The sequence below is a fragment of the Idiotropiscis lumnitzeri genome, unplaced genomic scaffold (genome assembly GCF_059441095.1).
Source record: "Idiotropiscis lumnitzeri isolate Australia: NSW breed Sydney's pygmy pipehorse unplaced genomic scaffold, RoL_Ilum_1.0 HiC_scaffold_39, whole genome shotgun sequence".
In the NCBI taxonomy this organism is placed as follows: Eukaryota; Metazoa; Chordata; class Actinopteri; order Syngnathiformes; family Syngnathidae; genus Idiotropiscis; species Idiotropiscis lumnitzeri.
In genome coordinates, this window is record NW_028283577.1 from 890,753 (window position 1) to 1,034,931 (window position 144,179).

Consider the following 144,179-nt stretch of genomic DNA (forward strand, 5'->3'; position numbering starts at 1 on the left):
ACACTCAACCAGGGCTGCTTTTTTGAACATTTCTCGAGGGCCATGGTGAGCCATTTCAAAAAAGCTGCACAACTAACGTATAAAATATTGATAAATTTGCTCGGCCTGATGTGTGTGTAAAGTTTCACGAGTTGTTGTTCATATTTAGAACCTCATAATCAGCGTTGTTTTATTGCCGAACAGTGCAATGCCACTCCCACAACTTTTCATGAAAAAGGACAAATTTCGTATTATGACGTCCTCATGGCCCGAAACAGTCATCCGAGCATATATGAGGGCGACCTTGTTGAGTTGCACGGAGAAAAACATCCAAGAAAATAACTTGTATTAGCTATTAGCAGTTGGTGGCGCTACTACTACGATGAAAAATAAGTTGGTAGATGTCTTCAGGGCTTAAGTATCCTCAAATGTGTGCAACTTCGAGAAGATAGGATCATCTGACTCATGTTGCTGGAGCTTTTGTTGCCACAGAGTACAATCGGACTTTTCAGCACCGTAATAGCCACGCCTTTTGCCAAAACGTCACAAAATTCGGCAGAGAGTAAGATCATTGTCTAGAGTCTTTTCTGACTAATTTTCAGTCGGATTCGTCAAAAGGGCACCGTGCAGTGCGTGAAAATTAAAATAAAAAAAATTTTTTGATTCCACTTGGCGGCACTGTGTGTATAACAAAATAATAACATTAAGATGTCTTCAGGTCGGGACGTTTTATTTACAGGTGAAGGTTTGGATTTTTAGGAGCATGTGCAGGGGAGTTATTAAGCATTCATTTATTTGTATTAGGTTCATTTTGTCTTCTTATTATTGATATTTGACTGATTCATTAAAAGCAGACAATTATGTTTTAGGATAATTTTTTACCTGACATGTTTCGGCGAGTCTTTCGCCTTCTTCAGAGTGTCGCATGATGGTGTCTTGAGCTGATGTTCCATGAGGGTGTGGCTTACCTGTCAAAAAAATGAAAAAAATCAGAGCAGTAAAAGAACAAGCACAACATGAACATTACAAATCAGCAATCACTGACCACTGCAAAAGGGAAAACCACATCATGGACCGGGAGAAGGGCAGGGTCATCCGCACAGAAGAGAACAAACAACAGCGCTGGACCAGAGAGGCCATTGAGATCTGCAAGCGAGGCATAAAAACCATGAACAGAGACAAGGGAGCCTTCATCCTCTCTACCACCTGGACCAGCATCTTGGCGGAGTGAACGGACAGCGGGGGGCGTGACTTGCCTTCATTCTTGTGACAGGTAAGTCACGCCCTCATGGAACATCAGCTGATAAAGACGGGTCACAAGACACCATCATGTGACACTCTGAAGAAGGCGAAAGACTTTTGTATTGTGACATGCTCAAGGCCTAAACACTCATCCGAGCAAATATAAGGTAGATTTTGTTAACCTGCCCGGAGAAAAACATCAACGAAAATAATTTGTATTTGTTTTAACCAGTTGGTGGCGCTACCACTGCGATCAAAAATAAGTTGGCAGCCGTCTTCAGGGCCTGAATATCCTCAAATGTGAAAAATTTCGAGAAGATGGATCATCTGAATCATTTTGCAGGAACTTTTGTTGCCACGGAGAATAATCAGACTCTGCGGCACCATAATAGCCACGCCCTTCGAAGGAAAGTCACAAAAATAGGGATAGAGTAAGATCAATGTCTTGAGTCTTTTCTAGACAATTTTCAATCAGATTCGTTAAAAGGGCACCGTGCAGTACGTCAAAATGTAAAAAATGATATTGATTGGCGCAAGGTGTATAACTGAATATAAACATATAGATGTCTTCAGGTACAGACTCTTTATGTACATGTGAAGTTTTGGATTTTTAGCAGCATGTGCAGGAGAGTTATTAAGCATTTTGTCCATTGCGGCGAAGGAAATCTTAAGTGAAAACTTTGAAGCCCCGCCCCTGTCATATAGTATTTCGGAAACAAAAAATTTTAGCCCCAGTGTTTGTCCCAGGTCTTCAGATGCTACAGACAGAATTTTAAGGCAATCAGATGAAGCCTTTAGGATCAGGGTGCAAAAGAATGACCCCTGTAAACATGCAAAAAAGGGCAAAAGTCGGACTTTCAAAAATTCATAACTCACTTCCTGTTCATATTAGACGTTAAAATATCAAATTTTTCGCCATGCCCGATGAGACTGCCAAGTTTGGTGAGTTTTTGTGCATGTTTCGGGGGTCAAAAATGCGATCGAACAATCGGAAAAATAATAATAATAATAATTTCTACAAAAACAATAGGGACTTCGCAGCGGTCGCTGCTCAGGCCCTAATAATAATAATAATAATATTATTAATAATAAAAGTAATAATATTTTCTACAAAAACAATAGGGACCTCGCAGCCGTCGCAGCTCGGGCCCTAATAACAATTTCTAGAAAAACAATAGGGACCTCGCAGCGGTCACTGCTCGGGCCCTAATAATAATAATAAAAATAATAATAATTTCCACAAAAACAATGGGGACCTCGTAGCGGTCGCTGCTCGGGCCCTAATAATAATTTCTTCAAAAACAATAGGGACCTCGCCGCCGTCGCTGCTCGGGCCCCAATAATAATTTCTACACAAAGTCCATTGTGGTGACCCGCCCCCTTTTAAGTAAATTAAAAATGGCCGACTTCCTGTAAAACCTAGCTCATTGCTCCAAGAGACTTTTTTGTAGGTCTTGGTCTTATACATACAGTGAACCCTCGCTACTTCGCGGTTCACCTTTCGCGGGTTCAGTGCTTCGCGGGTCTAAAAAATATTCGGGGGCATTGTAGTTTCGCCGAGCGGCACGACGGGACGCTGGAGCAGTTAGACGGCCGGCGTGCGCCGAAGAAGAGCGTGGGCGAAGAGGAGAGTGGACGAAGAAGAGCACGTTCCCCCGGACACGATCGGTGGCGACGTTTCGCGCGGTTTGAACCGTACCAGAGCTCCGGCCGGCGTGCGTGGCAGTTAAGCCGTAGAGGAACACCTTCCCCGGGCACGGGCGGTGCCAAGCGGCCCCTAAGTTTAACCGAATGGAAGCTCCGGAGGAGGAGGGCATGCTCGCGTCACAGTAAGCCGAAGAGGAGCACCTTCCACGGGCACGGGCGGTTCCAAGCGGCCCCTAAGTTTAACCGAATGGAAGCTCCGGAGGAGGAGGGGATGCTCGCGTCACAGTAAGCCGAAGAGGAGCACCTTCCCCGGGCACGGGCGGTTTCAAGCGGCCCCTAAGTTTAACCGAATGGAAGCTCCGGAGGAGGAGGGCATGCTCGCGTCACAGTAAGCCGAAGAGGAGCACCTTCCCCGGGCATGGGCGGTGCCAAGCGGCCCCTAAGTTTAACCGAATGGAAGTTCCGGGGGAGGAGGGCGGGCGTGTGTCACAGTTAAGCCGAATTGGAGCACCTCTTCCGCCCGGGCACGAGCGGAGCGCGAGGCTGTCAGTTATGAATGAATAAATGAATAAATAAATAAAGAATGCCACCTTTCATTTCACAGGGCACACCGGACGGCGTACCATTAGGTAAAAGTCGGAGTAATTAAATAAATACAAAAAGAATGGCTGGGGAATTAAAAAATAATATGTTTTAATAATAATTTGTTTTTTTTTGTTGTAACATGAATTTCACTCTCTCTCTCCCCGTATATATATATATATATATATATATATATATATATATATATATATATATATATATATATATATTTATAAATTTGCTCGGCCTGATGTGTGTGTAAAGTTTCACGAGTTGTCGTTCATATTTACAACCTCATAATCAGCGTTGTTTTATTGCCGAACAGTGCAATGCCACTCCCACAACCTTTCACGAAAAAGGACGAATTTCGTATTGTGACATCCTCATGGCCGAAACAGTAATCCGAGCATATATGAGGGCGACCTTGTTGAGTTGCACGGAGAAAAACATCCAAGAAAATAACTTGTATTAGCTTTTACCAGTTGGTGGCGCTACTACTACGATGAAAAATAAGTTGGTAGAAGTCTTCAGGGCTGAAGTATCCTCAAATGTGTACAACTTCGAGAAGATAGGATCATCTGAGTCATGTTGCCGGAGCTTTTGTTGTCACAAAGTACAATCGGACTTTTCAGCACCGTAATAGCCACGCCTTTTGCCAAAACGTCACAAAATTCGGCAGAGAGTAAGATCATTGTCTTGAGTCTTTTCTGACTAATTTTCAGTCGGATTCGTCAGAAGGGCACCGTGCAGTACGTGAAAATTAAAATAAAAACAAATTTTTGATTCCACTTGGCGGCGCTGTGTGTAAAACAAAATAATAACATTAAGATGTCTTCAGGTCGGGACGTTTTATTTACAGGTGAAGGTTTGGATTTTTAGGAGCATGTGCAGGGGAGTTATTAAGCATTCATTTATTTGTATTAGGTTCATTTTGTCTTCTTATTATTGATATTTGACTGATTCATTAAAAGCAGACATTTATGTTTTAGGTTAATTTTTTACCTGACATGTTTCGGCGAGTCTTTCGCCTTCTTCAGAGTGTCGCATGATGGTGTCTTGAGACCAGTCTTTATCAGCTGATGTTCCATGAGGGTGTGACTTACCTGTCAAAAAAATTAAAAAATCAGAGCAGTAAAAGAACAAGCACAACATGAACATTACAAATCAGCAATCACTGACCACTGCAAAAGGGAAAACCACATCATGGACCGGGAGAAGGGCAGGGTCATCCGCACAGAAGAGAACAAACTACAGCGCTGGATCAGAGAGGCCATTGAGATCTGCAAGCGAGGCATAAAAACCATGAACAGAGACAAGGGAGCCTTCATCCTCTCTACCACCTGGAGCAGCGTCTTGGCGGAGTGAATGGACAGCGGGGGGCGTGACTTGCCTTCATTCTTGTGACAGGTAAGGCACGCCTTCATGGAACATCAGCTGATAAAGACAGGTCACAAGACACCATCACAGGGTTCGAAGTTAACTTTAAAAACTGCTTGCCCATAGGGCAAGTGCCACTAAAATTTGCCTTGCCCGAGTGGCCAAATTACTTGCCCAACTTGGGCAAGTGACAATTTTTTTTCTCTTGCCCTGAGTGACTTTTTGTATGACAAAGTGTCTAATTACAAATTGCATGAATTTTTTGTTCGGACAGTTCCCGCCTAGAAAGAATTAAAAATACGTTACAATCATAAGAGTTGCTTATAGAAAAATGTATCATGTATTAACACATTAATTAGGTGTCTGCTGACCCAGGATTATGTTATTGTTATGTTATGTTATATATGAAAGAGAATGTGGAATGACACTGAACGATGGAAGGTGGAAGGATGTGGAAAGATTGTGAATGACATTGAATGATTTGGAATGACACTGAAAGATTTTGAATAATACTGAATGACACTGAATGAAGTAAAACTTTCTGGGAACGGGCCAATTCAAGATAGCTGCCGCACTGTGGGGGAGGCTTTGGTACCAAATTTGGAAAGAGACCCAAACGGTTGGGTCCATTTTATATCAGTGTGGGGGTGAAACGTTGGTCTCGGCGGAGCTGTCTGAATATTGGAGAAGTTAGAAGACAAAGTAAAACAGAACAATTAAAATCACTCTTCAAATACATATTGTTTGGTGGGCAGAGCATGATTTACAGCTCACCATTTTATTGCATGCACCAAGCATGTTATACATTTTTCTGTCCATGGGATGGCGTAGTCAAGAAAAATGAAGCATCTCGAAGCCCATTCGTGTGTGAAGTATTTCCCTGCAGGGCTTGGCTGCTTTATGGGGCTTCATTTTGCCATCACTAGTTTTAGATAGTTTTAATTTTTGAAAGAGCATTTTTGTTTTAGTATTAAGGTAGGCCAGAAATGGAATGAAATGCAGAGATAGAAATGACACAGGAAAAATTTGGCTAGAAGGGCTATAATTTTCATTAAAGCAGAGAAGAAAATAGAAACTACAAAAAACATTGATGTGTACTTGTCCACTTTAAGGTAGAACTGGTTGAAGTGAAATGAGTCACAAGATTGGAAAAATAGGAAATAAAATAGAATTAACATGTTCATTTTTGTGATAAGAAATTTGTGATTAGGTGAAAAGGGGAAAAAAAAGAGAATTACAGGCTTTTCAAATAAAACAACCTAATTTAAATTGGCCAACTTGTAAAATGGAAAAGAAAATTCTAAATTATGCACAGAAAGCATGAACGTGTTGGGCAGAAGGAAGGAAAAAGAAAAGAAAGAAAGGAGGAAGCAGTAAGTCTTGTTACAAAACATTAACTTTTCAGGACGAGTTGTGGTAGCAATGGAGGATCACGTGACGTAAAAAGTCAAACATAAAAGTGTGTGTAGAAGGAGTTCTACATCAACATGCGTTTTACTCATTAGGCCGTGATACACTGACAAAATTGGACTTCAATAGAATTAATAAGCACGGGCGAATTCAAACAAACGTCAAAACTTTAAAGGGGCGCATTGTCAGTGATAAGAAAGAGAAAAGATATTGCCAGACCACTTTTCTGTAAAAACTTTCCTTGGGACGCCTCGGTGACCCCCATTAAATCCCTGACCCTTCATAGATAAAGTTGAGGCCCAGTGCCTCTCAGGGCTGTAATTTATGTGGCAGAGAAAGGTCCAACAAGCCTTGGTAATCTTTAAAACAGTATCGTCATGGCCATGGAATGGGTTGTGTATGTTGGAACTTGTGAAGATACACTACAAGATTGTATCGACAAAGCATCTTAACGCACTACCAAATTATTATAAGCCATTTGAGCAAAACAGTGACTGCAAAAAATGACTTCATTAGCCTGGGTTACTGCAGGAACCAGGGCAAAATGAATTCATTTGCATATTTAGTCACAACAATTTGGATTTCGTGGCAGAGAACCACTTAGAGTGTGATTAAGAGCTTTCACTGCTGCTTTAAGGAATCAAAAAATTACATTCTTTTCCCACCACATTCACATTGCACGCCGGCCTAATTGTCACAGGGACACATTATACTGATAAGTTGCGGTGCATTTCAGCCCAGCGTCATTTTTTCCCCGCATCATCTAGGAGGCGCCACACGACTGTGGAGCCGTCCAAATTATCACCAAACCGCGACTTGACCTTCCTCCCGACTGGAGGAACTCAGACTTGTAACACAGACCAGGTGCGCATTCCAGACTGATAAGAAGTAAAAGTGTTTGAGAACCAAGGTCGCAGCCTGAAATCAAACTGACTTTTATGCGATGGGAGTACTAACATTGTGATACCAACGGATAAGAGATTGTTAGGATAAGCAGGAAGAGCGTAGGCGGGTGTGAGCTAATTAAAATTTGGGGTTTCCCATCTTGTATGAGTTGTATGGTTACAATGTGGACTGACAGTCAAGATAAATGTTCATGCGTTCTGTCGACATTGGGCTTTAAAAACCACAACAGGAAAAGAAAAGTTGTGCATAAAGCACGTCTAAAATAGTTATTTGTGAACGCAAAATTCACTTAACAGAAAATGACACAATTACAATTGGAAACTGCCTCGCCTTTATATCGACACAGCGCAGCTAAAAGGGAAAATGAACACACCCCCACACGCACACACACGCAGAAAATCAACTTGACAATTTGATCCCACGCCAGGGAAAAAGGTACCAGTAATTGAACGCACAAATTGGGAGAACAAAGGTGCAAACATTGCTGAGGACAGGATCAGCAAATTGGCAGATGGCAAATCCTGGCTGCCTAATTCATTGATTGGAAAAGTAATAAGAGTGACACACGAGCATAACCATGAGTCAAGAGAGGGGTAGTATGATATGAAATTGTTCCCACATACAGACTTTTCAACAAAAAACTTTTTTTTAGACAGTGTTATTTGTTTGAGATGCAATATTGTTTGGTTGTAATTCATATGTTTTCAAAATGGATTAAGTTGTTTCCGACAACATATGTTGATGCTAAAACAGTTGGAAAAAGTGTTGTGTAATCAAATTGTCAGGTTCAATCACCTAAGCATTCACTGAACATAGGCTAAATGAATGGAAGGAAGACAAGAGTTGATCTTTTACTCGCGAGGAGAACGAACAGAGGTGTGCTCAGTTACATCTCCAAATTCGTTCTGGAGCACACTCCGCCGAGCCCTCTATTTTATTAGGGAAGTCCCTAACAATACAATGTATTTGCACTAAGAGATGAAGGGGGGAGCACCAGCAGGAACATGTAAACATCTCAGACACAAGAGGAAAGACAGACATCAATGGCAGTCATCCACTGATTGAAAAGGCAGATATGCCCTTTTAGTGCTCTGGTACTAAAGTCTCAGTCCTTTTGTTTCAGAGGTGTGTCTCAGCACACCTCCTTTGATGTTGCAGACGTTGATCCAGTCTTCAGGCATCCGCTTCTCTGTGAAGTCTTCTCATCCATATGGTCAAACATGGGTCACGCTGTGGAACAATTCTTTTGCAATACTAATAGAGTAAAATATGGGATAAAATACATCTTCAACCTAACACAAATTATCCTGACATTTGGAATTTCAAGAAGTGATTTGAAGTGAAAATTATGCATTTTGTGAATGATGTTGTAACAAGTGGGACAGTTGTTGCAAAATTGACTCAAAGCGTCATTGTGCATACAGTCTGCAGGACTTGTGGAACGCACTAATGGGACTGTTAAGGGCAGACTTATCAAGAATATGAGGGAAAAAAAGGAGACAATGACCAGACTGTGTTTCAATCACAGCAATGAGGATAGTGCCAGCCGAAGTTAGGACACTATCCCCTATCGACTCTCAGGTTCATCAGAACCACCAGCGACTGGCACATCAGTCCCAGTCCACATGGGAAACATGTTTTGCCCAAAAAAAAAAAAAAAAAAAAAAAAAAGACGCAATTACTGGCCAGTGTGTTCTGATCCACAGAGAAATCACGTCCGTGTGGGAGACCAACTCTTCTTCAAGGTGCTGAAACGACTTCGTTGGGACAAGTGAATGCTGAGATGGCCCTCGCCAGATGATTGCAGTGACCCCGACGGCAGCAAAGGTCGCGGGGCGTGGCAGCTGGATCCACCAGTTGCAGTACAAGCTTCTCCGGTTTCCAGCTAAAGGCCGAGCAACGCGAATCCCTCGAACAGGAGCCCACCTGAGTCACAATATCGGACCACACGCACATCGGAACCGCACAACCAGCCACAGATACGAATGTTGAAGCCACAGAACAAAAAGATTAGATATTGTTTGGAAATTAATGACGTACATAAAGAATTTTAGCCTTGATTGGAGAACATTACTGCATTTACATTTTTAATAAAATGAAACAATTATTGATGTTATGACCACTACGAAGAATTTGAAAGACAATATATCGGGATAATTATGGTTTTCATTTTTGTTATGTGTAGTCTGTTCATGTTGCATTATTCTTATGACAAAGATGATTATTAACTGCATGTTTGTTGCCCAAATGTACCATTACAACCTGATTGATGTTGAGAATGACGAATTCGAACTGGACAATGACAAACTCGAACTGGACACTGAAACCTAAATAACACATGGACCCTTTTGCCCCTGCCCCCACACATGCACACACATACACCACACACGAAGATCCGGGAGGTAAAGACGGCTGTCCCCTCCTACAACGAGGCAAGGGCCTCCATCAAGTCGCCGCAGAGACAAGCTCTGCGTGGAGACAAGCTCTGCGTGGAGACAGTATTGTTATTTTTCACTAGGTATATTGAAGTTTTTTTATGTTTTATTCCCAAGTGACCAACATACCATGAGAATCTCGTTCCACGCCGGAAGGGAGGAGGGGAATTTTGTCCCTACTGAGGGTTTTCGCCCCTCCACGGATGACCACACTGTTGTATGATTTCATTATGATGATCTGTCTTAAAGCCGTAAGGACATGATTTAAACCCACAAACGGGGGAATGTGAGATGGGATGAGGATATGTAAATAGTTTGTGTATTTCTAATCATGTTTTTATACACTATTTGTATCAGTTATAATTGCGCACACACACACAGACACTCACATTATTGCTTTAGCACACACGCGCACAACTGGAACACACGCACACACTTTAGTTTCGAATTCCTGACTGACTACTGTGGTTGATTGCTTCCTGCCTGCCTGCTAGAATTTCAGACAGACCTCCATTGTCTGCTTAGGTTGCTGATAAAAGACCGAACGGGTGGTAGAGAGTGAGAGAGAGTGCGCGAGATTGAACTGGCAAGACGCCTGCTTCACCTCCTGACTTCCTCTCCCATTCGCGAATGGTCAAAAACAAAACTCTAACTGGTTTGGTCTGGATTTATGCCACCTTCAGTCTAAAAATGGCGTCAGGACGTTTTAAACCTGACAGTTGCCTTGAGATCTCCGAGCTCGAACTGCCCTATTCCCACCTTGATCACAAGCTCCCATGAACCACTTGGACAGGGTTGCCTGTGTCCTTCTCGTTGATGTCCTTTGTGGCTCCATTCCTTTTCAGTGCTCCTAAAACAAAAAAGACAAGAAGCCAACTTAGTAAAGCTATTTAATGATTGTGAAACCTTATGGGACATGCTGAAATGTCTTCACACCACAATCCCTTAAAAAAAAAAAAAAAAAAAAAATATATTACCGTATAGAACATCCGAAAAAGGCAGGTCTCGGCGCTTGTTCTTGCTACGATGTCCAAAGAGATTGTACTTCAGAGACAGAGGATTTGTCATGATGAACGCCATCATTGTTCTGACACTATCGTCCAATCCACCAATACCTGCAACCATTATAACATGGGTGTCACTCGATCCAGATAATCATCACACACTTAAAAATATTTTGGCAGTTAAACTGGGTATGATAAACGTCACAGGAAAGGAATTGTCGATTAAGTGAACAGCTTCGGTAACGCCATATACACTCAAAGGGCAAGAGCCCAACATTCTACCAAAATGATTATGATTAGGGAGGTAACGATTCACTCAAGCCCCGATTCGATTTTTGATTTTCAGTTCTCGATTTCGATTCGATATTTTAATTGTTTTAAGTTGCTGCCACGTTTGTCTCTGTGCACTCGTGTGATGCTGCAGCGATCCACAAACAAAATATGTCTATACGTCTTGTGCATTTTGAATGGAACCAAAAAACAATACACGATGCCAAATTGTACTATTATTATGAAACTGCCTATGAGTAGTAAAAGAAATACTTGTAAAAATATTTCACATTTTTAGAGCCCCAATACATTCTTTTAAATATAGAAGGGACTGAAATCATGTGAAAATTGAGTCTTTTTCTCAGTTTCCGACTTGGGGTGAACACATTCGGCTTATCATAGTTGCAGTTGACCATCTTGAACTCTGAAGTCTTTCAACTCGGCCTTCCGAATCAGGGTTTTAGAGGTGGGGCTATTTAGTGATACAGTAGGATGGTTTGATCTCTGTAGCTCCAGAATCAGGAATGTACTGGGACTGGGGTTCCTACTTGGGTTTAGGGTACCTAATTTTATATTTCAAGAAATTAAATAATTATTTATAATTTTGAAGATAATACATTAAAATTTCATCATTTTCATACCTGCATTAGATCCTGCAGTAGACTCACAGACTCAACACGTTGGACGTACTCAAGGACCTTCTGCAGCGCCTCTCTTGGTTAGGAAGCTTTTTCTCTGTGACAATCCATGGGGAGGTGTAGATGGTACTTCGTCATCACAGGCTTCAGACTCGTCACTTGAGAAAACATCCCTGCAATGGATGCATAGACACTTGGGCATGAATGTCATTTAACAACAAAAGCTAGAACAAAAAGCTTTGCATTTAAAAGAATACATCTGTGATGGGGAAGCCAGGTTAAAGTGTTAATTTTATAATTATGTAATTAGCTGCAGGTTAGTCTAGTGAAGGTGTAATCACTTCTATTTTGGAGCATAGCTTTTGCTCTGTCCAATCATTGCCTCACCTGCTGAAACCCACATTCGGGTATTTTACAAACCAAAAACTTAAATACCTGTACAGCTCTCATTTTAAACTTATTTTCTCTAACCTTTACCCACAAAATTTGAATATTCAAAATAAAAGTACACAAAGAAGTCACAATTTTTCCACATTAGTTACTTACGTAGTTCCTCTCAAATGCAGCTCAACACTGCATTGAATTAGAGCTTGATAAGCCTACACACAAAACATACAAAACACATTGTGGCATGATTCTGAATGAGCCAATCTAGCATTTCAACATCTGTTCAACTGTTGGAATTTTAACTATTATCTGACTCTATTAACCAACATTCATCCAACAATTATGCGCGCTCGTTTTGGACACTGCATTGAATTAGAGCTTGATAAACCCACACACAAAACATACAAAGCACATTGTGGCATGATTCTGAATGAGCCAATCTAGCATTTCAATATCTGTTCAACTTTCATCTTGAATTTCTATTATTTAAATAACAGGCAACATTCAACAGTTAATATGTTTTGCTTTACTTACCCAAATCAAACACATCACAAAAAAGCCTTAAATGAGCTAGTGGAGTAGATTGTATTAATTTGAGTGAAAGCTTAAGTCTTTTGGAGAATTTTGGAGAGAGATCGAGGGACACTGTGTTTAGCGTCGTAGGCCCAATGCTAACAATATGTAGCTCGTTGTAAAGGTCCTCATAAAAATAAATAAAACACACAACGCTTATCAGTATTATTAAAAGGGTGATTATAATGTACTTAAGTTTTCCCCAAAATAATTCGAGTACGTACGTTGTTGATATACCCTCTGTGTTCTCGTCACTTATCATTTTAGCATACTGTGTTTTAGCTAACGCACCAAGCAGTTTTCCAACTCAGGCAACCTTGAAAAATTACAAAACACATTGTAAAGTAAGTCTAAAAAATGAGAGCCAGACATTTACCCAAGATTAATTAATTAATTCAATTATCGTTCGGGACTCACCGTGCTTTCAGCTCTTCTGCCGCACCTCAAAGACCGCGTAGCTTGCATTCGCTCCTTTTCTCACAGTTTGAATATGCTGCCTTCAAAAGAATCTGTAATTTTGACAACTCCAACTTGAATCTACAAAAATCAAGCAATAAGGTAGAAATAACTTCAAATATACTTTGAATAAAGATCTTTCACAGCATACAGAATTAATAAAATAACATTAATTAATAATGTTGATTTTGTTTATTAAAAAAAAAGTAACTGTGTTGACTGTTGGATGTGGCTGACGATGCTGGACCTGCCTTGTCAAATAGTTCATAGATGACAATCTTAGCTGTCTGGAATATTATAAAATGTTATCTTGTCCCTTAAGGGTTATTAAGTCACAGTTGGGGGTACATGTAAATTCACAAAATATAACGTCCAGCCTTGTTAAATTTAGCATAGATAAATACATGAATTTAATTTTAATTTTAATAAATCAATCAATCCTCTGTACTGCTTCTTGTCCTCACAAGGGTCCCCGGGAGTGCTGGAGCCTATCCCAGCTGTCTTCGGGCAGTCGACAGGGTACACCCTGAACTGGTTGCCAGTCAATCGCAGGGCACACAGAGACAAGCAACCATCCGCTCTCACACTCAGACCTTGGACCAGTGACCAATCAACCTATCATGAATGTTTTTGGAAAGTGGGAGGAAACCGGCGAAAACCCTAGCAGGCACAGGGAGAACCTTGCACTTCTGTACTGTGATGCGGACTTGCTAACCAGTCCGCCACCGTGCCGCTTGTTCTAAAGAGTCCCAGAAAATAAAAACACCCGTCCCTTAGTCAAAAGCGGAAAAAGTCCAACAACAACCCGACCATAATTTGCATTGTTCCATAAGTTAAATCAATGTCAAACCTAATAAAAGCTGACTTCTGGTCCTCAAAAATCCTACACTTATTTTAGTCCTTTCACAATCTCGCAGCATAGGCTCCATGGCCATGTCTCTATCGTTTTGGCATCCATTGAATAGTTCTACTGAGAATAGTCTTCGGGTGGTTACTATTAGCATAGCATGCATTAAATATCAAAAAGGCTCCAGAACAAATTTTCAAACCCATGCCCGCTTAGCTCATCCATAACCCATACAGGACCCAGACATGGTTGACCAGCTCTAACCTATGCCCACTTATCCCACACATAACCCAAACAGGACCGATAAATGGTGACCACTTCTAACCCATGCCCACTTAGCCCACACATAACCCAAATAGGACCCAGACATGGTTGACCAGCTCTAACCCATGCCCACTTGGCCCATATACAGCCCATATGAGACCCTCACATGGTTGACCAGTTCTAACCCATGCCCACTTAGCCCACACATAACCCAAATAGGACCTATAAATGGTTTCAGTAGTAGATTCAGTAGTTTTTATCATTACAGCATTTTCCCCTCTGTATAATGGACAGACATTAGGAGTGTTTCCTTACACTTAGATACGTTTATACTGTGTATATTTGCATGCTTTTTATGAATGTCTGCTGCTAATGTTATACATTAACGGCTACATTACGCCGCCGACTCTGTGTGAGCTATATCTTTGCTGCTGTAACACCTCAAATTTCCCCATTGTGGGACTAATAAAGGACATCTTTATCTTTATCTTTACCAGTTCTAACCCATGCCCACTTAGCCCATACACAACCCGTATTGCACCCACAACATTTGCCCAGTTTAAGCCCATGCCCACCAATCCCAGATGGCGCCCACATGGAACCCTGTACCATTGCCCACTTCTAGCCCATTCCCACTTGGTACCCAGGAATCCCGCATTTACCCCATTTGGGGCCCAGTTGGACATGTTGGCTGGGTACAGTACTTTTATTCTTGCAGTATTTTTATCATTGCAGTATTTTCAATCATTCAGTATTTTTTTTTATCATTGCAGCGTTTTTATTTATTTCCCCTCTGAACCATAGACAGGCATTAGGAGTGTTTCCTTACACTTGTATATGTTGTGGGCTGTAAGTGTGTATATACATGGGGATCTGTGTATATACGTATATACTGTGTATATTTGCATGCTTTTTATGAATGCCTGCTGCCAATGTTATACATTAACGGCTACATTACGTCGGTGCCACTGTGTGATGTATATCTTTGCTGCTGTAACACTGCAAATGTCCCCGTTATGGGACAATTAAAAGACATCTTTATCTTTAGAAATTGAAGATTCACTTGCGAGGCCATTTTCAACACGGACCTTTCAAGAGAAGCTATATCGTCCAACACTCGGTCAGTGCTGTCTAAGTGCTTTTCTGTATATTGTTTGTCCACCCGTGGTGTCATAAATTATGGTATAATGAGGGGGATTTATTCAAGTAGGACGAAGTAGGACTTCATTGAAGGCCCAGGTGTGAAATGCATGGCCCTCCACTGGTTCAAATAATGTCTAAAACTAAATTACCAGTTACATGTGCAATTTCAATATTCAACAATTATCTCAACAAAAAAGGACAATCTGAATTTTTTTTAAATGCACAATAAAACAGAAAAGCCATTTCCGGGTATTTTACAATTCAGTCTTCATTGGGGAAAAAACATTCAACAATTTGCTTTTCTTATTTAATACATAGTTCAGCACAGCAGGTGGCGGACAAGCACCTTAAAATGTCATTCGCCTACACAAGGAAGAAGAACATGCCCGAGGCGCTCCCGTGTCCTCGTCTTTCGGTCAACCTGAGAATAATGTTCTTGAGGATTAAAGTTTATAAATGTAAGTATGATGTGATTTTTTATTTTATTTTATGTTGTTGAACAGTGTTTTTGTTTATTTTATAATTTCGTCATTAAAAGGCTGTGGCGGTTGGAGAGTCAGCTTCGTGTTCGGGCGTGTTAAAGATCCCGATACCCACACTACACCCTCATTGAAGTATATACGAGTAAAATTATTCGAGCGCGCAGCCAAAGTATATTGTCCACAATTATTTGCGGACTTAACCAAAATCCCATTGAACTGGCGATGTTCGGTGGAATTCTTGTGCCCATGCTGAAAAAAATTCTCTTCAAATGTACATATCGAATTATGACATTATGATAAACAGTTGCATGTGTGCAATTTCGGTCACTCTTTTAAAGTCACCTACGTGTTTTGTCCGAGTGCAGCTAGCGTACTTAGCGACCTTGTGTGCATGCGCCGCAGATTGTGAGAGCGCCTCAAATAGTACAAATGAAGCTATAGCTTGTTCCGGTGGGTCCCAAGCCAGGGTTTTTTCCTAACTACCACATTACTTAAGTTTTAATATCACTCTCAACGTCAAAATTGTTACAAATAAATACATAATATAACGTGCCGCCAAGCTCGATGACATAGGAGGCGGAAGTTGGTGTCGTCACACGCATTGTCCCAATTTTGCAATATCGGTACGCTTGGAACCTGTGCTCTGCAACACCCCATGTACACGTCAACGAGGAACGTATGGTGTAGAGTGTTTATTGCGATTGGGCCATTCTTTGTCACGGTCTTCTCTCTGACAAATTGGCATATTTAGCAGCCAAAATATAATGAGCCGTTGCTGTGATAGTAGTTGCAGCCCAAGGTTATTTTAGTAAACGAAAATGAACTCAAAACTTGAATAGAAAAAAATAAAATTCGATAATGAAAAAAATACAGTGAACCCTCGGTTATCGCGGTTAATGGGGACCGAGACCACCCGCGAAAACTGAAAATCCGCGAAGTAGCGGCGCACCTTCAAAAATGCTTAAAAAAAAAGTGCGAAGTAGTGGTGCACCTTCAAAAATGTTTTAAAAAAAAAAATTAATAAATATATATATATATATATATATATATATATATATATATATATACACACGGGTAGAGAGAGAGAGAGTGAAATTCATGCTATAACAAAAAAAAAAAAATTATTATTAAAACTTATTATTTTTTTATTCCCCAGCCATTATTTTTGTATTTATTCAATTACTTCTTTTTGTATTTTTTTAATTGCTTCGACCTTTACCTGCTGGTACGCCGTCCGGTGTGCCCTGTGAAATGAAAGGTGGCATTCTTCATTTATTTTTTTTATTCATTTATTCATTCATAACTGACAGCCTCGCGCTCCGCTCGTGCTCGGGCGGAAGAGGTGCTCCTCTTCGGCTTAATTGTCATGCACGCCGGACCTGCTCCCCCGAAGCGTGTCTCCGTTCGATTGAACTCGGTTTCATTTCGCCCCGCCCGTGCCCGGGGAAGGTGCTCCTATTCGGCTTAACTGTGACACACGCCCGCCCTCCTCCCCCGGAGCTTCCATTCGGTTAAACTTAAGGGCCGTTTGGCACCGCCCGTGCCCGGGGAAGGTGCTTCTCTTCGGCTTAACTGTGACGCGAGCATGCCCTCCTCCTCCGGAGCTTCCATTCGGTTAAACTTAGGGGCCGCTTGACACCGCCCGTGCCCGGGGAAGGTGCTCCTCTTCGGCTTAACTGCCACGCACGCCGGCCGGCCTCCTCCGGAGCTCTCGTACGCTCCCGAACAGAGCGAAATGTCGCCCCGCTAGTGCCCGGGCGGAAGTTGTTCCTCTTCGGCTTAACTGCCACGCACGCTGGCCGGAGCTCTGGTACGGTCCGAACCGCGCGAAACGTCGCCCCAAATCGTGCCCGGGGGAACGTGCTCTTCTTCGTCCACTCTCCTCTTCGCCCACGCTCTTCTTCGGCGCATGCCGGCCGTCTAACAGCTCCAGCGCCCCGTCGTGCCGCTCGGCGAAACTACAATGTCCCCGAATATTTTTTAGACCCGCGAAGCACTGAACCCGCGAAAGGTGAACCGCGAAGTAGCGAGGGTTCACTGTAAAATGAAAATGCTCTTTCAAAAATTAAAACTATCTAAAACTAGTGATGGCAAAATGAAGCCCCATAAAGCAGCCAAGCCCTGCAGGGAAATACTTCACACACGAATGGGCTTCGAGATGCTTCATTTTTCTTGACTACGCCATCCCGTGGACAGAAAAATGTATAACATGCTTGGTGCATGCAATAAAATGGTGAGCTGTAAATCATGCTCTGCTTACCAAACAATATGTATTTGAAGAGTGATTTTAATTGTTCTGTTTTACTTTGTCTTCTCACTTCTCCAATATTCAGACAGCTCCGCCAAGACCAACGTTTCACCCCCACACTGATATAAAATGGACCCAACCGTTTGGGTCTCTTTCCAAATTTGGTACCAAAGCCTCCCCCACAGTGCGGCAGCTATCTTGAATTGGCCCGTTCCCAGAGAGTTTTACTTCATTCAGTGTCATTCAGTATTATTCAAAATCTTTCAGTGTCATTCCAAATCATTCAATGTCATTCACGATCTTTCCACATCCTTCCACCTTCCATCGTTCAGTGTCATTCCACATTCTCTTTGATATATAACATAACATAACAATAACATAATCCTGGGTCAGCAGACACCTAATTAATGTGTTAATACATGATACATTTTTATATAAGCAACACTTATGATTGTAACGTATTTTTAATTCTTTCTAGGCGGGAACTGTCCGAACAAAAAATTCATGCAATTTGTAATTAGACACTTTGTCATACAAAAAGTCACTCAGGGCAAGAGAAAAAAAATTGTCACTTGCCCTAGTTGGGCAAGTAATTTGGCCACTCGGGCAAGGCAAATTTTAGTGGCACTTGCCCTATGGGGAAGCAGTTTTTAAAGTTAACTTCGAACCCTGTGATGGTGTCTTGTGACCAGTCTTTATCAGCTGATGTTCCATGAAGGCGTGCCTTACCTGTCACAAGAATGAAGGCAAGTCACACCCCCCGCTGTCCATTCACTCCGCCAAGATGCTGCTCTAGGTGGTAGAGAGGATGAAGGCTCCCTTGTCTCTGTTCATGGTTTTTATGCCTCGCTTGCAGATCTCAATGGCCTCTCTGATCCAGCGCTGTTGTTTGTTCTCTTCGGTGCGGATGACCCTGCCCTTCTCCCAGTCCATGATGTGGTTTTCCCTTTTGCAGTGGTCAGTGATTGCTGATTTGTAATGTTCATGTTGTGCTTGTTCTTTTACTGCTCTGATTTTTCATTTTTTTGACAGGTAAGTCACACCCTCATGGAACATCAGCTGATAAAGACGGGTCTCAAGACACCATCATGCGACACTCTGAAGAAGGCGAAAGACTCGCCGAAACATGTCAGGTAAAAAATTAACCTAAAACATAATTGTCTGCTTTTAATGAATCAGTCAAATGTCAATAATAAGAAGACAAAATGAACCTAATACAAATAAATGAATGCTTAATAACTCCCCTGGACATGCTCCTAAAAATCCAAACCTTCACCTGTAAATAAAACGTCCCGACCTGAAGACATCTTAATGTTATTATTTTGTTATACACACAGCGCCGCCAAGTGGAATCAAAAATTTGTTTTTATTTTAATTTTCACGTACTGCACGGTGCCCTTTTGACGAATCCGACTGAAAATTAGTCAGAAAAGACTCACTTACTCTCTGCCGAATTTTGTGACGTTTTGGCAAAAGGCGTGGCTATTACGGTGCTGAAAAGTCAGATTGTACTCTGTGGCAACAAAAGCTCCGGCAACATGACTCAGATGATCCTATCTTCTCGAAGTTGTACACATTTGAGGATACTTCAGCCCTGAAGACATCTACCAACTTATTTTTCATCGTAGTAGTAGCGCCACCAACTGGTAAAAGCTAATACAAGTTATTTTCTTGGATGTTTTTCTCCGTGCAACTCAACAAGGTCGCCCTCATATATGCTCGGATGACTGTTTCGGCCATGAAGATGTCACAATACGAAATTCGTCCTTTTTCGTGTAAAGTTGTGGGAGTGGCATTGCACTGTTCGGCAATAAAACAACGCTGATTATGAGGTTCTAAATATGAACGACAACTCGTGAAACTTTACACACACATCAGGCCGAGCAAATTTATCAATATTTTATACGTTAGTTGTGCAGCTTTTTTGAAATGGCTCGCCATGGCCCTCGAGAAATGTTAAAAAAAGCAGCCCTGGTTGAGTGTTTCACCTCGCTTTTTGTAAATTTTATGGAGTACAGTGAACCCTCGGTAATCGCGGTTAATGGGGACAGAGACCACCCGCGAAAACTGAAAATCCGCGAAGTAGCGGCGCACCTTCAAAAATGCTTAAAAAAATATACAATATATATAATAAATATATAAATATATATATATATATATATATATATATATATATATATATATATATATATATATATATATATACGGGGAGAGAGAGAGTGAAATTCATGTTATAACAAAAAAACCAAATTATTATTAAAACGTATTATTTTTTTATTCCCCAGCCATTCTTTTTGTATTTATTTAATTACTCCGACTTTTATCTGCTGGTACGCCGTCCGGTGTGCCCTGTGAAATGAAAGGTGGCATTCTTTATTCATTTATTTATTTATTCTTTTATACATTCATAACTGACAGCTTCGCGCTCCGCTCGTGCCCGGGCGGAAGAGGTGCTCCAATTCGGCTTAACTGTGACACACACCCGCCCTCCTCCCCCGGAGCTTCCATTCGGTTAAACTTAGGGGCCGCTTGGAATCGCCCGTGCCCGGGGAAGGTGCTCCTCTTCGGCTTACTGTGACGCGAGCATGCCCTCCTCCTCCGGAGCTTCCATTCGGTTAAACTTAGGGGCCGCTTGGCACCGCCCGTGCCCGGGGAAGGTTCTCCTCTACGGCTTAACTGCCACGCACGCCGGCCGGAGCTCTGGTACTGTCCGAACCGCGCGAAACGTCGCCACCGATCGTGTCCGGGGGAACGTGCTCTTCTTCGTCCACTCTCCTCTTCGCCCACGCTCTTCTTCGGCGCACACCGGCCGTCTAACCGCTCCAGCGCCCCGTCGTGCCGCTCGACGAAACTACAATGCCCCCGAATATTTTTTAGACCCGCGAAGCACTGAACCCGCGAAAGGTGAACCGCCAAGTAGCGAGGGTTCACTGTATGTATAAGACCAAGACCTACAAAAAAGTCTCTTGGAGCAATGAGCTAGGTTTTACAGGAAGTCGGCCATTTTGAATTTACTTAAAAGGGGGCGGGTCACCACCATGGACTTTGTGTAGAAATTATAATTGGGGCCCGAGCAGCGACCGCGGCGAGGTCCCTATTGTTTTTGTAGAAAATATTATTACTTTTATTATTATTATTATTATTATTATTAGGGCCTGAGCAGCGACCGCTGCGAAGTCCCTGTTGTTTTTGTAGAAATTATTATTATTATTATTTTTCCGATTGTTCGATTGCATTTTTGACCCCCGAAACATGCACAAAAACTCACCAAACTTGGCAGTCTCATCGGGCATGGCGAGAAATTTGATATTTTAAACGTCTAATATGAACAGGAAGTGAGTTATGAATTTTTGAAAGTCCGACTTTTGCCCTTTTTTGCATGTTTACAGGGGTCATTCTTTTGCACCCTGATCCTAAAGGCTTCATCTGATTGCCTTAAAATTCTGTCTGTAGCATCTTAAGACCTGGGACAAACACTGGGGCTAAAACTTTTTGTTTCCGAAATACAATATGACGGGGGCGGGGCTTCGAAGTTTTCACTTAAGATTTCCTTCGCCGCAATGGACAAAATGCTTAATAACTCTCTTGCACATGCTGCTAAAAATCCAAAACTTCACATGTACATAAAGAGTCGGTACCTGAAGACATCTATATGTTTATATTCAGTTATACACCTTGCGCCAATAAATATCATTTTTTACATTTTGACGTACTGCACGGTGCCCTTTTAACGAATCCGATTGAAAATTGGCTAGAAAAGACTCAAGACATTGATCTTACTCTATCCCTATTTTTGTGACTTTCCTTCGAAGGGCGTGGCTATTACGGTGCCGCAGAGTCTGATTATTCTCCGTGGCAACAAAAGTTCCTGCAAAATGATTCAGATGATCCATCTTCTCGAAATTTTTCACATTTGAGGATATTCAGGCCCTGAAGACGGCTGCCAACTTATTTTTGATCGCAGTGGTAGCGCCACCAACTGGTTAAAACAAATACAAATTATTTTCGTTGATGTTTTTCTCCGGGCAGGTTAACAAAATCTACCTTATATTTGCTCGGATGAGTGTTTAGGCCTTGAGGATGTCACAATACGAAAGTCTTTCGCCTTCTTCAGAGTGTCACATGATGGTGTCTTGTGGCCCGTCTTTATCAGCTGATGTTCCATGAGGGCGTGACTTACCTGTCACAAGAATGAAGGCAAGTCACGCCCCCCGCTGTCCGTTAACTCCGCCAAGATGCTGGTCCAGGTGGTAGAGAGGATGAAGGCTCCCTTGTCTCTGTTCATGGTTTTTATGCCTTGCTTGCAGATCTCAATGGCCTCTCTGATCCAGCGCTGTTGTTTGTTCTCTTCTGTGCGGATGACCCTGCCCTTCTCCCGGTCCATGATGTGGTTTTCCCTTTTGCAGTGGTCAGTGATTGCTGATTTGTAATGTTCATGTTGTGCTTGTTCTTTTACTGCTCTGATTTTTCATTTTTTTGACAGGTAAGTCACACCCTCATGGAACATCAGCTGATAAAGACGGGTCTCAAGACACCATCATGCGACACTCTGAAGAAGGCGAAAGACTCGCCGAAACATGTCAGGTAAAAAATTTACCGAAAACATAATTGTCTGCTTTTAATGAATCTGTCAAATATCAATAATAAGAAGACAAAATGAACCTAATACAAATAAATGAATGCTTAATAACTCCCCTGCACATGCTCCTAAAAATCCAAACCTTCACCTGTAAATAAAATGTCCCGACCTGAAGACATCTTAATGTTATTATTTTGTTATACACACAGCGCCGCCAAGTGGAATCAAAAATTTGTTTTTATTTTAATTTTCACGTACTGCACCGTGCCCTTTTGACGAATCCGACTGAAAATTAGTCAGAAAAGACTCAAGACAATGATCTTACTCTCTGCCGAGTTTTGTGACGTTTTGGCAAAAGGCGTGGCTATTACGGTGCTGAAAAGTCCGATTGTACTTTGTGGCAACAAAAGCTCCGGCAACATGACTCAGATGATCCTATCTTCTCGAAGTTGTACACATTTGAGGATACTTCAGCCCTGAAGACATCTACCAACTTATTTTTCATCGTAGTAGTAGCGCCACCAACTGGTAAAAGCTAATAAAAGTTATTTTCTTGGATGTTTTTCTCCGTGCAACTCAACAAGGTCGCCCTCATATATGCTCGGAGGACTGTTTCGGCCATGAGGATGTCACAATACGAAATTCATCCTTTTTCGTGAAAAGTTGTGGGAGTGGCATTGCACTGTTTGGCAATAAAACAACGCTGATTATGAGGTTCTAAATATGAACGACAACTCGTGAAACTTGACACACACATCAGGCAGAGCAAATTTATCAATATTTTATACGTTAGTTGTGCAGCTTTTTTGAAATGGCTCGCCATGGCCCTCGAGAAATGTTCAAAAAAGCAGCCCTGGTTGAGTGTTTCACCTCGCTTTTTGTAAATTTTATGGAGTACAGTGAACCCTCGGTTATCGCGGTTAATGGGGACCGAGACCACCCGCGGAAACTGAAAATCCGCGAAGTAGCGGCGCACCTTCAAAAATGCTTAAAAGAAAATACAATATATATAATAAATATATATATATATATATATATATATATATATATATATATATATATATATATATATATATACGGGGAGAGAGAGAGAGAGAGAGTGAAATTCATGTTATAACAAAAAAACCAAATTATTATTAAAACGTATTATTTTTTTATTCCCCAGCCATTCTTTTTGTATTTATTTAATTACTCCGACATTTACCTGCTGGTACGCCGTCCGGTGTTCCCTGTGAAATGAAAGGTGGCATTCTTTAATTATTTATTTATTTATTCATTTATTCATTCATAACTGACAGCTTCGCGCTCCGTTCGTGTCCGGGCGGAAGAGGTGTTCCAATTCGGCTTAACTGTGACACACGCCCGCCCTCCTCCCCCGGAGCTTCCATTCGGTTAAACTTAGGGGCCGCTTGGCACCGCCCGTGCCCGGGGAAGGTGCTCCTCTTCGGCTTACTGTGACGCGAGCATGCCCGCCTCCTCCGGAGCTTCCATTCGGTTAAACTTAGGGGCCGCTTGGAACCGCCCGTGCCCGGCAAAGGTGCTCCTCTTCGGCTTACTGTGACGCGAGCATGCCCTCCTCCTCCGGAGCTTCCATTTGGTTAAACTTAGGGGCCGCTTGGAACCGCCCGTGCCTGGGGAAGGTGCTCCTCTTCGGCTTACTGTGACGCGAGCATGCCCTCCTCCTCCGGAGCTTCCATTCGGTTAAACTTAGGGGCCGCTTGGCACCGCTCGTGCCCGGGGACGGTGCTCCTCTACGGCTTAACTGCCACGCACGCCGGCCGGAGCCCTGGTACGGTCCGAACCGCGCGAAACGTCGCCACCGATCGTGTCCGGGGGAACGTGCTCTTCTTCGTCCACTCTCCTCTTCGCCCACGCTCTTCTTCGGCGCACGCCGGCCGTCTAACCGCTCCAGCGCCCGTCGTGCCGCTCGGCGAAACTACAATGCCCCCGAATATTTTTTATACCCGCGAAGCACTGAACCCGCGAAAGGTGAACCGCGAAGTAGCGAGGGTTCACTGTATGTATAAGACCAAGACCTACAAAAAAGTCTCTTGGAGCAATGAGCTAGGTTTTACAGGAAGTCGGCCATTTTGAATTTACTTAAAAGGGGCGGGTCACCACAATGGACTTTGTGTAGAAATTATTATTGGGGCCCGAGCAGCGACCGTGGCGAGGTCCCTATTGTTTATGTAGAAATTATTATTAGGGCCCGAGCAGCGACCGCTACGAGGTCCCCATTGTTTTTGTGGAAATTATTATTATTATTATTATTAGGGCCCGAGCAGTGACCGCTGCGAGGTCCCTATTGTTTTTCTAGAAATTGTTATTAGGGCCCGAGCTGCGACGGCTGCGAGGTCCCTATTGTTTTTGTAGAAAATATTATTACTTTTATTATTATTATTATTATTATTATTAGGGCCTGAGCAGCGACCGCTGCGAAGTCCCTGTTGTTTTTGTAGAAATTATTATTATTATTATTTTTCCGATTGTACGATCGCATTTTTGACCCCGAAACATGCACAAAAACTCACCAAACTTGGCAGTCTCATCGGGCATGGCGAGAAATTTGATATTTTAACGTCTAATATGAACAGGAAGTGAGTTATGAATTTTTGAAAGTCCGACTTTTGCCCTTTTTTGCATGTTTACAGGGGTCATTCTTTTGCACCCTGATCCTAAAGGCTTCATCTGATTGCCTTAAAATTCTGTCTGTAGCATCTTAAGACCTGGGACAAACACTGGGGCTAAAATCTTTTGTTTCCGAAATACTATATGACGGGGGCGGGGCTTCAAAGTTTTCACTTAAGATTTCCTTCGCCGCAATGGACAAAATGCTTAATAACTCTCCTGCACATGCTGCTAAAAATCCAAAACTTCACATGTACATAAAGAGTCGGTACCTGAAGACATCTATATGTTTATATTCTGTTATACACCTTGCGCCAATCAATAACATTTTTTACATTTTGACGTACTGCACGGTGCCCTTTTAACGAATCCGATTGAAAATTGGCTAGAAAAGACTCAAGACATTGATCTTACTCTATCCCTATTTTTGTGACTTTCCTTCGAAGGGCGTGGCTATTACGGTGCCGCAGAGTCTGATTATTCTCCGTGGCAACAAAAGTTCCTGCAAAATGATTCAGATGATCCATCTTCTCGAAATTTTTCACATTTGAGGATATTCAGGCCCTGAAGACGGCTGCCAACTTATTTTTGATCGCAGTGGTAGCGCCACCAACTGGTTAAAACAAATACAAATTATTTTCGTTGATGTTTTTCTCCGGGCAGGTTCACAAAATCTACCTTATATTTGCTCGGATGAGTGTTTAGGCCTTGAGGATGTCACAATACGAAAGTCTTTCGCCTTCTTCAGAGTGTCACATGATGGTGTCTTGTGACCCGTCTTTATCAGCTGATGTTCCATGAGGGCGTGACTTACCTGTCACAAGAATGAAGGCAAGTCACGCCCCCCGCTGTCCGTTCACTCCGCCAAGATGCTGCTCCAGGTGGTAGAGAGGATGAAGGCTCCCTTGTCTCTGTTCATGGTTTTTATGCCTCGCTTGCAGATCTCAATGGCCTCTCTGATCCAGCGCTGTTGTTTGTTCTCTTCGTTGCGGATGACCCTGCCCTTCTCCCGGTCCATGATGTGGTTTTCCCTTTTGCAGTGGTCAGTGATTGCTGATTTGTAATATTCATGTTGTGCTTGTTCTTTTACTGCTCTGATTTTTCATTTTTTTGACAGGTAAGTCACACCCTCATGGAACATCAGCTGATAAAGACGGGTCTCAAGACACCATCATGCGACACTCTGAAGAAGGCGAAAGACATGTCAGGTAAAAAATTAACCTAAAACATAATTGTCTGCTTTTAATGAATCTGTCAAATATCAATAATAAGAAGACAAAATGAACCTAATACAAATAAATGAATGCTTAATAACTCCCCTGCACATGCTCCTAAAAATCCAAACCTTCACCTGTAAATAAAACGTCCCGACCTGAAGACATCTTAATGTTATTATTTTGTTATACACACAGCGCCGCCAAGTGGAATCAAAAATGTGTTTTTATTTTAATTTTCACGTACTGCACGGTGCCCTTTTGACGAATCCGACTGAAAATTTGTCAGAAAAGACTCAAGACAATGATCTTACTCTCTGCCGAATTTTGTGACGTTTTGGCAAAAGGCGTGGCTATTACGGTGCTGAAAAGTCCGATTGTACTTTGTGGCAACAAAAGCTCCGGCAACATGACTCAGATGATCCTATCTTCTCGAAGTTGTACACATTTGAGGATACTTCAGCCCTGAAGACATCTACCAACTTATTTTTCATCGTAGTAGTAGCGCCACCAACTGGTAAAAGCTAATACAAATTATTTTCTTGGATGTTTTTCTCCGTGCAACTCAACAAGGTCGCCCTCATATATGCTCGGATGACTGTTTCGGCCATGAGGATGTCACAATACGAAATTCATCCTTTTTCGTGAAAAGTTGTGGGAGTGGCATTGCACTGTTCGGCAATAAAACAACGCTGATTATGAGGTTCTAAATATGAACGACAACTCGTGAAACTTTACACACACATCAGGCAGAGCAAATTTATCAATATTTTATACGTTAGTTGTGCAGCTTTTTTGAAATGGCTCGCCATGGCCCTCGAGAAATGTTCAAAAAAGCAGCCCTGGTTGAGTGTTTCACCTCGCTTTTTGTAAATTTTATGGAGTACAGTGAACCCTCGGTTATCGCGGTTAATGTTAAAATGGTCGAATGGTCAATGACAAGAATTGCAGTGCAAGCACGTATTATCGGCGCGGGTTCGATCCCCACCTGATGTGCCTCGCATGATTTCTTTGGCTGCCAGGATGGCCGAGTGGTCTAAGGCGCCGCGTTCAGGACCCAGTCTCCCCACGAGGCCTGGGTTCGAATCTCAAATTTCCCCATTGTGGGACTAATAAAGGGAATATTATATTATTATTATTATATTATAATGGGGACCGAGACCACCCGCAAAAACTGAAAATCCGCGAAGTAGCGGCGCACCTTCAAAAATGCTTAAAAAAAAATACAATATATATAATAAATATATATATATATATATATTTATATATATATATATATATATATATACGAGGAGAGAGAGAGAGAGTGAAATTCATGTTATAACAAAAAAACCAAATTATTATTAAAACGTATTATTTTTTTATTCCCCAGCCATTCTTTTTGTATTTATTTAATTACTCCGACTTTTACCTGCTGGTACGCCGTCCGGTGTGCCCTGTGAAATGAAAGGTGGCATTCTTTATTTATTTATTTATTTATTCATTTATTCATTCATAACTGACAGCTTCGCGCTCCGTTCGTGCCCGGGCGGAAGAGGTGTTCCAATTCGGCTTAACTGTGACACACGCCCGCCCTCCTCCCCCGGAGCTTCCATTCGGTTAAACTTAGGGGCCGCTTGGCACCGCCCGTGCCCGGGGAAGGTGCTCCTCTTCGGCTTACTGTGTCGCGAGCATGCCCTCCTCCTCCGGAGCTTCCATTCGGTTAAACTTAGGGGCCGCTTGGAACCGCCCGTGCCCGGCGAAGGTGCTCCTCTTCGGCTTACTGTGACGCGAGCATGCCCTCCTCCTCCGGAGCTTCCATTCGGTTAAACTTAGGGGCCGCTTGGAACCGCCCGTGCCCGGGGAAGGTGCTCCTCTTCGGCTTACTGTGACGCGAGCATGCCCTCCTCCTCCGGAGCTTCCATTCGGTTAAACTTAGGGGCCGCTTGGCACCGCCCGTGCCCGGGGAAGGTGCTCCTCTACGGCTTAACTGCCACGCACGCCGGCCGGAGCTCTGGTACGGTCCGAACCGCGCGAAACGTCGCCACCGATCGTGTCCGGGGGAACGTGCTCTTCTTCGTCCAATCTCCTCTTCGCCCACGCTCTTCTTCGGCGCACGCCGGCCGTTTAACCGCTCCAGCGCCCGTCGTGCCGCTCGGCGAATCTACAATGCCCCCGAATATTTTTTATACCCGCGAAGCACTGAACCCGCGAAAGGTGAACCGCGAAGTAGCGAGGGTTCACTGTATGTATAAGGCCAAGACCTACAAAAAAGTCTCTTGGAGCAATGAGCTAGGTTTTACAGGAAGTCGGCCATTTTGAATTTACTTAAAAGGGGGCGGGTCACCACAATGGACTTTGTGTAGAAATTATTATTGGGGCCCGAGCAGCGACCGCGGCGAGGTCCCTATTGTTTATGTAGAAATTATTATTAGGGCCCGAGCAGCGACCGCTACGAGGTCCCCATTGTTTTTGTGGAAATTATTATTATTATTATTATTAGGGCCCGAGCAGTGACTGCTGCGAGGTCCCTATTGTTTTTCTAGAAATTGTTATTAGGGCCCGAGCTGCGACGGCTGCGAGGTCCCTATTGTTTTTCTAGAAAATATTTTTACTTTTTTTATTATTATTATTATTATTATTATTAGGGCCTGAGCAGCGACCGCTGCGAAGTCCCTGTTGTTTTTGTAGAAATTATTATTATTATTATTTTTCCGATTGTTCGATCGCATTTTTGACCCCCGAAACATGCACAAAAACTCACCAAACTTGGCAGTCTCATCGGGCATGGCGAGAAATTTGATATTTTAACGTCTAATATGAACAGGAAGTGAGTTTTGAATTTTTGAGAGTCCGACTTTTGCCCTTTTTTGCATGTTTACTGGGGTCATTCTTTTGCACCCTGATCCTAAAGGCTTCATCTGATTGCCTTAAAATTTTGTCTGTAGCATCTTAAGACCTGGGACAAACACTGGGGCTAAAATCTTTTGTTTCCGAAATACTATATGACGGGGGCGGGGCTTCAAAGTTTTCACTTAAGATTTCCTTCGCCGCAATGGACAAAATGCTTAATAACTCTCCTGCACATGCTGCTAAAAATCCAAAACTTCACATGTACATAAAGAGTCGGTACCTGAAGACATCTATATGTTTATATTCTGTTATACACCTTGCGCCAATCAATATCATTTTTTACGTTTTGACATACTGCACGGTGCCCTTTTAACGAATCCGATTGAAAATTGGCGAGAAAAGACTCAAGACATTGATCTTACTCTATCCCTATTTTTGTGACTTTCCTTCGAAGGGCGTGGCTATTGCGGTGCCGCAGAGTCTGATTATTCTCCGTGGCAACAAAAGTTCCTGCAAAATGATTCAGATGATCCATCTTCTCGAAATTTTTCACATTTGAGGATATTCAGGCCCTGAAGACGGCTGCCAACTTATTTTTGATCGCAGTGGTAGCGCCACCAACTGGTAAAACAAATACAAATTATTTTCGTTGATGTTTTTCTCCGGGCAGGTTCACAAAATCTACCTTATATTTGCTCGGATTAGTGTTTAGGCCTTGAGGATGTCACAATACGAAAGTCTTTCGCCTTCTTCAGAGTGTCACATGATGGTGTCTTGTGACCCGTCTTTATCAGCTGATGTTCCATGAGGGCGTGACTTACCTGTCACAAGAATGAAGGCAAGTCACACCCCCCGCTGTCCGTTCACTCCGCCAAGATGCTGCTCCAGGTGGTAGAGAGGATGAAGGCTCCCTTGTCTCTGTTCATGGTTTTTATGCCTCGCTTGCAGATCTCAATGGCCTCTCTGATCCAGCGCTGTTGTTTGTTCTCTTCGGTGCGGATGACCCTGCCCTTCGCCCGGTCCATGATATGGTTTTCCCTTCTGCAGTGGTCAGTGATTGCTGATTTGTAATATTCATGTTGTGCTTGTTCTTTTACTGCTATGATTTTTCATTTTTTTGACAGGTAATTCACACCCTCATGGAACATAAGCTGATAAAGACGGGTCTCAAGACACCATCATGCGACACTCTGAAGAAGGCGAAAGACTCGCCGAAACATGTCAGGTAAAACATTTACCTAAAACATAATTGTCTGCTTTTAATGAATCTGTCAAATATCAATAATAAGAAGACAAAATGAACCTCATACAAATAAATGAATGCTTAATAACTCCCCTGCACATGCTCCTAATAATCCAAACCTTCACCTGTCAATAAAATGTCCCGACCTGAAGACATCTTAATGTTATTATTTTGTTATACACACAGCGCCGCCAAGTGGAATCAAAAATTTGTTTTTATTTTAATTTCCACGTACTGCACGGTGCCCTTTTGACGAATCCGACTGAAAATTAGTCAGAAAAGACTCAAGACAATGATCTTACTCTCTGCCGAATTTTGTGACGTTTTGGCAAAAGGCGTGGCTATTACGGTGCTGAAAAGTCCGATTGTACTCTGTGGCAACAAAAGCTCCGGCAACATGACTCAGATGATCCTATCTTCTCGAAGTTGTACACATTTGAGGATACTTCAGCCCTGAAGACATCTACCAACTTATTTTTCATCGTAGTAGTAGCGCCACCAACTGGTAAAAGCTAATACAAGTTATTTTCTTGGATGTTTTTCTCCGTGCAACTCAACAAGGTCGCCCTCATATATGCTCCGAGGACTGTTTCGGCCATGAGGATGTCACAATACGAAATTCATCCTTTTTCGTGAAAAGTTGTGGGAGTGGCATTGCACTGTTTGGCAATAAAACAACGCTGATTATGAGGTTCTAAATATGAACGACAACTCGTGAAACTTGACACACACATCAGGCAGAGCAAATTTATCAATATTTTATACGTTAGTTGTGCAGCTTTTTTGAAATGGCTCGCCATGGCCCTCGAGAAATGTTCAAAAAAGCAGCCCTGGTTGAGTGTTTCACCTCGCTTTTTGTAAATTTTATGGAGTACAGTGAACCCTCGGTTATCGCGGTTAATGGGGACCGAGACCACCCGCGGAAACTGAAAATCCGCGAAGTAGCGGCGCACCTTCAAAAATGCTTAAAAGAAAATACAATATATATAATAAATATATATATATATATATATATATATATATATATATATATATATATATATATATATATATATATATATATATATATACGGGGAGAGAGAGAGAGAGTGAAATTCATGTTATAACAAAAAAACCAAATTATTATTAAAACGTATTATTTTTTTATTCCCCAGCCATTCTTTTTGTATTTATTTAATTACTCCGACTTTTACCAGCTGGTACGCCGTCCGGTGTTCCCTGTGAAATGAAAGGTGGCATTCTTTAATTATTTATTTATTTATTCATTTATTCATTCATAACTGACAGCTTCGCGCTCCGTTCGTGTCCGGGCGGAAGAGGTGTTCCAATTCGGCTTAACTGTGACACACGCCCGCCCTCCTCCCCCGGAGCTTCCATTCGGTTAAACTTAGGGGCCGCTTGGCACCGCCCGTGCCCGGGGAAGGTGCTCCTCTTCGGCTTACTGTGACGCGAGCATGCCCGCCTCCTCCGGAGCTTCCATTCGGTTAAACTTAGGGGCCGCTTGGAACCGCCCGTGCCCGGCAAAGGTGCTCCTCTTCGGCTTACTGTGACGCGAGCATGCCCTCCTCCTCCGGAGCTTCCATTTGGTTAAACTTAGGGGCCGCTTGGAACCGCCCGTGCCTGGGGAAGGTGCTCCTCTTCGGCTTACTGTGACGCGAGCATGCCCTCCTCCTCCGGAGCTTCCATTCGGTTAAACTTAGGGGCCGCTTGGCACCGCCCGTGCCCGGGGACGGTGCTCCTCTACGGCTTAACTGCCACGCACGCCGGCCGGAGCCTTGGTACGGTCCGAACCGCGCGAAACGTCGCCACCGATCGTGTCCGGGGGAACGTGCTCTTCTTCGTCCACTCTCCTCTTCGCCCACGCTCTTCTCCGGCGCACGCCGGCCGTCTAACCGCTCCAGCGCCCGTCGTGCCGCTCGGCGAAACTACAATGCCCCCGAATATTTTTTATACCCGCGAAGCACTGAACCCGCGAAAGGTGAACCGCGAAGTAGCGAGGGTTCACTGTATGTATAAGACCAAGACCTACAAAAAAGTCTCTTGAAGCAATGAGCTAGGTTTTACAGGAAGTCGGCCATTTTGAATTTACTTAAAAGGGGCGGGTCACCACAATGGACTTTGTGTAGAAATTATTATTGGGGCCCGAGCAGCGACCGCGGCGAGGTCCCTATTGTTTATGTAGAAATTATTATTAGGGCCCGAGCAGCGACCGCTACGAGGTCCCCATTGTTTTTGTGGAAATTATTATTATTATTATTATTAGGGCCCGAGCAGTGACCGCTGCGAGGTCCCTATTGTTTTTCTAGAAATTGTTATTAGGGCCCGAGCTGCGACGGCTGCGAGGTCCCTATTGTTTTTGTAGAAAATATCATTACTTTTATTATTATTATTATTATTATTATTAGGGCCTGAGCAGCGACCGCTGCGAAGTCCCTGTTGTTTTTGTAGAAATTATTATTATTATTATTTTTCCGATTGTACGATCGCATTTTTGACCCCGAAACATGCACAAAAACTCACCAAACTTGGCAGTCTCATCGGGCATGGCGAGAAATTTGATATTTTAACGTCTAATATGAACAGGAAGTGAGTTATGAATTTTTGAAAGTCCGACTTTTGCCCTTTTTTGCATGTTTACAGGGGTCATTCTTTTGCACCCTGATCCTAAAGGCTTCATCTGATTGCCTTAAAATTCTGTCTGTAGCATCTTAAGACCTGGGACAAACACTGGGGCTAAAATCTTTTGTTTCCGAAATACTATATGACGGGGGCGGGGCTTCAAAGTTTTCACTTAAGATTTCCTTCGCCGCAATGGACAAAATGCTTAATAACTCTCCTGCACATGCTGCTAAAAATCCAAAACTTCACATGTACATAAAGAGTCGGTACCTGAAGACATCTATATGTTTATATTCTGTTATACACCTTGCGCCAATCAATAACATTTTTTACATTTTGACGTACTGCACGGTGCCCTTTTAACGAATCCGATTGAAAATTGGCTAGAAAAGACTCAAGACATTGATCTTACTCTATCCCTATTTTTGTGACTTTCCTTCGAAGGGCGTGGCTATTGCGGTGCCGCAGAGTCTGATTATTCTCCGTGGCAACAAAAGTTCCTGCAAAATGATTCAGATGATCCATCTTCTCGAAATTTTTCACATTTGAGGATATTCAGGCCCTGAAGACGGCTGCCAACTTATTTTTGATCGCAGTGGTAGCGCCACCAACTGGTTAAAACAAATACAAATTATTTTCGTTGATGTTTTTCTCCGGGCAGGTTCACAAAATCTACCTTATATTTGCTCGGATGAGTGTTTAGGCCTTGAGGATGTCACAATACGAAAGTCTTTCGCCTTCTTCAGAGTGTCACATGATGGTGTCTTGTGACCCGTCTTTATCAGCTGATGTTCCATGAGGGCGTGACTTACCTGTCACAAGAATGAAGGCAAGTCACACCCCCCGCTGTCCGTTCACTCCGCCAAGATGCTGCTCTAGGTGGTAGAGAGGATGAAGGCTCCCTTGTCTCTGTTCATGGTTTTTATGCCTCGCTTGCAGATCTCAATGGCCTCTCTGATCCAGCGCTGTTGTTTGTTCTCTTCGGTGCGGATGACCCTGCCCTTCTCCCGGTCCATGATGTGGTTTTCCCTTTTGCAGTGGTCAGTGATTGCTGATTTGTAATGTTCATGTTGTGCTTGTTCTTTTACTGCTCTGATTTTTCATTTTTTTGACAGGTAAGTCACACCCTCATGGAACATCAGCTGATAAAGACGGGTCTCAAGACACCATCATGCGACACTCTGAAGAAGGCGAAAGACTCGCCGAAACATGTCAGGTAAAAAATTAACCTAAAACATAATTGTCTGCTTTTAATGAATCAGTCAAATATCAATAATAAGAAGACAAAATGAACCTAATACAAATAAATGAATGCTTAATAACTCCCCTGCACATGCTCCTGAAAATCCAAACCTTCACCTGTAAATAAAACGTCCCGACCTGAAGACATCTTAATGTTATTATTTTGTTCTACACACAGCGCCGCCAAGTGGAATCAAAAATGTGTTTTTATTTTAATTTTCACATCCTGCACGGTGCCCTTTTGACAAATCCGACTGAAAATTAGTCAGAAAAGACTCAAGACAATGATCTTTCTCTCTGCCGAATTTTGTGACGTTTTGGCAAAAGGCGTGGCTATTACGGTGCTGAAAAGTCAGATTGTACTCTGTGGCAACAAAAGCTCCGGCAACATGACTCAGATGATCCTATCTTCTCGAAGTTGTACACATTTGAGGATACTTCAGCCCTGAAGACATCGACCAACTTATTTTTCATCGTAGTAGTAGCGTCACCAACTGGTAAAAGCTAATACAAGTTATTTTCTTGGATGTTTTTCTCCGTGCAACTCAACAAGGTCGCCCTCATATATGCTCGGATGACTGTTTCGGCCATGAGGATGTCACAATACGAAATTCGTCCTTTTTCGTGTACAGTTGTGGGAGTGGCATTGCACTGTTCGGCAATAAAACAACGCTGATTATGAGGTTCTAAATATGAACGACAACTCGTGAAACTTTACACACACATCAGGCCGAGCAAATTTATCAATATTTTATACGTTAGTTGTGCAGCTTTTTTGAAATGGCTCGCCATGGCCCTCGAGAAATGTTAAAAAAAGCAGCCCTGGTTGAGTGTTTCACCTCGCTTTTTGTAAATTTTATGGAGTACAGTGAACCCTCGGTAATCGCGGTTAATGGGGACAGAGACCACCCGCGAAAACTGAAAATCCGCGAAGTAGCGGCGCACCTTCAAAAATGCTTAAAAAAATATACAATATATATAATAAATATATAAATATATATATATATATATATATATATATATATATATATATATATATATACGGGGAGAGAGAGAGTGAAATTCATGTTATAACAAAAAAACCAAATTATTATTAAAACGTATTATTTTTTTATTCCCCAGCCATTCTTTTTGTATTTATTTAATTACTCCGACTTTTATCTGCTGGTACGCCGTCCGGTGTGCCCTGTGAAATGAAAGGTGGCATTCTTTATTCATTTATTTATTTATTCTTTTATACATTCATAACTGACAGCTTCGCGCTCCGCTCGTGCCCGGGCGGAAGAGGTGCTCCAATTCGGCTTAACTGTGACACACACCCGCCCTCCTCCCCCGGAGCTTCCATTCGGTTAAACTTAGGGGCCGCTTGGAACCGCCCGTGCCCGGCGAAGGTGCTCCTCTTCGGCTTACTGTGACGCGAGCATGCCCTCCTCCTCCGGAGCTTCCATTCGGTTAAACTTAGGGGCCGCTTGGAACCGCCCGTGCCCGGGGAAGGTGCTCCTCTTCGGCTTACTGTGACGCGAGCATGCCCTCCTCCTCCGGAGCTTCCATTCGGTTAAACTTAGGGGCCGCTTGGCACCGCCCGTGCCCGGGGAAGGTGCTCCTCTACGGCTTAACTGCCACGCACGCCGGCCGGAGCTCTGGTACGGTCCGAACCGCGCGAAACGTCGCCACCGATCGTGTCCGGGGGAACGTGCTCTTCTTCGTCCAATCTCCTCTTCGCCCACGCTCTTCTTCGGCGCACGCCGGCCGTTTAACCGCTCCAGCGCCCGTCGTGCCGCTCGGCGAATCTACAATGCCCCCGAATATTTTTTATACCCGCGAAGCACTGAACCCGCGAAAGGTGAACCGCGAAGTAGCGAGGGTTCACTGTATGTATAAGGCCAAGACCTACAAAAAAGTCTCTTGGAGCAATGAGCTAGGTTTTACAGGAAGTCGGCCATTTTGAATTTACTTAAAAGGGGGCGGGTCACCACAATGGACTTTGTGTAGAAATTATTATTGGGGCCCGAGCAGCGACCGCGGCGAGGTCCCTATTGTTTATGTAGAAATTATTATTAGGGCCCGAGCAGCGACCGCTACGAGGTCCCCATTGTTTTTGTGGAAATTATTATTATTATTATTATTAGGGCCCGAGCAGTGACCGCTGCGAGGTCCCTATTGTTTTTCTAGAAATTGTTATTAGGGCCCGAGCTGCGACGGCTGCGAGGTCCCTATTGTTTTTCTAGAAAATATTTTTACTTTTTTTATTATTATTATTATTATTATTATTAGGGCCTGAGCAGCGACCGCTGCGAAGTCCCTGTTGTTTTTGTAGAAATTATTATTATTATTATTTTTCCGATTGTTCGATCGCATTTTTGACCCCCGAAACATGCACAAAAACTCACCAAACTTGGCAGTCTCATCGGGCATGGCGAGAAATTTGATATTTTAACGTCTAATATGAACAGGAAGTGAGTTTTGAATTTTTGAGAGTCCGACTTTTGCCCTTTTTTGCATGTTTACTGGGGTCATTCTTTTGCACCCTGATCCTAAAGGCTTCATCTGATTGCCTTAAAATTTTGTCTGTAGCATCTTAAGACCTGGGACAAACACTGGGGCTAAAATCTTTTGTTTCCGAAATACTATATGACGGGGGCGGGGCTTCAAAGTTTTCACTTAAGATTTCCTTCGCCGCAATGGACAAAATGCTTAATAACTCTCCTGCACATGCTGCTAAAAATCCAAAACTTCACATGTACATAAAGAGTCGGTACCTGAAGACATCTATATGTTTATATTCTGTTATACACCTTGCGCCAATCAATATCATTTTTTACGTTTTGACATACTGCACGGTGCCCTTTTAACGAATCCGATTGAAAATTGGCGAGAAAAGACTCAAGACATTGATCTTACTCTATCCCTATTTTTGTGACTTTCCTTCGAAGGGCGTGGCTATTGCGGTGCCGCAGAGTCTGATTATTCTCCGTGGCAACAAAAGTTCCTGCAAAATGATTCAGATGATCCATCTTCTCGAAATTTTTCACATTTGAGGATATTCAGGCCCTGAAGACGGCTGCCAACTTATTTTTGATCGCAGTGGTAGCGCCACCAACTGGTAAAACAAATACAAATTATTTTCGTTGATGTTTTTCTCCGGGCAGGTTCACAAAATCTACCTTATATTTGCTCGGATTAGTGTTTAGGCCTTGAGGATGTCACAATACGAAAGTCTTTCGCCTTCTTCAGAGTGTCACATGATGGTGTCTTGTGACCCGTCTTTATCAGCTGATGTTCCATGAGGGCGTGACTTACCTGTCACAAGAATGAAGGCAAGTCACACCCCCCGCTGTCCGTTCACTCCGCCAAGATGCTGCTCCAGGTGGTAGAGAGGATGAAGGCTCCCTTGTCTCTGTTCATGGTTTTTATGCCTCGCTTGCAGATCTCAATGGCCTCTCTGATCCAGCGCTGTTGTTTGTTCTCTTCGGTGCGGATGACCCTGCCCTTCGCCCGGTCCATGATATGGTTTTCCCTTCTGCAGTGGTCAGTGATTGCTGATTTGTAATATTCATGTTGTGCTTGTTCTTTTACTGCTATGATTTTTCATTTTTTTGACAGGTAATTCACACCCTCATGGAACATAAGCTGATAAAGACGGGTCTCAAGACACCATCATGCGACACTCTGAAGAAGGCGAAAGACTCGCCGAAACATGTCAGGTAAAACATTTACCTAAAACATAATTGTCTGCTTTTAATGAATCTGTCAAATATCAATAATAAGAAGACAAAATGAACCTCATACAAATAAATGAATGCTTAATAACTCCCCTGCACATGCTCCTAATAATCCAAACCTTCACCTGTCAATAAAATGTCCCGACCTGAAGACATCTTAATGTTATTATTTTGTTATACACACAGCGCCGCCAAGTGGAATCAAAAATTTGTTTTTATTTTAATTTCCACGTACTGCACGGTGCCCTTTTGACGAATCCGACTGAAAATTAGTCAGAAAAGACTCAAGACAATGATCTTACTCTCTGCCGAATTTTGTGACGTTTTGGCAAAAGGCGTGGCTATTACGGTGCTGAAAAGTCCGATTGTACTCTGTGGCAACAAAAGCTCCGGCAACATGACTCAGATGATCCTATCTTCTCGAAGTTGTACACATTTGAGGATACTTCAGCCCTGAAGACATCTACCAACTTATTTTTCATCGTAGTAGTAGCGCCACCAACTGGTAAAAGCTAATACAAGTTATTTTCTTGGATGTTTTTCTCCGTGCAACTCAACAAGGTCGCCCTCATATATGCTCCGAGGACTGTTTCGGCCATGAGGATGTCACAATACGAAATTCATCCTTTTTCGTGAAAAGTTGTGGGAGTGGCATTGCACTGTTTGGCAATAAAACAACGCTGATTATGAGGTTCTAAATATGAACGACAACTCGTGAAACTTGACACACACATCAGGCAGAGCAAATTTATCAATATTTTATACGTTAGTTGTGCAGCTTTTTTGAAATGGCTCGCCATGGCCCTCGAGAAATGTTCAAAAAAGCAGCCCTGGTTGAGTGTTTCACCTCGCTTTTTGTAAATTTTATGGAGTACAGTGAACCCTCGGTTATCGCGGTTAATGGGGACCGAGACCACCCGCGGAAACTGAAAATCCGCGAAGTAGCGGCGCACCTTCAAAAATGCTTAAAAGAAAATACAATATATATAATAATATATATATATATATATATATATATATATATATATATATATATATATATATATATATACGGGGAGAGAGAGAGAGAGAGAGAGAGTGAAATTCATGTTATAACAAAAAAACCAAATTATTATTAAAACGTATTATTTTTTTATTCCCCAGCCATTCTTTTTGTATTTATTTAATTACTCCGACTTTTACCAGCTGGTACGCCGTCCGGTGTTCCCTGTGAAATGAAAGGTGGCATTCTTTAATTATTTATTTATTTATTCATTTATTCATTCATAACTGACAGCTTCGCGCTCCGTTCGTGTCCGGGCGGAAGAGGTGTTCCAATTCGGCTTAACTGTGACACACGCCCGGCCATTCCATTCGGTTAAACTTAGGGGCCGCTTGGCACCGCCCGTGCCCGGGGAAGGTGCTCCTCTTCGGCTTACTGTGACGCGAGCATGCCCGCCTCCTCCGGAGCTTCCATTCGGTTAAACTTAGGGGCCGCTTGGAACCGCCCGTGCCCGGCAAAGGTGCTCCTCTTCGGCTTACTGTGACGCGAGCATGCCCTCCTCCTCCGGAGCTTCCATTTGGTTAAACTTAGGGGCCGCTTGGAACCGCCCGTGCCTGGGGAAGGTGCTCCTCTTCGGCTTACTGTGACGCGAGCATGCCCTCCTCCTCCGGAGCTTCCATTCGGTTAAACTTAGGGGCCGCTTGGCACCGCCCGTGCCCGGGGACGGTGCTCCTCTACGGCTTAACTGCCACGCACGCCGGCCGGAGCCTTGGTACGGTCCGAACCGCGCGAAACGTCGCCACCGATCGTGTCCGGGGGAACGTGCTCTTCTTCGTCCACTCTCCTCTTCGCCCACGCTCTTCTCCGGCGCACGCCGGCCGTCTAACCGCTCCAGCGCCCGTCGTGCCGCTCGGCGAAACTACAATGCCCCCGAATATTTTTTATACCCGCGAAGCACTGAACCCGCGAAAGGTGAACCGCGAAGTAGCGAGGGTTCACTGTATGTATAAGACCAAGACCTACAAAAAAGTCTCTTGAAGCAATAAGCTAGGTTTTACAGGAAGTCGGCCATTTTGAATTTACTTAAAAGGGGCGGGTCACCACAATGGACTTTGTGTAGAAATTATTATGGGGCCCGAGCAGCGACCGCGGCGAGGTCCCTATTGTTTATGTAGAAATTATTATTAGGGCCCGAGCAGCGACCGCTACGAGGTCCCCATTGTTTTTGTGGAAATTATTATTATTATTATTATTAGGGCCCGAGCAGTGACCGCTGCGAGGTCCCTATTGTTTTTCTAGAAATTGTTATTAGGGCCCGAGCTGCGACGGCTGCGAGGTCCCTATTGTTTTTGTAGAAAATATCATTACTTTTATTATTATTATTATTATTATTATTAGGGCCTGAGCAGCGACCGCTGCGAAGTCCCTGTTGTTTTTGTAGAAATTATTATTATTATTATTTTTCCGATTGTACGATCGCATTTTTGACCCGAAACATGCACAAAAACTCACCAAACTTGGCAGTCTCATCGGGCATGGCGAGAAATTTGATATTTTAACGTCTAATATGAACAGGAAGTGAGTTATGAATTTTTGAAAGTCCGACTTTTGCCCTTTTTTGCATGTTTACAGGGGTCATTCTTTTGCACCCTGATCCTAAAGGCTTCATCTGATTGCCTTAAAATTCTGTCTGTAGCATCTTAAGACCTGGGACAAACACTGGGGCTAAAATCTTTTGTTTCCGAAATACTATATGACGGGGGCGGGGCTTCAAAGTTTTCACTTAAGATTTCCTTCGCCGCAATGGACAAAATGCTTAATAACTCTCCTGCACATGCTGCTAAAAATCCAAAACTTCACATGTACATAAAGAGTCGGTACCTAAAGACATCTATATGTTTATATTCTGTTATACACCTTGCGCCAATCAATAACATTTTTTACATTTTGACGTACTGCACGGTGCCCTTTTAACGAATCCGATTGAAAATTGGCTAGAAAAGACTCAAGACATTGATCTTACTCTATCCCTATTTTTGTGACTTTCCTTCGAAGGGCGTGGCTATTGCGGTGCCGCAGAGTCTGATTATTCTCCGTGGCAACAAAAGTTCCTGCAAAATGATTCAGATGATCCATCTTCTCGAAATTTTTCACATTTGAGGATATTCAGGCCCTGAAGACGGCTGCCAACTTATTTTTGATCGCAGTGGTAGCGCCACCAACTGGTTAAAACAAATACAAATTATTTTCGTTGATGTTTTTCTCCGGGCAGGTTCACAAAATCTACCTTATATTTGCTCGGATGAGTGTTTAGGCCTTGAGGATGTCACAATACGAAAGTCTTTCGCCTTCTTCAGAGTGTCACATGATGGTGTCTTGTGACCCGTCTTTATCAGCTGATGTTCCATGAGGGCGTGACTTACCTGTCACAAGAATGAAGGCAAGTCACACCCCCCGCTGTCCGTTCACTCCGCCAAGATGCTGCTCTAGGTGGTAGAGAGGATGAAGGCTCCCTTGTCTCTGTTCATGGTTTTTATGCCTCGCTTGCAGATCTCAATGGCCTCTCTGATCCAGCGCTGTTGTTTGTTCTCTTCGGTGCGGATGACCCTGCCCTTCTCCCGGTCCATGATGTGGTTTTCCCTTTTGCAGTGGTCAGTGATTGCTGATTTGTAATGTTCATGTTGTGCTTGTTCTTTTACTGCTCTGATTTTTCATTTTTTTGACAGGTAAGTCACACCCTCATGGAACATCAGCTGATAAAGACGGGTCTCAAGACACCATCATGCGACACTCTGAAGAAGGCGAAAGACTCGCCGAAACATGTCAGGTAAAAAATTAACCTAAAACATAATTGTCTGCTTTTAATGAATCAGTCAAATATCAATAATAAGAAGACAAAATGAACCTAATACAAATAAATGAATGCTTAATAACTCCCCTGCACATGCTCCTGAAAATCCAAACCTTCACCTGTAAATAAAACGTCCCGACCTGAAGACATCTTAATGTTATTATTTTGTTCTACACACAGCGCCGCCAAGTGGAATCAAAAATGTGTTTTTATTTTAATTTTCACATCCTGCACGGTGCCCTTTTGACAAATCCGACTGAAAATTAGTCAGAAAAGACTCAAGACAATGATCTTTCTCTCTGCCGAATTTTGTGACGTTTTGGCAAAAGGCGTGGCTATTACGGTGCTGAAAAGTCAGATTGTACTCTGTGGCAACAAAAGCTCCGGCAACATGACTCAGATGATCCTATCTTCTCGAAGTTGTACACATTTGAGGATACTTCAGCCCTGAAGACATCGACCAACTTATTTTTCATCGTAGTAGTAGCGCCACCAACTGGTAAAAGCTAATACAAGTTATTTTCTTGGATGTTTTTCTCCGTGCAACTCAACAAGGTCGCCCTCATATATGCTCGGATGACTGTTTCGGCCATGAGGATGTCACAATACGAAATTCGTCCTTTTTCGTGTACAGTTGTGGGAGTGGCATTGCACTGTTCGGCAATAAAACAACGCTGATTATGAGGTTCTAAATATGAACGACAACTCGTGAAACTTTACACACACATCAGGCCGAGCAAATTTATCAATATTTTATACGTTAGTTGTGCAGCTTTTTTGAAATGGCTCGCCATGGCCCTCGAGAAATGTTAAAAAAAGCAGCCCTGGTTGAGTGTTTCACCTCGCTTTTTGTAAATTTTATGGAGTACAGTGAACCCTCGGTAATCGCGGTTAATGGGGACAGAGACCACCCGCGAAAACTGAAAATCCGCGAAGTAGCGGCGCACCTTCAAAAATGCTTAAAAAAATATACAATATATATAATAAATATATAAATATATATATATATATATATATATATATATATATATATATATATATACGGGGAGAGAGAGAGTGAAATTCATGTTATAACAAAAAAACCAAATTATTATTAAAACGTATTATTTTTTTATTCCCCAGCCATTCTTTTTGTATTTATTTAATTACTCCGACTTTTATCTGCTGGTACGCCGTCCGGTGTGCCCTGTGAAATGAAAGGTGGCATTCTTTATTCATTTATTTATTTATTCTTTTATACATTCATAACTGACAGCTTCGCGCTCCGCTCGTGCCCGGGCGGAAGAGGTGCTCCAATTCGGCTTAACTGTGACACACACCCGCCCTCCTCCCCCGGAGCTTCCATTCGGTTAAACTTAGGGGCCGCTTGGCACCGCCCGTGCCCGGGGAAGGTGCTCCTCTTCGGCTTACTGTGACGCGAGCATGCCCTCCTCCTCCGGAGCTTCCATTCGGTTAAACTTAGGGGCCGCTTGGAATCGCCCGTGCCCGGGGAAGGTGCTCCTCTTCGGCTTACTGTGACGCGAGCATGCCCTCCTCCTCCGGAGCTTCCATTCGGTTAAACTTAGGGGCCGCTTGGCACCGCCCGTGCCCGGGGAAGGTTCTCCTCTACGGCTTAACTGCCACGCACGCCGGCCGGAGCTCTGGTACTGTCCGAACCGCGCGAAACGTCGCCACCGATCGTGTCCGGGGGAACGTGCTCTTCTTCGTCCACTCTCCTCTTCGCCCACGCTCTTCTTCGGCGCACACCGGCCGTCTAACCGCTCCAGCGCCCCGTCGTGCCGCTCGGCGAAACTACAATGCCCCCGAATATTTTTTAGACCCGCGAAGCACTGAACCCGCGAAAGGTGAACCGCCAAGTAGCGAGGGTTCACTGTATGTATAAGACCAAGACCTACAAAAAAGTCTCTTGGAGCAATGAGCTAGGTTTTACAGGAAGTCGGCCATTTTGAATTTACTTAAAAGGGGGCGGGTCACCACAATGGACTTTGTGTAGAAATTATAATTGGGGCCCGAGCAGCGACCGCGGCGAGGTCCCTATTGTTTTTGTAGAAATTATTATTAGGGCCCGAGCAGCGACCGCTACGAGGTCCCCATTGTTTTTGTGGAAATTATTATTATTATTATTATTAGGGCCCGAGCAGTGACCGCTGCGAGGTCCCTATTGTTTTTCTAGAAATTGTTATTAGGGCCCAAGCTGCGACGGCTGCGAGGTCCCTATTGTTTTTGTAGAAAATATTATTACTTTTATTATTATTATTATTATTATTATTATTAGGGCCTGAGCAGCGACCGCTGCGAAGTCCCTATTGTTTTTGTAGAAATTATTATTATTATTATTTTTCCGATTGTTCGATTGCATTTTTGACCCCCGAAACATGCACAAAAACTCACCAAACTTGGCAGTCTCATCGGGCATGGCGAAAAATTTGATATTTTAACGTCTAATATGAACAGGAAGTGAGTTATGAATTTTTGAAAGTCCGACTTTTGCCCTTTTTTGCATGTTTACAGGGGTCATTCTTTTGCACCCTGATCCTAAAGGCTTCATCTGATTGCCTTAAAATTCTGTCTGTAGCATCTTAAGACCTGGGACAAACACTGGGGCTAAAATCTTTTGTTTCCGAAATACTATATGACGGGGGCGGGGCTTCAAAGTTTTCACTTAAGATTTCCTTCGCCGCAATGGACAAAATGCTTAATAACTCTCATGCACATGCTGCTAAAAATCCAAAACTTCACATGTACATAAAGAGTCGGTACCTGAAGACATCTATATGTTTATATTCTGTTATACACCTTGCGCCAATCAATATCATTTTTTACATTTTGACGTACTGCACGGTGCCCTTTTAACGAATCCGATTGAAAATTGGCTAGAAAAGACTCAAGACATTGATCTTACGCTATCCCTATTTTTGTGACTTTCCTTCGAAGGGCGTGGCTATTGCGGTGCCGCAGAGTCTGATTATTCTCCGTGGCAACAAAAGTTCCTGCAAAATGATTCAGATGATCCATCTTCTCGAAATTTTTCACATTTGAGGATATTCAGGCCCTGAAGACGGCTGCCAACTTATTTTTGATCGCAGTGGTAGCGCCACCAACTGGTTAAAACAAATACAAATTATTTTCGTTGATGTTTTTCTCCGGGCAGGTTCACAAAATCTACCTTATATTTGCTCGGATGAGTGTTTAGGCCTTGAGGATGTCACAATACGAAAGTCTTTCGCCTTCTTCAGAGTGTCACATGATGGTGTCTTGTGGCCCGTCTTTATCAGCTGATGTTCCATGAGGGCGTGACTTACCTGTCACAAGAATGAAGGCAAGTCACGCCCCCCGCTGTCCGTTAACTCCGCCAAGATGCTGGTCCAGGTGGTAGAGAGGATGAAGGCAACCTTGTCTCTGTTCATGGTTTTTATGCCTCGCTTGCAGATCTCAATGGCCTCTCTGATCCAGCGCTGTTGTTTGTTCTCTTCTGTGCGGATGACCCTGCCCTTCTCCCGGTCCATGATGTGGTTTTCCCTTTTGCAGTGGTCAGTGATTGCTGATTTGTAATGTTCATGTTGTGCTTGTTCTTTTACTGCTCTGATTTTTCATTTTTTTGACAGGTAAGTCACACCCTCATGGAACATCAGCTGATAAAGACGGGTCTCAAGACACCATCATGCGACACTCTGAAGAAGGCGAAAGACTCGCCGAAACATGTCAGGTAAAAAATTTACCGAAAACATAATTGTCTGCTTTTAATGAATCTGTCAAATATCAATAATAAGAAGACAAAATGAACCTAATACAAATAAATGAATGCTTAATAACTCCCCTGCACATGCTCCTAAAAATCCAAACCTTCACCTGTAAATAAAATGTCCCGACCTGAAGACATCTTAATGTTATTATTTTGTTATACACACAGCGCCGCCAAGTGGAATCAAAAATTTGTTTTTATTTTAATTTTCACGTACTGCAACGTGCCCTTTTGACGAATCCGACTGAAAATTAGTCAGAAAAGACTCAAGACAATGATCTTACTCTCTGCCGAGTTTTGTGACGTTTTGGCAAAAGGCGTGGCTATTACGGTGCTGAAAAGTCCGATTGTACTTTGTGGCAACAAAAGCTCCGGCAACATGACTCAGATGATCCTATCTTCTCGAAGTTGTACACATTTGAGGATACTTCAGCCCTAAAGACATCTACCAACTTATTTTTCATCGTAGTAGTAGCGCCACCAACTGGTAAAAGCTAATACAAGTTATTTTCTTGGATGTTTTTCTCCGTGCAACTCAACAAGGTCGCCCTCATATATGCTCGGAGGACTGTTTCGGCCATGAGGATGTCACAATACGAAATTCATCCTTTTTCGTGAAAAGTTGTGGGAGTGGCATTGCACTGTTTGGCAATAAAACAACGCTGATTATGAGGTTCTAAATATGAACGACAACTCGTGAAACTTGACACACACATCAGGCAGAGCAAATTTATAAATATTTTATACGTTAGTTGTGCAGCTTTTTTGAAATGGCTCGCCATGGCCCTCGAGAAATGTTCAAAAAAGCAGCCCTGGTTGAGTGTTTCACCTCGCTTTTTGTAAATTTTATGGAGTACAGTGAACCCTCGGTTATCGCGGTTAATGGGGACCGAGACCACCCGCGGAAACTGAAAATCCGCGGAGTAGCGGCGCACCTTCAAAAATGCTTAAAAGAAAATACAATATATAGAATAAATATATATATATATATATATATATATATATATATATATATATATATATATATATATATATATATATATATATATATACGGGGGAGAGAGAGAGAGAGAGAGAGAGAGAGAGAGTGAAATTCATGTTATAACAAAAAAAACAAATTATTATTAAAACGTATTATTTTTTTATTCCCCAGCCATTCTTTTTGTATTTATTTAATTACTCCGACTTTTACCTGCTGGTACGCCGTCCGGTGTGCCCTGTGAAATGAAAGGTGGCATTCTTTATTTATTTATTTATTTATTCTTCTATACATTCATAACTGACAGCTTCGCGCTCCGCTCGTGCCCGGGCGGAAGAGGTGCTCCAATTCGGCTTAACTGTGACACACACCCGCCCTCCTCCCCCGGAGCTTCCATTCGGTTAAACTTAGGGGCCGCTTGGCACCGCCCGTGCCCGGGGAAGGTGCTCCTCTTCGGCTTACTGTGACGCGAGCATGCCCTCCTCCTCCGGAGCTTCCATTCGGTTAAACTTAGGGGCCGCTTGGAACCGCCCGTGCCCGGGGAAGGTGCTCCTCTTCGGCTTACTGTGACGCGAGCATGCCCTCCTCCTCCGGAGCTTCCATTCGGTTAAACTTAGGGGCCGCTTGGCACCGCCCGTGCCCTGGGAAGGTTCTCCTCTACGGCTTAACTGCCACGCACGCCGGCCGGAGCTCTGGTACTGTCCGAACCGCGCGAAACGTCGCCACCGATCGTGTCCGGGGGAACGTGCTCTTCTTCGTCCACTCTCCTCTTCGCCCACGCTCTTCTTCGGCGCACACCGGCCGTCTAACCGCTCCAGCGCCCCGTCGTGCCGCTCGGCGAAACTATAATGCCCCCGAATATTTTTTAGACCCGCGAAGCACTGAACCCACGAAAGGTGAACCGCCAAGTAGCGAGGGTTCACTGTATGTATAAGACCAAGACCTACAAAAAAGTCTCTTGGAGCAATGAGCTAGGTTTTACAGGAAGTCGGCCATTTTGAATTTACTTAAAAAGGGGCGGGTCACCACAATGGACTTTGTGTAGAAATTATTATTGGGGCCCGAGCAGCGACCGCGGCGATGTCCCTATTGTTTTTGTAGAAATTATTATTCGGGCCCGAGCAGCGACCGCTACGAGGTCCCCATTGTTTTTGTGGAAATTATTATTATTATTATTATTAGGGCCCGAGCAGTGACCGCTGCGAGGTCCCTATTGTTTTTCTAGAAATTGTTATTAGGGCCCGAGCTGCGACGGCTGCGAGGTCCCTATTGTTTTTGTAGAAAATATTATTACTTTTATTCTTATTATTATTATTATTATTAGGGCCTGAGCAGCGACCACTGCGAAGTCCCTGTTGTTTTTGTAGAAATTATTATTATTATTATTTTTCCGATTGTTCGATTGCATTTTTGACCCCCGAAACATGCACAAAAACTCACCAAACTTGGCAGTCTCATCGGGCATGGCGAGAAATTTGATATTTTAAACGTCTAATATGAACAGGAAGTGAGTTATGAATTTTTGAAAGTCCGACTTTTGCCCTTTTTTGCATGTTTACAGGGGTCATTCTTTTGCACCCTGATCCTAAAGGCTTCATCTGATTGCCTTAAAATTCTGTCTGTAGCATCTTAAGACCTGGGACAAACACTGGGGCTAAAATTTTTTGTTTCCAAAATACTATATGACGGGGGCGGGGCTTCGAAGTTTTCACTTAAGATTTCCTTCGCCGCAATGGACAAAATGCTTAATAACTCTCTTGCACATGCTGCTAAAAATCCAAAACTTCACATGTACATAAAGAGTCGGTACCTGAAGACATCTATATGTTTATATTCTGTTATACACCTTGCGCCAATCAATATCATTTTTTACATTTTGACGTCCTGCACGGTGCCCTTTTAACGAATCCGATTGAAAATTGGCTAGAAAAGACTCAAGACATTGATCTTACTCTATCCCTATTTTTGTGACTTTCCTTCGAAGGGCGTGGCTATTACGGTGCCGCAGAGTCTGATTATTCTCCGTGGCAACAAAAGTTCCTGCAAAATGATTCAGATGATCCATCTTCTCGAAATTTTTCACATTTGAGGATATTCAGGCCCTGAAGACGGCTGCCAACTTATTTTTGATCGGATGAGTGTTTAGGCCTTGAGGATGTCACAATACGAAAGTCTTTCGCCTTCTTCAGAGTGTCACATGATGGTGTCTTGTGGCCCGTCTTTATCAGCTGATGTTCCATGAGGGCGTGACTTACCTGTCACAAGAATGAAGGCAAGTCACGCCCCCGCTGTCCGTTCACTCCGCCAAGATGCTGCTCCAGGTGGTAGAGAGGATGAAGGCTCCCTTGTCTCTGTTCATGGTTTTTATGCCTCGCTTGCAGATCTCAATGGCCTCTCTGATCCAGCGCTGTTGTTTGTTCTCTTCGGTGCGGATGACCCTGCCCTTCTCCCGGTCCATGATGTGGTTTTCCCTTTTGCAGTGGTCAGTGATTGCTGATTTGTAATGTTCATGTTGTGCTTGTTCTTTTACTGCTCTGATTTTTCATTTTTTTGACAGGTAAGTCACACCCTCATGGAACATCAGCTGATAAAGACGGGTCTCAAGACACCATCATGCGACACTCTGAAGAAGGCGAAAGACTCGCCGAAACATGTCAGGTAAAAAATTAACCTAAAACATAATTGTCTGCTTTTAATGAATCAGTCAAATATCAATAATAAGAAGACAAAATGAACCTAATACAAATAAATGAATGCTTAATAACGCCCCTGCACATGCTCCTAAAAATCCAAACCTTCACCTGTAAATAAAAGGTCCCGACCTGAAGACATCTTAATGTTATTATTTTGTTATACACACAGCGCCGCCAAGTGGAATCAAAAATTTGTTTTTATTTTAATTTTCACGTACTGCACGGTGCCCTTTTGACGAATCCGACTGAAAATTAGTCAGAAAAGACTCAAGACAATGATCTTACTCTCTGCCGAATTTTGTGACGTTTTGGCAAAAGGCGTGGCTATTACGGTGCTGAAAAATCCGATTGTACTTTGTGGCAACAAAAGCTCCGGCAACATGACTCAGATGATCCTATCTTCTCGAAGTTGTACACATTTGAGGATACTTCAGCCCTGAAGACATCTACCAACTTATTTTTCATCGTAGTAGTAGCGCCACCAACTGGTAAAAGCTAATACAAGTTATTTTCTTGGATGTTTTTCTCCGTGCAACTCAACAAGGTCGCCCTCATATATGCTCGGATGACTGTTTCGGCCATGAGGATGTCACAATACGAAATTCATCCTTTTTCGTGAAAAGTTGTGGGAGTGGCATTGCACTGTTCGGCAATAAAACAACGCTGATTATGAGGTTCTAAATATGAACGACAACTCGTGAAACTTTACACACACATCAGGCAGAGCAAATTTATCAATATTTTATACGTTAGTTGTGCAGCTTTTTTTAAATGGCTCGCCATGGCCCTCGAGAAAAGTTAAAAAAAGAATAGAATAGAAATAGAAATCCCTTTATTGTCATTGTACTCAAGTGTGCAACGAGATTAGAGGGCTCCCCTCTCCAGTGCAATACAACAATAATACAGACAATATATAAATTAGATAAATAAATAAGACAGTGCAATGGAATTCAGTACTAAATAGGGCATATAGAAACACATCACAATGCTGTTTTGCAAGGTTAGGGTGGTCTCGTGTGTGTGTGAGAGTTCAGTATGTAGATGGCTCTCGGAAAGAAACTGTTTCTCAGTCTATTGGTCCTTGATTTGATGCATCTGTAGCGCCTGCCAGAGGGCAACAGGTCGAACAGGTGTGAGTTTGGGTGGGTATTGTCTTTGACGATGTTGAGAGCCCTTCTGAGGCACCGGGCGGTGTAGATGTCCGACAGCGAGGGGAGAGGGCAGCCAATAATCCTTTGCGCTGTTTTGACTGTCCTCTGGAGCCTCACTCTGTCCGCCTCAGTGCAGCCGCTGTACCAGGTGGAGACACAGTACGTCAGCTGGCTCTCGATGGACGAGTGGTAGAAGGCCAGCAGCAGCTTCCTGTCCAGGTTGAATTTCCTGAGGACTCTCAGGAAGTGCAGACGTTGGCGGACCTTCTTTACCACTGCTGTGGTGTTGTGACTCCAAGAAAGGTCATCGGAGATCTGTACTCCCAGGAACTTGAACGTGTGGACCCTCTCCACACACACGCCTTCGATGCAGAGGGGGGGCGGCAGCGTCTTGTTCCTCCTGAAGTCGACGACAATCTCCTTTGTTTTAGCAGAGTTAAGGTGCAGTCTGTTCTCCTTGCACCAAGTTGTCAGTCTCCCTACCTCCTCTCTGTAGGCTGTCTCGTCACCTTCCGAGATCAGACCGACCACTGTCGTGTCGTCAGCAAACTTGACGATGGTGTTGTTGCCGTGGGCCGGGCTGCAGTCGTAGGTGTAGAGGGCGTACAGGAGAGGGCTCAGCACGCATCCTTGGGGGGAACCGGTGCTCAGCATGAGGGTGGAGGACGTGTAGGGGCCGAGCAACACAGTCTGGGGTCTGTTGGTCAGAAAGTCCTTAATCCAGATGCGTGTGAGGGCAGGGAGGCCGAGAGTGTCCAGTTTGGCGACGAGGATGTCTGGGATGATCGTGTTGAATGCCGAGCTGTAGTCCACAAAGAGCATCCTTGCATAGCTCCGCTGTTGTTCCAGGTGGCCCAGCACAACATGCAGAGCAGCCCTGGTTGAGTGTTTCACCTCGCTTTTTGTAAATTTTATGGAGTACAGTGAACCCTCGGTTATCGCGGTTAATGGGGACCGAGACCACCCGCGAAAACTGAAAATCCGCGAAGTAGCGGCGCACCTTCAAAAATGCTTAAAAAAAAAATACAATATATATATATATATATATATATATATATATATATATATATATATATATATATATATATATATATATATATATATATATATATATATATATATATATATATATATATATATATATATATATATATATATATATATATATATATATATATATATATATATATATATACGGGGAGAGAGAGAGTGAAATTCATGTTATAACAAAAAAAACAAATTATTATTAAAACGTATTATTTTTTTATTCCCCAGCCATTCTTTTTGTATTTATTTAATTACTCAGACTTTTACCTGCTGGTACGCCGTCTGGTGTGCCCTGTGAAATGAAAGGTGCCATTCTTTATTTATTTATTTATTTATTCATTTATTCATTCATAACTGACAGCTTCGCGCTCCGCTCGTGCCCGGGCGGAAGAGGTGCTCCAATTCGGCTTAACTGTGACACACGCCCACCCTCCTCCCCCGGAGCTTCCATTCGGTTAAACTTAGGGGCCGCTTGGCACCGCCCGTGCCCGGGGAAGGTGCTCCTCTTCGGCTTACTGTGTCGCGAGCATGCCCTCCTCCTCCGGAGCTTCCATTCGGTTAAACTTAGGGGCCGCTTGGAACCGCCCGTGCCCGGGGAAGGTGCTCCTCTTCGGCTTACTGTGACGCGTGCATGCCCTCCTCCTCCGGAGCTTCCATTCGGTTAAACTTAGGGGCCGCTTGGCACCGCCCGTGCCCGGGGAAGGTGCTCCTCTACGGCTTAACTGCCACGCACGCCGGCCGGAGCTCTGGTACGGTCCGAACCGCGCGAAACGTCGCCACCGATCGTGTCCGGGGGAACGTGCTCTTCTTCGTCCACTCTCCTCTTCGCCCACGCTCTTCTTCGGCGCACGCCGGCCGTCTAACCGCTCCAGCGCCCCGTCGTGCCGCTCGGCGAAACTACAATGCCCCCGAATATTTTTTATACCCGCGAAGCACTGAACCCGCGAAAGGTGAACCGCGAAGTAGCGAGGGTTCACTGTATGTATAAGACCAAGACCTACAAAAAAGTCTCTTGGAGCAATGAGCTAGGTTTTACAGGAAGTCGGCCATTTTGAATTTATTAAAAGGGGGCGGGTCACCACAATGGACTTTGTGTAGAAATTATTATTGGGGCCCGAGCAGCGACCGCGGCGAGGTCCCTATTGTTTATGTAGAAATTATTATTAGGGCCCGAGCAGCGACCGCTACGAGGTCCCCATTGTTTTTGTGGAAATTATTATTATTATTATTATTAGGGCCCGAGCAGTGACCGCTGCGAGGTCCCTATTGTTTTTCTAGAAATTGTTATTAGGGCCCGAGCTGCGACGGCTGCGAGGTCCCTATTGTTTTTGTAGAAAATATTATTACTTTCAAATTTCCCCATTGTGGGACTAATAAAGGACATCTTATCTTATCTTCTCTTATTATTATTATTATTATTAGGGCCTGAGCAGCGACCGCTGCGAAGTCCCTATTGTTTTTGTAGAAATTATTATTATTATTATTTTTCCGATTGTTCGATTGCATTTTTGACCCCCGAAACATGCACAAAAATTCACCAAACTTGGCAGTCTCATCGGGCATGGCGAAAAATTTGATATTTTAATGTCTAATATGAATAGGAAGTGAGTTATGAATTTTTGAAAGTCCGACTTTTGCCCTTTTTTGCATGTTTACAGGGGTCATTCTTTTGCACCCTGATCCTAAAGGCTTCATCTGATTGCCTTAAAATTCTGTCTGTAGCATCTTAAGACCTGGGACAAACACTGGGGCTAAAATTTTTTGTTTCCGAAATACTATATGACGGGGGCGGGGCTTCGAAGTTTTCACTTAAGATTTCCTTCGCCGCAATGGACAAAATGCTTAATAACTCTCTTGCACATGCTGCTAAAAATCCAAAACTTCACATGTACATAAAGAGTCGGTACCTGAAAACATCTATATGTTTATATTCAGTTATACACCTTGCGCCAATCAATATCATTTTTTACATTTTGACAAACTGCACGGTGCCCTTTTAACGAATCCGATTGAAAATTGGCTAGAAAAGACTCAAGACATTGATCTTACTCTATCCCTATTTTTGTGACTTTCCTTCGAAGGGCGTGGCTATTACGGTGCCGCAGAGTCTGATTATTCTCCGTGGCAACAAAAGTTCCTGCAAAATGATTCAGATGATCCATCTTCTTGAAATTTTTCACATTTGAGGATATTCAGGCCCTGAAGACGGCTGCCAACTTATTTTTGATCGCAGTGGTAGCGCCACCAACTGGTTAAAACAAATACAAATTATTTTCGTTGATGTTTTTCTCCGGGCAGGTTAACAAAATCTACCTTATATTTGCTCGGATGAGTGTTTAAGCCTTGAGGATGTCACAATACGAAAGTCTTTCGCCTTCTTCAGAGTGTCACATGATGGTGTCTTGTGGCCCGTCTTTATCAGCTGATGTTCCATGAGGGCGTGACTTACCATTCACAAGAATGAAGGCAAGTCACGCCCCCCGCTGTCCGTTCACTCCGCCAAGATGCTGCTCCAGGTGGTAGAGAGGATGAAGGGTCCCTTGTCTCTGTTCATGGTTTTTATGCCTCGCTTGCAGATCTCAATGGCCTCTCTGATCCAGCGCTGTTGTTTGTTCTCTTCGGTGCGGATGACCCTGCCCTTCTCCCGGTCCATGATGTGGTTTTCCCTTTTGCAGTGGTCAGTGATTGCTGATTTGTAATGTTCATGTTGTGCTTGTTCTTTTACTGCTCTGATTTTTAATTTTTTTGACAGGTAAGTCACACCCTCATGGAACATCAGCTGATAAAGACGGGTCTCAAGACACCATCATGCGACACTCTGAAGAAGGCGAAAGACTCGCCGAAACATGTCAGGTAAAAAATTAACCTAAAACATAATTGTCTGCTTTTAATGAATCAGTCAAATATCAATAATAAGAAGACAAAATGAACCTAATACAAATAAACGAATGCTTAATAACTCCCCTGCACATGCTCCTAAAAATCCAAACCTTCACCTGTAAATAAAACGTCCCGACCTGAAGACATCTTAATGTTATTATTTTGTTATACACACAGCGCCGCCAAGTGGAATCAAAAATTTGTTTTTATTTAAATTTTCACATTATGCACGGTGCCCTTTTGACGAATCCGACTGAAAATTAGTCAGAAAAGACTCAAGACAATGATCTTACTCTCTGCCGAATTTTGTGACGTTTTGGCAAAAGGCGTGGCTATTACGGTGCTGAAAAGTCAGATTGTACTCTGTGGCAATAAAAGCTCCGGCAACATGACTCAGATGATCCTATCTTCTCGAAGTTGTACACATTTGAGGATACTTCAGCCCTGAAGACATCTACCAACTTATTTTTCATCGTAGTAGTAGCGCCACCAACTGGTAAAAGCTAATACAAGTTATTTTCTTGGATGTTTTTCTCCGTGCAACTCAACAAGGTCGCCCTCATATATGCTCGGATGACTGTTTCGGCCATGAGGATGTCACAATACGAAATTCGTCCTTTTTCTTGTAAAGTTGTGGGAGTGGCATTGCACTGTTCGGCAATAAAACAACGCTGATTATGAGGTTCTAAATATGAACGACAACTCGTGAAACTTTACACACACATCAGGCCGAGCAAATTTATCAATATTTTATACGTTAGTTGTGCAGCTTTTTTGAAATGGCTCGCCATGGCCCTCGAGAAATGTTAAAAAAAGCAGCCCTGGTTGAGTGTTTCACCTCGCTTTTTGTAAATTTTATGGAGTACAGTGAATCCTCGGTTATCGCGGTTAATGGGGACAGAGACCACCCGCGAAAACTGAAAATCCGCGAAGTAGCGGCGCACCTTCAAAAATGCTTAAAAAAATATACAATATATATAATAAATATATATATATATATATATATATATATACGGGGAGAGAGAGAGTGAAATTCATGTTATAACAAAAAAAACAAATTATTATTAAAACGTATTATTTTTTTATTCCCCAGCCATTCTTTTTGTATTTATTTAATTACTCCGACTTTTACCTGCTGGTACGCCGTCCGGTGTGCCCTGTGAAATGAAAGGTGGCATTCTTTATTTATTTATTTATTTATTCTTTTATACATTCATAACTGACAGCTTCGCGCTCCGCTCGTGCCCGGGCGGAAGAGGTGCTCCAATTCGGCTTAACTGTGACACACACCCGCCCTCCTCCCCCGGAGCTTCCATTCGGTTAAACTTAGGGGCCGCTTGGCACCGCCCGTGCCCGGGGAAGGTGCTCCTCTTCGGCTTACTGTGACGCGAGCATGCCCTCCTCCTCCGGAGCTTCCATTCGGTTAAACTTAGGGGCCGCTTGGAACCGCCCGTGCCCGGGGAAGGTGCTCCTCTTCGGCTTACTGTGACGCGAGCATGCCCTCCTCCTCCGGAGCTTCCATTCGGTTAAACTTAGGGGCCGCTTGGAACCGCCCGTGCCCGGGGAAGGTGCTCCTCTTCGGCTTACTGTGACGCGAGCATGCCCTCCCTTTCCGGAGCTTCCATTCGGTTAAACTTAGGGGCCGCTTGGCACCGCCCGTGCCCGGGGAAGGTGCTCCTCTACGGCTTAACTGCCACGCACGCCGGCCGGAGCTCTGGTACTGTCCGAACCGCGCGAAACGTCGCCACCCATCGTGTCCGGGGGAACGTGCTCTTCTTCGTCCACTCTCCTCTTCGCCCACGCTCTTCTTCGGCGCACGCCGGCCGTCTAACCGCTCCAGCACCCCGTCGTGCCGCTCGGCGAAACTACAATGCCCCCGAATATTTTTTAGACCCGCGAAACACTGAACCCGCGAAAGGTGAACCGCCAAGTAGCGAGGGTTCACTGTATGTATAAGACCAAGACCTACAAAAAAGTCTCTTGGAGCAATGAGCTAGGTTTTACAGGAAGTCGGCCATTTTGAATTTACTTAAAAGGGGGCGGGTCACCACAATGGACTTTGTGTAGAAATTATTATTGGGGCCCGAGTAGCGACCGCGGAGAGGTCCCTATTGTTTTTGTAGAAATTATTATTAGGGCCCGAGCAGCGACCGCTACGAGGTCCCCATTGTTTTTGTGGAAATTATTATTATTATTATTATTAGGGCCCGAGCAGTGACCGCTGCGAGGTCCCTATTGTTTTTCTAGAAATTGTTATTAGGGCCCGAGCTGCGACGGCTGCGAGGTCCCTATTGTTTTTGTAGAAAATATTATTACTTTTATTATTATTATTATTATTAGGGCCTGAGCAGCGACCGCTGCGAAGTCCCTATTGTTTTTGTAGAAATTATTATTATTATTATTTTTCCGATTGTTCGATCGCATTTTTGACCCCCGAAACATGCACAAAAATTCACCAAACTTGGCAGTCTCATCGGGCATGGCGAAAAATTTTATATTTTAACGTCTAATATGAACAGGAAGTGAGTTATGAATTTTTGAAAGTCCGACTTTTGCCCTTTTTTGCATGTTTACAGGGGTCATTCTTTTGCACCCTGATCCTAAAGGCTTCATCTGATTGCCTTAAAATTCTGTCTGTAGCATCTTAAGACCTGGGACAAACACTGGGGCTAAAATTTTTTGTTTCCGAAATACTATATGAACGGGGGCGGGGCTTCGAAGTTTTCACTTAAGATTTCCTTCGCCGCAATGGACAAAATGCTTAATAACTCTCCTGCACATGCAGCTAAAAATCCAAAACTTCACATGTACATAAAGAGTCGGTACCTGAAGACATCTATATGTTTATATTCAGTTATACACCTTGCGCCAATCAATATCATTTTTTACATTTTGACGTACTGCACGGTGCCCTTTTAACGAATCCGATTGAAAATTGGCTAGAAAAGACTCAAGACATTGATCTTACTCTATCCCTATTTTTGTGACTTTCCTTCGAAGGGCGTGGCTATTACGGTGCCGCAGAGTCTGATTAATCTCCGTGGCAACAAAAGTTCCTGCAAAATGATTCAGATGATCCATCTTCTCGAAATTTTTCACATTTGAGGATATTCAGGCCCTGAAGACGGCTGCCAACTTATTTTTGATCGCAGTGGTAGCGCCACCAACTGGTTAAAACAAATACAAATTATTTTCGTTTATGTTTTTCTCCGGGCAGGTTAACAAAATCTACCTTATATTTGTTCGGATGAGTGTTTAGGCCTTGAGGATGTCACAATACGAAAGTCTTTCGCCTTCTTCAGAGTGTCACATGATGGTGTCTTGTGACCCGTCTTTATCAGCTGATGTTCCATGAGGGCGTGACTTACCTGTCACAAGAATGAAGGCAAGTCACGCCCCCCGCTGTCCGTTCACTCTGCCAAGATGCTGCTCCAGGTGGTAGAGAGGATGAAGGCTCCCTTGTCTCTGTTCATGGTTTTTATGCCTCGCTTGCAGATCTCAATGGCCTCTCTGATCCAGCGCTGTTGTTTGTTCTCTTCGGTGCGGATGACCCTGCCCTTCTCCCGGTCCATGATGTGGTTTTCCCTTTTGCAGTGGTCAGTGATTGCTGATTTGTAATGTTCATGTTGTGCTTGTTCTTTTACTGCTCTGATTTTTAATTTTTTTGACAGGTAAGTCACACCCTCATGGAACATCAGCTGATGAAGACGGGTCTCAAGACACCATCATGCGACACTCTGAAGAAGGCGAAAGACTCGCCGAAACATGTCAGGTAAAAAATTAACCTAAAACATAATTGTCTGCTTTTAATGAATCAGTCAAATATCAATAATAAGAAGACAAAATGAACCTAATACAAATAAATGAATGCTTAATAACTCCCCTGCACATGCTCCTAAAAATCCAAACCTTCACCTGTAAATAAAACGTCCCGACCTGAAGACATCTTAATGTTATTATTTTGTTATACACACAGCGCCGCCAAGTGGAATCAAAAATGTGTTTTTATTTTAATTTTCACATACTGCACGGTGCCCTTTTGACGAATCCGACTGAAAATTAGTCAGAAAAGACTCAAGACAATGATCTTACTCTCTGCCGAATTTTGTGTCGTTTTGGCAAAAGGCGTGGCTATTACGGTGCTGAAAAGTCAGATTGTACTCTGTGGCAACAAAAGCTCCGGCAACATGACTCAGATGATCCTATCTTCTCGAAGTTGTACACATTTGAGGATACTTCAGCCCTGAAGACATCTACCAACTTATTTTTCATCGTAGTAGTAGCGCCACCAACTGGTAAAAGCTAATACAAGTTATTTTCTTGGATGTTTTTCTCCGTGCAACTCAACAAGGTCGCCCTCATATATGCTCGGAGGACTGTTTCGGCCATGAGGATGTCACAATACGAAATTCATCCTTTTTCGTGAAAAGTTGTGGGAGTGGCATTGCACTGTTCGGCAATAAAACAACGCTGATTATGAGGTTCTAAATATGAACGACAACTCGTGAAACTTTACACACACATCAGGCAGAGCAAATTTATCAATATTTTATACGTTAGTTGTGCAGCTTTTTTGAAATGGCTCGCCATGGCCCTCGAGAAATGTTAAAAAAAGCAGCCCTGGTTGAGTGTTTCACCTTGCTTTTTGTAAATTTTATGGAGTACAGTGAACCCTCGGTTATCGCGGTTAATGGGGACAGAAACCACCCGCGAAAACTGAAAATCCGCGAAGTAGCGGCGCACCTTCAAAAATGCTTAAAAAAAAATACAATATATATAATAAATAAATATATATATATATATATATATATATATATATATATATATATGTATATATAGACAGAGAGAGAGAGTGAAATTCATGTTATAACAAAAAAACCAAATTATTATTAAAACGTATTATTTTTTTATTCCCCAGCCATTCTTTTTGTATTTATTTAATTACTCCGACTTTTACCTGCTGGTACGCCGTCCGGTGTTCCCTGTGAAATGAAAGGTGGCATTCTTTATTTATTTATTTATTTATTCATTTATTCATTCATAACTGACAGCTTCGCGCTCCGTTCGTGCCCGGGCGGAAGAGGTGTTCCAATTCGGCTTAACTGTGACACACGCCCGCCCTCCTGCCCCGGAGCTTCCATTCGGTTAAACTTAGGGGCCTCTTGGCACCGCCCGTGCCCGGGGAAGGTGCTCCTCTTCGGCTTACTGTGACGCGAGCATGCCCGCCTCCTCCGGAGCTTCCATTCGGTTAAACTTAGGGGCCGCTTGGAACCGCCCGTGCCCGGGGAAGGTGCTCCTCTTTGGCTTACTGTGACGCGAGCATGCCCTCCTCCTCCGGAGCTTCCATTCGGTTAAACTTAGGGGCCGCTTGGCACCGCCCGTGCCCGGGGAAGGTGCTCCTCTACGGCTTAACTGCCACGCACGCCGGCCGGAGCCCTGGTACGGTCCGAACCGCGCGAAACGTCGCCACCGATCGTGTCCGGGGGAACGTGCTCTTCTTCGTCCACTCTCCTCTTCGCCCACGCTCTTCTTCGGCGCACGCCGGCCGTCTAACCGCTCCAGCGCCCGTCGTGCCGCTCGGCGAAACTACAATGCCCCCGAATATTTTTTTATACCCGCGAAGAACTGAACCCGCGAAAGGTGAACCGCGAAGTAGAGAGGGTTCACTGTATGTATAAGACCAAGACCTACAAAAAAGTCTCTCGGAGCAATGAGCTAGGTTTTACAGGAAGTCGGCCATTTTGAATTTACTTAAAAGGGGCGGGTCACCACAATGGACTTTGTGTAGAAATTATTATTGGGGCCCGAGCAGCGACCGCGGCGAGGTCCCTATTGTTTATGTAGAAATTATTATTAGGGCCCGAGCAGCAACCGCTACGAGGTCCCCATTGTTTTTGTGGAAATTATTATTATTATTATTATTAGGGCCCGAGCAGTGACCGCTGCGAGGTCCCTATCGTTTTTCTAGAAATTGTTATTAGGGCCCGAGCTGCGACGGCTGCGAAGTCCCTAATGTTTTTGTAGAAAATATTATTACTTTTATTATTATTATTATTATTATTATTAGGGCCTGAGCAGCGACCGCTGCGAAGTCGCTATTGTTTTTGTTGAAATTATTATTATTATTATTTTTCCGATTGTTCGATCGCATTTTTGACCCCCGAAACATGCACAAAAACTCACCAAACTTGGCAGTCTCATCGGGCATGGCGAAAAATTTGATATTTTAACGTCTAATATGAACAGGAAGTGAGTTATGAATTTTTGAAAGTCCGACTTTTGCCCTTTTTTGCATGTTTACAGGGGTCATTCTTTTGCACCCTGATCCTAAAGGCTTCATCTGATTGCCTTAAAATTCTGTCTGTAGCATCTTAAGACCTGGGACAAACACTGGGGCTAAAATCTTTTGTTTCCGAAATACTATATGACGGGGGCGGGGCTTCAAAGTTTTCACTTAAGATTTCCTTCGCCGCAATGGACAAAATGCTTAATAACTCTCATGCACATGCTGCTAAAAATCCAAAACTTCACATGTACATAAAGAGTCGGTACCTGAAGACATCTATATGTTTATATTCTGTTATACACCTTGCGCCAATCAATATCATTTTTTACATTTTGACGTACTGCACAGTGCCCTTTTAACGAATCCGATTGAAAATTGGCTAGAAAAGACTCAAGACATTGATCTTACGCTATCCCTATTTTTGTGACTTTCCTTCGAAGGGCGTGGCTATTGCGGTGCCGCAGAGTCTGATTATTCTCCGTGGCAACAAAAGTTCCTGCAAAATGATTCAGATGATCCATCTTCTCGAAATTTTTCACATTTGAGGATATTCAGGCCCTGAAGACGGCTGCCAACTTATTTTTGATCGCAGTGGTAGCGCCACCAACTGGTTAAAACAAATACAAATTATTTTCGTTGATGTTTTTCTCCGGGCAGGTTCACAAAATCTACCTTATATTTGCTCGGATGAGTGTTTAGGCCTTGAGGATGTCACAATACGAAAGTCTTTCGCCTTCTTCAGAGTGTCACATGATGGTGTATTGTGACCCGTCTTTATCAGCTGATGTTCAATGAGGGCGTGACTTACCTGTCACAAGAATGAAGGCAAGTCACACCCCCCGCTGTCCGTTCACTCCGCCAAGATGCTGCTCCAGGTGGTCGAGAGGATAAAGGCTCCCTTGTCTCTGTTCATGGTTTTTATGCCTCGCTTGCAGATCTCAATGGCCTCTCTGATCCAGCGCTGTTGTTTGTTCTCTTCGGTGCGGATGACCCTGCCCTTCTCCCGGTCCATGATGTGGTTTTCCCTTTTGCAGTGGTCAGTGATTGCTGATTTGTAATGTTCATGTTGTGCTTATTCTTTTACTGCTCTGATTTTTAATTTTTTTGACAGGTAAGTCACACCCTCATGGAACATCAGCTGATAAAGACGGGTCTCAAGACACCATCATGCGACACTCTGAAGAAGGCGAAAGACTCGCCGAAACATGTCAGGTAAAAAATTTACCTAAAACATAATTGTCTGCTTTTAATGAATCAGTCAAATATCAATAATAAGAAGACAAAATGAACCTAATACAAATAAATGAATGCTTAATAACTCCCCTGCACATGCTCCTAAAAATCCAAACCTTCACCTGTAAATAAAATGTCCCGACCTGAAGACATCTTAATGTTATTATTTTGTTATACACACAGCGCCGCCAAGTGGAATCAAAAATTTGTTTTTATTTTAATTTTCACGTACTGCACGGTGCCCTTTTGACGAATCCGACTGAAAATTAGTCAGAAAAGACTCAAGACAATGATCTTACTCTCTGCCGAATTTGTGACGTTTTGGCAAAAGGCGTGGCTATTACGGTGCTGAAAAGTCCGATTGTACTTTGTGGCAACAAAAGCTCCGGCAACATGACTCAGATGATCCTATCTTCTCGAAGTTGTACACATTTGAGGATACTTCAGCCCTGAAGACATCTACCAACTTATTTTTCATCGTAGTAGTAGCGCCACCAACTGGTAAAAGCTAATACAAGTTATTTTCTTGGATGTTTTTCTCCGTGCAACTCAACAAGGTCGCCCTCATATATGCTCGGAGGACTGTTTCGGCCATGAGGATGTCACAATACGAAATTCATCCTTTTTCGTGAAAAGTTGTGGGAGTGGCATTGCACGGTTCGGCAATAAAACAACGCTGATTATGAGGTTCTAAATATGAACGACAACTCGTGAAACTTGACACACACATCAGGCAGAGCAAATTTATCAATATTTTATACGTTAGTTGTGCAGCTTTTTTGAAATGGCTCGCCATGGCCCTCGAGAAATGTTCAAAAAAGCAGCCCTGGTTGAGTGTTTCACCTCGCTTTTTGTAAATTTTATGGAGTACAGTGAACCCTCGGTTATCGCGGTTAATGGGGACCGAGACCACCCGCAAAAACTGAAAATCCGCGAAGTAGCGGCGCACCTTCAAAAATGCTTAAAAAAATATACAATATATATAATAAATATATAAATATTTATATTTATATATATATATATATATATATACGGGGAGAGAGAGAGAGAGTGAAATTCATGTTATAACAAAAAAACCAAATTATTATTAAAACGTATTTTTTTTTTATTCCCCAGCCATTCTTTTTGTATTTATTTAATTACTCCGACTTTAACCTGATGGTACGCCGTCCGGTGTGCCCTGTGAAAAAAAGGTGGCATTCTTTATTTATTTATTCTTTCATAACGGACAGCCTCGCGCTCCGCTCGTGCCCGGGCGGAAGAGGTGCTCCAATTCGGCTTAACTGTGACACACGCCCGACCTCCTCCCCCGGAACTTCCATTCGGTTAAACTTAGGGGCCGCTTGGCACCGCCCGTGCCCGGGGAAGGTGCTCCTCTTCGGCTTACTGTGACGCGAGCATGCCCTCCTCCTCCGGAGCTTCCATTCAGTTAAACGTAGGGGCCGCTTGGAACCGCCCGTGCCCGGGGAAGGTGCTCCTCTTCGGCTTACTGTGACGCGAGCATGCCCTCCTCCTCCGGAGCTTCCATTCGGTTAAACTTAGGGGCCGCTTGGAACCGCCCGTGCCCGGGGAAGGTGCTCCTCTTCGGCTTACTGTGACGCGAGCATGCCCTCCTCCTCCGGAGCTTCCATTTGGTTAAACTTAGGGGTCGCTTGGCACCGCCCGTGCCCGGGGAAGTGTTAAAGAAATTTAAGTTTGTATGTTCATCTGTTAGTTTTGTTGTTTAGTTTGTCATCTTAGCAAGTTTCAAACTATAACTAATCTTACAGGCCCCCTTTGTTGCACATGCATTCGTATCTTTCTGGCCTCTAATTAAACTTTCGACAGCTACGGGTGCCAGGTACGGCCTCATCGCGAATGTGACTCCCCAACGCCAGAACCCTTTTCTGTAAACACCTCCCTTGGGGTGTTGATGACCCCTTTAACCCTTCGTAGATAATGTTGGGGCCCGAGGCCTCTTAAGGCTGTAACTTATGCATTTAGGGAGGTCCAACACAAGGCTTGGTATTTCTAAAGCAACAATATCGTCATGGCCATAAAATAAGTTCAACATGTTAAGCCTTGTGAAAATACACTACACAGGTCAAATGAAGTTCAGAGTGAACATGCTCCCTTTTGCTGTTAGAATAAGCAGAAGTATGAACAAAAGGTGTCTTGTAAGCTGAAACCGTTAGAATAGGCAGGAAGAGGGTGGGCAAGTGGGATGGAGTCAAATGTCAAGTTTTCCATTCTGTATGTATTGCATATTCAAATTGCTTATGCTGATGCAAATAAAAACCATGTGTGCAGTCGAACACGCTGGCTTCGCCTCGGAGTTCGAGGGCTGCCCAGCGCGGAAATGACAGACAATCTTGGCTGGTTGATTCATTTGTTCAGGCTTGTTTTGATAGAAACATCCTTAACATTACTTGGTCCTTCGAATGCCGGATGAAAACGTGTGATCTGCGGTGGACGATTGACGACGACTGAAAACGGCGCCATCGTGAAAAGTCCTCTCTTCCAGGAGGCCGGTCCTCGGCCATCCTCCACCGGAGAGAACACAGACTTCATCCATGAACCGCGAGTGTCTCGACCAGCGGAGAGATTGTCACAGGTCAGTGGTTGTATACAACAGATAGTAAAAAACTTTTTGGGGTTTTTGAAGGATAGTAGGGTTTCAGGGAGTTCCTTTACCCGAAGAGATAGTACATCTTAGCTTAGCTATTTTCTGGAAGAAATACAGATTTAACTTTGCTATTTTGGAAGACTTGTTGGAAGACTCGGACAGTACAGAATTAACTGTTGTTTATTCTGGAAGGCAGATTAAGGCATTCCTTGTCTGGTAGAGAGTACAAGTGTAGTTGATTATATCTGCTCGGATAGTACAGAATTAACTGTTGTTTTTTCTGGAAGACAGATTTAGGGGTCCTTATTTCTGGTAGAGTACAGATGTAATTATTACTATATTTGGAAGTGATAGTACAACGTTTGTTATTTATAGAAGACGAAAATAGTTTATCTATTTTCACAGACACAGAACTGATCAATCTGTGAGTGTGTATGTGTATTGTATGAATGTCCAACGTTTGAGAAATCTAAAACTGACCGAGGGTTGTGAGTAAAAACACCCAGGAATACCCGCTCCAAATTGGGAGTAGAAGCTTGGTATTCAACCCAAAGTCAGGCAATTTGAATTTTTCTCAACACTGAGGAACCATAACTAGACACCATAACAATTAAGACTGTCAGAAATGGCGGCAGAATTGATGAAGGAAGTTAACTGTCAACTTTCCGAATTTGAAATAAAGGAAAAATGTAGGTTAGTTGAAATTGAAAAATATTGATTAGCTTCTCGTTTGTAGCTGTTCAATGTTGAGAACTGTGTGTGTTGTTTTGTGGGCCCGTGTATATGTCTGAGTCTGACTATGTGTGTGTGTGAGAACAAAGAAGAGAAAGGGTGGGGGTTGAGTCAGTGAGCTGGAGTGTGTGCGATTGGGGATTACTAATACCACTTGGTATTTTATCCCATGTAATACAGTAGGATTATAAACAGCAGACTGTTGTGGATGTAATAGACAAGAAATCTCCACCTGAAAAAGTTGAAGTGAGAATTGCCACAACAGGAAAATTGAGTTGCTGTCCTACTGATGAGAAACCAGTTTTTAGAACACCCTAGGTGTTGACAAACTGGTCCAATTTTCTAAAATTGGGGTATTGGGTAGTATAGTAAAGTCCAGGGAAACTTTGCAGTGTAGAGATTGGAAGTTAATAAGAAAAGAAAAGGAATGTGTAAAGAAAGAAAAAGAATGTGTAGAAAAGGGAAAGGAACAATTAATGTTCCATTGAAAGGATTGATGAAGTCCAAATGATAGGGCAAGTGAGAAAGGTGTCATAGGCAGATTTGCAAGTGGAAAACTGTATAGAGTAACAGAATTAGAACCTATGTGGTTGAGGGATGTAAGACACTGAGTTGGTTGCATGAATTGAAAGAGAGAAGTAGGTGTTATGAAAGATGGAATGAAGGTTTTGAAAGTGAACATGAGGAATCTTTGCAAAAGCATAGGTGTTTCCTGATTTTGAATTTTAAGTGGTGTCAAACCTGAGGTGCGGGGGCAGAATTTGGTTCTCTAACTGAGAGGCAAGGTAGGTTGAGAAGGAAAAGCGTAAGTGAAATAGGATGAGCGGAAAGTTAAGAGGGGGTTGGAGATGACTGAGAGGTAAAGTAGGTTGGGCAGATGCCAGAAGGAAAGCGTAAGTGAATTGGAACGAGCGGAAAGTTTAGGGGGAAGGAGCTGTTGCCATTGGCTTGAGATTGCCTGCTCGTAAATTGGCAGGGAGGAGTGGCCAGTAAACTGGAGCCTTTGGTAGGGGGCGTAACCCCTGGCAGCTTGGTTGCCTGGGGACCGCGTGATTGGCGTATGAACAGTGAGGCCCCCCCCCTCCCTTCTTTTTCTGCTGTGAGCGTCTAGGATAGGCTTGCACACGAGGGCGGCCAAGGAGAAGACGAGTAATTTACATAATGAATGAAGGGTTTGAGAACTTGTTTTAAGGAAGTGTACGATTGGGAAAATGAATGACTAGGCCGGGACCCCAGTGGGGCTTCGGACTGCGAGTTGATGTCCAAACCTCTGGATTCCCCCTCTGACAGTGACAACAGTGAGGACATTGAGGAAGATATTAAACATATGTTTGACCTCGAGAATTACTTAATGCGTCATCAAACTGAACCGATGAGATGCAGCTGTTAAAAAAGGAAGTCACATATTTAGGCCGCATTTTGACTGAAAAGGGGCGCATTTTTGGTGACAAGCAAAAAGAAGGCGTTGCCCGAGCCCTAAAACCAATAACAAAGAAGTAAATGATGTCCCTTATAGGTGTACGCAATTATTGCCAGGCATGGATTGCAAAGTACTTAGAAATCACACGACTATTGCTGGACATCATTTATGACAAGCCAATGACATTTGAGGAAAAAAAAAATGTTTGAACACTTGAGGTTGACAAGCTTTTGAACTTGTCAAGTGTGAACTCATTGATTAAGATGTATTAGCACTACCAAATTACTATGAGCCATTTGAGCAAACAGTGACTGCAAAAAATGGTTTCATGACCTTGTGTGGCTGCAGACGCGCAGGGCTCATGAAATCACTTGCATATTAGTCACAACAATTGGATCAAGCAGCCTTCACCCACCACATTCACATTGCACGGCGACCTAATTGTCACATTACACTGATAAGGTGCGCTCAGCCCAGCGTCACTTTTTCCCGCACCAGTAGAAGGCACACCACACGACTGTGGAAGCCGAGTCCAAATTACCACCAAACAGCGACCTGACCTCTTGGACACCTTTCTCCCGACTGGAGAGTCAGTTTTTTGACGGCCGCAAAGGGGTGGGAATTTTTTTTTTAACAAAGCATTTTGTTTCAAGGGATATTAAAATCTGTATGTGCAGGACAAGCAGCAGAAACTTCTGTGCTGATCCAGAATTGTAAGATGTTTTCTAAAAAACATTTTACAATTTGGACTGACTGCCAAGATATATGTTTATGTGTTCTGTCGACATTGGGCAAACGGCGTTTTAAAAAATCACAAAAGATGAAAGAAAAGTTGTGCATAAAGCACGTCTAAATAAGTATTTGTAAATGCAAAATTTTCTGAACAGAAAATGAAACGATTACAATTGAATACTGCCTCGCAGACAATGCAGCAAGGGGTAATGCACACACACACACACACACACACACGCAGCAAATCAACTTGACAATTTGATCTCACGCCAGGGAAAAATACACCACTAATTGAATGCACACATTGGGAGAAAAAAGGTGCAAACATTGCTGAGGAGTAGAGGAGTAACATGAGTGACACATGTGTGTCAACAGGGGGAAGTATGATATGAAATTGTTCCCACATATAGACTTTTCAACAAAAAAATTTTTTTTAGACAAAGTGTTAGTTGTTTGGGTTGCAATATTGTTTGGTTATAATTAATGTGTTTTCAAAATGGATTACGTTGTTTCCAACAACACATGATGATGTTAAAACAGTTGGAAAAAGTGTTGTGTAATCGAATTATCCTGACATTTGGAATTTCAAGAGTGATTTAAAGTGAAAATGATGCATTTTGTGAATAATGTTTGTAACAAGTGGGACAGTTGTTGCAAAATTGACTCAAAGCGTCATTTTGCATACAGTCTGCAGGACTTGTGGAACGCACGAATGGAACTGACTTATCAAGACAAAGAAAAAAAAAAGAGACAATGGCCAGACTGTGTTTCAATCACAGCAATGAGGATAGTGCCAGCCGAAGGAAGGACACTATCCCCTTTTTATCCTATATGGCCTCACACATAGACTCTCAGGTTCATCAGAACCACCAGCGACTGGCACATCTGTCCCAGTCCACATGAAAGACATGTTTGACCACAATTACTGGCCAGTGTGTTTTGATCCACAGATAAACCACGTCCATGTGGGAGACCAACTCTTCCTCAAGGTGCTGAAACGACCTCGTTGGGACAGTGAACGCTGGGACGGCCCTCATCAGGTGATTGCAGTGACCCCGACGGCAGCAAAGGTCGAGGGGCGTGGCGGCTGGAACCATCAGTCGCAGTGCAAGCTTCTCCGGTCCCTGCTGAAGGCTGAGCGACGCAAGTCCCTTGGAGAGGATCTCCACCACGTACACTCCAATGTACCAACAAAAGACCACAGTTGGAAAGAGGGTTTTCCGTGGCAAACACACCCCTCTCGGAAGGATGGAGCAAGCCGCCGAACAGCAACTGGGCACTGCCCTGTCGACCAGATGCATCATCTACTTCCTTGCAGGGCTGTGCCTGGTCAGCGCACAACCTCGAGACCAGGACAACGTCAAACGCAGACGAGTTGCACAGGCGCAGACTGCTGACTACACGCACATCAAATAAAACCTGCAGCCTCTGAAAAAACGCTCAAGGTCACTGATTCATGTAACTTGCATCACAGAAAAGAGTTGCAGTTGTGAATGTTTGATGTTCCGGGTTTATTTTGTACATACATGTATTGGACCAAAAACTGCATTAGCTTTGCTTTATTATCTTTTAATTGTTATTATTTTTTTGGGCTTCTCGTTCGGGGCATGGGTTTCTACCCTTTTCTCCAAGAATTTTTGAGTTTTTGGGTAGTTTTTCTCCCCCCTCAAGCGACAGCCTTTGATGATGAGATTTGAAACTTGATAAACAGGAGGGATATGTTAAAGAAATTTAAGTTTGTATGTTCATCTGTTAGTTTTGTTGTTTAGTTTGTCATCTTAGCAAGTTTCAAACTATAACTAATCTTACAGGCCCCCTTTGTTGCACATGCATTCGTATCTTTCTGGCCTCTAATTAAACTTTCGACAGCTACGGGTGCCAGGTACGGCCTCCTCGCGAATGTGACTCCCCAACGCCAGAACCCTTTTCTGTAAACACCTCCCTTGGGGTGTTGATGACCTCTTTAACCCTTCGTAGATAATGTTGGGGCCCGAGGCCTCTTAAGGCTGTAACTTCTGCATTTAGGGAGGTCCAACACAAGGCTTGGTATTTCTAAAGCAACAATATCGTCATGGCCATAAAATAAGTTCAACACGTTAAGCCTTGTGAAAATACACTACACAGGTCAAATGAAGTTCAGAGTGAACTTTTGCTGTTAGAATAAGCAGAAGTATGAACAAAAGGTGTCTTGTAAGCTGAAACCGTTAGAATAGGCAGGAAGAGGGTGGGCAAGTGGGATGGAGTCAAATGTCAAGTTTTCCATTCTGTATGTATTGCATATTCAAATTGCTTATGCTGATGCAAATAAAAACCATGTGTGCAGTCAAACACGCTGGCTTCGCCTCGGAGTTCGAGGGCTGCCCCGCGCGTAAATGACAGACAATCTTGGCTGGTTGATTCATTTGTTCAGGCTTGTTTTGATAGAAACATCCTTAACAGGAAGGTGCTCCTCTACGGCTTAACTGCCACGCACGCCGGCCGGAGCTCTGGTACGGTCCGAACCGCGCGAAACGTCGCCACCGATCGTGTCCGGGGGAACGTGCTCTTCTTCGTCCACTCTCCTCTTCGCCCACGCTCTTCTTCGGCGCACGCCGGCCGTCTAACCGCTCCAGCGCCCTGTCGTGCCGCTCGGCGAAACTACAATGCCCCCGAATATTTTTTAGACCCGCGAAGCACTGAACCCACGAAAGGTGAACCGCGAAGTAGCGAGGGTTCACTGTATGTATAAGACCAAGACCTACAAAAAAGTCTCTTGGAGCAATGAGCTAGGTTTTACAGGAAGTCGGCCACTTTGAATTTACTTAAAAGGGGGCGGGTCACCACAATGGACTTTGTGTAGAAATTATTATTGGGGCCCGAGCAGCGACCGCGGCAAGGTCCCTATTGTTTTTGTAGAAATTATTATTAGGGCCCGAGCAGCGACCGCTACGAGGTCCCAATTGTTTTTGTCGAAATCATTATTATTTTTATTATTATTATTAGGGCCCGAGCAGTGGCCGCTGCGATGTCCCTATTGTTTTTCTAGAAATTGTTATTAGGGCCCGAGCTGCGACGGCGGCGAGGTCCCTATTGTTTTTGTAGAAATTATTATTAGGGCCCGAGCAGCGACCGCTACGAGGTCCCCATTAACCGCGATAACCGAGGGTTCACTGTATTACTCTTACTCGATCTTGGCGCCGCTTTTGACACTTGATCATAACATATTATTAAAACGCCTTGAAACTTGTGTTGGCATTTCAGGTTCAGCGCTTTCTTGGATTAATTCGTATCTGTCGGAGACGACGCACCGTGTAATTTATGGCAATGCGTCTTCTGATCTTTGTAAGATCACACGCGGAGTTCCGCAGGGATTGGTACTAGATGCTACCGCTTGGTGATATTATACGGAAATATCACATTAGTTTTCATTGTTATGCTGATGATACGCAATTATACATGCCGTTGGATATAACGAATCCGTGTGATTGCTATAAATTAGAGGCATGCCTTGCCGAAATTAAACTATGAATGTCTTTCAATATTTTGCGTCTTAACTCAGATAAAACCGAGATGCTGATCATTGGACCAGCGCGTCATCTGTACCTTTTTCAAAGACACCACTATGAGTATCGATAAATTGCCCAAAAGGATTCAACAAAAAATCTCGGTCTTATATTTGACACAACTATGTCGTTTCAAATGCACATTAAAAATATTACTAGAACTGCATTTGTTCATCTGCGTAACATTGCTAAAATTCGCCCAATTCTATCAACTTGTGATGCAAAAATCTTAATCCATGCGTTTGTTACATCTCGCCTCGACTATTGTAACGTTTTGCTCTCGGGTCTCCCCATGTCTAGTATTAAAAGTTAGTTCAAAATGCAGCAGCTAGACTCTTGACTAGAACGAGAAAGTTTGATCATATTACCCCGATACTTGCCAATTTGAATTGGCTTCCGGTCCACTTGAGATGTGATTTTAAAGTTCTGCTACTTGCCTATAAAATATTGCATGGCTTAGCACCTTCCTATCTCGTTGACCTCGTGGTACCATATGTTCCGTCCCGAAACCTTCGCTCACAAAATGCTGGTCTTTTAGTGATCCCGCGAGCCAAAAAGAAGTCCACAGGTTCTAGAGCGTTCTCTATTCGGGCACCAATGCTTTGGAATGTACTACCCTCAGGTATTAGAGGCGCCACCTCAGTAGAAATGTTCAAAACACTATTAAAGACGCATTTATACTCTTGTGCATTTAGTTGAACTATTTGTTGGCCTGTTTACTGCCGCTTTTTCTCTTATCTTCTCTTTTCTGCCCCCTTTTCCCCAGCTGGGGGATTAGGTGACGGTGACCCACTAGGAAGTTTAAGGCATTGACAAACTGGGCATGCACCTGTTCCAGTGATGTCGTCTTCCTGCAGCGCGACATTTATTTATATACTTTAGCATCTAATTTAATTATTTGTTGGCCTGTTTACTGCCGCTTCTCCTCTTTTCTGCCCCCTCTTCCCCTGCTTGGGAATTAGGTGATGGTGACCTGCTATGAAGATTACGGCACTGACCAACCGGGGAGGGACCTGCTCTGCCGAAGTCGTCTTCATGCAGCACCTCTTCTGATTTCCCTATATTTCAGCACTTCGTTGAACTACTTGTTGGCCTGTTTACTATTTCTGTTCTTTTTTTTCTGTTCCCAATTCCACAGCTTGGGAATTAGGTGATGGTGATTCACTTGGAAGTGGCTGTTCTGAATTTACCCCAAACTGACTATTTCAAGATCAAAGGCTCAACCTCGGATATGCTGCCATGGCGATTACGGTCCTGGATGAGGACCCACTCCACTAAAGTCATCTTCCTGCAGCACTTCATTTAATTGACTCTCACATTATCTCATCTAACATTGTATAGCATCATTGTATGTGTCAAATGTTGCCCACTTGGCATCCAAAGCAGCCTGGTCATCCTGGAAGGGGGTTTCCCCCCCATCTGTGGTCCCTTCTCAAGTTTTCTCACTTTTCCCCCAATGGGGTTTTGAGTTTTTCCTTGCCCTCCTGGGGGTTAAGATCAGTGGATGTTGATTGTGGTTATGTAAAGCCCTTTGAGACTGTCTGTGATTAAGGGCTATACACATAAAATTGACTTGACTCGACTTGGACCAGAATAGAAGTGGATGAGGGAAAAAGGGAGGGGCGGTGTTGACTGATATTGTGCAGATGGAAGTAGGCTGAGGAGTAACATGAGTGACACATGTGTGTCAACAGGGGGAAGTATGATATGAAATTGTTCCCACATATAGACTTTTCAACAAAAAACTTTTTTTTAGACAAAGTGTTAGTTGTTTGGGTTGCAATATTGTTTGGTTATAATTAATGTGTTTTCAAAATGGATTACGTTGTTTCCAATAACACATGATGATGTTAAAACAGTTGGAAAAAGTCTTGTGTAATCGAATTATCCTGACATTTGGAATTTCAAGAGTGATTTAAAGTGAAAATGATGCATTTTGTGAATAATGTTTGTAACAAGTGGGACAGTTGTTGCAAAATTGACTCAAAGCGTCATTTTGCATACAGTCTGCAGGACTTGTGGAACGCACGAATGGAACTGACTTATCAAGACAAAGAAAAAAAAAAGAGACAATGGCCAGACTGTGTTTCAATCACAGCAATGAGGATAGTGCCAGCCGAAGGAAGGACACTATCCCCTTTTTATCCTATATGGCCTCACACATAGACTCTCAGGTTCATCAGAACCACCAGCGACTGGCACATCTGTCCCAGTCCACATGAAAGACATGTTTGACCACAATTACTGGCCAGTGTGTTTTGATCCACAGATAAACCACGTCCATGTGGGAGACCAACTCTTCCTCAAGGTGCTGAAACGACCTCGTTGGGACAGTGAACGCTGGGACGGCCCTCATCAGGTGATTGCAGTGACCCCGACGGCAGCAAAGGTCGAGGGGCGTGGCGGCTGGAACCATCAGTCGCAGTGCAAGCTTCTCCGGTCCCTGCTGAAGGCTGAGCGACGCAAGTCCCTTGGAGAGGATCTCCACCACGTACACTCCAATGTACCAACAAAAGACCACAGTTGGAAAGAGGGTTTTCCGTGGCAAACACACCCCTCTCGGAAGGATGGAGCAAGCCGCCGAACAGCAACTGGGCACTGCCCTGTCGACCAGATGCATCATCTACTTCCTTGCAGGGCTGTGCCTGGTCAGCGCACAACCTCGAGACCAGGACAACGTCAAACGCAGATGAGTTGCACAGGCGCAGACTGCTGACTACACGCACATCAAATAAAACCTGCAGCCTCTGAAAAAACGCTCAAGGTCACTGATTCATGTAACTTGCATCACAGAAAAGAGTTGCAGTTGTGAATGTTTGATGTTCCGGGTTTATTTTGTACATACATGTATTGGACCAAAAACTGCATTAGCTTTGCTTTATTATCTTTTAATTGTTATTATTTTTTTGGGCTTCTCGTTCGGGGCATGGGTTTCTACCCTTTTCTCCAAGAATTTTTGAGTTTTTGGGTAGTTTTTCTCCCCCCTCAAGCGACAGCCTTTGATGATGAGATTTGAAACTTGATAAACAGGAGGGATATGTTAAAGAAATTTAAGTTTGTATGTTCATCTGTTAGTTTTGTTGTTTAGTTTGTCATCTTAGCGAGTTTCAAACTATAACTAATCTTACAGGCCCCCTTTGTTGCACATGCATTCGTATCTTTCTGGCCTCTAATTAAACTTTCGACAGCTACGGGTGCCAGGTACGGCCTCCTCGCGAATGTGACTCCCCAACGCCAGAACCCTTTTCTGTAAACACCTCCCTTGGGGTGTTGATGACCTCTTTACCCCTTCGTAGATAATGTTGGGGCCCGAGGCCTCTTAAGGCTGTAACTTCTGCATTTAGGGAGGTCCAACACAAGGCTTGGTATTTCTAAAGCAACAATATCGTCATGGCCATAAAATAAGTTCAACACGTTAAGCCTTGTGAAAATACACTACACAGGTCAAATGAAGTTCAGAGTGAACTTTTGCTGTTAGAATAAGCAGAAGTATGAACAAAAGGTGTCTTGTAAGCTGAAACCGTTAGAATAGGCAGGAAGAGGGTGGGCAAGTGGGATGGAGTCAAATGTCAAGTTTTCCATTCTGTATGTATTGCATATTCAAATTGCTTATGCTGATGCAAATAAAAACCATGTGTGCAGTCGAACACGCTGGCTTCGCCTCGGAGTTCGAGGGCTGCCCCGCGCGTAAATGACAGACAATCTTGGCTGGTTGATTCATTTGTTCAGGCTTGTTTTGATAGAAACATCCTTAACAGGAAGGTGCTCCTCTACGGCTTAACTGCCACGCACGCCGGCCGGAGCTCTGGTACGGTCCGAACCGCGCGAAACGTCGCCACCGATCGTGTCCGGGGGAACGTGCTCTTCTTCGTCCACTCTCCTCTTCGCCCACGCTCTTCTTCGGCGCACGCCGGCCGTCTAACCGCTCCAGCGCCCTGTCGTGCCGCTCGGCGAAACTACAATGCCCCCGAATATTTTTTAGACCCGCGAAGCACTGAACCCACGAAAGGTGAACCGCGAAGTAGCGAGGGTTCACTGTATGTATAAGACCAAGACCTACAAAAAAGTCTCTTGGAGCAATGAGCTAGGTTTTACAGGAAGTCGGCCACTTTGAATTTACTTAAAAGGGGGCGGGTCACCACAATGGACTTTGTGTAGAAATTATTATTGGGGCCCGAGCAGCGACTGCTACGAGGTCCCCATTGTTTTTGTCGAAATCATTATTATTTTTATTATTATTATTAGGGCCCGAGCAGTGGCCGCTGCGATGTCCCTATTGTTTTTCTAGAAATTGTTATTAGGGCCCGAGCTGCGACGGCGGCGAGGTCCCTATTGTTTTTGTAGAAATTATTATTAGGGCCCGAGCAGCGACCGCTACGAGGTCCCCATTAACCGCGATAACCGAGGGTTCACTGTATTACTCTTACTCGATCTTGGCGCCGCTTTTGACACTTGATCATAACATATTATTAAAACGCCTTGAAACTTGTGTTGGCATTTCAGGTTCAGCGCTTTCTTGGATTAATTCGTATCTGTCGGAGACGACGCACCGTGTAATTCATGGCAATGCGTCTTCTGATCTTTGTAAGATCACACGCGGAGTTCCGCAGGGATTGGTACTAGATGCTACCGCTTGGTGATATTATACGGAAATATCACATTAGTTTTCATTGTTATGCTGATGATACGCAATTATACATGCCGTTGGATATAACGAATCCGTGTGATTGCTATAAATTAGAGGCATGCCTTGCCGAAATTAAACTATGAATGTCTTTCAATATTTTGCGTCTTAACTCAGATAAAACCGAGATGCTGATCATTGGACCAGCGCGTCATCTGTACCTTTTTCAAAGACACCACTATGAGTATCGATAAATTGCCCAAAAGGATTCAACAAAAAATCTCGGTCTTATATTTGACACAACTATGTCGTTTCAAATGCACATTAAAAATATTACTAGAACTGCATTTGTTCATCTGCGTAACATTGCTAAAATTCGCCCAATTCTATCAACTTGTGATGCAAAAATCTTAATCCATGCGTTTGTTACGTCTCGCCTCGACTATTGTAACGTTTTGCTCTCGGGTCTCCCCATGTCTAGTATTAAAAGTTAGTTCAAAATGCAGCAGCTAGACTCTTGACTAGAACGAGAAAGTTTGATCATATTACCCCGATACTTGCCAATTTGAATTGGCTTCCGGTCCACTTGAGATGTGATTTTAAAGTTCTGCTACTTGCCTATAAAATATTGCATGGCTTAGCACCTTCCTATCTCGTTGACCTCGTGGTACCATATGTTCCGTCCCGAAACCTTCGCTCACAAAATGCTGGTCTTTTAGTGATCCCGCGAGCCAAAAAGAAGTCCACAGGTTCTAGAGCGTTCTCTATTCGGGCACCAATGCTTTGGAATGTACTACCCTCAGGTATTAGAGGCGCCACCTCAGTAGAAATGTTCAAAACACTATTAAAGACGCATTTATACTCTTGTGCATTTAGTTGAACTATTTGTTGGCCTGTTTACTGCCGCTTTTTCTCTTATCTTCTCTTTTCTGCCCCCTTTTCCCCGGCTGGGGGATTAGGTGACGGTGACCCACTAGGAAGTTTAAGGCATTGACAAACTGGGCATGCACCTGTTCCAGTGATGTCGTCTTCCTGCAGCGCGACATTTATTTATATACTTTAGCATCTAATTTAATTATTTGTTGGCCTGTTTACTGCCGCTTCTCCTCTTTTCTGCCCCCTCTTCCCCTGCTTGGGAATTAGGTGATGGTGACCTGCTATGAAGATTACGGCACTGACCAACCGGGGAGGGACCTGCTCTGCCGAAGTCGTCTTCATGCAGCACCTCTTCTGATTTCCCTATATTTCAGCACTTCGTTGAACTACTTGTTGGCCTGTTTACTATTTCTGTTCTTTTTTTTCTGTTCCCAATTCCACAGCTTGGGAATTAGGTGATGGTGATTCACTTGGAAGTGGCTGTTCTGAATTTACCCCAAACTGACTATTTCAAGATCAAAGGCTCAACCTCGGATATGCTGCCATGGCGATTACGGTCCTGGATGAGGACCCACTCCACTAAAGTCATCTTCCTGCAGCACTTCATTTAATTGACTCTCACATTATCTCATCTAACATTGTATAGCATCATTGTATGTGTCAAATGTTGCCCACTTGGCATCCAAAGCAGCCTGGTCATCCTGGAAGGGGGTTTCCCCCCCATCTGTGGTCCCTTCTCAAGTTTTCTCACTTTTCCCCCAATGGGGTTTTGAGTTTTTCCTTGCCCTCCTGGGGGTTAAGATCAGTGGATGTTGATTGTGGTTATGTAAAGCCCTTTGAGACTGTCTGTGATTAAGGGCTATACACATAAAATTGACTTGACTCGACTTGGACCAGAATAGAAGTGGATGAGGGAAAAAGGGAGGGGCGGTGTTGACTGATATTGTGCAGATGGAAGTAGGCTGACCGGGTTGTGTTATTATGCTTATGGAAAGATAGAGTGCTGTCAAGGATGACACCCAGACTCTTGACCTGAGGGGATGGGAAAACAATGGAGGGGCCAACAGGAATGGGAAAACTGCCAATTTTGGATTGTATTGATTTTGTACTGAAAAGAATAACTTCTGTTTTGTCGCTGTTAAGCCTCATGAAATTATTAGAAAACCAGTCATTGATTTCAGATAGACAGGAGGTGACGGAGGTGGGAGGGAGTGATATGCTGGGTTTGCAGGAGAACTAGAGCTGGGTGTCATCCGCGAAGCAATGGAAAGCGATATTGAATTTTCGGAAAATTCTGCCAAGGGGAAAGAGGTATATGATAAATAATAGGGGGGCCAGGACCGAGCCTTGGGGCAAACCTGAGGTGACTGGGAGGGACTTTGATGAGAAATATTTAAGCTGGATGAACTGAGTGCGGTCTTTGAAGTATGAATGGAACCAGTTGAGGGCGGTGTGGGTGATGCCGATGGAAGAAAGTCTTTTGAGAAGGATGGTGTGTGAGATGGTGTCAAAGGCCGCAGTCAGGTTAAGAAGGATGACAATGGAGAATGAATCTGAGTCAGCTGCAATGAGGAGAGCAGAGGTGACCTTGAGTAGAGTTGATTCAGTGCTGTGAAGTGCACGGAAACCGGACTGAAAGGGTTATTGCAGGTGAGATGAGAGTGGAGTTGAGTGGCGACTACATTATCTAGGACTTTTGAAATGAATGGTAGGTAGGAAATAGGGCGGAGGTTCAGGAAATAGTACTGAGCGGCTTTTTCTTAATCTCATGAGAAAATGTACTCGGGCAAGCACAGTCGAAAAGAGTCGTGCGTTATCTCAGCCCAGCCTCACATTCTTCCCCCGGCACGGGTCTACGTCCAAGGGAAGGTCCTCTCCAGATTAATCATTGTCTGGATGGTTGATTCCCAGCTGGTCCCCAAGACTGGTATTCCACGGCTGGCCTTCTCCGGCGGGCAGTCTCTCCGTCTCTCCTGCTGGTATTCCCCTGTAATCTTGTCAGTGTGCATGTATGTGTGCTCCAAAATCAAATTATGTCTTTCAGAATGTGTTTTTGCAATGGCGTCCCCTTGAACCCTCCAATCAATCAATCAAATTTTATTTATAAGAGCACTTTTCATACATAAAATGCGGCTCAAAGTGCTGTACAATAAATACATCCAAATTACAACGAAAAACTAAAACCCATTCCACCCACTCAACATAAACACAAGACACATCCACATACACGCCTGAACTCGCACACACACAGAACACTCGCATTCACACAACTTAATAAACCATCTTAGTAGAAAGACAGGGTAAGGCACAGAGAAACCATATGAGAAAATGTACCCAGGGTAGGTCATCCGCGCTGAGAGGGATGACGGCTCACGCCCACAGGGAGCTGCGCCAACACACAGACCCCTAGCCCAGACTGACCGGGGTAGACCCTACACATAGTGCAGAGGGCCCCGGTCCGCCGGGCCTAAGGAGCCTCCGGGATGAAGCCCCCTGTGAGAAGGCCAGCCACACCTCCCAGCGCGGAGGCCCCCCTTGAGGAAACACTGGAGCTAAAATATATAAAAGAAAATGATAATGCTAAACAAAAAAGAAGCTAAAAATTAAAGGACAATAATATAAAAAGACGAAGCTAAAATATATAAGAAAAATTATGATACTAAAAGACAGAGAAGAAGCTAAAAATTAAAAGACAATAATATAAAACGACGGAGCTAAAATATATAAGAAAAATGATGATACTAAAAGACAAAGAAGCTAAAAAAAATTAAAGACAATGATAATATATAAAATGACAATCCTGAATTAAAAGACTAAGATAAATTATTTAAAAGCCAAACAAAAAAGGTGAGTCTTGAGCAGGGGTGGGCAATTATTTTTTCCATGGGGCCACATAAGAAACATAAAATATTGTGGAGGGCCGGGCCAAAAGGCTGAACTCAATTCTGTATAATATTAATTGTATTTCTTTTTTAAAAAGCAGTAAATAGCACTGTTTTGACAAGCTGGCATTAAAGTTAAGCAATGAAACTAAATACCAAATAAACTGAAAAAATGAGGTTGCCTTACAAAAATGTATTCATTCAAATTTCTCAACACAATGGTAGACAAAATATTAACATTTTTTACTATTTGTGACTCATATTAGTAAACATATTCTGTCACATTCACTTCAAAACACATTTTGAGTTCCATATACTGTTGGATAGTTGTGTAAAGGTTCTGAGCATTTTAAAGACATCACAATATTGTCTTTTTGCACCAAACATTAAGCAAGATACAACATATTGACTGTCACTGAACTGTGATTTTGAGAAAAAGTGTCCCAGTTCATTGTTATCTGGTGCCGTTTTTATATTTCTCTGCATGTTTCGTCTGGTAGTGCCGACTCAAATTGTAGTCCTTCAACACGGCGATCTGCTCCCCGCAAACTAAACACACAGCTTTACCTCTAACTTCAGTAAATAAATACTTCGCTGTCCAATTTTTGTTGAAAATTCTACATTCGGCATCTACCTTTCTTTTTGTAGCCTGAGCGGACATTTTTGAGGGCGAACGTTGTCTTGTTGTGATTCAATCGCGCGCATGTCTTGATAAACGCATTACGTCATTATGTGCGACGCACATTGTGCGGGAATAAAAAAAAAAAACAATTTCAGAATAAAAGCAGTGCAGCTTTCGCCCATGAATGAGGTGAAATTAAAAAGTATGTTTATTTTGAAATTTCCAATTAACCTTACACTCGCGGTCAGAGTCAACCAAAGGTATGTGGCCCGGGCCATACAATGCCCAGGTCTGTCATACGGGCCAGTCAGTGCCACCCGGCGGGCCGGATGTGGCCCGCGGGCCGTGCAATGCCCAGGTCTGGTCTTGAGCCTCCTTTTAAAAATATCAACAGTCTCTGCGGACCTGATGTCCTCCGGCAGGCTATTCCATAGACGAGGACCAGAATGGCTGAATGCAGCCTCGCCATGTGTTCCAGTCCTCACCCGAGGAATAATTAACAGGCCGGTGCCAGAGGACCTCAGGGTCCGCGAGGATGGCCCAAGACCGTTAAGGCATTTAAAAACTAATTGAAGAACCTTAAAATCAATCCTGAAACACACGGGGAGCCAATGCAGCGATTTTAAAACTAAATCCAGTGCCCAATTTGGTATGTTTGCATCTCTATGTCCTATGTGGAGAATGTGCTTTGTCATATTTGTCCATGAAGTGCTGTCTGGCTTGTCATCAGTTTGTAATGTGCAGACTGAATATGTATGATGTGAATGTGAGTGTAGGTCATGAAAATACTATGTTCACACATTTATAAACTAAGTAATATAACTTTAGCATGTGAAAATAATATCATAAATCAGTAAAGACCATGACTACAATCAGTCATTCCTATGCGTAGTAGAATTAGAATTAGAATTAGAAATCCCTTTATTGTCATTGTACTCAAGTGTGCAACGAGATTAGAAGGCTCCCCAATCCAGTGCAATACAACAATAAGACAGACAAATATATAAATTAGATTAATAAATAAGAGAGTGCAATGGAATTTAGTACAGAATAGGGTATATAAAAACACATCACGATGCTGTTCTGCAAGGTAAGGGTGTTCTCGTGTGTGTGTGAGAGTTCAGAATGGAGATGGCTCTCGGAAAGCAACTGTTTCTCAGTCTATTGGTCCTCGATTTGATGCATCTGTAGCGCCTGCCAGAGGGCAACAGGTCGAACAGGTGTGAGTTTGGGTGGGTATTGTCTTTGACGATGTTGAGAGCCCTTCTGAGGCACCGGGCGGTGTAGATGTCCGACAGTGAGGGGAGAGGGCAGCCAATAATCCTTTGCGCTGTTTTGACTGTCCTCTGGAGCCTCACTCTGTCGGCCTCAGTGCAGCCGCTGTACCAGGTGGAGACACAGTACGTCAACAGGCTCTCAATGGACGAGTGGTAGAAGGCTAGCAGCAGCTTCCTGTCCAGGTTGAATTTCCTGAGGACTCTCAGGAAGTGCAGACGCTGGTGGACCTTCTTTACCACTGCTGTGGTGTTGTGAGTCCAAGAAAGGTCGTCGGAGATCTGTACTCCCAGGAACTTGAACGTGTGGACCCTCTCCACACACACGCCTTCGATGCAGAGGGGGGGCGGCACCGTCTTGTTCCTCCTGAAGTCGACGACAATCTCCTTTGTTTTTGCAGTGTTAAGGTGCAGTCTGTTGTCCTTGCACCAAGCTGTCAGTCTCTTTACCTCCTCTCTGTAGGCTGTCTCGTCACCTTCCGAGATCAGACCGACCACTGTCGCGTCGTCAGCAAACTTGACGATGGTGTTGTTGCCATGGGCCGGGCTGCAGTCGTAGGTGTAGAGGGCGTATAGGAGAGGGCTCAGCACGCATCCTTGAGGGGAACCGGTGCTCAGCATGCAGGTGGAGGACGTGTAGGGGCCGAGCAACACAGTCTGGGGTCTGTTGGTCAGAAAGTCCTTAATCCAGATGCGTGTGAGGGCAGGGAGGCCGAGAATGTCAAGTTTGGCGACGTGGATGTCTGGGATGATTGTGTTGAATGCCAAGCTGTAGTCCACAAAGAGCATCCTTGCATAGCTCTGCTGTTGTTCCAGGTGGCCCAGCACAACATGCAGAGCAGTGTTGATGGCGTCCTCAGTGGATCTGTTAGCCCAGTATGCAAACTGGTAGGGGTCCAGAGTGGGAGGAAGGCAGTCCCTGATGTGCTGGAGAACCAGCCTCTCGAAGCACTTCATGATGACTGGTGTGAGAGCAACAGGACGGTAGTCATTCAGGTGGACGGCTGGTGACTTTTTGGGGACAGGAATAATGATGGAAGTTTTCAAGCAGGAGGGGATGACTGCTTGAGCCAGGGAGCGGTTGAAGATCCTGCAGAATACATGTGACAGTTGGTGGGCACATGTTTTGAGGACCTTGCCTGGTATTCCGTCGGGTCCAGTAGCTTTCCTGGGGTTAACAGCCAGGAGCGCGCGCCTCACATCGTGTTCCTCTACGGTGAGTGGGGGGGAGTTGGAGCATGAAGTGCGGGGGTGTGACGGTTGGGGCGAGTCAAAGCGAGCAAAGAAGCAGTTAAGCTCCTCTGCCAGCGATGCACTCGGGTCTGCAGAGGTCGTGCTGCTGCCACGGAAGTTGGTGATGCTCCGTAGACCCTGCCACACCTCCCGTGGTCTGTTACTGGCAAGGTGGGCCTCCAGCCTCCCCTTGTAGGTTGCCTTGGCTAGCTTGATGCCTTTGCTCAGGTCAGCACGAGCCACCCTGTACTGGGCTTTGTCGCCTGACCTGAAGGCAGCGTCACGGGCCTTGAGGAGAGAGCGAACCCTGCTGGACATCCAGGGCTTCGCATTTGGGAAGGTCCGTATAGTCCTGTGTAGGGACACAGTTTCCATGCAGAACTTGATGTAGTCCACTACACAATGTGTGTAGACATCAAGGTCCTGATGATCAAAGAGGCCCCAGTTTGTGTCTTGAAAGCAGTCCTGTAATTCACTCATGGCGCCGTCACGCCAGGTTTTCACAGTCTTTGTGGTGGGCCTGAATCTGCGCCTGAGAGGGATGTATGCAGGTGCGAGCTGCAAGGACAGGTGGTCTGACTGGCCGAGGGGGGCGAGTGGGAGGGCCCTGTATGCGTGCTTGATGTTCGAGTACACATGGTCGAGAGTGTTGTCTCCCCTCGTTGGGCACTTGACATGCTGGTGAAACTCTGGGAGTACAGTCTTTAAATTGGCCTTATTAAAGTCTCCCGCTACTACGTGAACGCCATCAGGGTGGGCCCGCTGATGTTTATTGATGACGCACGCGAGTAGCGAGAGCGCCGTGCTAGTGCTAGCGTCGGGAGGGATGTAAACAGCTGTGACAATCACGACCGTTAGCTCCCTCGGGAGAAAATAAGGCCGGCATTTAACGGACATGAACTCGATGTCGGGGGAAGAGTGCTTCTCGACGATCGTGCTATCGCCGCACCAGTTCTCATGCACGTAAACACAGAGCCACCCCGCCCCGTCTCTTACCGGTGTCCCTTGTCCGATCCGCGCGATGTAGCGAGCGCCCGGCCAGCTGGATGCTAGCATCGGGGACGTCTGCGTGCAGCCAGGATTCCGTGACGACGATCACACTGCTGTCTCGCACATAGCGGTTTCCCAGGATTTGTAATCCCAGGTCGTCGATTTTGTGGACCACGGATCTGGCGTTGGTGAGGTACAGACTCGGCAGTGGTTGCCTATGGGGCTGCCGTCGCAGCCGTTGCAAGACACCGGACCTGCAGCCCCGCTTCTGCTTCCTCTCTCTGCGTCGCCTGCGCCGCCTCCCGGTCCCGATGACAAGCCACGGTGAGCCGGGCAGCCTCGCCAGTTCGTCCGGAATTTTGCGATCATAGCATATTCAGTAAATATAAACCTGCTAAATTAAATAATTGACATTCTGTCCCATAAATGTTTAAAATGCCGGTAATTGCCATACAATCCTTCAAGGGTCGACGAGCGATGTTCGGGAGGAGGAGCAGTGGTGGTGGTGCGTTTCCCTCGGGCATGTGTCGGTAAATCCAGCGGAGTTCAGCGGCAGTGGATTGAAGTTGTCCTGACACAGGTTGATGACATGACAGGAACAGGCAGAAGTGCGAGAAGCAGACTGGCCTGCGGGTCCACATGGCAGACAGGTGCTAACTTTGATAGGTAAGCTAAACTTTAGCCACAGTAGACGCGTCAGCGACTATGCAATCGGTGGGTGGCATTCATGAGAATCGGGATCGCTCAACATACAGATAATAATAAATAAAATCACTGTAACTGGAGGGATTGTAAACTGCTAAAGCAGGTACAACAAGCGGATCCAAAAAATTTCTGAGAGTTACCGGTGAGCAGTGGCAGCCAAACGTGCCAGCGTCCACTCAACCGGGAGTTGATTCAATATTCACAATATTTTATTATTTTGTCGTACAGTTGTTTAAAAATGGCTCGCTATCGCCCCCTAGAGAAAAAAAAACAACAAAAAAAAACAGCCCCATATCTCTGTTTCACCAAACTGAAAATTTGATGAAGTGTGTACAAAGCCAAGACCTAATAAAAAGTCTCATGGAGCCGTATGCTAAATTGAACAGGAAGTCGGCCATTCTAAATTGATCAGAATCCGAAATCCTTTTATTGTCATTGTACAGTGTGCAACAAGATTAGGGAGCTCCCCTCTCCAGTGCAATACAACAATAATTTAATCAAATATATAAATTAGATAAATAAGAGAATAAATATTGTGATGGAAAATAGTATGAAATTGGAGAAATACAACACAATACGTCGCTGTTCAGCAAGGTAAGGGTGGTCGTGTGTGTGTGCATGTGTGTGAGAGTTCAGAATGGTGATGGCTCTCGGAAAGAAAATGTTTTTCAGTCTATTAGTCTTTGATTTGATGCACCTGTAGTGCCTGCCAACAAATTTACTTCAAACATTGACGAGGCTTTGAAAACAAAAGCTGCTCTAACTTTAACTACAAGCAAATTCCTCTTGAAGATTCCTCACGTTATTTCTCGGAAATATTTCACATTTCCAACGTGCCAGTACCCCAACGTTGTCCGGGTGGCGAGGGCCCTTTATAGCTGCTCGCAGTTTTTAATTAATTTTTTTAAATCAATGGTGATGACAGTGAAATATGTCTTGTCTGGTATCATGATAGCTGGAGGATATTTTGTCATGATATTTTAGTCAGGCCTGATAACAGTGATGTATGCTGATTTAAGGCTACTTTTATTTTGAAATGCCGTATCACATTTTGGTGGGACCGCATTTGATGGACAACTGGGGTTGTCTAGTGTCCCCCAAAATGGGTCTGATATCACGATAGCTCGAGGGTATTTTGAAATGATTATTTTAAAATCAGTGTTGATGACAATGAAATGTGCATATTTCAGGTGGGTTTTTTTTTTATTGTGAAATTACACATCAGATTTTGATGGGACCATTTTTGATGAACAGCTGGGGTCGTCTAGTGTCCAACAAAACTAGTCTGGTATTACGACAGCTCCAGCTCTTTTATTTTAAAATGCCTCCTTACATTTTGATGGGACTACTTTTGGTGGAAAGCTGTGTTGTCTTGTGTCCTCCAAACCTGGTTTGGTATTACCATAGCTAGAGGATATTTTTTAATGAAATTTTAAAGTCAGGCATGATGACAGTGAAATGTGCAGATTTCAGGCAACTTTTAGTTTGAAATTACAAATTAGATTTCGATGGGACCACTTTTTATGGACAGCTGGGGTAGTCTCGTGTCCCACAAAACTGGTCTGGTATCACGATAGCTCGAGCTATTTTTTTTTTAACTCAGTGGTGATGACCGTGAAATAAGCGAATTTCAGGCTACTTTTATTTTGAAGTGCCACATCACATTTTGATGTGACCACTTTTGGTGGACAGCTGGTGTGGTCTAGTATCCCCAATCCTGGTTTGGTATCACGATAGTTTGAGGATATTTTTTAAAGATTTTTCTTTTAAATCAGTGTTGATCACAGTGCATATTTCAGGTGATTTTTTTATTTTTAAATGCCACATCAAATTTTGAAGTGACCACTTTTTGTGGACAACTGGGGTGGTCTGGTGTCCCGCAGAACTTGTCTGGTATCACGATAGCTTGAGGATTTTGTAATGATTTTAATTTTTTTAATCATTGGTGACGACAGACAAATAAGCAAATTTTCACGCTTTTATTTTTAAATATCCCATCAGATTTTGATGGGACCACATTTGTTTTTACGGTTCCGTCACCACGCGAGTGGCTACCTGCTAAAGCAGCACGGCTCACTATTTGAGCCTTTTTCGCGTGTTTTTTCCTTTACCCAGTTTTATTTATTTTACCTCATCGCAGCAATGGACATCCAAATTGCGGTGGTTTTATTGCTGCTGGGGGCTGTTTTTTGCGTGATCGTGTCCGGAGATGTCACTGGGAGCTACGGATCAATCGTTTACACAAGAGATCAGCTGTTAGCACTTCGTGCTAACCCCGTGCCGACTCCCGGAGCGAGACCCGATATCCCCCACGAGTTGAGGAGGAAGAGACGGGGGATGTCGCGCGGGGGCGAAACGCCAGGCAAAGAGGAGGCGTGACCACCCCGTCCTCCTGTCCGTTTTTATGGGAAATGTTAGATACCTTCCCAAGAAAATGGACGCGGCACGAGAGGAACTTCCAATGAGCTAGCTTGCTGATGTTCACGGATTCATGGCTAACAGACCTAACGCCGGACACCGTCGTGGAATTTGACGGCTTCCAAATACTACTTGCGGACAGGACACTGGAAAGCGGTAAGAGGAAAGAGGAGGGCTGGCTGTGTTTGTTAATGATAGATAGTGTAACCCTAGGCACATCACAGCTAAGGAGCAACTTTCCAGTCGGGACAATGAGCTGCTAGCTGTTAGCATGCGTCCATACTTGACAAGCATCGCGAGTTAACACGGACGTGCACGTAACAGGTGCATGAGTAAACTGCTTAAAACTTTGATCGTCATTCAGCTGACCTACAAATTGAGACGCTACAGTCAGTTTGACGTTTTTGTTTGCTTGATTGTGGATTGACATGGAGGAACAAGACAGTGGAAAGCGGACATTAAAAATGACGGAGAAAAGCTGTAGAAGATCACAAGCCTAAACGGATGCAGGCACGCAGGTGCAAATTTGCTCAATTGACCTCCATGCAACGTCAAATTGAACAATTGATGGAGGATGATGCAAATGTTGACGCTGTAAAAAACTGAGCTTTGTGTTTGCTTTAGCGGCATGGAGCAAGAATTTGTGGACCTCAATTCCGGTGTGCAAAATTTAAAGACTGAAGAGGATTTTGTCGATGACCAAAATAACTGGTTTGATCCAAAAAATGTAATTAATGGAAATGTGAGCAATGGAAGAAGGACGTTTTGAAACGTGCAGAGGAAGGATGCAATAAACAAATATCACCTGATGATAGTAGATCTGCATCAACTAACTACACCCATAGAAGTAGAAGTAAAGAATCTAACAGACAGAAGCTCACTTCTGTCAACGTCTTCAATTAAATTAAAGGCTCAAATGGAACGAGCATGTTTAAAGGCAAAGGCTGCTGATTTACAACAAAGGTTGGCACTTGAGCAAGAAGAAGCTGCAATTAAGGCAAAGAAGGAAATGCATGCAATGCAAACGGCACTCCCTGAGTCTGATGCTAAATTGGATGTCTTGAGAAGATATGAAAATACCCAGGAGGATGGTATCCACATTCCTGATGAGTGTGTTACAATTTAAACAAGGAAAAACATTCAATTACCATCACAGCCTATCAGAGCAACAAGCAGTGTTGACCTGAAATGCTCCCACTTCGACTATTCCAATGGCTAGATTTCCACATCAGACAGAAAGTAGAGAACAACAGGGACATGTGCTTGATGGCCTTTGCCAAGCAATCTCACAGCAAGCCAGTGTCGCAGAATACTTAGCAAAGAGTCAAAAAGCATCGCTACTTCCCGAACTTTCCATTCCTACGTTTAAAGGCGACCCTCTGCATTATAAAACCTGTATAGGTGCCATTGAACATGGGATTGAAGGCCGTACAAGTGATAACCGTGATCATCTTCAATTTTAGTTGCAGTATACTAGTGAACAACCACATGAGTTGGTGAAGAGCTGCATCCATATGGAACCTCTGACAGGATATACCAAAGCAAAACAAATCTTGAAGGAGTTTTATGGTGATGACTTCATGATAGCAGAAGCATATTTAAAGGAAGCCATGGATTGGCCAACAATCAAGTCTGAAGATGGTGTTGCACTTCAGTCTTTCACATTATTCCTTATGGGCTGTTTGAACATAATGGCAGATGTTAATTATATGGAGGACTTGGACAACATGGCTAATATAAAGGCATTGGCAAACAAACTTCCATACAGACTTATAGAATCTTGGAGAAAATTTGCCTGCAATCTCCAAGAAAGAACAAATAGAAGAGTGAAGTTTAAGGATTTTGTTGACTTTGTTGACAAGCACGAAAGATTCTATAAAACAGAAAACAAAATCACAACACACAGAAACACCAAAATCAAAGAAAGTCTTCACAACAGTCATTGTGCCCGCCAAGATGGAAAACAACAAAACCACCACGCCAAAGGCAGAACCTGTTTCAGTGGATGCTATTGCCAAACCATGTGCTAATTGTAATGGAGAGCAACAGTCTCACAATTTGTAAGGAATTTAGGAGAAAGCATCACAAGGATAAGATTGACTTCTTGAGGAGCAAGGGTCTGTGTTTTGCATGTTTGATGCACGGTCGCATTAGCAGTTGCTGGAAACAAAAGCTTCAATGTCAAGAATGCTCTAGACTGCATCCTACAGCACTACACATTGTCCATAAACTTCTGCAAAGAAACAGCCTAAGACGATTGTGAATAGCAGTACCTATTAAGCGCCCTCGTACAAACAACAGAAACCTGGGGTGTCACTGGGGCCTGTAAATAGGACTGCATCCTTTCAATAATTCCGGGATGGGTCAAGGCACAAAAAGGAACCAAGACAGTGACGACTTACTGTCCGGTTTAAAAATGCCCTGACGCCTTTTTTAGACTGAAATAACTTACTAAAGTTTTCGTTTTGTGCCATTCAGAATGGGAGAGGGAGCCAGGAGGCGAAACAGCCGTCTTGCCAGTTCAATCCCGCACACCCTCTGACTCTCACCCTCCGTTCTGCCTTTTTATTGAAACTAACTCATCAATAACTAATCACCAGAAGACAGAAAAGCATCAACAACTAATCACCAAGAGACAGAAAACATCAATAACTCACGGTATAAAGGTCAGTTTAACTAAAGCATCAATAACTAATCACCAGGGACTCCAGCAGGCAGAAAATCATAACCCAAGGTCAGTTTAACTAAACACATCTTCAGGATGGGGTGTCTGTGTGTGTGTGTGTTAAAATAACAAGTAAGTGTCTCTGTGTGTGTTAAACATTAATGAGTGTATAAAAACATGATTATGAATACACAAACTGATTACCTATCCTCAGCCCATCTTACATTTCCCCCCTGTTGTGGATTTAAAAATCATGTCCTTACGGCTTTAAGACAGATCATCATAATGAAATCATACAACAGTGTGATCATCAGTGGAGGAGCGAAAACCTCACATTAGGGAAAAATTCCCCTCCTCCCTTCCGGCGTAGAATGAGATCCTCATAATTTGATGACCATCAGGGAATAAAACTTGTCCCTGGGGTGACTTGGTGGAGGCCCTTGCCTCGTTGTAGGAGAGGACAGCCGTCCTTACCTCCCGGATCTTCGTGTATGGTGTGTGTGTGTGTGCACGTGTGTGGACAGGGGCAAGAAGTCCATGTGTTTTTACGTTTTAGTGTCCAGTTTGAGTTCGTCATTCTCAACATTAATCAGGTTGTAACGGTACATTTGGGCAACAAACCTACGATTAACCATCATCTTTGTCATAAAAATAATGCAACATGAACAGACTAAACATAACAAAATGAAAACTATAATTATCCCTATATATTGTTTTTTTAAATTCTTCATAGTGGTCATAACATCAATAATTGTTTCATTTTTATTAAAAATTTAAATGCAGTAATGTACTCCAATCAAGGCTGATATTCCTTTGTTATGTACGTCATTAATTTCCAAACAATATCTAATCTTTTTGTTCTGTGGCTTCAACATATTTATCATCTCATCAATATTAGCACCACAGAGTACTGAGTTTCGAGATCCTCACAATAGTCGTTCTCAAAATGATATTTTTTTTTATCAATTTAGCTTTGTTAAGGTAAGATATTTTATTGACAATCTAACATTAATATGCAAAGAACATGTACATTAGTACGAAATGTAAAAAAAAATTGTGGTGGGGGGGGTGCGAATTGTTTTCTTCTTGGTAGGGGGGGCATGACAGGAAATAATTGAGAACCACTGGTCTAGTCACACACCAGCTCGGGTTCATTCCCTACCAGAGAAATGACATTCCATGTCCCCAGAGCTAGGCGCTTTATGTTGCCGGGGATTGGACTGCCTTTGACTGCCTCCTAGCTCAAAGGAAACCCAAATTCTTTGGTCCCGCCCACTGGTAGTGAGCCGAAGCCCTTGTATTAAATAATAAATAAATACATAAAATAAAAAAATTAATAAATTTAAAAAACGGACCGATCCACTGCTTGGGTTAGTTTGACCCACCTTGAGATCCGTTCCCACTCAGTGACAGTGTCTACAAGCCACTGCCACCAGGCCAGTGAACCGACGTCCAGGCAGTGACAAAAAACGTGATCAAATTACATTGCTCATCATAAGGTGTTTGTGAGACGCTCTTTGTATGTTTCCTCAATTAAGACCTGTTTTCCATTGGTGTATTTGAAAAAAGTGGTGAACCTGTTAAATTCACTACAAAACGTTAAGAAGATGAAAGTAATGTTTGAAGGAATATTATTTTTCTATCGACATGCCGGCGGGCGGGCACAGATAGAGAGTGATAAAGCAGCACCACCCGCGCGGGGCGTGCTGACGAAAAGGCAAGCGCTCCTCCTCTCATCGCGTCCTTATTAAGACAGAAAAAAGACGCTGTTGAATTTGACCTATTCGCAGTTCGAGCAGGTGCTTAACGCTGGAGAATATCACCACTTCGAAGTTCGAACTGCTGTTGAAACGGAGAGGTAAGTGTTTTTCGTTTGTTTTTATTCAAAACATGCCTCGAGTGCATTTGTTCATGGTTAGAGATAGTTGTGTGGAAAACACTATACAAAGTAGCACCATGGATGTGGGCCTACAACACTGGCCTAGCAAACATGTGCTCCTACATCGACATAATTGACGAGCTCCAGTTAAGCATTGAATAATTATAAAACGTCATGGTGCTTTTACTCATTTAAAGAACTAAACCGACGCGTATTTTCATCCGGTGGTCAGGTTTGCATTGAATGTGAGCACGAGGGACGCTAGCTTGTTGCGTTAGCTTTGCGGAGCTAACAGCTTGCACTTTTGTTATAGAACAACAGAATGCAAGTACCATGATAATTTCTGTCATTAATTTTTGTGTAAGACACGATGTTCACTGGTTAATTACATGATTCTTAAAGCAAAGGTTACTGTGAATGCAATTTTGGTAAGATTTTTGTAGTCACACTGCATAAATCTGTCTGTCTGTTGTTTAAACTTCAATATAAACTATTATGGTTGAAATCGTTAATTGGGATGGAGGGATTGATATTTTTTTAATTTATAATTTATTTTTCTTACACTGATATTGTTAAAACTCCATTTAGCCTATAGTATTAATAATTCTCAACACAAAACTGTCTTTTTTCTTTATAGAATAAACAATGCCTTCCCTGAGATGCAGGAAGTCCCCAAAGCAGGATACTATTGAACATGCAGTCAAGGGTCTGGACAAGACTGCAGAGTTAGAAGCGAAGTATATAAACTCATTTAAAGGTATGATGTTAACGCTTTTGCTAAGATATATTATTGTTTTCTGATAACCAAGCTGACATCGTTTTTTAAGTGGTTATTTTACATTAAGAGTGTCTTGACCTTTTCTTTTGTCAGTTTCAAGTTATTTCAGTGAGCGTGAAACCTGATGGTAGGAGTTCTATCTAAATTAAGGCTGTACTTGATGACGCCCTCCGGCATTTTTATACCACAATAGACCGGTGAACAAGTCCGATATTGATAGTCTAGTGTAAAGCACGTTATACGTCACAGAGATCACGTGACGCGATCCAATATGACTGTGTATACAGTGTATGTCATTGTTATGAAACTAAATAATCTTAAAGTTTTTTTTTTACGTAACCAGGTGCCATTGACATTTGTACTTTCAGTCCTAATACATACTGGCTAATGCAATGCTGGAAAATGAATTTTGGCTGGTCTGTTCCTTTAAAATCATAAAGAAGGGCTCTGCTCTATCCCTCACAAGAAGCAATGTTTCAAACCACCCTACATTAGTATAGTGGCCCAAATGAATATGATGACTCCTTATTTGTGTGCTTAAAAATATGACGAAGCTATCTTGATTTCCCTGTTAACTAGGTCGAGGAGTATTTACCAAGGCCCCTTTCAGGAAAGACGACTTTATTCTTTATTATGGAGTACAGAGGAAAATTGATAGATTCTGATAAATCTCAACGCAGGAAGATGGATGGAAGAGGCACTGTCTTTTTGTTTGACTTCCGCCGGCAAGAAAAAACTTGGAGGTGAGGCAAAGATTGAGATGTTATCTTATTTTTGTTTTTATTTAAAAAAATAAACACATACTCATCCCATAAGTGTTAGGGGAAAAATCATTCTCTAAGCAAAAATGTATACCGTATTTTCGCACCCAAAAGACGCGCCGTGTCAAAGGGCGCAACACCTGTTGAGGCCGCTATTTCTGTCTTTGTAACATATACTGGACGCACCGCCTGACAAGACGATAGCACAGCTGCTGTTAGCATAGCATGAACTTGGCAGAGCTGCCCACACTGACACAGCCGATAGCAGCCTACTATGCCCCAATAACATGAGCAATCACCCCATTGTTGCAGCAGACGCCAAGTCTCTATTGACAATAGCTGACAATGGCTCAGGCCAATATTAGGTGCATTGGCAATAGCCTACAAAGCAACGTCAGGGGAGGGACTTGGCTGCTCACCACACACAAAAAATAAAAAACTCATCATACAAGCAAACAATGAAACATAGAAATAAGATTAACACAAACATGTATCTCTCATGCCATCAATATACCCAAAAAAAATGAAAATAATACAAAAGCCACTCAGCCTTAGCTAATTCAAGCAATGCATTCTGGGAGCAGAGACCCACAATCCCATAGCTGTTTAGAGAGATTTGCATGGCTGTTTAAAGAGATGTGCTGTTATGCTTTGGACTTTTTGTCTGTTGTCTAAACCTGGGACGTTTCTTGCTTGCAATAACATAAATGATAAGACAGACTAAAACATTGTGGACAGCTGCCCTTTGTCCAGCTTTTTCCAACACCATCACCCAAACATTATAGTCAGATGGTGTATTTGTCACGGTCGATTGTAAGCATGGACAACTCACTCTTTGCCCAGCAGGGTGTGCTAACATGCACTTCCAACAGCTCGTTGATGACAAGGGCTGATGGACGTGAGTGGTACTTTGTCCATTTAATGGACGCATCGACTGACAGGGCGCTTTGTTTGCTTATGACTGCGAAAATACGGTAATTACTTTTATTCATGCGTTGAATCTGTACAAATGAAAATATAGACCATGAAGTCTCAAAGACAAGCTGTTAATAGGGTCTGATTCCAATAGAAATTTCTTGTATGATTTGATTTAGAAGATTTAAAAATTGTGGATTTCCTATTTTTATGTTTTGTGTACACAAGATTGTCTCAAAGATTAATTTCTGACATTGATTGAATAATTGTTTTTTTTTTTTTTTAAATCTATTTTAAGTGTTGATGCCGCTCAAGAAGATGGCAGTCTGGGAAGACTGGTTAATGATGACCACATGCACCCCAACTGTAAAATGAAGAAGAAGACAACAGAGGACAGACCACACCTCTGTCTGTTTGCGCTCCGAGACATTGATGTTGGCGAAGAAATAACTTAAGACTATGGACCAGCTGGCCTTGGAGAACACAGGTTTGTAAGATGCATCTTTAAGTACAATAACAGAGCCCACTTGTGGTGTTCTGGTGATGTAGTTTCCAATTAGTTTGGCAATCTAATAAATGTATGTTGAGGTTTCTATGGAAGTTGAACATGCTGACTGACTGGGGGAGTTCTCCATTGTCCACTATCTGTAATTCAAATTTGTGGGTCTGAGTCAAAGTTTGGCTCTTCAGGAACAACGAACTGGTCAGGGAGTGACAGTATTACAAAGTTCTGCGTTACTCTTTTCTGGGCGGTGGCCCTGTTAGGCCATCATATGCCATATTGCAAATATCCCCATTGTGGGACTAATTAAGGACATCTTTATGTTGTGGTTTCCCTACCAGAACCAGCACCAACCCTGTATATTCATGATATAAAACACTGTTTCAATTTGATATTTAGCCTTTCTATACTGTAAAAATAGAAGACCCCAGGCTTTCCTGCGCCCCCTTGCCCAATTGGTGGTGTTCAGGAGACAACCTGGGACTGAAATATCAGTCACAACCAGTGTTGTTTTCGTCACTGATGACTATGACGAAAATACTTCGTTAACGCCCCTTTTTTAATGACGATGACAAGCTAAACGAGGTTCTTTTATGACGAAAACATGACGTGATGTACATGAATTTTTTTCGTTGACGAGACAAAATTGTTAGCATGTGGTTCATAAATTATTTTATGTTGCTTTTAGTGAAATAAAGCCACAACAGTTGCCCAACAAAATGTTTTGCTTCTCTGCTTATTTTGGAGCAGTGAGCATTGATTCCACTGTTGCCACTTTTTTCTGTTTGTAATGAAGAATCCTTTGTAGTCCATCCAAAAGTCTTTGTTATTGGGTGGAAACCTTGAATGCCTTGTTTTAACTCAAATGGACTTAAACCCATCCATCCATCCATCCGTTATCTGTACCGCTTCTCCTCACTAGGGTCGCGGGGGGTGTTGGAGCCGATCCCAGCTGTCTTCGGCAGTAGGCGAGGTACACCCTTGAATTGGTGTCCAGCCAATCGCAGGGCATACATAGACGAACAACCATCCACGCTCACACTCATGCCTAGGGGCAATTAGAGTGTCCAAGCAACTTGCCATGCATGTTTTAAGAATATGGGAGGAAACCGAATTACCCAGAGGAAACCCACGCAGGAAGGCCGGAGCCAGAATCGTACCTACGACCTCAATATCGTGAGGCCATCCTGCTAACCAGTTGGGCCACCGTGCCGCTTGGACTAAAACCTTTGTGAATAAATTGACGAAAACTAGGGTAAAACTTTTTTTGCGTTTCCGTCGATTAAAACTGGACTAAAACCCTTTTTTTAGTTTTCGTTGACTAAAACTGGACTAAAACTATAACGAATTGGGATGACTAAATGTGATGTAAACAAATCAGCACTTTGTCCAAATGACTTGGACAAAATCTAAAATGCCTGCCAAAAACAACACTGGTCACAACACGTGTCTACAGAAGATTAATTGGCATGGGCGAAATTAATTAGTTTTATTTCATTCATGAGCTTATGTTTTGTTTTGGGTGGCTAAGGCTTAAAATGTGTAAAAATCTAATCCAACCTCAAATATAATTAATTCAATAAATTTATGATGCTACTAAAACATCGAAGCAGCCTCCTCCAGGCTTTACAGACTCAGAAATGGAGGTATGCGTATCGTGTACTCATCCTGTCGTGTCTCGAGATGTTAAAATTGCAGTTAGATAGACGTGTGCTGATTAGACAAGACTTCTAATATATCTGGTGTCACAGGATATTTGTCAGTGAATGTGTATGTCTGGTTTGAGGCTCACTCAGCTTTTTCAGAGTTTTGTGACGTTTTGGCAAAAGGCGTGGCTATTACGGTGCTGAAAAGTCCGATTGTACTTTGTGGCAACAAAAGCTCCGGCAACATGACTCAGATGATCCTATCTTCTCGAAGTTGTACACATTTGAGGATACTTCAGCCCTGAAGACATCTACCAACTTATTTTTCATCGTAGTAGTAGCGCCACCAACTGGTAAAAGCTAATACAAGTTATTTTCTTGGATGTTTTTCTCCGTGCAACTCAACAAGGTCACCCTCATATATGCTCGGAGGACTGTTTCGGCCATGAGGATGTCACAATACGAAATTCATCCTTTTTCGTGAAAAGTTGTGGGAGTGGCATTGCACTGTTTGGCAATAAAACAACGCTGATTATGAGGTTCTAAATATGAACGACAACTCGTGAAACTTGACACACACATCAGGCAGAGCAAATTTATCAATATTTTATACGTTAGTTGTGCAGCTTTTTTGAAATGGCTCGCCATGGCGCTCGAGAAATGTTCAAAAAAGCAGCCCTGGTTGAGTGTTTCACCTCGCTTTTTGTAAATTTTATGGAGTACAGTGAACCCTCGGTTATCGCGGTTAATGGGGACCGAGACCACCCGCGGAAACTGAAAATCCGCGAAGTAGCGGCGCACCTTCAAAAATGCTTAAAAGAAAATACAATATATATAATAAATATATATATATATATATATACGGGGAGAGAGAGAGAGAGTGAAATTCATGTTATAACAAAAAAACCAAATTATTATTAAAACGTATTATTTTTTTATTCCCCAGCCATTCTTTTTGTATTTATTTAATTACTCCGACTTTTACCTGCTGGTACGCCGTCCGGTGTTCCCTGTGAAATGAAAGGTGGCATTCTTTAATTATTTATTTATTTATTCATTTATTCATTCATAACTGACAGCTTCGCGCTCCGTTCGTGTCCGGGCGGAAGAGGTGTTCCAATTCGGCTTAACTGTGACACACGCCCGCCCTCCTCCCCCGGAGCTTCCATTCGGTTAAACTTAGGGGCCGCTTGGCACCGCCCGTGCCCGGGGAAGGTGCTCCTCTTCGGCTTACTGTGACGCGAGCATTCCCGCCTCCTCCGGAGCTTCCATTCGGTTAAACTTAGGGGCCGCTTGGAACCGCCCGTGCCCGGGGAAGGTGCTCCTCTTCGGCTTACTGTGACGCGAGCATGCCCTCCTCCTCCGGAGCTTCCATTTGGTTAAACTTAGGGGCCGCTTGGAACCGCCCGTGCCTGGGGAAGGTGCTCCTCTTCGGCTTACTGTGACGCGAGCATGCCCTCCTCCTCCGGAGCTTCCATTCGGTTAAACTTAGGGGCCGCTTGGCACCGCCCGTGCCCGGGGACGGTGCTCCTCTACGGCTTAACTGCCACGCACGCCGGCCGGAGCCCTGGTACGGTCCGAACCGTGCGAAACGTCGCCACCGATCGTGTCCGGGGGAACGTGCTCTTCTTCGTCCACTCTCCTCTTCGCCCACGCTCTTCTTCGGCGCACGCCGGCCGTCTAACCGCTCCAGCGCCCGTCGTGCCGCTCGGCGAAACTACAATGCCCCCGAATATTTTTTATACCCGCGAAGCACTGAACCCGCGAAAGGTGAACCGCGAAGTAGCGAGGGTTCACTGTATGTATAAGACCAAGACCTACAAAAAAGTCTCTTGGAGCAATGAGCTAGGTTTTACAGGAAGTCGGCCATTTTGAATTTACTTAAAAGGAGCGGGTCACCACAATGGACTTTGTGTAGAAATTATTATTGGGGCCCGAGCAGCGACCGCGGCGAGGTCCCTATTGTTTATGTAGAAATTATTATTAGGGCCCGAGCAGCGACCGCTACGAGGTCCCCATTGTTTTTGTGGAAATTATTATTATTATTATTATTAGGGCCCGAGCAGTGACCGCTGCGAGGTCCCTATTGTTTTTCTAGAAATTGTTATTAGGGCCCGAGCTGCGACGGCTGCGAGGTCCCTATTGTTTTTGTAGAAAATATTATTACTTTTATTATTATTATTATTATTATTATTAGGGCCTGAGCAGCGACCGCTGCGAAGTCCCTGTTGTTTTTGTAGAAATTATTATTATTATTATTTTTCCGATTTGTACGATCGCATTTTTGACCCCGAAACATGCACAAAAACTCACCAAACTTGGCAGTCTCATCGGGCATGGCGAGAAATTTGATATTTTAACGTCTAATATGAACAGGAAGTGAGTTATGAATTTTTGAAAGTCCGACTTTTGCCCTTTTTTGCATGTTTACAGGGGTCATTCTTTTGCACCCTGATCCTAAAGGCTTCATCTGATTGCCTTAAAATTCTGTCTGTAGCATCTTAAGACCTGGGACAAACACTGGGGCTAAAATCTTTTGTTTCCGAAATACTATATGACGGGGCGGGGCTTCAAAGTTTTCACTTAAGATTTCCTTCGCCGCAATGGACAAAATGCTTAATAACTCTCCTGCACATGCTGCTAAAAATCCAAAACTTCACATGTACATAAAGAGTCGGTACCTGAAGACATCTATATGTTTATATTCTGTTATACACCTTGCGCCAATCAATATCATTTTTTACATTTTGACGTACTGCACGGTGCCTTTTAACGAATCCGATTGAAAATTGGCTAGAAAAGACTCAAGACATTGATCTTACTCTATCCCTATTTTTGTGACTTTCCTTCGAAGGGCGTGGCTATTGCGGTGCCGCAGAGTCTGATTATTCTCCGTGGCAACAAAAGTTCCTGCAAAATGATTCAGATGATCCATCTTCTCGAAATTTTTCACATTTGAGGATATTCAGGCCCTGAAGACGGCTGCCAACTTATTTTTGATCGCAGTGGTAGCGCCACCAACTGGTTAAAACAAATACAAATTATTTTCGTTGATGTTTTTCTCCGGGCAGGTTCACAAAATCTACCTTATATTTGCTCGGATGAGTGTTTAGGCCTTGAGGATGTCACAATACGAAAGTCTTTCGCCTTCTTCAGAGTGTCACATGATGGTGTCTTGTGACCCGTCTTTATCAGCTGATGTTCCATGAGGGCGTGACTTACCTGTCACAAGAATGAAGGCAAGTCACACCCCCCGCTGTCCGTTCACTCCGCCAAGATGCTGCTCTAGGTGGTAGAGAGGATGAAGGCTCCCTTGTCTCTGTTAATGGTTTTTATGCCTCGCTTGCAGATCTCAATGGCCTCTCTGATCCAGCGCTGTTGTTTGTTCTCTTCGGTGCGGATGACCCTGCCCTTCTCCCGGTCCATGATGTGGTTTTCCCTTTTGCAGTGGTCAGTGATTGCTGATTTGTAATGTTCATGTTGTGCTTGTTCTTTTACTGCTCTGATTTTTCATTTTTTTGACAGGTAAGTCACACCCTCATGGAACATCAGCTGATAAAGACGGGTCTCAAGACACCATCATGCGACACTCTGAAGAAGGCGAAAGACTCGCCGAAACATGTCAGGTAAAAAATTAACCTAAAACATAATTGTCTGCTTTTAATGAATCAGTCAAATATCAATAATAAGAAGACAAAATGAACCTAATACAAATAAATGAATGCTTAATAACTCCCCTGCACATGCTCCTGAAAATCCAAACCTTCACCTGTAAATAAAACGTCCCGACCTGAAGACATCTTAATGTTATTATTTTGTTATACACACAGCGCCGCCAAGTGGAATCAAAAATGTGTTTTTATTTTAATTTTCACATCCTGCACGGTGCCCTTTTGACAAATCCGACTGAAAATTAGTCAGAAAAGACTCAAGACAATGATCTTACTCTCTGCCGAATTTTGTGACGTTTTGGCAAAAGGCGTGGCTATTACGGTGCTGAAAAGTCAGATTGTACTCTGTGGCAACAAAAGCTCCGGCAACATGACTCAGATGATCCTATCTTCTCGAAGTTGTACACATTTGAGGATACTTCAGCCCTGAAGACATCTACCAACTTATTTTTCATCGTAGTAGTAGCGCCACCAACTGGTAAAAGCTAATACAAGTTATTTTCTTGGATGTTTTTCTCCGTGCAACTCAACAAGGCCGCCCTCATATATGCTCGGATGACTGTTTCGGCCATGAGGATGTCACAATACGAAATTCGTCCTTTTTCGTGTAAAGTTGTGGGAGTGGCATTGCACTGTTCGGCAATAAAACAACGCTGATTATGAGGTTCTAAATATGAACGACAACTCGTGAAACTTTACACACACATCAGGCCGAGCAAATTTATCAATATTTTATACGTTAGTTGTGCAGCTTTTTTGAAATGGCTCGCCATGGCCCTCGAAAAGTTAAAAAAAGAATAGAATAGAAATAGAAATCCCTTTATTGTCATTGTACTCAAGTGTGCAACGAGATTAGAGGGCTCCCCTCTCCAGTGCAATACAACAATAATACAGACAATATATAAATTAGATAAATAAATAAGACAGTGCAATGGAATTCAGTACTGAATAGGGCATATAGAAACACATCACAATGCTGTTTTGCAAGGTTAGGGTGGTCTCGTGTGTGTGTGTGAGAGTTCAGTATGGAGATGGCTCTCGGAAAGAAACTGTTTCTCAGTCTATTGGTCCTTGATTTGATGCATCTGTAGCGCCTGCCAGAGGGCAACCGGTCGAACAGGTGTGAGTTTGGGTGGGTATTGTCTTTGACGATGTTGAGAGCCCTTCTGAGGCACCGGGCGGTGTAGATGTCCGACAGCGAGGGGAGAGGGCAGCCAATAATCCTTTGCGCTGTTTTGACTGTCCTCTGGAGCCTCACTCTGTCCGCCTCAGTGCAGCCGCTGTACCAGGTGGAGACACAGTACGTCAGCAGGCTCTCGATGGACGAGTGGTAGAAGGCCAGCAGCAGCTTCCTGTCCAGGTTGAATTTCCTGAGGACTCTCAGGAAGTGCAGACGTTGGCGGACCTTCTTTACCACTGCTGTGGTGTTGTGACTCCAAGAAAGGTCATCGGAGATCTGTACTCCCAGGAACTTGAACGTGTGGACCCTCTCCACACACACGCCTTCGATGCAGAGGGGGGGCGGCAGCGTCTTGTTCCTCCTGAAGTCGACGACAATCTCCTTTGTTTTAGCAGAGTTAAGGTGCAGTCTGTTGTCCTTGCACCAAGTTGTCAGTCTCCCTACCTCCTCTCTGTAGGCTGTCTCGTCACCTTCCGAGATCAGACCGACCACTGTCGTGTCGTCAGCAAACTTGACGATGGTGTTGTTGCCGTGGGCCGGGCTGCAGTCGTAGGTGTAGAGGGCGTACAGGAGAGGGCTCAGCACGCATCCTTGGGGGGAACCGGTGCTCACCATGAGGGTGGAGGACGTGTAGGGGCCGAGCAACACAGTCTGGGGTCTGTTGGTCAGAAAGTCCTTAATCCAGATGTGTGTGAGGGCAGGGAGGCCGAGAGTGTCCAGTTTGGCGACGAGGATGTCTGGGATGATCGTGTTGAATGCCGAGCTGTAGTCCACAAAGAGCATCCTTGCATAGCTCCGCTGTTGTTCCAGGTGGCCCAGCACAACATGCAGAGCAGCCCTGGTTGAGTGTTTCACCTCGCTTTTTGTAAATTTTATGGAGTACAGTGAACCCTCGGTTGTCGCGGTTAATGGGGACCGAGACCACCCGCGGAAACTGAAAATCCGCGAAGTAGCGGCGCACCTTCAAAAATGCTTAAAAAAAAATACAATATATATAATAAATATATATAGATATTTATATATATATATACAGAGAGAGAGAGAGTGAAATTCATGTTATAACAAAAAAAACAAATTATTATTAAAACGTATTATTTTTTTATTCCCCAGCCATTCTTTTTGTATTTATTTAATTACTCCGACTATTACCTGCTGGTACGCCGTCCGGTGTGCCCTGTGAAATGAAAGGTGGCATTCTTTATTTATTTATTTATTTATTCATTTATTCATTCATAACTGACAGCTTCGCGCTCCGTTCGTGCCCGGGCGGAAGAGGTGTTCCAATTCGGCTTAACTGTGACACACGCCCGCCCTCCTCCCCCGGAGCTTCCATTCGGTTAAACTTAGGGGCCGCTTGGCACCGCCCGTGCCCGGGGAAGGTGCTCCTCTTCGGCTTACTGTGACGCGAGCATGCCCGCCTCCTCCGGAGCTTCCATTCGGTTAAACTTAGGGGCCGCTTGGAACCGCCCGTGCCCGGCGAAGGTGCTCCTCTTCGGCTTACTGTGACGCGAGCATGCCCTCCTCCTCCGGAGCTTCCATTTGGTTAAACTTAGGGGCCGCTTGGAACCGCCCGTGCCCGGGGAAGGTGCTCCTCTTCGGCTTACTGTGACGCGAGCATGCCCTCCTCCTCCGGAGCTTCCATTCGGTTAAACTTAGGGGCCGCTTGGCACCGCCCGTGCCCGGGGAAGGTGCTCCTCTACGGCTTAACTGCCACGCACGCCGGCCGGAGCTCTGGTACGGTCCGAACCGCGCGAAACGTCGCCACCGATCGTGTCCGGGGGAACGTGCTCTTCTTCGTCCACTCTCCTCTTCGCCCACGCTCTTCTTCGGCGCACGCCGGCCGTCTAACCGCTCCAGCGCCCGTCGTGCCGCTCGGCGAAACTACAATGCCCCCGAATATTTTTTATACCCGCGAAGCACTGAACCCGCGAAAGGTGAACCGCGAAGTAGCGAGGGTTCACTGTATGTATAAGACCAAGACCTACAAAAAAAGTCTCTAGGAGCAATGAGCTAGGTTTTACAGGAAGTCGGCCATTTTGAATTTACTTAAAAGGGGCGGGTCACCACAATGGACTTTGTGTAGAAATTATTATTGGGGCCCGAGCAGCGACCGCGGCGAGGTCCCTATTGTTTATGTAGAAATTATTATTAGGGCCCGAGCAGCGACCGCTACGAGGTCCCCATTGTTTTTGTGGAAATTATTATTATTATTATTATTAGGGCCCGAGCAGTGACCGCTGCGAGGTCCCTATTGTTTTTCTAGAAATTGTTATTAGGGCCCGAGCTGCGACGGCTGCGAGGTCCCTATTGTTTTTGTAGAAAATATTAATACTTTTATTATTATTATTATTATTATTATTAGGGCCTGAGCAGCGACCGCTGCGAAGTCCCTGTTGTTTTTGTAGAAATTATTATTATTATTATTTTTCCGATTGTTCGATTGCATTTTTGACCCCCGAAACATGCACAAAAATTCACCAAACTTGGCAGTCTCATCGGGCATGGCGAAAAATTTGATATTTTAACGTCTAATATGAAAAGGAAGTGAGTTATGAATTTTTGAAAGTCCGACTTTTGCCCTTTTTTGCATGTTTACAGGGGTCATTCTTTTGCACCCTGATCCTAAAGGCTTCATCTGATTGCCTTAAAATTCTGTCTGTAGCATCTTAAGACCTGGGACAAACACTGGGGCTAAAATTTTTTGTTTCCGAAATACTATATGACGGGGGCGGGGCTTCGAAGTTTTCACTTAAGATTTCCTTCGCCGCAATGGACAAAATGCTTAATAACTCTCTTGCACATGCTGCTAAAAATCCAAAACTTCACATGTACATCAAGAGTCGGTACCTGAAGACATCTATATGTTTATATTCTGTTATACACCTTGCGCCAATCAATATCATTTTTTACATTTTGACGTCCTGCACGGTGCCCTTTTAACGAATCCGATTGAAAATTGGCTAGAAAAGACTCAAGACATTGATCTTACTCTTTCCCTATTTTTGTGACTTTCCTTCGAAGGGCGTGGCTATTACGGTGCCGCAGAGTCTGATTATTCTCCGTGGCAACAAAAGTTCCTGCAAAATGATTCAGATGATCCATCTTCTCGAAATTTTTCACATTTGAGGATATTCAGGCCCTGAAGACGGCTGCCAACTTATTTTTGATCGGATGAGTGTTTAGGCCTTGAGGATGTCACAATACGAAAGTCTTTCGCCTTCTTCAGAGTGTCACATGATGGTGTCTTGTGGCCCGTCTTTATCAGCTGATGTTCCATGAGGGCGTGACTTACCTGTCACAAGAATGAAGGCAAGTCACGCCCCCCGCTGTCCGTTCACTCCGCCAAGATGCTGCTCCAGGTGGTAGAGAGGATGAAGGCTCCCTTGTCTCTGTTCATGGTTTTTATGCCTCGCTTGCAGATCTCAATGGCCTCTCTGATCCAGCGCTGTTGTTTGTTCTCTTCGGTGCGGATGACCCTGCCCTTCTCCCGGTCCATGATGTGGTTTTCCCTTTTGCAGTGGTCAGTGATTGCTGATTTGTAATGTTCATGTTGTGCTTGTTCTTTTACTGCTCTGATTTTTCATTTTTTTGACAGGTAAGTCACACCCTCATGGAACATCAGCTGATAAAGACGGGTCTCAAGACACCATCATGCGACACTCTGAAGAAGGCGAAAGACTCGCCGAAACATGTCAGGTAAAAAATTAACCTAAAACATAATTGTCTGCTTTTAATGAGTCAGTCAAATATCAATAATAAGAAGACAAAATGAACCTAATACAAATAAATGAATGCTTAATAACGCCCCTGCACATGCTCCTAAAAATCCAAACCTTCACCTGTAAATAAAACGTCCCGACCTGAAGACATCTTAATGTTATTATTTTGTTATACACACAGCGCCGCCAAGTGGAATCAAAAATTTGTTTTTATTTTAATTTTCACGTACTGCACGGTGCCCTTTTGACGAATCCGACTGAAAATTAGTCAGAAAAGACTCAAGACAATGATCTTACTCTGTGCCGAATTTTGTGACGTTTTGGCAAAAGGCGTGGCTATTACGGTGCTGAAAAATCCGATTGTACTTTGTGGCAACAAAAGCTCCGGCAACATGACTCAGATGATCCCATCTTCTCGAAGTTGTACACATTTGAGGATACTTCAGCCCTGAAGACATCTACCAACTTATTTTTCATCGTAGTAGTAGCGCCACCAACTGGTAAAAGCTAATACAAGTTATTTTCTTGGATGTTTTTCTCCGTGCAACTCAACAAGGTCGCCCTCATATATGCTCGGATGACTGTTTCGGCCATGAGGATGTCACAATACGAAATTCATCCTTTTTCGTGAAAAGTTGTGGGAGTGGCATTGCACTGTTCGGCAATAAAACGCTGATTATGAGGTTCTAAATATGAACGACAACTCGTGAAACTTTACACACACATCAGGCAGAGCAAATTTATCAATATTTTATACGTTAGTTGTGCAGCTTTTTTGAAATGGCTCGCCATGGCCCTCGAGAAAAGTTAAAAAAAGAATAGAATAGAAATAGAAATCCCTTTATTGTCATTGTACTCAAGTGTGCAACGAGATTAGAGGGCTCCCCTCTCCAGTGCAATACAACAATAATACAGACAATATATAAATTAGATAAATAAATAAGACAGTGCAATGGAATTCAGTACTGAATAGGGCATATAGAAACACATCACAATGCTGTTTTGCAAGGTTAGGGTGGTCTCGTGTGTGTGTGAGAGTTCAGTATGGAGATGGCTCTCGGAAGAAACTGTTTCTCAGTCTATTGGTCCTTGATTTGATGCATCTGTAGCGCCTGCCAGAGGGCAACAGGTCGAACAGGTGTGAGTTTGGGTGGGTATTGTCTTTGACGATGTTGAGAGCCCTTCTGAGGCACCGGGCGGTGTAGATGTCCGACAGCGAGGGGAGAGGGCAGCCAATAATCCTTTGCGCTGTTTTGACTGTCCTCTGGAGCCTCACTCTGTCCGCCTCAGTGCAGCCGCTGTACCAGGTGGAGACACAGTACGTCAGCAGGCTCTCGATGGACGAGTGGTAGAAGGCCAGCAGCAGCTTCCTGTCCAGGTTGAATTTCCTGAGGACTCTCAGGAAGTGCAGACGTTGGCGGACCTTCTTTACCACTGCTGTGGTGTTGTGACTCCAAGAAAGGTCATCAGAGATCTGTACTCCCAGGAACTTGAACGTGTGGACCCTCTCCACACACACGCCTTCGATGCAGAGGGGGGGCGGCAGCGTCTTGTTCCTCCTGAAGTCGACGACAATCTCCTTTGTTTTAGCAGAGTTAAGGTGCAGTCTGTTGTCCTTGCACCAAGTTGTCAGTCTCCCTACCTCCTCTCTGTAGGCTGTCTCGTCACCTTCCGAGATCAGACCGACCACTGTCGTGTCGTCAGCAAACTTGACGATGGTGTTGTTGCCGTGGGCCGGGCTGCAGTCGTAGGTGTAGAGGGCGTACAGGAGAGGGCTCAGCACGCATCCTTGGGGGGAACCGGTGCTCAGCATGAGGGTGGAGGACGTGTAGGGGCCGAGCAACACAGTCTGGGGTCTGTTGGTCAGAAAGTCCTTAATCCAGATGCGTGTGAGGGCAGGGAGGCCGAGAGTGTCCAGTTTGGCGACGAGGATGTCTGGGATGATCGTGTTGAATGCCGAGCTGTAGTCCACAAAGAGCATCCTTGCATAGCTCCGCTGTTGTTCCAGGTGGCCCAGCACAACATGCAGAGCAGCCCTGGTTGAGTGTTTCACCTCGCTTTTTGTAAATTTTATGGAGTACAGTGAACCCTCGGTTATCGCGGTTAATGGGGACCGAGACCACCCGCGAAAACTGAAAATCCGCGAAGTAGCGGCGCACCTTCAAAAATGCTTAAAAAAAAAATACAATATATATAATAAATATATAATATATATATATATATATATATATATATATATATATATATATATATATATACGGGGAGAGAGAGAGTGAAATTCATGTTATAACAAAAAAAACAAATTATTATTAAAACGTATTATTTTTTTATTCCCCAGCCATTCTTTTTGTATTTATTTAATTACTCAGACTTTTACCTGCTGGTACACCGTCTGGTGTGCCCTGTGAAATGAAATGTGCCATTCTTTATTTATTTATTTATTCATTTATTCATTCATAACTGACAGCTTCGCGCTCCGCTCGTGCCCGGGCGGAAGAGGTGCTCCAATTCGGCTTAACTGTGACACACGCCCACCCTCCTCCCCCGGAGCTTCCATTCGGTTAAACTTAGGGGCCGCTTGGCACCGCCCGTGCCCGGGGAAGGTGCTCCTCTTCGGCTTACTGTGACGCGAGCATGCCCGCCTCCTCCGGAGCTTCCATTCGGTTAAACTTAGGGGCCGCTTGGAACCGCCCGTGCCCGGCGAAGGTGCTCCTCTTCGGCTTACTGTAACGCGAGCATGCCCTCCTCCTCCGGAGCTTCCATTTGGTTAAACTTAGGGGCCGCTTGGAACCGCCCGTGCCCGGGGAAGGTGCTCCTCTTCGGCTTACTGTGACGCGAGCATGCCCTCCTCCTCCGGAGCTTCCATTCGGTTAAACTTAGGGGCCGCTTGGCACCGCCCGTGCCCGGGGAAGGTGCTCCTCTACGGCTTAACTGCCACGCACGCCGGCCGGAGCTCTGGTACGGTCCGAACCGCGCGAAACGTCGCCACCGATCGTGTCCGGGGGAACGTGCTCTTCTTCGTCCACTCTCCTCTTCGCCCACGCTCTTCTTCGGCGCACGCCGGCCGTCTAACCGCTCCAGCGCTCGGCGAAACTACAATGCCCCCGAATATTTTTTATACCCGCGAAGCACTGAACCCGCGAAAGGTGAACCGCGAAGTAGCGAGGGTTCACTGTATGTATAAGACCAAGACCTACAAAAAAGTCTCTTGGAGCAATGAGCTAGGTTTTACAGGAAGTCGGCCATTTTGAATTTACTTAAAAGGGGCGGGTCACCACAATGGACTTTGTGTAGAAATTATTATTGGGGCCCGAGCAGCGACCGCGGCGAGGTCCCTATTGTTTATGTAGAAATTATTATTAGGGCCCGAGCAGCGACCGCTACGAGGTCCCCATTGTTTTTGTGGAAATTATTATTATTATTATTATTATTAGGGCCCGAGCAGTGACCGCTGCGAGGTCCCTATTGTTTTTCTAGAAATTGTTATTAGGGCCCGAGCTGCGACGGCTGCGAGGTCCCTATTGTTTTTGTAGAAAATATTAATACTTTTATTATTATTATTATTATTAGGGCCTGAGCAGCGACCGCTGCGAAGTCCCTGTTGTTTTTGTAGAAATTATTATTATTATTATTTTTCCGATTGTTCGATTGCATTTTTGACCCCCGAAACATGCACAAAAATTCACCAAACTTGGCAGTCTCATCGGGCATGGCGAAAAATTTGATATTTTAACGTCTAATATGAACAGGAAGTGAGTTATGAATTTTTGAAAGTCCGACTTTTGCCCTTTTTTGCATGTTTACAGGGGTCATTCTTTTGCACCCTGATCCTAAAGGCTTCATCTGATTGCCTTAAAATTCTGTCTGTAGCATCTTAAGACCTGGGACAAACACTGGGGCTAAAATTTTTTGTTTCCGAAATACTATATGACGGGGGCGGGGCTTCGAAGTTTTCACTTAAGATTTCCTTCGCCGCAATGGACAAAATGCTTAATAACTCTCTTGCACATGCTGCTAAAAATCCAAAACTTCACATGTACATCAAGAGTCGGTACCTGAAGACATCTATATGTTTATATTCTGTTATACACCTTGCGCCAATCAATATCATTTTTTACATTTTGACGTCCTGCACGGTGCCCTTTTAACGAATCCGATTGAAAATTGGCTAGAAAAGACTCAAGACATTGATCTTACTCTATCCCTATTTTTGTGACTTTCCTTCGAAGGGCGTGGCTATTACGGTGCCGCAGAGTCTGATTATTCTCCGTGGCAACAAAAGTTCCTGCAAAATGATTCAGATGATCCATCTTCTCGAAATTTTTCACATTTGAGGATATTCAGGCCCTGAAGACGGCTGCCAACTTATTTTTGATCAGATGAGTGTTTCGGCCTTGAGGATGTCACAATACAAAAGTCTTTCGCCTTCTTCAGAGTGTCACATGATGGTGTCTTGTGGCCCGTCTTTATCAGCTGATGTTCCATGAGGGCGTGACTTACCTGTCACAAGAATGAAGGCAAGTCACGCCCCCCGCTGTCCGTTCACTCCGCCAAGATGCTGCTCCAGGTGGTAGAGAGGATGAAGGCTCCCTTGTCTCTGTTCATGGTTTTTATGCCTCGCTTGCAGATCTCAATGGCCTCTCTGATCCAGCGCTGTTGTTTGTTCTCTTCGGTGCGGATGACCCTGCCCTTCTCCCGGTCCATGATGTGGTTTTCCCTTTTGCAGTGGTCAGTGATTGCTGATTTGTAATGTTCATGTTGTGCTTGTTCTTTTACTGCTCTGATTTTTCATTTTTTTGACAGGTAAGTCACACCCTCATGGAACATCAGCTGATAAAGACGGGTCTCAAGACACCATCATGCGACACTCTGAAGAAGGCGAAAGACTCGCCGAAACATGTCAGGTAAAAAATTAACCTAAAACATAATTGTCTGCTTTTAATGAATCAGTCAAATATCAATAATAAGAAGACAAAATGAACCTAATACAAATAAATGAATGCTTAATAACGCCCCTGCACATGCTCCTAAAAATCCAAACCTTCACCTGTAAATAAAACGTCCCGACCTGAAGACATCTTAATGTTATTATTTTGTTATACACACAGCGCCGCCAAGTGGAATCAAAAATTTGTTTTTATTTTAATTTTCACGTACTGCACGGTGCCCTTTTGACGAATCCGACTGAAAATTAGTCAGAAAAGACTCAAGACAATGATCTTACTCTGTGCCGAATTTTGTGACGTTTTGGCAAAAGGCGTGGCTATTACGGTGCTGAAAAATCCGATTGTACTTTGTGGCAACAAAAGCTCCGGCAACATGACTCAGATGATCCTATCTTCTCGAAGTTGTACACATTTGAGGATACTTCAGCCCTGAAGACATCTACCAACTTATTTTTCATCGTAGTAGTAGCGCCACCAACTGGTAAAAGCTAATACAAGTTATTTTCTTGGATGTTTTTCTCCGTGCAACTCAACAAGGTCGCCCTCATATATGCTCGGATGACTGTTTCGGCCATGAGGATGTCACAATACGAAATTCATCCTTTTTCGTGAAAAGTTGTGGGAGTGGCATTGCACTGTTCGGCAATAAAACAACGCTGATTATGAGGTTCTAAATATGAACGACAACTCGTGAAACTTTACACACACATCAGGCAGAGCAAATTTATCAATATTTTATACGTTAGTTGTGCAGCTTTTTTGAAATGGCTCGCCATGGCCCTCGAGAAAAGTTAAAAAAAGAATAGAATAGAAATAGAAATCCCTTTATTGTCATTGTACTCAAGTGTGCAACGAGATTAGAGGGCTCCCCTCTCCAGTGCAATACAACAATAATACAGACAATATATAAATTAGATAAATAAATACGACAGTGCAATGGAATTCAGTACTGAATAGGGCATATAGAAACACATCACAATGCTGTTTTGCAAGGTTAGGGTGGTCTCGTGTGTGTGTGAGAGTTCAGTATGGAGATGGCTCTCGGAAAGAAACTGTTTCTCAGTCTATTGGTCCTTGATTTGATGCATCTGTAGCGCCTGCCAGAGGGCAACAGGTCGAACAGGTGTGAGTTTGGGTGGGTATTGTCTTTGACGATGTTGAGAGCCCTTCTGAGGCACCGGGCGGTGTAGATGTCCGACAGCGAGGGGAGAGGGCAGCCAATAATCCTTTGCGCTGTTTTGACTGTCCTCTGGAGCCTCACTCTGTCCGCCTCAGTGCAGCCGCTGTACCAGGTGGAGACACAGTACGTCAGCAGGCTCTCGATGGACGAGTGGTAGAAGGCCAGCAGCAGCTTCCTGTCCAGGTTGAATTTCCTGAGGACTCTCAGGAAGTGCAGACGTTGGCGGACCTTCTTTACCACTGCTGTGGTGTTGTGACTCCAAGAAAGGTCATCGGAGATCTGTACTCCCAGGAACTTGAACGTGTGGACCCTCTCCACACACACGCCTTCGATGCAGAGGGGGGGCGGCAGCGTCTTGTTCCTCCTGAAGTCGACGACAATCTCCTTTGTTTTAGCAGAGTTAAGGTGCAGTCTGTTGTCCTTGCACCAAGTTGTCAGTCTCCCTACCTCCTCTCTATAGGCTGTCTCGTCACCTTCCGAGATCAGACCGACCACTGTCGTGTCGTCAGCAAACTTGACGATGGTGTTGTTGCCGTGGGCCGGGCTGCAGTCGTAGGTGTAGAGGGCGTACAGGAGAGGGCTCAGCACGCATCCTTGGGGGGAACCGGTGCTCAGCATGAGGGTGGAGGACGTGTAGGGGCCGAGCAACACAGTCTGGGGTCTGTTGGTCAGAAAGTCCTTAATCCAGATGCGTGTGAGGGCAGGGAGGCCGAGAGTGTCCAGTTTGGCGACGAGGATGTCTGGGATGATCGTGTTGAATGCCGAGCTGTAGTCCACAAAGAGCATCCTTGCATAGCTCCGCTGTTGTTCCAGGTGGCCCAGCACAACATGCAGAGCAGCCCTGGTTGAGTGTTTCACCTCGCTTTTTGTAAATTTTATGGAGTACAGTGAACCCTCGGTTATCGCGGTTAATGGGGACCGAGACCACCCGCGAAAACTGAAAATCCGCGAAGTAGCGGCGCACCTTCAAAAATGCTTAAAAAAAAATACAATATATATAATAAATATATAAATATATATATATATATATATATATATATATATATATATGTATATATATACGGGGAGAGAGAGAGTGAAATTCATGTTATAACAAAAAAAACAAATTATTATTAAAACGTATTATTTTTTTATTCCCCAGCCATTCTTTTTGTATTGATTTAATTACTCAGACTTTTACCTGCTGGTACGCCGTCTGGTGTGCCCTGTGAAATGAAAGGTGCCATTCTTTATTTATTTATTTATTTATTCATTTATTCATTCATAACTGACAGCTTCGCGCTCCGCTCGTGCCCGGGCGGAAGAGGTGCTCCAATTCGGCTTAACTGTGACACACGCCCACCCTCCTCCCCCGGAGCTTCCATTCGGTTAAACTTAGGGGCCGCTTGGCACCGCCCGTGCCCGGGGAAGGTGCTCCTCTTCGGCTTACTGTGTCGCGAGCATGCCCTCCTCCTCCGGAGCTTCCATTCGGTTAAACTTAGGGGCCGCTTGGAACCGCCCGTGCCCGGGGAAGGTGCTCCTCTTCGGCTTACTGTGACGCGAGCATGCCCTCCTCCTCCGGAGCTTCCATTCGGTTAAACTTAGGGGCCGCTTGGCACCGCCCGTGCCCGGGGAAGGTGCTCCTCTTCGGCTTAACTGCCACGCACGCCGGCCGGAGCTCTGGTACGGTCCGAACCGCGCGAAACGTCGCCACCGATCGTGTCCGGGGGAACGTGCTCTTCTTCGTCCACTCTTCTCTTCGCCCACGCTCTTCTTCGGCGCACGCCGGCCGTCTAACCGCTCCAGCGCCCCGTCGTGCCGCTCGGCGAAACTACAATGCCCCCGAATATTTTTTATACCCGCGAAGCACTGAACCCGCGAAAGGTGAACCGCGAAGTAGCGAGGGTTCACTGTATGTATAAGACCAAGACCTACAAAAAAGTCTCTTGGAGCAATGAGCTAGGTTTTACAGGAAGTCGGCCATTTTGAATTTATTAAAAGGGGGCGGGTCACCACAATGGACTTTGTGTAGAAATTATTATTGGGGCCCGAGCCGCGACCGCGGCGAGGTCCCTATTGTTTATGTAGAAATTATTATTAGGGCCCGAGCAGCGACCGCTACGAGGTCCCCATTGTTTTTGTGGAAATTTTTATTATTATTATTATTATTAGGGCCCGAGCAGTGACCGCTGCGAGGTCCCTATTGTTTTTCTAGAAATTGTTATTAGGGCCCGAGCTACGACGGCTGCGAGGTCCCTGTTGTTTTTGTAGAAATTATTATTATTATTATTTTTCCGATTGTACGATTGCATTTTTGACCCCCGAAACATGCACAAAAACTCACCAAACTTGGCAGTCTCATCGGGCATGGCGAGAAATTTGATATTTTAACGTCTAATATGAACAGGAAGTGAGTTATGAATTTTTGAAAGTCCGACTTTTGCCCTTTTTTGCATGTTTACAGGGGTCATTCTTTTGCACCCTGATCCTAAAGGCTTCATCTGATTGCCTTAAAATTCTGTCTGTAGCATCTTAAGACCTGGGACAAACACTGGGGCTAAAATCTTTTGTTTCCGAAATACTATATGACGGGGGCGGGGCTTCAAAGTTTTCACTTAAGATTTCCTTCGCCGCAATGGACAAAATGCTTAATAACTCTCCTGCACATGCTGCTAAAAATCCAAAACTTCACATATACATAAAGAGTCGGTACCTGAAGACATCTATATGTTTATATTCTGTTATACACCTTGCGCCAATCAATATCATTTTTTACATTTTGACGTACTGCACGGTGCCCTTTTAACGAATCCGATTGAAAATTGGCTAGAAAAGACTCAAGACATTGATCTTACTCTATCCCTATTTTTGTGACTTTCCTTCGAAGGGCGTGGCTATTGCGGTGCCGCAGAGTCTGATTATTCTCCGTGGCAACAAAAGTTCCTGCAAAATGATTCAGATGATCCATCTTCTCGAAATTTTTCACATTTGAGGATATTCAGGCCCTGAAGACGGCTGCCAACTTATTTTTGATCGCAGTGGTAGCGCCACCAACTGGTTAAAACAAATACAAATTATTTTCGTTGATGTTTTTCTCCGGGCAGGTTAACAAAATCTACCTTATATTTGCTCGGATGAGTGTTTAGGCCTTGAGGATGTCACAATACGAAAGTCTTTCGCCTTCTTCAGAGTGTCACATGATGGTGTCTTGTGACCCGTCTTTATCAGCTGATGTTCCATGAGGGCGTGACTTACCTGTCACAAGAATGAAGGCAAGTCACGCCCCCCGCTGTCCGTTCACTCCGCCAAGATGCTGCTCCAGGTGGTAGAGAGGATGAAGGCTCCCTTGTCTCTGTTCATGGTTTTTATGCCTCGCTTGCAGATCTCAATGGCCTCTCTGATCCAGCGCTGTTGTTTGTTCTCTTCGGTGCGGATGACCCTGCCCTTCTCCCGGTCCATGATGTGGTTTTCCCTTTTGCAGTGGTCAGTGATTGCTGATTTGTAATGTTCATGTTGTGCTTGTTCTTTTACTGCTATGATTTTTCATTTTTTTGACAGGTAATTCACACCCTCATGGAACATCAGCTGATAAAGACGGGTCTCAAGACACCATCATGCGACACTCTGAAGAAGGCGAAAGACTCGCCGAAACATGTCAGGTAAAAAATTTACCTAAAACATAATTGTCTGCTTTTAATGAATCTGTCAAATATCAATAATAAGAAGACAAAATGAACCTAATACAAATAAATGAATGCTTAATAACTCCCCTGCACATGCTCCTAAAAATCCAAACCTTCACCTGTAAATAAAATGTCCCGACCTGAAGACATCTTAATGTTATTATTTTGTTATACACACAGCGCCGCCAAGTGGAATAAAAAATTTGTTTTTATTTTAATTTTCACGTACTGCACGGTGCCCTTTTGACGAATCCGACTGAAAATTAGTCAGAAAAGACTCAAGACAATGATCTTACTCTCTGCCGAGTTTTGTGACGTTTTGGCAAAAGGCGTGGCTATTACGGTGCTGAAAAGTCCGATTGTACTTTGTGGCAACAAAAGCTCCGGCAACGTGACTGAGATGATCCTATCTTCTCGAAGTTGTACACATTTGAGGATACTTCAACCCTGAAGACATCTACCAACTTATTTTTCATCGTAGTAGTAGCGCCACCAACTGGTAAAAGCTAATACAAGTTATTTTCTTGGATGTTTTTCTCCGTGCAACTCAACAAGGTCGCCCTCATATATGCTCGGAGGACTGTTTCGTCCATGAGGATGTCACAATACGAAATTCATCCTTTTTCGTGAAAAGTTGTGGGAGTGGCATTGCACTGTCCGGCAATAAAACAACGCTGATTATGAGGTTCTAAATATGAACGACAACTCGTGAAACTTGACACACACATCAGGCAGAGCAAATTTATCAATATTTTATACGTTAGTTGTGCAGCTTTTTTTAAATGGCTCGCCATGGCCCTCGAGAAATGTTCAAAAAAGCAGCCCTGGTTGAGTGTTTCACCTCGCTTTTTGTAAATTTTATGGAGTACAGTGAACCCTCGGTTGTCGCGGTTAATGGGGACCGAGACCACCCGCGGAAACTGAAAATCCGCGAAGTAGCGGCGCACCTTCAAAAATGCTTAAAAAAAAATACAATATATATAATAAATATATATATATATAGATATATATATAGATATATATTGATATATATATATATATATACAGAGAGAGAGAGAGAGTGAAATTCATGTTATAACAAAAAAAACAAATTATTATTAAAACGTATTATTTTTTTATTCCCCAGCCATTCTTTTTGTATTTATTTAATTACTCCGACTATTACCTGCTGGTACGCCGTCCGGTGTGCCCTGTGAAATGAAAGGTGGCATTCTTTATTTATTTATTTATTTATTCATTTATTCATTCATAACTGACAGCTTCGCGCTCCGTTCGTGCCCGGGCGGAAGAGGTGTTCCAATTCGGCTTAACTGTGACACACGCCCGCCCTGCTCCCCCGGAGCTTCCATTCGGTTAAACTTAGGGGCCGCTTGGCACCGCCCGTGCCCGGGGAAGGTGCTCCTCTTCGGCTTACTGTGACGCGAGCATGCCCGCCTCCTCCGGAGCTTCCATTCGGTTAAACTTAGGGGCCGCTTGGAACCGCCCGTGCCCGGCGAAGGTGCTCCTCTTCGGCTTACTGTGACGCGAGCATGCCCTCCTCCTCCGGAGCTTCCATTCGGTTAAACTTAGGGGCCGCTTGGCACCGCCCGTGCCCGGGGAAGGTGCTCCTCTACGGCTTAACTGCCACGCACGCCGGCCGGAGCTCTGGTACGGTCCGAACCGCGCGAAACGTCGCCACCGATCGTGTCCGGGGGAACGTGCTCTTCTTCGTCCACTCTCCTCTTCGCCCACGCTCTTCTTCGGCGCACGCCGGCCGTCTAACCGCTCCAGCGCCCGTCGTGCCGCTCGGCGAAACTACAATGCCCCCGAATATTTTTTATACCCGCGAAGCACTGAACCCGCGAAAGGTGAACCGCGAAGTAGCGAGGGTTCACTGTATGTATAAGACCAAGACCTACAAAAAAGTCTCTTGGAGCAATGAGCTAGGTTTTACAGGAAGTCGGCCATTTTGAATTTACTTAAAAGGGGCGGGTCACCACAATGGACTTTGTGTAGAAATTATTATTGGGGCCCGAGCAGCGACCGCGGCGAGGTCCCTATTGTTTATGTAGAAATTATTATTAGGGCCCGAGCAGCGACCGCTACGAGGTCCCCATTGTTTTTGTGGAAATTATTATTATTATTATTATTAGGGCCCGAGCAGTGACCGCTGCGAGGTCCCTATTGTTTTTCTAGAAATTGTTATTAGGGCCCGAGCTGCGACGGCTGCGAGGTCCCTATTGTTTTTGTAGAAAATATTAATACTTTTATTATTATTATTATTATTAGGGCCTGAGCAGCGACCGCTGCGAAGTCCCTGTTGTCTTTGTAGAAATTATTATTATTATTATTTTTCCGATTGTTCGATTGCATTTTTGACCCCCGAAACATGCACAAAAATTCACCAAACTTGGCAGTCTCATCGGGCATGGCGAAAAATTTGATATTTTAACGTCTAATATGAACAGGAAGTGAGTTATGAATTTTTGAAAGTCCGACTTTTGCCCTTTTTTGCATGTTTACAGGGGTCATTCTTTTGCACCCTGATCCTAAAGGCTTCATCTGATTGCCTTAAAATTCTGTCTGTAGCATCTTAAGACCTGGGACAAACACTGGGGCTAAAATTTTTTGTTTCCGAAATACTATATGACGGGGGCGGGGCTTCGAAGTTTTCACTTAAGATTTCCTTCGCCGCAATGGACAAAATGCTTAATAACTCTCTTGCACATGCTGCTAAAAATCCAAAACTTCACATGTACATCAAGAGTCGGTACCTGAAGACATCTATATGTTTATATTCTGTTATACACCTTGCGCCAATCAATATAATTTTTTACATTTTGACGTCCTGCACGGTGCCCTTTTAACGAATCCGATTGAAAATTGGCTAGAAAAGACTCAAGACATTGATCTTACTCTATCCCTATTTTTGTGACTTTCCTTCGAAGGGCGTGGCTATTACGGTGCCGCAGAGTCTGATTATTCTCCGTGGCAACAAAAGTTCCTGCAAAATGATTCAGATGATCCATCTTCTCGAAATTTTTCACATTTGAGGATATTCAGGCCCTGAAGACGGCTGCCAACTTATTTTTGATCGGATGAGTGTTTAGGCCTTGAGGATGTCACAATACGAAAGTCTTTCGCCTTCTTCAGAGTGTCACATGATGGTGTCTTGTGGCCCGTCTTTATCAGCTGATTTTCCATGAGGGCGTGACTTACCTGTCACAAGAATGAAGGCAAGTCACGCCCCCCGCTGTCCGTTCACTCCGCCAAGATGCTGCTCCAGGTGGTAGAGAGGATGAAGGCTCCCTTGTCTCTGTTCATGGTTTTTATGCCTCGCTTGCAGATCTCAATGGCCTCTCTGATCCAGCGCTGTTGTTTGTTCTCTTCGGTGCGGATGACCCTGCCCTTCTCCCGGTCCATGATGTGGTTTTCCCTTTTGCAGTGGTCAGTGATTGCTGATTTGTAATGTTCATGTTGTGCTTGTTCTTTTACTGCTCTGATTTTTCATTTTTTTGACAGGTAAGTCACACCCTCATGGAACATCAGCTGATAAAGACGGGTCTCAAGACACCATCATGCGACACTCTGAAGAAGGCGAAAGACTCGCCGAAACATGTCAGGTAAAAAATGAACCTAAAACATAATTGTCTGCTTTTAATGAATCAGTCAAATATCAATAATAAGAAGACAAAATGAACCTAATACAAATAAATGAATGCTTAATAACGCCCCTGCACATGCTCCTAAAAATCCAAACCTTCACCTGTAAATAAAACGTCCCGACCTGAAGACATCTTAATGTTATTATTTTGTTATACACACAGCGCCGCCAAGTGGAATCAAAAATTTGTTTTTATTTTAATTTTCACGTACTGCACGGTGCCCTTTTGACGAATCCGACTGAAAATTAGTCAGAAAAGACTCAAGACAATGATCTTACTCTGTGCCGAATTTTGTGACGTTTTGGCAAAAGGCGTGGCTATTACGGTGCTGAAAAATCCGATTGTACTTTGTGGCAACAAAAGCTCCGGCAACATGACTCAGATGATCCTATCTTCTTGAAGTTGTACACATTTGAGGATACTTCAGCCCTGAAGACATCTACCAACTTATTTTTCATCGTAGTAGTAGCGCCACCAACTGGTAAAAGCTAATACAAGTTATTTTCTTGGATGTTTTTCTCCGTGCAACTCAACAAGGTCGCCCTCATATATGCTCGGATGACTGTTTCGGCCATGAGGATGTCACAATACGAAATTCATCCTTTTTCGTGAAAAGTTGTGGGAGTGGCATTGCACTGTTCGGCAATAAAACAACGCTGATTATGAGGTTCTAAATATGAACGACAACTCGTGAAACTTTACACACACATCAGGCAGAGCAAATTTATCAATATTTTATACGTTAGTTGTGCAGCTTTTTTGAAATGGCTCGCCATGGCCCTCGAGAAAAGTTAAAAAAAGAATAGAATAGAAATAGAAATCCCTTTATTGTCATTGTACTCAAGTGTGCAACGAGATTAGAGGGCTCCCCTCTCCAGTGCAATACAACAATAATACAGACAATATATAAATTAGATAAATAAATACGACAGTGCAATGGAATTCAGTACTGAATAGGGCATATAGAAACACATCACAATGCTGTTTTGCAAGGTTAGGGTGGTCTCGTGTGTGTGTGTGAGAGTTCAGTATGGAGATGGCTCTCGGAAAGAAACTGTTTCTCAGTCTATTGGTCCTTGATTTGATGCATCTGTAGCGCCTGCCAGAGGGCAACAGGTCGAACAGGTGTGAGTTTGGGTGGGTATTGTCTTTGACGATGTTGAGAGCCCTTCTGAGGCACCGGGCGGTGTAGATGTCCGACAGCGAGGGGAGAGGGCAGCCAATAATCCTTTGCGCTGTTTTGACTGTCCTCTGGAGCCTCACTCTGTCCGCCTCAGTGCAGCCGCTGTACCAGGTGGAGACACAGTACGTCAGCAGGCTCTCGATGGACGAGTGGTAGAAGGCCAGCAGCAGCTTCCTGTCCAGGTTGAATTTCCTGAGGACTCTCAGGAAGTGCAGACGTTGGCGGACCTTCTTTACCACTGCTGTGGTGTTGTGACTCCAAGAAAGGTCATCGGAGATCTGTACTCCCAGGAACTTGAACGTGTGGACCCTCTCCACACACACGCCTTCGATGCAGAGGGGGGGCGGCAGCGTCTTGTTCCTCCTGAAGTCGACGACAATCTCCTTTGTTTTAGCAGAGTTAAGGTGCAGTCTGTTGTCCTTGCACCAAGTTGTCAGTCTCCCTACCTCCTCTCTGTAGGCTGTCTCGTCACCTTCCGAGATCAGACCGACCACTGTCGTGTCGTCAGCAAACTTGACGATGGTGTTGTTGCCGTGGGCCGGGCTGCAGTCGTAGGTGTAGAGGGCGTACAGGAGAGGGCTCAGCACGCATCCTTGGGGGGAACCGGTGCTCAGCATGAGGGTGGAGGACGTGTAGGGGCCGAGCAACACAGTCTGGGGTCTGTTGGTCAGAAAGTCCTTAATCCAGATGCGTGTGAGGGCAGGGAGGCCGAGAGTGTCCAGTTTGGCGACGAGGATGTCTGGGATGATCGTGTTGAATGCCGAGCTGTAGTCCACAAAGAGCATCCTTGCATAGCTCCGCTGTTGTTCCAGGTGGCCCAGCACAACATGCAGAGCAGCCCTGGTTGAGTGTTTCACCTCGCTTTTTGTAAATTTTATGGAGTACAGTGAACCCTCGGTTATCGCGGTTAATGGGGACCGAGACCACCCGCGAAAACTGAAAATCCGCGAAGTAGCGGCGCACCTTCAAAAATGCTTAAAAAAAAATACAATATATATAATAAATATATAAATATATATATATATATATATATATATATACGGGGAGAGAGAGAGTGAAATTCATGTTATAACAAAAAAAACAAATTATTATTAAAACGTATTATTTTTTTATTCCCCAGCCATTCTTTTTGTATTTATTTAATTACTCAGACTTTTACCTGCTGGTACGCCGTCTGGTGTGCCCTGTGAAATGAAAGGTGCCATTCTTTATTTATTTATTTATTTATTCATTTATTCATTCATAACTGACAGCTTCGCGCTCCGCTCGTGCCCGGGCGGAAGAGGTGCTCCAATTCGGCTTAACTGTGACACACGCCCACCCTCCTCCCCCGGAGCTTCCATTCGGTTAAACTTAGGGGCCGCTTGGCACCGCCCGTGCCCGGGGAAGGTGCTCCTCTTCGGCTTACTGTGTCGCGAGCATGCCCTCCTCCTCCGGAGCTTCCATTCGGTTAAACTTAGGGGCCGCTTGGAACCGCCCGTGCCCGGGGAAGGTGCTCCTCTTCGGCTTACTGTGACGCGAGCATGCCCTCCTCCTCCGGAGCTTCCATTCGGTTAAACTTAGGGGCCGCTTGGCACCGCCCGTGCCCGGGGAAGGTGCTCCTCTACGGCTTAACTGCCACGCACGCCGGCCGGAGCTCTGGTACGGTCCGAACCGCGCGAAACGTCGCCACCGATCGTGTCCGGGGGAACGTGCTCTTCTTCGTCCACTCTTCTCTTCGCCCACGCTCTTCTTCGGCGCACGCCGGCCGTCTAACCGCTCCAGCGCCCCGTCGTGCCGCTCGGCGAAACTACAATGCCCCCGAATATTTTTTATACCCGCGAAGCACTGAACCCGCGAAAGGTGAACCGCGAAGTAGCGAGGGTTCACTGTATGTATAAGACCAAGACCTACAAAAAAGTCTCTTGGAGCAATGAGCTAGGTTTTACAGGAAGTCGGCCATTTTGAATTTATTAAAAGGGGGCGGGTCACCACAATGGACTTTGTGTAGAAATTCTTATTGGGGCCCGAGCAGCGACCGCGGCGAGGTCCCTATTGTTTATGTAGAAATTATTATTAGGGCCCGAGCAGCGACCGCTACGAGGTCCCCATTGTTTTTGTGGAAATTTTTATTATTATTATTATTATTAGGGCCCGAGCAGTGACCGCTGCGAGGTCCCTATTGTTTTTCTAGAAATTGTTATTAGGGCCCGAGCTACGACGGCTGCGAGGTCCCTATTGTTTTTGTAGAAAATATTATTACTTTTATTATTATTATTATTATTATTATTATTAGGGCCTGAGCAGCGACCGCTGCGAAGTCCCTGTTGTTTTTGTAGAAATTATTATTATTATTATTTTTCCGATTGTACGATTGCATTTTTGACCCCCGAAACATGCACAAAAACTCACCAAACTTGGCAGTCTCATCGGGCATGGCGAGAAATTTGATATTTTAACGTCTAATATGAACAGGAAGTGAGTTATGAATTTTTGAAAGTCCGACTTTTGCCCTTTTTTGCATGTTTACAGGGGTCATTCTTTTGCACCCTGATCCTAAAGGCTTCATCTGATTGCCTTAAAATTCTGTCTGTAGCATCTTAAGACCTGGGACAAACACTGGGGCTAAAATCTTTTGTTTCCGAAATACTATATGACGGGGGCGGGGCTTCAAAGTTTTCACTTAAGATTTCCTTCGCCGCAATGGACAAAATGCTTAATAACTCTCCTGCACATGCTGCTAAAAATCCAAAACTTCACATATACATAAAGAGTCGGTACCTGAAGACATCTATATGTTTATATTCTGTTATACACCTTGCGCCAATCAATATCATTTTTTACATTTTGACGTACTGCACGGTGCCCTTTTAACGAATCCGATTGAAAATTGGCTAGAAAAGACTCAAGACATTGATCTTACTCTATCCCTATTTTTGTGACTTTCCTTCGAAGGGCGTGGCTATTGCGGTGCCGCAGAGTCTGATTATTCTCCGTGGCAACAAAAGTTCCTGCAAAATGATTCAGATGATCCATCTTCTCGAAATTTTTCACGTTTGAGGATATTCAGGCCCTGAAGACGGCTGCCAACTTATTTTTGATCGCAGTGGTAGCGCCACCAACTGGTTAAAACAAATACAAATTATTTTCGTTGATGTTTTTCTCCGGGCAGGTTAACAAAATCTACCTTATATTTGCTCGGATGAGTGTTTAGGCCTTGAGGATGTCACAATACGAAAGTCTTTCGCCTTCTTCAGAGTGTCACATGATGGTGTCTTGTGACCCGTCTTTATCAGCTGATGTTCCATGAGGGCGTGACTTACCTGTCACAAGAATGAAGGCAAGTCACGCCCCCCGCTGTCCGTTCACTCCGCCAAGATGCTGCTCCAGGTGGTAGAGAGGATGAAGGCTCCCTTGTCTCTGTTCATGGTTTTTATGCCTCGCTTGCAGATCTCAATGGCCTCTCTGATCCAGCGCTGTTGTTTGTTCTCTTCGGTGCGGATGACCCTGCCCTTCTCCCGGTCCATGATGTGGTTTTCCCTTTTGCAGTGGTCAGTGATTGCTGATTTGTAATGTTCATGTTGTGCTTGTTCTTTTACTGCTATGATTTTTCATTTTTTTGACAGGTAATTCACACCCTCATGGAACATCAGCTGATAAAGACGGGTCTCAAGACACCATCATGCGACACTCTGAAGAAGGCGAAAGACTCGCCGAAACATGTCAGGTAAAAAATTTACCTAAAACATAATTGTCTGCTTTTAATGAATCTGTCAAATATCAATAATAAGAAGACAAAATGAACCTAATACAAATAAATGAATGCTTAATAACTCCCCTGCACATGCTCCTAAAAATCCAAACCTTCACCTGTAAATAAAATGTCCCGACCTGAAGACATCTTAATGTTATTATTTTGTTATACACACAGCGCCGCCAAGTGGAATAAAAAATTTGTTTTTATTTTAATTTTCACGTACTGCACGGTGCCCTTTTGACGAATCCGACTGAAAATTAGTCAGAAAAGACTCAAGACAATGATCTTACTCTCTGCCGAGTTTTGTGACGTTTTGGCAAAAGGCGTGGCTATTACGGTGCTGAAAAGTCCGATTGTACTTTGTGGCAACAAAAGCTCCGGCAACATGACTGAGATGATCCTATCTTCTCGAAGTTGTACACATTTGAGGATACTTCAACCCTGAAGACATCTACCAACTTATTTTTCATCGTAGTAGTAGCGCCACCAACTGGTAAAAGCTAATACAAGTTATTTTCTTGGATGTTTTTCTCCGTGCAACTCAACAAGGTCGCCCTCATATATGCTCGGAGGACTGTTTCGTCCATGAGGATGTCACAATACGAAATTCATCCTTTTTCGTGAAAAGTTGTGGGAGTGGCATTGCACTGTCCGGCAATAAAACAACGCTGATTATGAGGTTCTAAATATGAACGACAACTCGTGAAACTTGACACACACATCAGGCAGAGCAAATTTATCAATATTTTATACGTTAGTTGTGCAGCTTTTTTTAAATGGCTCGCCATGGCCCTCGAGAAATGTTCAAAAAAGCAGCCCTGGTTGAGTGTTTCACCTCGCTTTTTGTAAATTTTATGGAGTACAGTGAACCCTCGGTTGTCGCGGTTAATGGGGACCGAGACCACCCGCGGAAACTGAAAATCCGCGAAGTAGCGGCGCACCTTCAAAAATGCTTAAAAAAAAATACAATATATATAATATATATATATAGATATATATATAGATATATATATATATATACAGAGAGAGAGAGAGTGAAATTCATGTTATAACAAAAAAAACAAATTATTATTAAAACGTATTATTTTTTTATTCCCCAGCCATTCTTTTTGTATTTATTTAATTACTCCGACTATTACCTGCTGGTACGCCGTCCGGTGTGCCCTGTGAAATGAAAGGTGGCATTCTTTATTTATTTATTCATTTATTCATTCATAACTGACAGCTTCGCGCTCCGTTCGTGCCCGGGCGGAAGAGGTGTTCCAATTCGGCTTAACTGTGACACACGCCCGCCCTCCTCCCCCGGAGCTTCCATTCGGTTAAACTTAGGGGCCGCTTGGCACCGCCCGTGCCCGGGGAAGGTGCTCCTCTTCGGCTTACTGTGACGCGAGCATGCCCGCCTCCTCCGGAGCTTCCATTCGGTTAAACTTAGGGGCCGCTTGGAACCGCCCGTGCCCGGCGAAGGTGCTCCTCTTCGGCTTACTGTGACGCGAGCATGCCCTCCTCCTCCGGAGCTTCCATTCGGTTAAACTTAGGGGCCGCTTGGCACCGCCCGTGCCCGGGGAAGGTGCTCCTCTACGGCTTAACTGCCACGCACGCCGGCCGGAGCTCTGGTACGGTCCGAACCGCGCGAAACGTCGCCACCGATCGTGTCCGGGGGAACGTGCTCTTCTTCGTCCACTCTCCTCTTCGCCCACGCTCTTCTTCGGCGCACGCCGGCCGTCTAACCGCTCCAGCGCCCGTCGTGCCGCTCGGCGAAACTACAATGCCCCCGAATATTTTTTATACCCGCGAAGCACTGAACCCGCGAAAGGTGAACCGCGAAGTAGCGAGGGTTCACTGTATGTATAAGACCAAGACCTACAAAAAAGTCTCTTGGAGCAATGAGCTAGGTTTTACAGGAAGTCGGCCATTTTGAATTTACTTAAAAGGGGCGGGTCACCACAATGGACTTTGTGTAGAAATTATTATTGGGGCCCGAGCAGCGACCGCGGCGAGGTCCCTATTGTTTATGTAGAAATTATTATTAGGGCCCGAGCAGCGACCGCTACGAGGTCCCCATTGTTTTTGTGGAAATTATTATTATTATTATTATTAGGGCCCGAGCAGTGACCGCTGCGAGGTCCCTATTGTTTTTCTAGAAATTGTTATTAGGGCCCGAGCTGCGACGGCTGCGAGGTCCCTATTGTTTTTGTAGAAAATATTAATACTTTTATTATTATTATTATTATTAGGGCCTGAGCAGCGACCGCTGCGAAGTCCCTGTTGTTTTTGTAGAAATTATTATTATTATTATTTTTCCGATTGTTCGATTGCATTTCTGACCCCCGAAACATGCACAAAAATTCACCAAACTTGGCAGTCTCATCGGGCATGGCGAAAAATTTGATATTTTAACGTCTAATATGAACAGGAAGTGAGTTATGAATTTTTGAAAGTCCGACTTTTGCCCTTTTTTGCATGTTTACAGGGGTCATTCTTTTGCACCCTGATCCTAAAGGCTTCATCTGATTGCCTTAAAATTCTGTCTGTAGCATCTTAAGACCTGGGACAAACACTGGGGCTAAAATTTTTTGTTTCCGAAATACTATATGACGGGGGCGGGGCTTCGAAGTTTTCACTTAAGATTTCCTTCGCCGCAATGGACAAAATGCTTAATAACTCTCTTGCACATGCTGCTAAAAATCCAAAACTTCACATGTACATCAAGAGTCGGTACCTGAAGACATCTATATGTTTATATTCTGTTATACACCTTGCGCCAATCAATATCATTTTTTACATTTTGACGTCCTGCACGGTGCCCTTTTAACGAATCCGATTGAAAATTGGCTCGAAAAGACTCAAGACGTTGATCTTACTCTATCCCTATTTTTGTGACTTTCCTTCGAAGGGCGTGGCTATTACGGTGCCGCAGAGTCTGATTATTCTCCGTGGCAACAAAAGTTCCTGCAAAATGATTCAGATGATCCATCTTCTCGAAATTTTTCACATTTGAGGATATTCAGGCCCTGAAGACGGCTGCCAACTTATTTTTGATCGGATGAGTGTTTAGGCCTTGAGGATGTCACAATACGAAAGTCTTTCGCCTTCTTCAGAGTGTCACATGATGGTGTCTTGTGGCCCGTCTTTATCAGCTGATGTTCCATGAGGGCGTGACTTACCTGTCACAAGAATGAAGGCAAGTCACGCCCCCCGCTGTCCGTTCACTCCGCCAAGATGCTGCTCCAGGTGGTAGAGAGGATGAAGGCTCCCTTGTCTCTGTTCATGGTTTTTATGCCTCGCTTGCAGATCTCAATGGCCTCTCTGATCCAGCGCTGTTGTTTGTTCTCTTCGGTGCGGATGACCCTGCCCTTCTCCCGGTCCATGATGTGGTTTTCCCTTTTGCAGTGGTCAGTGATTGCTGATTTGTAATGTTCATGTTGTGCTTGTTCTTTTACTGCTCTGATTTTTCATTTTCTTGACAGGTAAGTCACACCCTCATGGAACATCAGCTGATAAAGACGGGTCTCAAGACACCATCATGCGACACTCTGAAGAAGGCGAAAGACTCGCCGAAACATGTCAGGTAAAAAATTAACCTAAAACATAATTGTCTGCTTTTAATGAATCTGTCAAATATCAATAATAAGAAGACAAAATGAACCTAATACAAATAAATGAATGCTTAATAACGCCCCTGCACATGCTCCTAAAAATCCAAACCTTCACCTGTAAATAAAACGTCCCGACCTGAAGACATCTTAATGTTATTATTTTGTTATACACACAGCGCCGCCAAGTGGAATCAAAAATTTGTTTTTATTTTAATTTTCACGTACTGCACGGTGCCCTTTTGACGAATCCGACTGAAAATTAGTCAGAAAAGACTCAAGACAATGATCTTACTCTGTGCCGAATTTTGTGACGTTTTGGCAAAAGGCGTGGCTATTACGGTGCTGAAAAATCCGATTGTACTTTGTGGCAACAAAAGCTCCGGCAACATGACTCAGATGATCCTATCTTCTCGAAGTTGTACACATTTGAGGATACTTCAGCCCTGAAGACATCTACCAACTTATTTTTCATCGTAGTAGTAGCGCCACCAACTGGTAAAAGCTAATACAAGTTATTTTCTTGGATGTTTTTCTCCGTGCAACTCAACAAGGTCGCCCTCATATATGCTCGGATGACTGTTTCGGCCATGAGGATGTCACAATACGAAATTCATCCTTTTTCGTGAAAAGTTGTGGGAGTGGCATTGCACTGTTCGGCAATAAAACAACGCTGATTATGAGGTTCTAAATATGAACGACAACTCGTGAAACTTTACACACACATCAGGCAGAGCAAATTTATCAATATTTTATACGTTAGTTGTGCAGCTTTTTTGAAATGGCTCGCCATGGCCCTCGAGAAAAGTTAAAAAAAAGAATAGAATAGAAATAGAAATCCCTTTATTGTCATTGTACTCAAGTGTGCAACGAGATTAGAGGGCTCCCCTCTCCAGTGCAATACAACAATAATACAGACAATATATAAATTAGATAAATAAATACGACAGTGCAATGGAATTCAGTACTGAATAGGGCATATAGAAACACATCACAATGCTGTTTTGCAAGGTTAGGGTGGTCTCGTGTGTGTGTGTGAGAGTTCAGTATGGAGATGGCTCTCGGAAAGAAACTGTTTCTCAGTCTATTGGTCCTTGATTTGATGCATCTGTAGCGCCTGCCAGAGGGCAACAGGTCGAACAGGTGTGAGTTTGGGTGGGTATTGTCTTTGACGATGTTGAGAGCCCTTCTGAGGCACCGGGCGGTGTAGATGTCCGACAGCGAGGGGAGAGGGCAGCCAATAATCCTTTGCGCTGTTTTGACTGTCCTCTGGAGCCTCACTCTGTCCGCCTCAGTGCAGCCGCTGTACCAGGTGGAGACACAGTACGTCAGCAGGCTCTCGATGGACGAGTGGTAGAAGGCCAGCAGCAGCTTCCTGTCCAGGTTGAATTTCCTGAGGACTCTCAGGAAGTGCAGACGTTGGCGGACCTTCTTTACCACTGCTGTGGTGTTGTGACTCCAAGAAAGGTCATCGGAGATCTGTACTCCCAGGAACTTGAACGTGTGGACCCTCTCCACACACACGCCTTCGATGCAGAGGGGGGGCGGCAGCGTCTTGTTCCTCCTGAAGTCGACGACAATCTCCTTTGTTTTAGCAGAGTTAAGGTGCAGTCTGTTGTCCTTGCACCAAGTTGTCAGTCTCCCTACCTCCTCTCTGTAGGCTGTCTCGTCACCTTCCGAGATCAGACCGACCACTGTCGTGTCGTCAGCAAACTTGACGATGGTGTTGTTGCCGTGGGCCGGGCTGCAGTCGTAGGTGTAGAGGGCGTACAGGAGAGGGCTCAGCACGCATCCTTGGGGGGAACCGGTGCTCAGCATGAGGGTGGAGGACGTGTAGGGGCCGAGCAACACAGTCTGGGGTCTGTTGGTCAGAAAGTCCTTAATCCAGATGCGTGTGAGGGCAGGGAGGCCGAGAGTGTCCAGTTTGGCGACGAGGATGTCTGGGATGATCGTGTTGAATGCCGAGCTGTAGTCCACAAAGAGCATCCTTGCATAGCTCCGCTGTTGTTCCAGGTGGCCCAGCACAACATGCAGAGCAGCCCTGGTTGAGTGTTTCACCTCGCTTTTTGTAAATTTTATGGAGTACAGTGAACCCTCGGTTATCGCGGTTAATGGGGACCGAGACCACCCGCGAAAACTGAAAATCCGCGAAGTAGCGGCGCACCTTCAAAAATGCTTAAAAAAAAAATACAATATATATAATAAATATATAAATATATATATATATATATATATATATATACGGGGAGAGAGAGAGTGAAATTCATGTTATAACAAAAAAAACAAATTATTATTAAAACGTATTATTTTTTTATTCCCCAGCCATTCTTTTTGTATTTATTTAATTACTCAGACTTTTACCTGCTGGTACGCCGTCTGGTGTGCCCTGTGAAATGAAAGGTGCCATTCTTTATTTATTTATTTATTTATTCATTTATTCATTCATAACTGACAGCTTCGCGCTCCGCTCGTGCCCGGGCGGAAGAGGTGCTCCAATTCGGCTTAACTGTGACACACGCCCACCCTCCTCCCCCGGAGCTTCCATTCGGTTAAACTTAGGGGCCGCTTGGCACCGCCCGTGCCCGGGGAAGGTGCTCCTCTTCGGCTTACTGTGTCGCGAGCATGCCCTCCTCCTCCGGAGCTTCCATTCGGTTAAACTTAGGGGCCGCTTGGAACCGCCCGTGCCCGGGGAAGGTGCTCCTCTTCGGCTTACTGTGACGCGAGCATGCCCTCCTCCTCCGGAGCTTCCATTCGGTTAAACTTAGGGGCCGCTTGGCACCGCCCGTGCCCGGGGAAGGTGCTCCTCTACGGCTTAACTGCCACGCACGCCGGCCGAAGCTCTGGTACGGTCCGAACCGCGCGAAACGTCGCCACCGATCGTGTCCGGGGGAACGTGCTCTTCTTCGTCCACTCTTCTCTTCGCCCACGCTCTTCTTCGGCGCACGCCGGCCGTCTAACCGCTCCAGCGCCCCGTCGTGCCGCTCGGCGAAACTACAATGCCCCCGAATATTTTTTATACCCGCGAAGCACTGAACCCGCGAAAGGTGAACCGCGAAGTAGCGAGGGTTCACTGTATGTATAAGACCAAGACCTACAAAAAAGTCTCTTGGAGCAATGAGCTAGGTTTTACAGGAAGTCGGCCATTTTGAATTTATTAAAAGGGGGCGGGTCACCACAATGGACTTTGTGTAGAAATTCTTATTGGGGCCCGAGCAGCGACCGCGGCGAGGTCCCTGTTGTTTATGTAGAAATTATTATTAGGGCCCGAGCAGCGACCGCTACGAGGTCCCCATTGTTTTTGTGGAAATTATTATTATTATTATTATTATTAGGGCCCGAGCAGTGACCGCTGCGAGGTCCCTATTGTTTTTCTAGAAATTGTTATTAGGGCCCGAGCTACGACGGCTGCGAGGTCCCTATTGTTTTTGTAGAAAATATTATTACTTTTATTATTATTATTATTATTATTATTAGGGCCTGAGCAGCGACCGCTGCGAAGTCCCTGTTGTTTTTGTAGAAATTATTATTATTATTATTTTTCCGATTGTACGATTGCATTTTTGACCCCCGAAACATGCACAAAAACTCACCAAACTTGGCAGTCTCATCGGGCATGGCGAGAAATTTGATATTTTAACGTCTAATATGAACAGGAAGTGAGTTATGAATTTTTGAAAGTCCGACTTTTGCCCTTTTTTGCATGTTTACAGGGGTCATTCTTTTGCACCCTGATCCTAAAGGCTTCATCTGATTGCCTTAAAATTCTGTCTGTAGCATCTTAAGACCTGGGACAAACACTGGGGCTAAAATCTTTTGTTTCCGAAATACTATATGACGGGGGCGGGGCTTCAAAGTTTTCACTTAAGATTTCCTTCGCCGCAATGGACAAAATGCTTAATAACTCTCCTGCACATGCTGCTAAAAATCCAAAACTTCACATATACATAAAGAGTCGGTACCTGAAGACATCTATATGTTTATATTCTGTTATACACCTTGCGCCAATCAATATCATTTTTTACATTTTGACGTACTGCACGGTGCCCTTTTAACGAATCCGATTGAAAATTGGCTAGAAAAGACTCAAGACATTGATCTTACTCTATCCCTATTTTTGTGACTTTCCTTCGAAGGGCGTGGCTATTGCGGTGCCGCAGAGTCTGATTATTCTCCGTGGCAACAAAAGTTCCTGCAAAATGATTCAGATGATCCACCTTCTCGAAATTTTTCACATTTGAGGATATTCAGGCCCTGAAGACGGCTGCCAACTTATTTTTGATCGGATGAGTGTTTAGGCCTTGAGGATGTCACAATACGAAAGTCTTTCGCCTTCTTCAGAGTGTCACATGATGGTGTCTTGTGGCCCGTCTTTATCAGCTGATGTTCCATGAGGGCGTGACTTACCTGTCACAAGAATGAAGGCAAGTCACGCCCCCCGCTGTCCGTTCACTCCGCCAAGATGCTGCTCCAGGTGGTAGAGAGGATGAAGGCTCCCTTGTCTCTGTTCATGGTTTTTATGCCTCGCTTGCAGATCTCAATGGCCTCTCTGATCCAGCGCTGTTGTTTGTTCTCTTCGGTGCGGATGACCCTGCCCTTCTCCCGGTCCATGATGTGGTTTTCCCTTTTGCAGTGGTCAGTGATTGCTGATTTGTAATGTTCATGTTGTGCTTGTTCTTTTACTGCTCTGATTTTTCATTTTTTTGACAGGTAAGTCACACCCTCATGGAACATCAGCTGATAAAGACGGGTCTCAAGACACCATCATGCGACACTCTGAAGAAGGCGAAAGACTCGCCGAAACATGTCAGGTAAAAAATTAACCTAAAACATAATTGTCTGCTTTTAATGAATCAGTCAAATATCAATAATAAGAAGACAAAATGAACCTAATACAAATAAATGAATGCTTAATAACGCCCCTGCACATGCTCCTAAAAATCCAAACCTTCACCTGTAAATAAAACGTCCCGACCTGAAGACATCTTAATGTTATTATTTTGTTATACACACAGCGCCGCCAAGTGGAATCAAAAATTTGTTTTTATTTTAATTTTCACGTACTGCACGGTGCCCTTTTGACGAATCCGACTGAAAATTAGTCAGAAAAGACTCAAGACAATGATCTTACTCTGTGCCGAATTTTGTGACGTTTTGGCAAAAGGCGTGGCTATTACGGTGCTGAAAAATCCGATTGTACTTTGTGGCAACAAAAGCTCCGGCAACATGACTCAGATGATCCTATCTTCTCGAAGTTGTACACATTTGAGGATACTTCAGCCCTGAAGACATCTACCAACTTATTTTTCATCGTAGTAGTAGCGCCACCAACTGGTAAAAGCTAATACAAGTTATTTTCTTGGATGTTTTTCTCCGTGCAACTCAACAAGGTCGCCCTCATATATGCTCGGATGACTGTTTCGGCCATGAGGATGTCACAATACGAAATTCATCCTTTTTCGTGAAAAGTTGTGGGAGTGGCATTGCACTGTTCGGCAATAAAACAACGCTGATTATGAGGTTCTAAATATGAACGACAACTCGTGAAACTTTACACACACATCAGGCAGAGCAAATTTATCAATATTTTATACGTTAGTTGTGCAGCTTTTTTGAAATGGCTCGCCATGGCCCTCGAGAAAAGTTAAAAAAAGAATAGAATAGAAATAGAAATCCCTTTATTGTCATTGTACTCAAGTGTGCAACGAGATTAGAGGGCTCCCCTCTCCAGTGCAATACAACAATAATACAGACAATATATAAATTAGATAAATAAATACGACAGTGCAATGGAATTCAGTACTGAATAGGGCATATAGAAACACATCACAATGCTGTTTTGCAAGGTTAGGGTGGTCTCGTGTGTGTGTGAGAGTTCAGTATGGAGATGGCTCTCGGAAAGAAACTGTTTCTCAGTCTATTGGTCCTTGATTTGATGCATCTGTAGCGCCTGCCAGAGGGCAACAGGTCGAACAGGTGTGAGTTTGGGTGGGTATTGTCTTTGACGATGTTGAGAGCCCTTCTGAGGCACCGGGCGGTGTAGATGTCCGACAGCGAGGGGAGAGGGCAGCCAATAATCCTTTGCGCTGTTTTGACTGTCCTCTGGAGCCTCACTCTGTCCGCCTCAGTGCAGCCGCTGTACCAGGTGGAGACACAGTACGTCAGCAGGCTCTCGATGGACGAGTGGTAGAAGGCCAGCAGCAGCTTCCTGTCCAGGTTGAATTTCCTGAGGACTCTCAGGAAGTGCAGACGTTGGCGGACCTTCTTTACCACTGCTGTGGTGTTGTGACTCCAAGAAAGGTCATCGGAGATCTGTACTCCCAGGAACTTGAACGTGTGGACCCTCTCCACACACACGCCTTCGATGCAGAGGGGGGGCGGCAGCGTCTTGTTCCTCCTGAAGTCGACGACAATCTCCTTTGTTTTAGCAGAGTTAAGGTGCAGTCTGTTGTCCTTGCACCAAGTTGTCAGTCTCCCTACCTCCTCTCTATAGGCTGTCTCGTCACCTTCCGAGATCAGACCGACCACTGTCGTGTCGTCAGCAAACTTGACGATGGTGTTGTTGCCGTGGGCCGGGCTGCAGTCGTAGGTGTAGAGGGCGTACAGGAGAGGGCTCAGCACGCATCCTTGGGGGGAACCGGTGCTCAGCATGAGGGTGGAGGACGTGTAGGGGCCGAGCAACACAGTCTGGGGTCTGTTGGTCAGAAAGTCCTTAATCCAGATGCGTGTGAGGGCAGGGAGGCCGAGAGTGTCCAGTTTGGCGACGAGGATGTCTGGGATGATCGTGTTGAATGCCGAGCTGTAGTCCACAAAGAGCATCCTTGCATAGCTCCGCTGTTGTTCCAGGTGGCCCAGCACAACATGCAGAGCAGCCCTGGTTGAGTGTTTCACCTCGCTTTTTGTAAATTTTATGGAGTACAGTGAACCCTCGGTTATCGCGGTTAATGGGGACCGAGACCACCCGCGAAAACTGAAAATCCGCGAAGTAGCGGCGCACCTTCAAAAATGCTTAAAAAAAAATACAATATATATAATAAATATATAAATATATATATATATATATATATATATATATATATATGTATATATATACGGGGAGAGAGAGAGTGAAATTCATGTTATAACAAAAAAAACAAATTATTATTAAAACGTATTATTTTTTTATTCCCCAGCCATTCTTTTTGTATTGATTTAATTACTCAGACTTTTACCTGCTGGTACGCCGTCTGGTGTGCCCTGTGAAATGAAAGGTGCCATTCTTTATTTATTTATTTATTTATTCATTTATTCATTCATAACTGACAGCTTCGCGCTCCGCTCGTGCCCGGGCGGAAGAGGTGCTCCAATTCGGCTTAACTGTGACACACGCCCACCCTCCTCCCCCGGAGCTTCCATTCGGTTAAACTTAGGGGCCGCTTGGCACCGCCCGTGCCCGGGGAAGGTGCTCCTCTTCGGCTTACTGTGTCGCGAGCATGCCCTCCTCCTCCGGAGCTTCCATTCGGTTAAACTTAGGGGCCGCTTGGAACCGCCCGTGCCCGGGGAAGGTGCTCCTCTTCGGCTTACTGTGACGCGAGCATGCCCTCCTCCTCCGGAGCTTCCATTCGGTTAAACTTAGGGGCCGCTTGGCACCGCCCGTGCCCGGGGAAGGTGCTCCTCTTCGGCTTAACTGCCACGCACGCCGGCCGGAGCTCTGGTACGGTCCGAACCGCGCGAAACGTCGCCACCGATCGTGTCCGGGGGAACGTGCTCTTCTTCGTCCACTCTTCTCTTCGCCCACGCTCTTCTTCGGCGCACGCCGGCCGTCTAACCGCTCCAGCGCCCCGTCGTGCCGCTCGGCGAAACTACAATGCCCCCGAATATTTTTTATACCCGCGAAGCACTGAACCCGCGAAAGGTGAACCGCGAAGTAGCGAGGGTTCACTGTATGTATAAGACCAAGACCTACAAAAAAGTCTCTTGGAGCAATGAGCTAGGTTTTACAGGAAGTCGGCCATTTTGAATTTATTAAAAGGGGGCGGGTCACCACAATGGACTTTGTGTAGAAATTATTATTGGGGCCCGAGCCGCGACCGCGGCGAGGTCCCTATTGTTTATGTAGAAATTATTATTAGGGCCCGAGCAGCGACCGCTACGAGGTCCCCATTGTTTTTGTGGAAATTTTTATTATTATTATTATTATTAGGGCCCGAGCAGTGACCGCTGCGAGGTCCCTATTGTTTTTCTAGAAATTGTTATTAGGGCCCGAGCTACGACGGCTGCGAGGTCCCTGTTGTTTTTGTAGAAATTATTATTATTATTATTTTTCCGATTGTACGATTGCATTTTTGACCCCCGAAACATGCACAAAAACTCACCAAACTTGGCAGTCTCATCGGGCATGGCGAGAAATTTGATATTTTAACGTCTAATATGAACAGGAAGTGAGTTATGAATTTTTGAAAGTCCGACTTTTGCCCTTTTTTGCATGTTTACAGGGGTCATTCTTTTGCACCCTGATCCTAAAGGCTTCATCTGATTGCCTTAAAATTCTGTCTGTAGCATCTTAAGACCTGGGACAAACACTGGGGCTAAAATCTTTTGTTTCCGAAATACTATATGACGGGGGCGGGGCTTCAAAGTTTTCACTTAAGATTTCCTTCGCCGCAATGGACAAAATGCTTAATAACTCTCCTGCACATGCTGCTAAAAATCCAAAACTTCACATATACATAAAGAGTCGGTACCTGAAGACATCTATATGTTTATATTCTGTTATACACCTTGCGCCAATCAATATCATTTTTTACATTTTGACGTACTGCACGGTGCCCTTTTAACGAATCCGATTGAAAATTGGCTAGAAAAGACTCAAGACATTGATCTTACTCTATCCCTATTTTTGTGACTTTCCTTCGAAGGGCGTGGCTATTGCGGTGCCGCAGAGTCGGATTATTCTCCGTGGCAACAAAAGTTCCTGCAAAATGATTCAGATGATCCATCTTCTCGAAATTTTTCACATTTGAGGATATTCAGGCCCTGAAGACGGCTGCCAACTTATTTTTGATCGCAGTGGTAGCGCCACCAACTGGTTAAAACAAATACAAATTATTTTCGTTGATGTTTTTCTCCGGGCAGGTTAACAAAATCTACCTTATATTTGCTCGGATGAGTGTTTAGGCCTTGAGGATGTCACAATACGAAAGTCTTTCGCCTTCTTCAGAGTGTCACATGATGGTGTCTTGTGACCCGTCTTTATCAGCTGATGTTCCATGAGGGCGTGACTTACCTGTCACAAGAATGAAGGCAAGTCACGCCCCCCGCTGTCCGTTCACTCCGCCAAGATGCTGCTCCAGGTGGTAGAGAGGATGAAGGCTCCCTTGTCTCTGTTCATGGTTTTTATGCCTCGCTTGCAGATCTCAATGGCCTCTCTGATCCAGCGCTGTTGTTTGTTCTCTTCGGTGCGGATGACCCTGCCCTTCTCCCGGTCCATGATGTGGTTTTCCCTTTTGCAGTGGTCAGTGATTGCTGATTTGTAATGTTCATGTTGTGCTTGTTCTTTTACTGCTATGATTTTTCATTTTTTTGACAGGTAATTCACACCCTCATGGAACATCAGCTGATAAAGACGGGTCTCAAGACACCATCATGCGACACTCTGAAGAAGGCGAAAGACTCGCCGAAACATGTCAGGTAAAAAATTTACCTAAAACATAATTGTCTGCTTTTAATGAATCTGTCAAATATCAATAATAAGAAGACAAAATGAACCTAATACAAATAAATGAATGCTTAATAACTCCCCTGCACATGCTCCTAAAAATCCAAACCTTCACCTGTAAATAAAATGTCCCGACCTGAAGACATCTTAATGTTATTATTTTGTTATACACACAGCGCCGCCAAGTGGAATAAAAAATTTGTTTTTATTTTAATTTTCACGTACTGCACGGTGCCCTTTTGACGAATCCGACTGAAAATTAGTCAGAAAAGACTCAAGACAATGATCTTACTCTCTGCCGAGTTTTGTGACGTTTTGGCAAAAGGCGTGGCTATTACGGTGCTGAAAAGTCCGATTGTACTTTGTGGCAACAAAAGCTCCGGCAACGTGACTGAGATGATCCTATCTTCTCGAAGTTGTACACATTTGAGGATACTTCAACCCTGAAGACATCTACCAACTTATTTTTCATCGTAGTAGTAGCGCCACCAACTGGTAAAAGCTAATACAAGTTATTTTCTTGGATGTTTTTCTCCGTGCAACTCAACAAGGTCGCCCTCATATATGCTCGGAGGACTGTTTCGTCCATGAGGATGTCACAATACGAAATTCATCCTTTTTCGTGAAAAGTTGTGGGAGTGGCATTGCACTGTCCGGCAATAAAACAACGCTGATTATGAGGTTCTAAATATGAACGACAACTCGTGAAACTTGACACACACATCAGGCAGAGCAAATTTATCAATATTTTATACGTTAGTTGTGCAGCTTTTTTTAAATGGCTCGCCATGGCCCTCGAGAAATGTTCAAAAAAGCAGCCCTGGTTGAGTGTTTCACCTCGCTTTTTGTAAATTTTATGGAGTACAGTGAACCCTCGGTTGTCGCGGTTAATGGGGACCGAGACCACCCGCGGAAACTGAAAATCCGCGAAGTAGCGGCGCACCTTCAAAAATGCTTAAAAAAAAATACAATATATATAATAAATATATATATATATAGATATATATATAGATATATATTGATATATATATATATATATACAGAGAGAGAGAGAGAGTGAAATTCATGTTATAACAAAAAAAACAAATTATTATTAAAACGTATTATTTTTTTATTCCCCAGCCATTCTTTTTGTATTTATTTAATTACTCCGACTATTACCTGCTGGTACGCCGTCCGGTGTGCCCTGTGAAATGAAAGGTGGCATTCTTTATTTATTTATTTATTTATTCATTTATTCATTCATAACTGACAGCTTCGCGCTCCGTTCGTGCCCGGGCGGAAGAGGTGTTCCAATTCGGCTTAACTGTGACACACGCCCGCCCTCCTCCCCCGGAGCTTCCATTCGGTTAAACTTAGGGGCCGCTTGGCACCGCCCGTGCCCGGGGAAGGTGCTCCTCTTCGGCTTACTGTGACGCGAGCATGCCCGCCTCCTCCGGAGCTTCCATTCGGTTAAACTTAGGGGCCGCTTGGAACCGCCCGTGCCCGGCGAAGGTGCTCCTCTTCGGCTTACTGTGACGCGAGCATGCCCTCCTCCTCCGGAGCTTCCATTCGGTTAAACTTAGGGGCCGCTTGGCACCGCCCGTGCCCGGGGAAGGTGCTCCTCTACGGCTTAACTGCCACGCACGCCGGCCGGAGCTCTGGTACGGTCCGAACCGCGCGAAACGTCGCCACCGATCGTGTCCGGGGGAACGTGCTCTTCTTCGTCCACTCTCCTCTTCGCCCACGCTCTTCTTCGGCGCACGCCGGCCGTCTAACCGCTCCAGCGCCCGTCGTGCCGCTCGGCGAAACTACAATGCCCCCGAATATTTTTTATACCCGCGAAGCACTGAACCCGCGAAAGGTGAACCGCGAAGTAGCGAGGGTTCACTGTATGTATAAGACCAAGACCTACAAAAAAGTCTCTTGGAGCAATGAGCTAGGTTTTACAGGAAGTCGGCCATTTTGAATTTACTTAAAAGGGGCGGGTCACCACAATGGACTTTGTGTAGAAATTATTATTGGGGCCCGAGCAGCGACCGCGGCGAGGTCCCTATTGTTTATGTAGAAATTATTATTAGGGCCCGAGCAGCGACCGCTACGAGGTCCCCATTGTTTTTGTGGAAATTATTATTATTATTATTATTAGGGCCCGAGCAGTGACCGCTGCGAGGTCCCTATTGTTTTTCTAGAAATTGTTATTAGGGCCCGAGCTGCGACGGCTGCGAGGTCCCTATTGTTTTTGTAGAAAATATTAATACTTTTATTATTATTATTATTATTAGGGCCTGAGCAGCGACCGCTGCGAAGTCCCTGTTGTTTTTGTAGAAATTATTATTATTATTATTTTTCCGATTGTTCGATTGCATTTTTGACCCCCGAAACATGCACAAAAATTCACCAAACTTGGCAGTCTCATCGGGCATGGCGAAAAATTTGATATTTTAACGTCTAATATGAACAGGAAGTGAGTTATGAATTTTTGAAAGTCCGACTTTTGCCCTTTTTTGCATGTTTACAGGGGTCATTCTTTTGCACCCTGATCCTAAAGGCTTCATCTGATTGCCTTAAAATTCTGTCTGTAGCATCTTAAGACCTGGGACAAACACTGGGGCTAAAATTTTTTGTTTCCGAAATACTATATGACGGGGGCGGGGCTTCGAAGTTTTCACTTAAGATTTCCTTCGCCGCAATGGACAAAATGCTTAATAACTCTCTTGCACATGCTGCTAAAAATCCAAAACTTCACATGTACATCAAGAGTCGGTACCTGAAGACATCTATATGTTTATATTCTGTTATACACCTTGCGCCAATCAATATCATTTTTTACATTTTGACGTCCTGCACGGTGCCCTTTTAACGAATCCGATTGAAAATTGGCTAGAAAAGACTCAAGACATTGATCTTACTCTATCCCTATTTTTGTGACTTTCCTTCGAAGGGCGTGGCTATTACGGTGCCGCAGAGTCTGATTATTCTCCGTGGCAACAAAAGTTCCTGCAAAATGATTCAGATGATCCATCTTCTCGAAATTTTTCACATTTGAGGATATTCAGGCCCTGAAGACGGCTGCCAACTTATTTTTGATCGGATGAGTGTTTAGGCCTTGAGGATGTCACAATACGAAAGTCTTTCGCCTTCTTCAGAGTGTCACATGATGGTGTCTTGTGGCCCGTCTTTATCAGCTGATTTTCCATGAGGGCGTGACTTACCTGTCACAAGAATGAAGGCAAGTCACGCCCCCCGCTGTCCGTTCACTCCGCCAAGATGCTGCTCCAGGTGGTAGAGAGGATGAAGGCTCCCTTGTCTCTGTTCATGGTTTTTATGCCTCGCTTGCAGATCTCAATGGCCTCTCTGATCCAGCGCTGTTGTTTGTTCTCTTCGGTGCGGATGACCCTGCCCTTCTCCCGGTCCATGATGTGGTTTTCCCTTTTGCAGTGGTCAGTGATTGCTGATTTGTAATGTTCATGTTGTGCTTGTTCTTTTACTGCTCTGATTTTTCATTTTTTTGACAGGTAAGTCACACCCTCATGGAACATCAGCTGATAAAGACGGGTCTCAAGACACCATCATGCGACACTCTGAAGAAGGCGAAAGACTCGCCGAAACATGTCAGGTAAAAAATGAACCTAAAACATAATTGTCTGCTTTTAATGAATCAGTCAAATATCAATAATAAGAAGACAAAATGAACCTAATACAAATAAATGAATGCTTAATAACGCCCCTGCACATGCTCCTAAAAATCCAAACCTTCACCTGTAAATAAAACGTCCCGACCTGAAGACATCTTAATGTTATTATTTTGTTATACACACAGCGCCGCCAAGTGGAATCAAAAATTTGTTTTTATTTTAATTTTCACGTACTGCACGGTGCCCTTTTGACGAATCCGACTGAAAATTAGTCAGAAAAGACTCAAGACAATGATCTTACTCTGTGCCGAATTTTGTGACGTTTTGGCAAAAGGCGTGGCTATTACGGTGCTGAAAAGTCAGATTGTACTCTGTGGCAACAAAAGCTCCGGCAACATGACTCAGATGATCCTATCTTCTCGAAGTTGTACACATTTGAGGATACTTCAGCCCTGAAGACATCTACCAACTTATTTTTCATCGTAGTAGTAGCGCCACCAACTGGTAAAAGCTAATACAAGTTATTTTCTTGGATGTTTTTCTCCGTGCAACTCAACAAGGTCGCCCTCATATATGCTCGGATGACTGTTTCGGCCATGAGGATGTCACAATACGAAATTCATCCTTTTTCGTGAAAAGTTGTGGGAGTGGCATTGCACTGTTCGGCAATAAAAAAACGCTGATTATGAGGTTCTAAATATGAACGACAACTCGTGAAACTTTACACACACATCAGGCAGAGCAAATTTATCAATATTTTATACGTTAGTTGTGCAGCTTTTTTGAAATGGCTCGCCATGGCCCTCGAGAAAAGTTAAAAAAAGAATAGAATAGAAATAGAAATCCCTTTATTGTCATTGTACTCAAGTGTGCAACGAGATTAGAGGGCTCCCCTCTCCAGTGCAATACAACAATAATACAGACAATATATAAATTAGATAAATAAATACGACAGTGCAATGGAATTCAGTACTGAATAGGGCATATAGAAACACATCACAATGCTGTTTTGCAAGGTTAGGGTGGTCTCGTGTGTGTGTGTGTGAGAGTTCAGTATGGAGATGGCTCTCGGAAAGAAACTGTTTCTCAGTCTATTGGTCCTTGATTTGATGCATCTGTAGCGCCTGCCAGAGGGCAACAGGTCGAACAGGTGTGAGTTTGGGTGGGTATTGTCTTTGACGATGTTGAGAGCCCTTCTGAGGCACCGGGCGGTGTAGATGTCCGACAGCGAGGGGAGAGGGCAGCCAATAATCCTTTGCGCTGTTTTGACTGTCCTCTGGAGCCTCACTCTGTCCGCCTCAGTGCAGCCGCTGTACCAGGTGGAGACACAGTACGTCAGCAGGCTCTCGATGGACGAGTGGTAGAAGGCCAGCAGCAGCTTCCTGTCCAGGTTGAATTTCCTGAGGACTCTCAGGAAGTGCAGACGTTGGCGGACCTTCTTTACCACTGCTGTGGTGTTGTGACTCCAAGAAAGGTCATCGGAGATCTGTACTCCCAGGAACTTGAACGTGTGGACCCTCTCCACACACACGCCTTCGATGCAGAGGGGGGGCGGCAGCGTCTTGTTCCTCCTGAAGTCGACGACAATCTCCTTTGTTTTAGCAGAGTTAAGGTGCAGTCTGTTGTCCTTGCACCAAGTTGTCAGTCTCCCTACCTCCTCTCTGTAGGCTGTCTCGTCACCTTCCGAGATCAGACCGACCACTGTCGTGTCGTCAGCAAACTTGACGATGGTGTTGTTGCCGTGGGCCGGGCTGCAGTCGTAGGTGTAGAGGGCGTACAGGAGAGGGCTCAGCACGCATCCTTGGGGGGAACCGGTGCTCAGCATGAGGGTGGAGGACGTGTAGGGGCCGAGCAACACAGTCTGGGGTCTGTTGGTCAGAAAGTCCTTAATCCAGATGCGTGTGAGGGCAGGGAGGCCGAGAGTGTCCAGTTTGGCGACGAGGATGTCTGGGATGATCGTGTTGAATGCCGAGCTGTAGTCCACAAAGAGCATCCTTGCATAGCTCCGCTGTTGTTCCAGGTGGCCCAGCACAACATGCAGAGCAGCCCTGGTTGAGTGTTTCACCTCGCTTTTTGTAAATTTTATGGAGTACAGTGAACCCTCGGTTATCGCGGTTAATGGGGACCGAGACCACCCGCGAAAACTGAAAATCCGCGAAGTAGCGGCGCACCTTCAAAAATGCTTAAAAAAAAATACAATATATATAATAAATATATAAATATATATATATATATATATATATATATATACGGGGAGAGAGAGAGTGAAATTCATGTTATAACAAAAAAAACAAATTATTATTAAAACGTATTATTTTTTTATTCCCCAGCCATTCTTTTTGTATTTATTTAATTACTCAGACTTTTACCTGCTGGTACGCCGTCTGGTGTGCCCTGTGAAATGAAAGGTGCCATTCTTTATTTATTTATTTATTTATTCATTTATTCATTCATAACTGACAGCTTCGCGCTCCGCTCGTGCCCGGGCGGAAGAGGTGCTCCAATTCGGCTTAACTGTGACACACGCCCACCCTCCTCCCCCGGAGCTTCCATTCGGTTAAACTTAGGGGCCGCTTGGCACCGCCCGTGCCCGGGGAAGGTGCTCCTCTTCGGCTTACTGTGTCGCGAGCATGCCCTCCTCCTCCGGAGCTTCCATTCGGTTAAACTTAGGGGCCGCTTGGAACCGCCCGTGCCCGGGGAAGGTGCTCCTCTTCGGCTTACTGTGACGCGAGCATGCCCTCCTCCTCCGGAGCTTCCATTCGGTTAAACTTAGGGGCCGCTTGGCACCGCCCGTGCCCGGGGAAGGTGCTCCTCTACGGCTTAACTGCCACGCACGCCGGCCGGAGCTCTGGTACGGTCCGAACCGCGCGAAACGTCGCCACCGATCGTGTCCGGGGGAACGTGCTCTTCTTCGTCCACTCTTCTCTTCGCCCACGCTCTTCTTCGGCGCACGCCGGCCGTCTAACCGCTCCAGCGCCCCGTCGTGCCGCTCGGCGAAACTACAATGCCCCCGAATATTTTTTATACCCGCGAAGCACTGAACCCGCGAAAGGTGAACCGCGAAGTAGCGAGGGTTCACTGTATGTATAAGACCAAGACCTACAAAAAAGTCTCTTGGAGCAATGAGCTAGGTTTTACAGGAAGTCGGCCATTTTGAATTTATTAAAAGGGGGCGGGTCACCACAATGGACTTTGTGTAGAAATTCTTATTGGGGCCCGAGCAGCGACCGCGGCGAGGTCCCTATTGTTTATGTAGAAATTATTATTAGGGCCCGAGCAGCGACCGCTACGAGGTCCCCATTGTTTTTGTGGAAATTTTTATTATTATTATTATTATTAGGGCCCGAGCAGTGACCGCTGCGAGGTCCCTATTGTTTTTCTAGAAATTGTTATTAGGGCCCGAGCTACGACGGCTGCGAGGTCCCTATTGTTTTTGTAGAAAATATTATTACTTTTATTATTATTATTATTATTATTATTATTAGGGCCTGAGCAGCGACCGCTGCGAAGTCCCTGTTGTTTTTGTAGAAATTATTATTATTATTATTTTTCCGATTGTACGATTGCATTTTTGACCCCCGAAACATGCACAAAAACTCACCAAACTTGGCAGTCTCATCGGGCATGGCGAGAAATTTGATATTTTAACGTCTAATATGAACAGGAAGTGAGTTATGAATTTTTGAAAGTCCGACTTTTGCCCTTTTTTGCATGTTTACAGGGGTCATTCTTTTGCACCCTGATCCTAAAGGCTTCATCTGATTGCCTTAAAATTCTGTCTGTAGCATCTTAAGACCTGGGACAAACACTGGGGCTAAAATCTTTTGTTTCCGAAATACTATATGACGGGGGCGGGGCTTCAAAGTTTTCACTTAAGATTTCCTTCGCCGCAATGGACAAAATGCTTAATAACTCTCCTGCACATGCTGCTAAAAATCCAAAACTTCACATATACATAAAGAGTCGGTACCTGAAGACATCTATATGTTTATATTCTGTTATACACCTTGCGCCAATCAATATCATTTTTTACATTTTGACGTACTGCACGGTGCCCTTTTAACGAATCCGATTGAAAATTGGCTAGAAAAGACTCAAGACATTGATCTTACTCTATCCCTATTTTTGTGACTTTCCTTCGAAGGGCGTGGCTATTGCGGTGCCGCAGAGTCTGATTATTCTCCGTGGCAACAAAAGTTCCTGCAAAATGATTCAGATGATCCATCTTCTCGAAATTTTTCACGTTTGAGGATATTCAGGCCCTGAAGACGGCTGCCAACTTATTTTTGATCGCAGTGGTAGCGCCACCAACTGGTTAAAACAAATACAAATTATTTTCGTTGATGTTTTTCTCCGGGCAGGTTAACAAAATCTACCTTATATTTGCTCGGATGAGTGTTTAGGCCTTGAGGATGTCACAATACGAAAGTCTTTCGCCTTCTTCAGAGTGTCACATGATGGTGTCTTGTGACCCGTCTTTATCAGCTGATGTTCCATGAGGGCGTGACTTACCTGTCACAAGAATGAAGGCAAGTCACGCCCCCCGCTGTCCGTTCACTCCGCCAAGATGCTGCTCCAGGTGGTAGAGAGGATGAAGGCTCCCTTGTCTCTGTTCATGGTTTTTATGCCTCGCTTGCAGATCTCAATGGCCTCTCTGATCCAGCGCTGTTGTTTGTTCTCTTCGGTGCGGATGACCCTGCCCTTCTCCCGGTCCATGATGTGGTTTTCCCTTTTGCAGTG